The sequence below is a fragment of the Periplaneta americana genome, chromosome 5 (genome assembly GCF_040183065.1).
Source record: "Periplaneta americana isolate PAMFEO1 chromosome 5, P.americana_PAMFEO1_priV1, whole genome shotgun sequence".
Lineage (NCBI taxonomy): Eukaryota > Metazoa > Arthropoda > Insecta > Blattodea > Blattidae > Periplaneta > Periplaneta americana.
The window spans coordinates 96,897,261-97,019,156 of NC_091121.1; the positions used below are offsets into that span (position 1 = coordinate 96,897,261).

A 121,896-nucleotide genomic window follows, 5' to 3' on the forward strand; every position below is an offset into this window, starting at 1 on the left:
ATGGTAAACATGAACCTAAAAGGAAAAATAGTGCAAAATCTCGCCACAGCGTTTCCTTTTCTGGCAACGAGTACCCATCACTGCTTTTATATATGTTCAGGAAATGAATGATCATTGATTAGTTATCAATGTGATCTTCTGAATGTGACCATTAAGAATGAATGCAAATTTTGAAGTATACAGGAATATATTACAAGCTTACTCATGTTACAACATTACATGTCTTACTTATTCACTGAATTATACAATCTCTGTCATACACTTAAAATGAGACCACCTTTATTCACAACCCCTCAGGGAAATGTCCTACTGAATCCTGCAATTTTCATTTATAAAGAAAGTAACCTGTGATCTACACAACACCTATGAAATGCTGGAATCATATTTCCCATATGTTACTTAAGTGTAGCAGTTCCTCAATACATTAGTGGATGAGATACACCATCATGACTTTAACCTGTTATATTGACCATAACGTTTTTATTTCTATTAACAATGTAACAAAAAAAAAAAAAAAAAAGAAGATAAAAGTGAAAGACCTACAGCATTTACCCGCATAATAGACGCACTTTTTTTTTTTCGATTTTTATAACAAAAAACTAGGATGTGTCCTTTATGCGTGGGGAAAAAGAAACACATGCCAGCTCGAATGCTGAAATAATCGATAGCATACGTAACAATATATGGGCCACGACTAATTTATACATTGATTGCATCACACTTAAGACGATCGATAGTTAGCAGCAGTTGTATAAACAGATGACAACTTGTAACAATGAATAGAGCGACAATAAGACAAGACACTTTATTGTTATCAACACTAGCCTTACCTCATTCACTGTCAGGTTCAGCATCACTGCTATCATTTGTCACAGATTCACATTCCTCTATGCGTCTATTATGCAGGGAATTCTTTTTTAAATTTTAACGCGAAAAATTGGGATGCGTCCATTATGAGGGGGTGCCCATTAAGCAGGTAAATGCGGTATTTCGAACTTAAATACATTTTATATTAGACATAATCAATAATTGCAATAATTAGTGATCAAATGTATAATATGATTTAAGTGAAATCATGAATATACTGTTTACTTCATCATTCACTTTCTTGTACAGGTACGAAATTAAAATGGATGATGCAAGTTACCATTTATTCTCAGTAAACAAAATTCCAAACACTACGTCCAGAAAACAACACGTTCATGAATGACTGCACAGCAGATAATTTGAGTGTATGTACTAAGAATGATAGACAGACCAGCCTCACGGTCTAGGGTCAGAGCTTCCGACTACAGTTCATGAGGTCCCGGGTTCGATTCTCGGTTAGAACACAGGAACATTTTCTTAAAGGGAATTGTTCCTGTGTTCGTCTATGGTCTGGAAATTAGGTTAAGTTTAGATTTAAGACCTCTCCTAGCACTTCATATTCATAATCACCCTATCATAATATCACCGGGGCAACATAACTCTACCTTCCAGGCGCCTCAACCTCAGAAGTGGGTTACAAATAAGCCATTGCCAGGAGAAAATTCCAGAAATGTCGAATGACAAGCTGGTGGCATTGAGTAAAAAAATAAATAAATAAATAAAATAAAAATTAAAAAAAAATTATAGACATAATGAGGATGAAGAGTCTGTAGCCGTTCCACTGGAATAAATATATTCAGACATGTTTTCAATTCCCAAACATAAACATTTAAATGTGTGTCTATGTTGTGTTTCACTATATCCATACTACTCAAAATTATTAGGTTTTAATATTGAAAAAGTATGATTACGTCCAGAATGGAGAAACAAATGTTCTTGAGTATAGTGTAATTATGATATTTTTACAATGATAACAATGTTAAAACAGCTTTTCTGCTCTGTTTTAAATACTGTTGAGTTATATTCTCACATGTTTGCACTTTATCAAAGAGAAATTTCAGATGCTTCAAAATTGAAGTTTCGCGTATTTGTGTACAGAATTGCAAATAAACAGATAGCAGAGGTACAATAAACTGTTAAAATGGAGTCTGTGAACGAATCCCTTTGTAAACAACCACTTGTAATTCAATTTTTAATTGCAGAGAAAAAACTGTCTCTTCCAGGTTATGAGGTGTCTGATGTTTGTGTGATGTCGCATCAGTTTCCTGAAAGACATGAGGGTGGCAAAAAGTGGTCGTCTCATAGCCCGAACATTAATCCATGCGATTACTTTTTATGGGGATTCCTTAAAGAAAATATGTTCCACAGGAAGCCAGAAAATGTAGTGCAACTCAGAGCCCATATAGTGGAGTGGAGTGGAGTGGAAAATGGTGACAAATTTAAGGGTTCATTTGCAAGAGACGGTGAAGAAAAATGGTAGTCATATTAAACATGTTATTCCTTTTAAGAAATATTTGCCACCCTGTAATAATTCTGTACTATTTTTGTACTACTTTAATACAAATAAACTCTATTAAAACAAGAGCAAATATCACGAAGACACGTTTTCATATGTTTCAAACACTTAGCAACAATTCAGTTCCTTTATCATTTTACAAATTATACAGTGCCTACATTTCATCTTCCCCCACTTACAGATGTAGAGTGGACGTGGCAGTGCACAGAGCAGGGTAGATAAAATGTAAGCACTGTATTATTGTTTATTTGTTTTCTTGAACTATTATTCAAAAGACATAGATAAATTAAATCAGAGTGCTCAACTTGTTATTATTTAACTCGACTCTATGAGTAGCTCAAGTCACTAGTGCCTAACCCAAGCAAATGGTGGCATGACTTCGTCAGCATAAGGAAAAAGCTTAACTTATACACATGAATACAGATATCTAAATCCATTTTACAAGTATTATGTACGCATCAGATTACTACGCATCAGTATATGCATCTTCAAATCCAAATACTGTATTTACGCATGTAATTTCCCCCTTTATCTCAAAATTCAGAGGCAAAAAAATTAAGGAAGAAGAAACTACATGACAAAAATAAAATGTTGACAATAAAATGGTCATAAATAACACGACATAATTCATGTAATAATCAAATTAATGTTTAATACTGAATAACTACAAACATATACACAACATGAGTAATTATAGGTAGTTCTGACACTCTTCTTTGTACCACTGTGTGCAGATTATGATGACTGTAGCCTGACCTTGACTACGCTTGGATCATGGTGTTAATCTTCACACATAAAACATTCATATAAAAATTAACTTCCTAGTTATGTAAATAAAATAAACATACTTGTATTTTGCACTCCACTACTTTCATCAGACAATAAATCCACATCATCTTCCTTGTCAGAGTGTATTTCTATGTAGAATGGATGGATAATGACATTGGTTTCTCCATGTGTATTTTTGTGATATTTGGAATCTTCACATATCAGTAAGAGATTCTTGCAAGGAAAAAATGTGTCCATTTTTTATGTAAAAGGGGAGGGGGATTATGCGAAAAAAATAACATTCTGAAAAATATATCCTTAAACCATGGGGGGGGGGGGGGAATTATGCGAGTAAATACAGTAAGTGACCTGAAGATAGAAAAGTTTCAAGCAGGATGCCATTTTTAATGAACATCTGAAAGTAGCACAACATATATTTGCTCGAACCTAGATCAAACTATTTAAAAAATCTACGTAAAGATTAATTTTTGGTCCTATAGAATATATCTGTTATGGTAACAATGATTATTGGAGAAAAATTCGCTCTGGCGCCAGGGATCGAACTCGGGTCCTTGGTTCTACGTACCAAGTGCTCTAACCACTGAGCTACGCCAAAGTTCAATCCACAGCACTGGATCGAATCTTTCTCCTCTAGTGTTTTCCCTTTGTGGCCTGACTCCAAGTTCGACATATATGTAGACATATATCAAGTCAATTGCCATTATACAAGGAGCACACTCAATTGAGTGACTTGGTGGCCAGGATTTCACAGTAATATGCACTGTTGGGCAAAGAATCTATGCTCAATCTACACTCAATTAAGTTCGCTCCTTGTATAATGACAGCTGACTTAATATATGTCTACATACCGGTATATGTCGAATTTGGAGTCAGACCACAAAGGGAAAACATTAGAGGAGGAGGATTCGATCCGGTGCTGTGGATTGAACTTCAGCATAGCTCAGTAGTTAGAGCACTTGGTACGTGGAATCAAGGATCCAGGTCAATCCCCGGCGCAGGAGCAAATTTTATTAATGTAGATTCTTTGCCCAACAGTGTATATTACTGTGGAATCCCAGCCACCAAGTCACTCAATTGAGTGCGCTCCTTGTATAATGGCAGTTGACTTAATATATGTCTACATATATGTCGAACTTGGAGTCAGGCCACAAAGGGAAAACATTAGAGGAGAAGGATTCGATCTGGTGCTGTGGATTGAACTTTGGCATAGCTCAGTGGTTAGAGCACTTGGTACGTAGAACAAAGAACCCGGGTTCGATCCCCAGCGTCAGAACGAATTTTTCTCCTCTAATAATCATATTTAACAAATGTTCATAGATTGGAATGATTCAAGAAGAGTAGGATGTCGAACATCAAGGTGATGTATAAGAGAAAAGAAGACACTACCGGTACCGTCCCAGACCCATCAAGAAGCATCATCTTAGAAAGAAGCTCTTTACAAAAATCCTCACAAACAGATTGAATCAGGGAACGGAAAATATTATTCTGAAGAACAGTTTGGGTTCAGAAAGGGCAGGTCAGCTCTGCAAGCAATATCAAATTTATTTGAGGACATCGAAGAAGCTTCTATAAAGAGAAAAGGTAAACTATATGCTGTTTTCATTGATTGAAGGCCTTCAACTGGCTCAACAGATCAAAATTGAAAATTAGATGGCATGAATGGGAAAAGAAAACTACTGAACTAGAATCATAACAGCAATATTCCAATATGATGATAATACAAGGCAATATAAGCCTCTCTGAGAGCATGAATGATATACTACAAGGAGACCGACCCACTGAACCCACTTTTCTTTTAGTATCGGGACTGCAGATTATTTGGCAATGAAGCAAGTAGTATGTGTACATTTCATGTAAGTAAAGGCTGGTTCACAATAAGCCGGGAACGGAAACGACAACGAGAACGGGAATAATGTTAAAATAAATGTATTTAAATGTGAGTATTCACAGTAGTTAATTGTGAATGCTCACATTTAAATACATTTATTTTAACAATATTTCCATTCCTGTTCTCGTTGTCGTTTCCGTTCCCAGTTTATTGTGAACCAGCCTTAATCTGTACTCATATTTTAAGGGGAATTATTAAGCTTTTTTTTTAAATTATAGTTTAAGATTAATTTTTTATGTTTTCTTTGACTCACTTAAGTTTTAGCCTTGTAGATTGAAGTTTTACTATGAAACAAAAGGAACCTGTTGTAAAATGGTATTATGTTCTGGAGCTCCATTAATCACATGAAATTAGTTCATCTTTCAGCGAGATAGAATACTTAGCTATGGATTTTACTTCTGCAGAAATAATATTTTCACATGTAAATTTTGTATAGAGAGATTCTTCAAAATTAAATTGAGTTCAGAGTTACTTTTGCGACATACATGTTCCAATAACAAAGTTCACATCAAAGAACAAATGCTTTTTAGTAACAAATTCATTTGAGAGATTAGAGAAACATTTACTGATCCTTATTTTACAATTCTCCTTACCTGGCAATCCAACTCAATACCGCTTTTTTCAAGTTGTTTCTTAAGTTTTTCCAATTGTTTGTTCCTGATTTGGAAGTCTTCTTTTTCTTCTGCTGGCGTGAGTTTTCTGTTAGTCTTCATAACAGTTTTCTTTCGATTTTCACTTCGAAGACAGTTTCCAGGACGGATATTTGTATTTCTGAACATTCCTCGACCTACACTGTCTCCAGGGATGTACTCAGCTGTAAAAGGAAATTTAGTAAGATATTCAACATGTATTCATAAAATACTTTTCTGTAACAGTCAGAAAGTAGTAACATCAATATCAATGTTATTGCTGCTGCAAAAACCAGTTTCATAGTTAACTTCTGGCATGACAAAAAGATTTAAAAGATCATTACAATAACAATTTTTTTTTATCATTATCGTCTTCACTTTTCACTTCTTCTCCTACTCTTTCTCCCTTTACTTAAAGCAGCTCTGAATAGTGATTCTTTCAGTTTTCTTATTATGTGTTAATAATCTTCAAGGAACGACCACTCACACAAATTGAGGGAAAGAAGATAAAGGTGGACACTGAAAAGTATCCTTTTCTCAATTGTACTATCAGGAACTGGAATGCTTTCCCTGTAGACTTACTAAAGGTTTTACCAATAACCAAGAATGTATTTAAAAATAGGCTTAAGGACTTTACTAATAGAGGTAGTTTGTTATTTGAAGTGTTGTATCAGTGAAGTGTGAAGTGAGTTGTCAGTGAAGTGTGTTGTGTAAGTGAAGTGTGTTTCTGCCGGTGATGTTTTATAGTTTATAGTGGCAGTGCAATGTATTTGAACAGTGAAATGTTTTTGAAGTGTTAGTGAAATCAGGGTAGAATCAGTGAAATGTGTTGTAGTTCCAGTACAGTGAGTGAGTTATCAGCGAAATGAGTGTAATGCTGAAAGGTACTTGTGCAGGTATGAACATATAATACTCGTGGGTTTTAGTTTGAACTTAGGGTTAAGATAAGTGGCGGCTGATTGACTGAGGCAAGTGAGGCCGGGCCTCAGTCACTTGGCTTAACTGAAATCAAATTTTGTTTCTATGTAATGTATTAGTTATTTGAATGAAGCATATATCGCTGTAGAAGCATTTGAAAACTTTGTGATGTATGTAGACCTGTTTTGCAGTAAAATTTGTTCATGAGGCCAGGATTGCTCGTGCCGGGTCTGCTTCTGGATTTTCGTTTGTCTTCGCGGGCTTTTGACGTTGCGCTTTAAACGTTGTAACTGAGGCACAATTCGTCTGGCCTAGTCAAGTTTCACTCCTCTCAACCATGGGCCGGCCTCAAGGGTAGAGTGGGGTGGGAATAGGGTGACTTGTCTTCCCAAATAGGCCATAAATAACAAACATTCCAGCTCTTTGGCAGGCAGAGACCCACACTATTCTCTCCTCTTATGTCTTAGTTTATGACTTAAGCGAGGGCGTTGTACTATTGTACTTCGTGTAGTGAATCTGGGTCAATGTTGTTATGCATTTCGGGAAAATATAAACAGAAACAAATGCCAGAAATAATGTTGGTGTACTTAATTCATTGTTAGAGTGTCCTTTTTCGAGAAGAAATAATATTGAAAGAAAGGAAGTTTTAAATAAAGAGAGAGCCGACCGAGATACCTATGACATCGCTGACAATTTTTCTGACAGACAATCTTAAAACGCGAGTTTCTATTGCATCCTGGTATGGGCAACATAAATGGTTAAGTGGTAATGTGGTGCAAAATAAACTTCTCTGTTGAAAAGAAAGAAAGAGAAATTTCAACACATAATGTGGGTTGCTTCATCACACTGAAACAGTCACTGAAACTCGCAGCATAACAGCTTAGGCCTATTTGGTGAGTGAAATTATTATTTTTTATTACTAGTAATAATAATAGACTAATAATAATAATAATAATAATAATAATAATAATAATAATAATAATAATAATTATAATTATAATAATAACAATACAGTAATAATGATATTAATAATATAACAACAATAATAATTAATATCATAAATAAACATTTTCTATCGGAGGCACTTAAACTAGTTGCATCTGGCCTCACCGAGGATTTGGATCACCGGCCGCTACTGGTTAAGATACAAATTAGATTTACTTTAAATGTTATTTTAAGTGATTGTGCTTCATTTAATTTAGGATGCTCCCTGTTATTCGTATTATTATTATTATTATTATTATTATTATTATTATTATTATCATTATTATTATTATTATTATTAATTGTATTTTTTATTAATTGTGTTTATTATTAATTGTCATTATTGAGTGTAATTAGTTACCACTGCCACCGGGTATATACCCATTTGCAGTGTGGTTATAATTAAACTGATGGTGTTCAGCGTGGCACAACAGACACTAATGATAGTAGGAGTGTGAAACCTCGTAGATATGCTAATTAACCAATGTGCTTGCGAATTATACAAAAAAAATAATTAGTTCTAAGTCTCGCCACCAAGTGTAAATATGGTGCTGTAAGTCTGTAACTCTGACTTGAATGCCTTTCATTTTTACTATTACCAGTCATTTCATGCAAAATGAAGTTCAAAATAGATTCTAACTTATTTTTATTAGATGAGGTTTTTAGTTGGCTATTTAACAAAGAAGTCAGTAATGAACAGTTCTCCACATACACACGATCCATTTACTCCAATACCAGCATATCAATAAGCTAAAATTCGGTGTGGAAATCTGTACCTTTAAGCAGTCTGCCACACATAAGATAATTGTTCATTGTCTCTGCCACCACCTGAGCCACTTCTGAATATAAGAATTCAATGAAGGCATAGCCCCTTGGATTTCCAGTCTGAAAGAAATGTGCATTTCAGTTAATAAATAATTCGAACTACATCTCTAACAATTTTATATATTTGACCTTCTTTCCAACACGGCCTACTTGATGCTCCCTTCTCTTCTTTGTATACGGCCTTGACAATAGTAAACATTCTGAAATTGGTTAATTTCTCAATTCCATCACGAGGTGCTGTCTGCCAAGGTTGGTGTCCACAGAAGAAAAAATAAATTATTAAAGAGTAATAATAACACTTATAAATAATAAATAAGAAAGTAATAAGTATTATTACTGTTTAGTTCTGTTAATTATGGTAAAAGCGTGAGTATAAAAGCAGGAAAGGTAACACATAGTAACCTGTTCATGATGACAGAGGCGTAATTTTGTAGTTCATTCACTGGGTAGGACCACTAGGCTAAACTACGATGTTTCAAAGCAATCACTTGGGTAATTATTTACCATAACTTGTACAAGTTTTATAATTTCACTCACTGCACTGATACATTTGACTTGATATTGCAGATTCAAGAATCATAGTTTCAAGATTTTGCAACTCAGTGGATTATAAGCCGCATTCTTCGAAGGAACAAGCTTTTTAGTTAAAGCTGCTGCAATGTTATCTACAAGTGGCATAACAAATTTCACAGTAATGATATTAGCAAGTCGTTTTTGGCCGTCTTCATCACAAATTGGCATTGCAAGACAGGGCATCTACACAGTAACGGCTCAATTTCTGAACACAAATTTTCTAATATATTCTTGTTCAGTATTCTCTTTCGATGATTAAGAAGCTGATCTAGAATAAATTTTGCATCAATACTGCCTTCATCGGCCTCTTTCTTTACATTTTCCAGTTCCTTATGTAACGGATCTCTTTCAATTAGTTGGAGTTTTTCGGTTGTTTTCGTTATCTCATTTTGCTTCTCTTGTAACACCTGATTAAGTCGTGTAATTTTCACATGCAATCTGTTAATATTTCTTTTTAGCTCGTCAAAGTTGACAACGTCTGTTTGCGTCGCTTTATGGTCATTTTCAACTGGGAAGAAGGGAATGTCATTAACTGATACTGAGCCACTCGAAATATATTGTTCAAATAGTGAAAAACCTATATTACTAAAAGAACTGCGTTTCTTGGGTGGAGGGAGATCAGTTTTAGTAATTGTTCGTCATGGTCTTTAGATATGTCACTTTATACCTAGGATGATGAGGGAATATTGTTCGCACAGCATTTGGTTTTAATCGTCTAAATTTCCCATTACTAGAATAATCTTCTTCCCTGAAATGTAAACTACAAACGACTGAAGATGGGGAGTTGCTTTTGGAACAAAGTCTTGGCATGAAATCACTTTAAGCCATTTTCGCATCTTTTCCTTCCTTACTTAGAGCTTTTAAGGAACCCAGAGGTTCATTGCCACCCTCGCAGAAACCCGCCATCGAGCCCTATCCTGAGCAAGATTGATCCAGTCTCTACCATCATACCCCGCCTCCCTCAAATCCATTTTAATATTATCCTCCCATCTACGTCTTGGCCTCCCCAAAGGTCTTATTCCCTCCGACCTCCCAACTAACACTCTATATGCATTTCTGGATTCGCCCATACATGCTACATGCCCTGCCCATCTTAAACGTCTGGATTTAATGTTCCTAATTATGTCAGGTGAAGAATACAATGCGTGAAGTCCTGCGTTGTGTAACTTCCTCCATTCTCCTGTAACTTCATCCCTTTTAGCCCTAAATATTTTCCTAAGAACCTTATTCTCAAACACCCTTAATCTCTGTTCCTCTCTCAAAGTGAGAGTCCAAGTTTCACAACCATAATGAACAACCGGTAATATAACTGTTTTATAAATTCTAACTTTCAGATTTTTGGACAGCAGACTGGATGATAAGAGCTTCTCAACCGAATAATAACACGCATTTCCCATATTTATTCTGCGTTTAATTTCCTCCTGAGTGTCATTTATATTTGTTACTGTTGCTCCAAGATATTTGAATTTTTCCACCTCTTCGAAGAATCAATCTCCAATTTTTATATTTCCATTTCATACAATATTCTGGTCACGAGACATAATCATCTTTCCCTCTCACTCAGAAATTCGTGGAATGATATTATTCCTCCACTCTTTTTTCTACTCGAAGTACACAATGGTACACAATAATACGTCATTTTGAATCATATCACAATAAACTCACATACCAGTAGAAAGAAGCACAATATTACTAAGTATAATCGTACAAGAAACCATAAACACATTCCTCAGTGAATCTTGGCAGTCAGTGCCATCTGGCGGGAATTTCATCCTATTCTCGATTACAGCTTTAACACAGGGATCAAAATGAATTGTCAAGGCCGGTAAAGAGAAGCAAAGCAAGCATCAAGTCGGCCGTGTTTCCAACAACAGTACAATAACAGTATCCTCAACTACATTCAGAAATGCATTACAAGACACTCTAAATATATTACAATTCGTTTGTACTCTGCAGCTGTCACAAACACAACAATTTCATTGTATCATAAATTCACAATGTAGTTCTTGTGCATAAGCCAATTACAGACATGTTGAGCGATGCTGAATTTATGAACTTGTCCAAGATATCAGACTAATTTAAAATATTTTATCTCAAATAAGGAGCTACTAAAAGAAAAATGAAAGAACCGAAATTCAGCAGGATTTACGAATTATTAAATCTCTTAATGGAACCTGCGATATGACTCCAATGCGAAGTGATGGAAATTAAATTAAATCAACCTAACCTAAACTTGTTTTAACTCATTACTACCAGGGAAGCTCACCAAGTGATAATGGATTTTCACAACGATTTTTCCATTTTAAATAAAAAATATCCCTATAAATTTCTACATCTGGAGAAGACCTAGCCTTCGAGATATGAAATTTTCAAAATAATTGCTTCACATCATATAAGTCTCATTTCTACATTGCCATTGGGAAGAAGAAAATGTGTAATGCCCCAAATGTTTATGTATTGTCCTAAAAATCCAGGAAGCTTATGTAAACTCATCTCTTCAAGTTTTTACAAGAAGTATATTTTACATCTGTCAGTGATCATTGCATTCTTTGGTAGACTTGTACACCAGTTTCGAGGTAAACAGGCTATAGAAAGAATAACTCCAGAAGGTAAAACGGTGGAAGTGTTAACAATTCCAAAGTACATAACTCCAATTGTTCAAACCCTTGATGTTTATAGCTTTAGGCCTTGGAAAAATTTCATTCAGAAGTTCTGTGATAGTTTTTTGTTACTTGGCATGAATATTATATTGCATCAGAGAGATAATGTGATAAAATTGCAGTCTTCAACATATAATCAGTTTTCATTTCTTAGATTTATTTAATGTTAATGTTATGTTTTATTTAATGACGCTCGCAACTGCAGAGGTTATATCAGCGTCGCCGAATGTGCCGGAATTTTTTCCCGCAGGAGTTCTTTTACATGCCTGTAAATATACTGACATGAGCCTAACACCTAAAGGATGAAACCAAGCACACTTAAATGCCATCGACCTGGCCCGGGATCGAACCCGCAACCTTGGGCATAGAAGGCCAGCGCTTTATACCAACTTGCCAACCAGGTCGACTAGATTTATTTATTTATTTATCTATTACTTTGCTAATAATTGTAACATAAAATATAATATATACAGAAAAACTTTAGCTCGCCCCTGAAAGAGAACTCGTGCTCAGGGGCGGATTCCTGAATTGAAATTAATAATTATACAATACAATTTGTCTTATATCTATTGTGCAATTATAGTATATAAATTTAAATTTACAATTTTTCAATTTTTATAAAATCCATACATAACTTTTTAAATTTAATACTAGAACTATTAGAATTGACAAGATTAGGATATTTAAATATAAATTTGTTATATATTCTTGGGCCTAAATTACTACTATGATTAAATGCTGTAACAGTGTTGCATTTTGGTTCAAACAATCTTAAAGAATTCATACCTTTTGTTTCATAACTATGAGAATACAATTCAAAATTATTTCGATTTTTATGTATGAATTTTTTTAATACAATATAATAAATTTGTCTTACGTTAAGTACATTAAAGTCTAGAAACAAATTTTGAGATGGAAAATCAATAGGTTTATGAAGACATATTTTAATTATTTTCTTCTGTAATAAATAAAGTGGATTAAAATTGGATTTAAATGAGCTACCCCATCCTATAATTCCATACATAATTACCGATTGAAATAAAGTTAAATATATTGCACATAATAAACTTATTGACAAATAATTCCTCAATAAAACAAAATAATACACTATTTTACGTAATTTATTACAAAGGTAATTAATGTGTTGGTTCCATTTTAAATGATTATCGAAAATTATGCCTAAATACTTAACTTCAGAGGACTCTTTAATGATCGGACATTTACACTGTATAAGGCAACAATCAGAATTATGTAATTTAATACTTAATATAGATGTAGGAGGTTTGTTACATTTTTCAGACAATGAGAATGGAATAATTATGGTAAAATGGATATGTAAATATGTTTAAATATGGCTGGCTTAAAGACCAGAGGCGTATTTAGGCCTAGGCAGACTAGCCAGCTGCCTAGGGTGGCAGATTTGAGGGGGTGGTTTTTAAGCTATTATTGTTAATTTTTATATTTTTTAAATTTTATTCATAACTTTTTAAAAGAGTACATAAACTTAAATGCACAATGAAAAGGATATGAATGACATTGGCAACAATCAGGTCAAATTTAATCAATGTTCCACCAACGGAAAAAGGACAGTTTTTTAATAGTAGTGACACAATGCGATCATAGCATTTTTTTCAATGCTATGCCCTCTCACCGTGATAGTCTCACGTGATAACATTAAAGAACTTACTGGTATTGTATTAGGATACGTTAGGAAGGCAAATTTCGTTGCTCACAATCATAAGCTTTGTGATGAGATAAGTCTGTCATAAGAGTAGCCAGTATCAACACTCAATAATGCCCATTCAGACTTAAATTCAAAGAAAATACCGCCAGCTATTGTATCAGCCAGACGCTTGGCAGTACAATTTAATTTGAAATGGTAAAGAGTGCAGTTGTTTTGTACCTAGGTGATTTATATTTTAATATTCATTATAAGGAGTGATAGTCGGAAAAAGCTGAGTGGTTCTCAATACCGGAAACACTTCTGATTGAGGTTCTGGCTGATATGTACATCTATTATCAGATAGTATATCTCACTTGACGATATGTGTCAGAGGAAGAACTGCATCTGAAATCTAATTAGTGTAATATGTAGCTAGTCAGCAATGTATGCAAAGGAGGGAGGTCACCCTACCCCATTATCTCCTGGCCTAGTTGCCTTATGAGTGATACCTTCATGGTGTCACTTGTGGGGTCCAGATCTGTCTTCGGACAGTTGACCAAACAACAATACTGGAAACTCGCAAAAGACAAGGCAATAAAAAAAAAATAAAAAAAAAAAAAGGAAACTGTGAGAAAGAGTGCAAAAATAGATGTGCTATTTAAAGAACAAACACAACCAGCTTGTTCCATTTCGAGTCCAGATTTATCAGTGTGTTTTCTTTTTTTTTTTTTTTTTGTAGGTTATTTTACGACGCTTTATCAACATCTTAGGTTATTTAGCGTCTGAATGAGATGAAGATGATAATGCCGATGAAGTGAGTCCGGGGTCCAGCACCGAAAGTTACCCGCATTTGCTCATATTGGGTTGAGGGAAATCCCCGGAAAAAACCTCAACCAGGTAACTTGCCCCGACCAGGAATCGAACCCGGGCCACCTGATTTCGCGGCCAGACGCGCTAACCGTTTCTCCACAGGTGTGGACTCCTGTTGTTTACTGTATGTTGGCTGCAATGGACAGACAATAGCCTGCTTATTTGAAAATGAAAAATGTTCAATACAAACAAAACCAGTGAAACAAATATAACTGGAATAAAGATTGCACATACTTATTTATACGAGTTAGCTACTAGTATTTACCTTTTGACTTCTGACAAGGTTTAATCGAGTGACTCTACCAAATTGATTGAAATATGAGGACATTTCTTCTTCTTGAAATCCACGTGGTATATGTCTCAGTATAACAACACCCCTGCCATGTGGTTTCCACGTTTGCTTTCTGGTTTGAAGATCAACTTGTTTTGTTTTCCCCAAAATCACCTTTCTTCCTTTCACTTTCGACGTAGCATCATTTTCATCAAGAATCTTCAGTTCCTTTCTCTGGAAAAGTTATATAGGTTACAACATAATTAATTAATTAATTAACATACATTAGCTTACACATTAACTGTAAATAACAATGTATCTAAACAAACATAAATTTGGGATATAATTAACCTTGCAACCAATTTTAGCTTCATTATAAATTAAGAGCTACATAGTTTCATAGCATATTACCTTAATGAGAGGTCTCAAACTTTTTACTGCTTTCGTAAAAGCAGATTGTGCAGATTTATCCAGTGCAATATTGTGAGCCATTTCTGGAGATGTAATTTTCATAAAGTTCAGAATTAAATAACTTCACAAAATATACTAAAAACACAAGGAATCAACAACCACATTAACCATCAAATACACAACATAACCAAACGTTTTCCCAAGTCCCAGAGAGCCAACTTCCCACACCGGCAGTCCTGAATCCTTGCAGTTACGGAACACTATCAGGTTCGCCAACATGATATTCTCCACAAAATAGACCTACAACCAATGCGACGTACCTTTCATTTGATGAGATTTTCAGCATACGCTAGGCAGTTATTTGTCAGTTTATACTTGTATCAGTTTTTTTTTATAAAATATATTATTAGTCTTCGTATTCAATGTGTAGTGTACATGTAAGATTAAATTTTTTTATTTCCTTGGCTACGTTCATAAAATGTTATACTCTTATGGTGCATCTATTCTACATGGTTCAACCACAGTCTACTATATACAGTCACGAACACGTCTTTGGAACGTCTTTGGTCACGAAGCTTGAGTTTTGAGGATGCTAGAAACAATTGACTGTGACGGTTCTATTTTGCATTGCCTGTAATGAGGCGATATTAGCGATCCTAGTGGTGAGCAACAGTCTAATGTTTGCATATTTACTACGTATTGAGCTTCGCGACTGTATATACTAGACTGTGGTTCAACTTTTCTCTCAACTTTACGCATTCAAGCAATGAATGCAAGATTGATGTTTAGATGTCGGAAGACTTATACTACTAATGCACGCAATTCTGGTATTCTTCATTGGAAATAAATTTGAAAAATTTTTATTTGAACCTCTAATGAACTTCGCAGCATTTGCTACACAAGCCACTAGTTATGATATATAAGTAAATGGTTTGTCTCGACACCATTTTATTTATTAACCCTTGCCCGGAAAAACAATGTATCTAACAATTTGTTATTTTTGAGAAAAATGAGAAAATGTGTTGGTGGTAAACTTTTCCCTTCATTATTGTATTTATATAAACATATGTGAATACTGTGGCAGATACATTCATTAAGTACCCCTAAGACATCATATTCATTGTTGTAAGAGATTGTTTGTGACCACATCAATGGAAAAACGATGTATATGCATAATGATGATACATTGTTTTTTCCATAAAACGCTTTTCTTCTTGTATTACGGATGCGAATTAATTTTTTTATGTAAAATTAGGTGCCACCGAATATAAAAATAATACTAAAATAAATTTCTCTCCCAAAATTGGTCACATGGCGTGGAAGATATGCAGTACAAGGTATGAAAAAAGAAGAAGGAAATAATGCCAATACAATACTACAATGCAGGCACAATAACAATAGTAAAATGATCTACCGTTTTGGAGTAACAGCATGCCTGACCGTGGAATGACAGGGACCCGGGTTCTAATCCTGGTTGGTCAAATTACCTAGTTGAGGTTTTATCCAGGGTTTTATCTGAACCCATTACGAGCAAATGCTGGGTAACATTCGACACTGGGCTCTGGACTAATTTCGCTGGAATTATCACCTCCATATCATTCAGACGCTAGATAATCATACCAGTTGATAAAGCGTCATAAAATAAACCGCTAAAAACAATAAAATGTTCAGTGTTTTAGACGTCATTGTTGTTCCTTTGTGCCATCACCATTAGTGGTAACTAAGGCTCTGTAAAAGTCAGCCAGGTCTCAGATACCGACACATGTCCAGAAGATCACGTAATTTTTGTAGTTTGATTGGAATAGTACTGAAGTACAATGACTGCAAGTCCAGGTTACGTAGGGCATGAAATTTCGCCATGACGTTGGATTTTCTTCCACGTTTGAGACTGTCAGGAAGAATAGAACAGGTTCTTCACGACGCCAGCTCATTATGATAGGAACGCATTGAAATATGTCCAGAATCATCAGATATCAATTTTATTCACAATAACTCTGTGACTTTATCCTGTGATGGTCTGATGTGTGCCTCGACTTTCGAAAAATCTCTGAAAAACTGCTGCTTCATAACCAGGACTAGGAGTGGCTGACTTGGGCGACTTTCTTCTACGATTTGTTTCCACTTATTGTAGATCATAGCACAGAATAATGGTGTTTGTATTCTTCTTGGCTCTTTCTTAATGAAGTGAGAGTATTTTTTAACCTTTTTCGGCCTTTCAGTGGTGTAGTTTGCTCTGTGGACCTGTTTCAGCGCACATGTTTATGTAATATCTTTCAGGAGTTTTGCAAGTACCTGATCGCTGTGTCCAAATTTCAATTTAAAATCCGCCATGAAGATTTGGCGATACAGCTAATATTGAGCTGTAGTGGATTCTTGTTTTGCTGCAGATGGAATTTCTAATCCGTTTGCCTCCACTGCGTAAGTATAAGTCGCTTGTCTAAGGGACACTTTTTAGGGTATGTTGTTTGATGGGACTCGCACTATACATCCAGACAAATAGAAGGTGCGTCAAAAACATCTGACGGTTTTTGCAATGCAATACAAATCATACCCGCTGAATATCGCTGCTGTAGTGGGTATCCTTGTGTTGTGTACGTTTTGGAGTTCAGTTGAGATGGAACGTTGGTCTACTCAACACCGCATTGCTGCGGTAGAGTTGTTTATGAAAACAGATTCCGTTACAGCTTCGCGGCGTCGGTTTCGACTGCAGTTTTATACACTTCTTGCACCTAGTCGCAATACCTTGGTATTTTGGATACTTTAATCATGTCCTTTGAAGCACACTTCCACTTCTGTGGATGTCAATAAGCAGAATTACCGATACTGGGCTCCCAACAATCCTCAGGAACTGCATGAACGTCCGCTGCACAGTGAAAAGAATTTCGTCCGTGGTCATCGTGAGTGAGCTCACACAGCTAGGACCTCCAAGGCCATTTTTAGAAGATTGTCATGCATGTCGCCGAGTTGACCGCCTGGGACTACGACGCATTACTTCCCGAATCCGTTCCACATTTGCAGGTGTACGAGCCGGACGAGAACGTCCAAGTGGCTTGGTATCCTTTATTGACCCCTCTGTACGCCATTTTGTACCCACAATACCAAGGTATTGCGACTAGGTGCATGAAGTGTATGAAACTGCAGTCGAAACCCACGCTGCGTAGCAGTAACGGACTCTGTTTTGATAAACAAATCTACCGCAGCAATGCAGTGTTCTGTAAATCAACTGAACTCCAAAAAGTACACAACACAAGGACACCCACTACAGCAGCGACATTCAGCGGGTATGATTTGTATTGCATTACGAAAACCGTCAGGTGTTTTTGACGCACCCTGTATAATGTCTGTTCTTTGTATGACTTCTGATGAAAGCTCTTGAACAGCACCAGTTTCACGTCAAAAGACAGAAAGCATCCCTTGTTGTTGAATGAGTCTAGGCAGAATCTCCTCTATAATACTGGTAACAGGAAAGTAAAGTTAACAAATGGTATGCCTAAAAATTGTCGAATTTTGGCCACCCCTAATAAATCGAAACTTTTGGGATATTTTGTATACCCTGAAAATATGCAATGACTTGGATATCCGTGAGTAGACGTACGCATTCGGTCTGTGGTACCTAACAAAAAATATCAGTTTTGACTTCCATAAAAGAAAAAAAGTCCAGAAGCAATATAAAGCACATATGTATCCTGGCTAGTATATTAAGTAAAAAATAGTGAAATTTATTAATATTAATACTTTCTACACATTACATGTTTAGTTTTTAACAGATTTACTACTAGAACAAAGATATCTGTTTGAAAGTAACATTATATTATAAAGCTGTTAAAATGACTAGGACTAGGAATATTCTTGCAGATACATTGTTCTTTGCCTAATCTGTTCTGGTGGATTGACTGCAATTCTATGTGCTCCTCTTCTTAATGTATATGCTTCCACGGCATCCCGTAATCTTTTTGCTTTATTGTCTGTCTCTTCTGATAGATTACATTCACGTTTTCGACACCTATTCCACTTCTTTGCGTCGGACAGTGAGATTTGCGTTCTTCCAAGACCTGCCATCTTGCTTACAGATATACTGTTGTTCCAGGAAGTCGATTATTTGCCAGCGTCACAATGTTACACGAGTGGAAATAATTTTAGGTAAATGGCAGGAGGAGACACCTTGAAGCATATATAATGTTTTTCCATCAAAATATCAGTATCTCAATTTTTGTCAGATACATTGTTTTTCCGGGCAAGGATTAATTTTTAAAAAATTTCAACATTTTCAATGTATTTATGTGGTCAATTATAATACCATCCAAGTGATTGACAATTTAATCATACAATTATTCCAGGAATAGATTTCATATTTTAAAAATTTGGAGAACGATTCCTTATTATTTTGAAACCCATTTCATGTTGCTGTCCGACATGTTCGATTAAATTTGCAGATAGAGGTTATTTGTCTACAAAATGACACATTTACCAAAAGTAAATGTACTAACATTGTTGGTTCGGACATACATAAATAACTTTGTAAATTAATATACCCAAATCTACATAGTTTCACTATGAAAATTGCATCAATGTTTGGCTGCACTTACATATGCGAATAGTTTTTTACGCAGATGAAGCTGCTAAATCAAAATAGAGATCCAAACTTACAGACATTAATTTAAAATATCGGCTTACAATAATTGCAAAGACTGGTATTATTCCCGATTTCAGACAACTACACTTGTGGGATGATGATAAGTGATTTGATAAATTTGATGTTTTGTTTCTAGTAGCCTATTTCCTAATAGCACATTATTTTGATTTTGTTTATTATATTGTAATATGCATTTTGAAGTTTATAGTTTAAAATGTGTATGCCATATGGTGTAGACCAGTAGTGTCAGAGTCATAGTGGAGCGCTCTGCTCCGTTTAGTCTGAAGCAGTAATTAGGAGAGGGAGAGACCGATTTAATAGCGAAGTGATATCTCCATGTATTCGCGGGGATGTTCTGGCGACGTGGTTAGAATTAGCTTCCCACGCAGATGCTTCGCTTCCTTTCGTCACTTGTCAGAATCGGACAGATTTATGGCCACCTTGGGCAGGGTTTTGTATATAGAGACTCGCTGAGGCGTAAAATCCTAAAGTTGGACTGGACCCGTGGGAAAGCTATTGCCAAGCTTGGGTTTTCCAAAAGAACGGGGTTCTCGAAAGATCTACAAACTAATTTGATGTTGTGGGAAGTCCCAAAGTTTAATTTTAGAGATGACGTATTTCGCGCCCAATGAGAAGAGATCTTGGTTCCGCTTATGAGGTCACTTTGGACCAATAGAGAATAGATTTTAGGCCGGCTAAATGACGTAGTTGTTAACCAATAGGATAGTTAGTTTTAGCGTAGGATAGGTTTTTATAAATAAGGGCAACGGGGCGCGGAAAGCATAACTACTTCGTTTCGTGTCGACAGGACAACTACTACTTCTTTTCGTGTCGACGGCACGACATCTTTTTTTCGTGTCGACGGCCCCACACACTGAGCTTTTTGGTGTCGGCGGCCCAACTTAATAGTCTTTCTTCCGGCGAAGACTCGATAGATAGAACTTTGTCATCGGCGAGACTACTCGTCAACGTTTAGGAGCTTCGATCATAGTGTACTGGACCGAGTATTGAATTTATAGTATCGGATAGAGCTTATTCAGAGCTGCCATAGAGTCGCTACAGAAGTGCGACCAACGACTGAATTACAAGTCAGCCGGAAATACATACTCTAGGGTTTACCAAGTGAATACGACAATAAACTTATAGTTTTGGAGTTTACACTGCCTTTTATATAAGTAGCCGGCTTGGTATTATTCCCGACATCATCCTACACCACAACCGTACCTCGGCTACCCTGAGTGGATCCCACGCAACACCGAGCGTCGAAATAGGGTGGGCTGGCGCCCACTACTTAAAACCATAATAAATTTGCCTACCCTATTCGCGCTACTCGAAGGACGAGTGCTGACAGCCGTAGACCTGCCAACGTGGGACGCCATCGATTTAATTTATTGGGTTATTTTACGACGCTGTTTCAACATCTAGGTTATTTAGCGTCTGAATGATATGAAGGTGATAATGCCGGTGAAATGAGTCCGGGGTCCAGCACCAAAAATTACCCAGCATTTGCTCGTATTGGGTTGAGGGAAAACCCCGGAAAAAACCTCAACCAGGTAACTTGCCCCGACCGGGATTCGAACCCGGCCCACCTGGTTTCGCGGCCAGACGCACTGACCGTTACTCCACAGGTGTGGACTAGACGACGACGCCATCGATCCCAGCGCAACCACCCTCAAGTCTCTGTCTGATAACGCTGGTGTAGACTTACAATATTCTGCAGCCCACCAAAAGCAGATTGAAATGAATACGGAAATTATTTTATTTCCATTGTTGCAATGTACACTCTTCGACACAAAAAGTTAGCGATCTCCTGTAGCCTGAATTTCTTTTATGTCTCTAATTTACACCTTGAATAGATTATATCTTCGTTCTAAATTATTTATAACGCTTGATTTGTAATCAGAAATAACAAGACATCAAAACAAAAGAAAAACAGAGCGGAGTCTTGCACTCATATCCTCTCTTTCATTAATGTTCAATCCTAAACATGTAAGGGGTACATATTTAAAATATTATTTCTGAACCTAATGTGGGCATGATCACTGAAGTGTCCTGCTGGTGAGGTTAACTTCATCACTTCGAGCCCACCCCTAGGCAAAAATGCGTGTTAAACTTAAATATAGACCTAATGATAATGTAGGAAATTAAGAAGATAGTCGGTATTAAGAGAAAAGACAGAGAGAAAGAGCAGGGAAGGATTGAAGAGAGGGAGGGAGAGTAGAAGATAGAGAGAAGGGGAAGGTAGATAGAAAATAAAAAAAAATTCAACGAAATCCAAGTTCATTGAAAAAAGGCATAAGTAACTAGCATAGCATTAGTAATATAATTACCGTCTTTCTTTAATATTCGAATTAATATTATGATAACGTCCATTGTCCACATGCGTTAAGTGCGTAAAAGAATAAAGGAAACCGGTTGAAAAATCGAGGCCAAGAAGCCTCGTTTTTCCAGTTTCCTCGATTCTGTTATAATGCACTAACTGTGTTGTCAACAATGCAGAGAGAAAACTTAATGATATTATCAAGTATACAAGATTTAAAATATTTCACTACTTCAGTTTTATATGTACTTGCAGTGGAAATAAATAATTGTCATTAAAATACTTTTACATAAATCACGGGAAGTTAAAGTAATGGTTCTGCGATATACATACTGAATAAATCGTCAATTTACAATGAAATTAAGAAACATTTGTGTTAGATTGAGAGCGGCGAGGGCGTTGTTGATGGAATAGCGGAGTAGGAGCTTCAGATGGGGGCGACGGCGTTTGGTGTGACTTCGGCCATGATGGTACTGACCGACGCCAGGTGGTCCGCGAGGGCGTTGTTGATGGAGTGGCGGAGTAGAAGCTTCAGATGGGGGCGACGGCGTTTGGTGTGACTTCGGCCATGATGGTACTCACCGGCGCCAGGTGGTCGGCGAGGGCGTTGTTGATGGAGTGGCGAAGTAGGAGCTTCAGATGGGGGCGACGGCGTTTGGTGTGACTCCGGCCATGATGGTACTGACCGGCGCCAGGTGGTCGACGAGGGCGTTGTTGATGGAGTGGCGGAGTAGGAGCTTCAGATGGGGGCGATGGCGTTTGGTGTGACTTCGGCCATGATGGTAATGGCCGGCGCCAGGTGGTCGACGAGGGTGTTGTTGATGGAGTGGCGGAGTAGGAGCTTCAGATGGGGGCGATGGCGTTTGGTGTGACTTCGGCCATGATGGTAATGGCCGGCGCCAGGTGGTCGACGAGGGCGTTGTTGATGGAGTGGCGGAGTTGGAGCTTCAGATGGGGGCTACGGTCTTTGGTGTGACTCTGGCCGTGGTGGTAGTGACCTGCACCAATAGGGCGGCGAGGGCTTGGATCTGGAAAATAGTGAAGTACGGTCAATTGCGATATTATTGCACAGGCTTGAAGTCTTTTGACATATCAGATACTGTTAACACCATGGTGAGAACACATTAAAATTTTCACTTTGTTTATATTAAATATCTCATATTAAAATATTTGGTATTACTTTGTTTTAATATATTATGTTAACATTAATTATAAAACAATATTGTAATATGGTATTTTCGGTGCTGAAACTTAATGATACGATCAAATAAAACAAGATTTAAAATCTCTTAATGCACAAGTTTTATATGTAGGTACTTACAGTGGAAATAAATAATTGCCATTAAGATATATTTATATAAATCACGGGAAGGTAAAGTAATGGTTCTGCGATATAAATATTGAATAAATCGTCAATTTATAATAAAATTAAGAAACACTTTGTGTTAGATTGAAATTCAATTGTTCCGTAAAAGAAGTAATGTTGTTAAGATTTCGTGTGAGTTGTAATTGATTGAATAATAATTCCTATTTATAAGCAATATATAATTTTAAATTTCGTAACGTAGTTCTGCACACTGCTACTAAAATGTCATTGAATAGCCCAAAACAATTCCTCTAAGGTTAGTATCTTCATAGTTCACTGAATATTTTGTGGAATTTTACTAAAATGATTTTAAAAGTTTTCGAAGAAAACCTTTTTCACTATCTCACGAATTAATGGTAAATTCTCACTGTGTTCTTGCTGTACATTTTGTTCTTGTGTTGTTGCTGTGATCGGCTCGTGTGTGATCTGAGGTTATCGTTCTCTGTTTTTATACCTCCGTCTTCAGCTTGCTTGTGGTTGCCAAGACACAAAATAGTCGTGAGCTGAATGCACATTGTTTCACTTCCTTTCCTCAAGCTAGACGCATTCCCAAGCTCACACCGGCTGACTACACTAAGGTTTTCTGCGTACCCAGGTTTCGAACAGGCAACGCTCTCGTCCCTAAGTCAGCTCCCACCGCGCGTCGCCAGCCGGCGATCGAAGAATGGTATGGAATGATGCAGATGATTAATATAGGCTAAAAACGAGAGAACCCCGAGAAAAACCCCAATAGAGACCTTGTCCTCCGCAAGTGTCACTATGGATTTTTCAATGAAAAACCCAGACCTGACGGGAATAATAAAAAATTGGCCCATTTTGTGTACGATCCTCCAATGAAAAGTGCGATAATTTGGAACCATTTGTGCGATCCAATCAAGCCGCAGAGTTCGCAACGCTGGAACAAATGAATACGTCAGAACTGCAGTACATGTGCATTAATATGTTACAAATAATAAACCGATATCGGAGAAGTGTGTTCGAGCATCTTCGTAAACGGACGAATGAAAGGAATTCCTGTGTTAACGCTCTACTTTTGAACAAAATACTCACGCTGCTGCGGAAAGAAATTCAGTACAACTGTTCGTGAGAAGTCTTTATGCATATTGACTAAAACTCATATAAGTTGTAGGAATTCAAAATGTCGCAGGAAATAACGTGGATAATAGGGCATAGGCTAGAATTTTTCGTTTTCTTACATTTAAAATTGGAACATATTGCAGTAAATTACGAGTGTGATTTGAAATAGTTTGAGAATTTAACTCTCCAATGCTGTTCTACGAAGAGAATTCATTTCGACTAACATATCGCGCAAGTCGTCGTTACTACTTCGTACATCGCACAGGAAATGCGTTGAAATGAAATCTGAGGAATCATCATCATCATCATCATCATCATCATCATGTCCACACCTGTGGAGTAACGGTCAGCGCGTCTGGCCGCGAAACCAGGTGGCCCGGGTTCGAATCCCGGTCGGGGCAAGTTACCTGGTTGAGGTTTTTTCCGGGGTTTTCCCTCAACCCAATACGAGCAAATGCTGAGTAACTTTCGGTGTTGGACCTCGGACTCATTTCATCGGCATTATCACCTTCATTTCATTCAGACGCTAAATAACCTAGATGTTGAATAATTTCGAGGGAAAAATTGTTCCGGAGCCGGGTATCGAACCCGGGACCTTTGGTTTAACGTACCAACGCTCTACCACTGAGCTACCCGGGAACTCTAACCGACACCGATCCAATTTTTCCCTCTATATCCACAGACCTCAAAGTGGGCTGACAACGGTCAAGCAACCAACTTCGAGTGCACACTAATTCCGTGTGACTTAAATTGTGGTTTTCTGTTAACGAACAGTGACGTGTTGGTACGTTAAACCAAAGGTCCCAGGTTCGATACCCGGTTCCGGAACAATTTTTCCCTAGAAATTATTCAAATCAACTTTACAGGGAGTTATACCTGAAATCTTGATTTGCATAATACACGTCACTGTTCGTTAACAGAAAACCACAATTTATGTCACACGGAGTTAGTGTGCACTCGAAGTTGGTTGCTTGACCGTTATCAGCCCACTTTGAGGTCTGTGGATATAGAGGGAAAAATTGGATCGGTGTCGGTTAGAGTTCCCGGGTAGCTCAGTGGTAGAGCGTTGGTACGTTAAACCAAAGGTCCTGGGTTCGATACCCGGCTCCGGAACAATTTTTCCCTCGAAATTATTGAAATCAACTTTACAGGGAGTTATATCTGAAATCTTGATTTGCATAATACACGTCACTGTTCGTTAACAGAAAACCACAATTTATGTCACACGGAGTTAGTGTGCACTCGAAGTTGGTTGCTTGACCGTTATCAGCCCACTTTGAGGTCTGCGGATATAGAGGGAAAAATTGGATCGGTGTCGGTTAGAGTTCCCGGGTAGCTCAGTGGTAGAGCGTTGGTACGTTAAACCAAAGGTCCTGGGTTCGATACCCGGCTCCGGAACAATTTTTCCCTCGAAATTATTGAAATCAACTTTACAGGGAGTTATATCTGAAATCTTGATTTGCATAATACACGTCACTGTTCGTTAACAGAAAACCACAATTTAAGTCACACGGAGTTAGTGTGCACTCGAAGTTGGTTGCTTGACCGTTGTCAGCCCACTTTGAGGTCTGTGGATATAGAGGGAAAAATTGGATCGGTGTTGGTTAGAGTTCCCGGGTAGCTCAGTGGTAGAGCGTTGGTACGTTAAACCAAAGGTCCCGGGTTCGATACCCGGCTCCGGAACAATTTTTCCCTCGAAATTATTCAAATCAACTTTACAGGGAGTTATACCTGAAATCTTGATTTGCAACCTAGATGTTGATAAAGCGTCGTAAAATAACAAAATAAAATAAAAAAATCATCATCACCATCATCATTATCATCATCATCATCATTTAGTTGTGCGGGTCTAACGACACGTGCAACATGATGCTAGTACAAAAAATATTCCTTTAAAGAAATTGAGTGATCCCCATTTTAGAGGTTTTCTTCAGAAATTCTCTCGATACAAAAACTGTTTAAGCGATAGGCGAAGACGATTCAGCTTCGACAACTTACGAGAATATATCGTCGTTTACTGCAACGCTGGTAATTGCATCAATGATGACGAGGAATGAACTTTGCAAGGTATGTACTACAGTACGTTATTTTTCTTTTCCTTCTGACTGTACGGAGATACAGTAGCATGTTGACGTTCTGTTTACGTTTAAAACCTGTTCAGCCAATGGTCTCAATGAAAAAAAATGTAACATGTAGTAAATGTGCACTTACATTGAACGATAAGTCATCCCGCAGCCACTGTCTAATTATTATATACTGTAAGTCACAGTTGTCAATAAGCACTGGTAGTGAACGGACGCAAGTTGAGCGAGGCTCTGACGTTGCAAGATAGAGGCATTGCCCTCAGGAAATGTTACGGAAGGAGATTCAATCCAAGAAAGTGAAAATGCATAGGAGTGTACAACAGGAGATATTAGCAGGGGCGAAAGAATTAGTAGATCGGAAAGAGGAGATCTAAATATGAAGAAAGAACAAATAATAATGAATCAAGTGACTACAGACAAGAGATTGAAAGTGTTAAGACAAACATAGAGGGACACAGTGAGAAGATTGAATTGTTGAGACAAGAAATAGAACAAATGAAGAGGAAAATTAAGCAGTACGAAATAAATTAAAGAAAAAGGACATTGTTATTCTTCGGAGTAGACGAAAAGGGACGTGATTTCGCAATAGAAACCGGGGAGGCAGTACGCAGAGTATGCTACGAGATCTTCAAACTGGAGGTAAGAGCAGAAGACATCGGATTAGGATATAAAAGGCCTATTGTGATAAGATTCTCAAATATAGTAACCAAAGAAAAAATATTAAGGGACTTACACAGAGTGCGAAGAACGGGAATGAGAGTTGGAAATGACCTGAGCTACGAGGAAACTACTCCCTTTTATGAAGGTGGCAAGAGCGAATGGACACTTTGCAAAATTATATGAAGACAAATTAAAAATCAATGGGAAATTCTATGACGTACAGTAGAATTCTACAAGACAAATGAAGATCATCCAATATTTGAATTAAGTACGAAGAAGCGAGAACATTAATATGCAAAAGAGCAGAGAAGATCTGAAGACACGAGAGCACAAGGTACTGATGGAATTACAATCGTGAGGAAGAAGAATGGTCAAGAGGAAAATAAAATGAAGCAACCGCAGTTATCGCACAAAGTGGAAAGTGGGGAAATTGAAGAAAATCATTGGCATGGATTAATACCGACCAGCCCAACTAAACAGAGGTTAAGTGAAGATCGGAATTCGAACTGGAACAAAATATACGTGACAGGTGATGGACAGTCTGCTCAATCAGCAATTGTGGTGGAAAGTAACTATCATAACAAGATCGTTGACCAGGTACATGTAGACGACAGAGAATTTGCTGAATTGCAGATCGCGCCGGAGGAAGCGAGACTGAACCAGGGAATGCTGAGATCAAGAATACAGAAGAAGAAAACATTTGTGAAGAAATCAGATATGAGATGCTTAAGTACCACAAATGCAATGAAGTTTAGTGATACGAGTAAAAATTCAAGGGCCGTATTCATAGACATTCTTAGCGCGGGCTTCCGGTGGATGATAAGCGAACTAACGTTTCTCGTATTCATAAACCAGTGTTAGCGCTAAGATATGATATGAATCCCGTACAAGTAACAGTCGAAAGCCGGGGCTAGTTTAGCACGCTCGTAGCGCGGGCTCGCGAAATGTCTATGAATAGCACCTCAAGTGATTTAACCAGATTAGTGGGAAGAAAGGTCAGTGCCGAGAGGAGAAGTGAAATTGTTTCTGTGAGTGCAAGAGCTGAAATGGTGAGAAGTGAAGTGAAGAAAAAGAATGACGAGTTTGTAACAAAAAATGGTGAAGTGGACTTTTCTGGTCCAGAGACGGCTATGGAAGAGACGACTAAGGACTTAGTAAGTGAATTGAAATATGAATTAGAGGAGTGTAATAGGAAGTTAAATAAGACGATAGAGGTAATGAAAACAGGTAAGTAGTATGGTGGAGGAGGCTAGCTAGGATAGCGAAGTATAATATGTAGAAAATTAGTGAGATCTGAAATTGAAATGTACACAAGAAACAGACATAATAACGAACTTATTGGACAATTAGTATGTTTTAGTAACAAGTATTATTAGAAACTGTGTGTGTTTGATATAAGTGTACTGATAATCAAGAACAGAGTCGTAAAAGTGTCAATTTTTTAATGATCTAAATTTAGTTGTTAGATTTTAAAGGTGTGAATACTGAACAATTTAAATGGGGTCAAAAGTTAAATTATAAGAGCGTCTATAAAAGGTATATCTGTAACGAACGTAATTGTGGCACCGGATACAGAAATTGTGAGGTCCACATTACATGGATGTAAATGTAAATATATACAACTTACATACTGTAAGTTGAATGTATAAACTCATACCTTATTGTTGAGGGGGTGGGGGAGGGGGCGAGGACCGTTGGTCGTCCCCCTTCTTTGCATCTTGGCCCTGTTGTTCGGGGATTTCTGGAGTTATGTCTTCTGAGTAAACCCTCTTCAACTCCCCCCCTCCACAACCGTAAAGTGCCCGGTGTTTCTCTTGTCGTGAGGAATAAAGATCCCTGGCGGTGGGGTTTCTTCTCCTGCCAACTGCCCGCCCTGACCAGTCTGGCCTGGCTCTTGTCCTGGCTCTGTGGTCGAGGCTTATATTTTGTGTAGTCGGTCACCTTGATCTCTTTCTCTGATGGTGAATTCAGGTCCTCCTCCCGCAGTTTCGGCCGCCTATGCCTATCCTTGAATATGACCTCTTTGGGATAGGGCCCCTGAGGAATAATGCGTTTGTCGCCGGTGATGATTGTATATATGCCGTAACCTGTGCCTAACAGAGACCCTTCTCCGATTGATGTTACTGCAAACTCCCGTAGTCTTCGGTTATCGGTGAAATATTTGAGCGCTGTTCTGAATGAACGGAACATCTTTCCTTGTATTCAGAACGTATGTAACACAGCAACGGCATTGCTATTGTTGTCATGCATCGTCTCCATAGAGACCGCAGTTGTTGTTTCATGTAGATCAGCGGTGACCAAACTGGGTATCGTGATTACATCGTGTAATCAAAGTCATTCATACTGGTGAGAGGAGTTTCCTGTACATTGCTCTCTGTCTCGCTCACGTACTGAAGGTATCAGTGTCGGTACCATGTCGTTCTATAAACCCTCTGTCTCTCTACGAGCAGGAAAGAACGTTTCGTACAGAATGGGAAGAGGAATTTATTCGCTGTTCTGTCGGAGAAAATGTTAATGTTCAATTAGTAGTCGTACATAGAAGCGACATTATAGAGCATTACGCTGAATACACAGGAATATAGTGAGGAATACATGTGAGGCTCTTGAGGTTGTAAGGAGAAAAGAAAACAACTATTTGCAAGCTCGAAAAATTTTCTGGAAAAATATATAATGGCAAATTTTCCATCTCACGTCACAATATTAATTCAATATACTTATATTAATAAATCTTTAAATCTGACATGAAGAGAATATAGTTGCTTCATAGCTTGTGAACTACACTTTTAATTTCTTTGAGTAACGCTCCCAACTTTTCGATACTTGCTCTCAACGTTTTCAAATAAACTATATCTGAATTTAAATTCTAAGCTTAATTTATATTTATTAATATTAATATGAATATTAATTTATATTGACATACAGCAAAGAAATGATTTCAGTGTAAAAACTTCACAATGTCCTACTGCATGTAAATAATTGGGAGTATAATAGGCTATTTTCTTCAACATTTGTGCACCAATGGTCACAGTAAATAATAATGCTTGACGAACAATGAAAGAGTAGGGTCTATTACTTTAAAATAATTAGTACTTACTACGTAAAATGAAATACTTGTTCGTTTCTTGTTGTTTCGAAATCACTGCAATTTTTTTTCTTCAAATACTGTATAAAAATCATATTAATAAATTATGCTTTACAAACCACTACTTTGTGAAGTATAACTGAGTAAGCCTAAAGTTTCTTGTGTTACAATTGTCAAATATAGACACTGATAATAACTGTGTGTTTTCTTCGTTCTGCTAACTATGTTTATAATGTCTAAATGTCTATTTAATCCAACCCTAGATGCGCAGAATAGATTATTGTACACTCCTCCAGCTAAGAACGGGTAAGAGCAACGCCTGATTGATGCAACCTGCACAGACCGGCGTTCCGCGCACATAAATGCACATTTAGAGTCTGATTTCTGACATGCCTGTCTTAAGCTCTTTCAGGGGCGAGCTAAAGTTTTTCTGTATATATTATATTTTATGTTACAATTATTAGCAAAATAAATAAATAAATAAGTAATTAACTAAGTAAGTAACTAAGTAAGTAAGTAACTAAGTACGTAAGTAAGTAAGCAAGCAAGAAAGCAAGTAAATAAATAAATAAATAAATACCGTTCTTTGAGAGTACACTTTTTTTCTTTCATTTTCGACCAAAGGTTTCCTTCAATAATATAATCTATACAATAGCGTTCCAGTAAACCCTTCACAGCGACTTCATTTGGTAAAAAAGAAAAAACACAATTCTTTTACAAGACAGATCTCTCAAATATGTTACAAACAAATTGCCTCTTTGAGTTGTGTTTTGGGTCATGTTTAAAACTCCTTTTTACTTGGAGATGCTTCAGAAATTCATGTATTGAAAAGGGAAGAGCATGTCTAACCTGTAGTGCAATCCCAATGACCCTTCTACAGAATCACGAGAAATTAGGTCTTCATACAGCCTTTCAGCAAACCCATCACCCACACCGTACTTCCGATTTTTACTAACGAACAATAATGCCTGTTGTAAAATCGACACAGGAATAAAAGTTAACTATATGGCACTGCTATAAATTTTCTTCTCATGCGCATTACAATTGTGTGTCACCGTAATAATGTACACTAACAACACACACAAAGTGGCTTTGGCTTCCATACTCCATCTCGGAAGAAAGCTTCCACTACACTACGGCTGAGTGCTGCAAAACGCAAAAGAACTAGCTATACAGGGCTCCTACTGCTGTAAAATCTTCCCGGTTTCGAACACATGTAATTTACGTTCTATGAATCTGAGATGCATGAAAATAGCACCAATGGAAAGAGAAACTCAAAAAGTTTAGTTGTGGCAACATTTGTTAACAATGCCTCATAATATCACATATAAACAAATTTGTTCATTGTTGAGGCGAAATGACTGCTTTAGAGGACAAAAAAGCTTTTTGTGCGTTTGATTTTCATGTGAACTAGTCGGTTATTAATGTGCAATGGCATTACCGAACAAAGTTTGGTGCAGATCCACCCAGTGGGCCTACAATCTGTAAAGGGTACACTGATTTTAAGGCAAGATTCTTCGCAAGCGATTTCATCCGTAGGCCTATCGACTACAGTTGCTGCAAGCCCTAAAACCAGAAGACAACGTGCTACGAAGAAATTTCTGCATGAGTATGCAGACATTAATTGAAAATGATGATGAATTTATTAGTCCCGTGGTCTTTCCTGACGAAGCCACTTTTCACCTTTCTGATAAGGTGAACAGACATAACCTCAGAATCTGGGGGTCGGAAAATCCGCGTACCTACGTGGAACTTGACTATAGGCTTGATGTGTGCCGTGTTACCAAGGGGGGACACATTGAACATCTTTAAGGTAAGGAACTAAACTTTTTGAGTTTCACTTTCCACTGGTACTATTTTATACTATTTTCATGCATCTCAGATTCATTTAGCGTAAATTACATAATTTATCATTCATTTCATCATTTATGACCATATATGAATTAAAGCATTGCTAAGTAGGATTCTTCATTTCTTATTTATATATCTTGATGAAACAGTATTTCTTTAACGATCAGAAAACTTGTACTTTATATTCTTTTTGTGACGATTCATCACAATTTTTTTAGCTCTCCATGCTGTACATAATACAAGTAGTAGTTAATAAGGAATCTTTGTTTCGGTAAATGATAAGTACAGTAACTATATTTCGTGGCACTTTGCAAAATCACTGGGGTAGCTTAGAAAATGAAAGGGCACACCTAAAAACACGATGCGAATAGGCCTATTGCAATAGCTCTAATCCCACCCGCCCCAAATTAATATCTTCCTTCTATACACAAATTTTTGGAAAGGAGATACCATCTCTCGCGCTATGACGTCCATTATTACTGAAACAGATAGGTAATATAAAACTTCCATACTTACTTCAAAATGACTTTCTGTGAGAAATATTTCAGCAGCCAAACAAAGGCCTCTTGTTTTTACCAAATTCAGATATATTTTGAAATTAACATGATTATTATGTTTATCATAGCGATTGTTGAACTGGATTATAGAAGAGAAATAAATTTTCAGCATCGTAAAAAAATATTTATTTGTACAGTACTTACCAATAACTTACAAATTGCTTACATAGCCATAAGTTTCTTAATGTGTACGATCTCATGTAGGAAATTGCACTGGTCAGACCAGCGAATAGGAATTATAAAGAATGGACACTGAATGAATTTTCCTGGTCTGTTTTTCTTGTCGTTGCTTACGAGATTATACATAGCATTGCTTGTTATATGAGAGAACTTTGACATTTACCTTAACCTATAAAGATATGACCTGTTGGTACCGAGTTGTTCACATAGCAAAACACAGACAATTTTCGAATATAACTTAGCTGAACAAACTTCAAATAGCACTGTAATATGCTTGGCATATTTATAATATTCGTACTCAATCAGTAATGCACAATTAATTGAACTATTTTCACGATGCACAATGCTTTGTAATGGTACTATTCATCATTTCATAGGGCAGAGAGGCGAACCTAGCGGCAGAAATTGTCATGACTCACAGAGACCTACTCTCGATCGTGCTATGCGCCAGCTTGTGTAATCCCGTAAGCAACGGTTTTTCTGCGCGCATGCACTCCTCCACTTTCAAACGCTAGAGGTCAGTGTAATCGAGCACTCGCGAATGGTGGAACATCAATCCTTGGCAAGTCTGCTGAAAAGTATTTCTGCTGTCGACTGCTGGTGCAATATCAGCGCCAACTCTAAGGAGAAAGACAGAACCTCCCGCTGATGCAGATAGAGCTGGTTTGAAGGTCACAGAAATAAGACACTACTACATCAAAGGTACTGACGCGCAATGTCCATACTTATAATTCCCTATACGCTGGTCATACCATGATGAATGAAAAATACCGTAGTTCTTTACAGTGTGTAAATTAAGATGAAATGGTTTATGTAATATTATAATTTATAACATAAGCAGAGATATGGTTTTTGCATTGAAATAAAGTTTAAAGCTTACAATATGCCGCAAATATTAAGGAAATTTAACTGATATCACTTCAAAGGGGTCGGAGTTCGATATCAAATTTTGTACAACTAAACTAGAAAAGAATATATTTATCAATAATCATCTTCAACTGAGGACTAACTCAGTCCAGGTTAGGTTGAATTGGAGTAGTTTCGTGTAAATGAAACATGCCCATACCTTGTTATAAACACTATTAATATTTAAATTCGAATTATTCATATTAACAGAGCGCTATATTCGCGTGATCAGTGGCATATCGGAAAATTGGATGCCTTTCTTCAATCATCTCTTGAAGCACTTCGAATCATTAGCAAAGTGACACATCTCTTATCTCTTCCTTGTATCATGGGGATTGGTACTAGATTTAGAATAATAAATACTGAGAAATATAAAATTGTTTAAGGGGCGTTGGAAAGCTAACACTCAGATTCTTCCACCACATAATTTTCAGGATCTGCTGGGGCTAACACTAACATTAGAGAGACTCGTAAGCAATATCTTACTGAACTGTAGTTAATTACAGTGCGCAGCATATAAACTTACCGGCATTATTATAACCGATCGTAGAGCGTGTGTTTAGTGGGAAGATTCGACAGTTATGCTGATTTTGCCTTTTATCAAATCGTATGTTGAAAAATGTCTCCCTTTTATAGATGCAAGAAACACATCAGGGAAACAGATATTCAGACAAATATACAGCAAAGTTCTAGGAAATCTTTACGCCTACTAGCACAAGAATGCGACATATCACAAATATCAGCATTAAGAAGACTGAAAAAGTTGCAATTTGATCCTTAAAAGAGTGACAGTGGTTCATCGATTACAGCAAGGGGATTCAGCCACTAGCGTGAATTTTTGTGAGTGGACGTTGCAATCTATTCTTGACGGTAATATTGATCCATCTCAATAATAACGAACGAAGCTTGGTTCCATTTAAGCATTTATGTTCATTCTCAGAGTACAAGGAACTGAGACACTGAAAATTCTAAATTAAGTTCAATACATTATGATTCGAGACGACGGGGCGTGAGAATGGAACATTTGGGAACCACCCCAAAGAGAACAAGTGTTTCTTGTTCCATGTCATCCGACATGTCACAGTTTCAATAGCTTATCTATCGTTTCCGTATTCAACTGACTCTATGCGACCTTTAATCTTTAACTGGAACATACGTTATGAAACAACTGTGATTAAGGAAATCGAAATGTCGATCCTTTTCATCGATTGCATTCCCTTCTTTTTCAAGATATTAGACATTCAGAGTGGTCTGGATGTTATCATGCATGCTATAGTTCCGATATCGTGGGTTCAAAACATGATGAAGGCAATTGACTTTAAGGGCGCGATGAAATCCTTAGTGTGACTTCCTACGGCAGAGAAGAGAAAATGGGGGACCCATTTCGTTGATTTACGGCACGTAAAACAATCCTGTCTCTTATTTATTTTTTATTAATGGAGAAAAATTCGAGCCGGCTCCGGGAATCTAACCCAGGACCCCCAGTTTGGCGCGCTGAGTGCTCTTACCATCTGAGCTATGCCGAGAACCGATCCACAGTGCCGGCCGAATTCTCCTCCTTTGTATCGTCCCTGTCGCCCATCTCTTACTCACGTTGAATTTCGCCTCTGAAGTTGGATGCGCAGTTAAATAAACTGTAAAAACAACTTTGAGGAGTATGTTACGGAGATAATATTGTGAATAGGACCCTTGTTTATATGACATTTTTTCGTCAGAATATCGTCGGAAATAAGCTGCGTAAGTGATGGTAGCTAACTCCATGTGAATCACTCTGTATAATGTTGATGCACAAAAGAAAATATATTCTTTTGTGATTTCATATATCTGACTACGCTTGGATGATGGTCTGCTATTAATCTTATACTTTCTGTACTGTACTGTAAATGTACATGTGCTTTAATAAAATACCGGTATAAGATCGACATAGCGTTTTCTTATTTGCTGTTACCGATGCATTATTTGTAGACTACTGGACTATATGTCTAAATCACCGCCATTCACCGCAGATTCGATTTCCTCCCTGCGAGAGAGAAGTCGGATCTCCCCACTAAACTCGCGTTGCGACCAAAAATTATATATACCGCGCATTGTACAAATCTATTAGAGATGTATAGTTACTGATTGTTATTTTTTAAATAATTCTTTCAGGTTTCGATTTATTTTCAAGCGACCAAACCCATAGTTTATAAAATTATTCCACCAATATCTTTTTCGAACATGGAATATAATGTACAGAGATTACGTACAGTTTCAGTAAATTACGTAAATATTTTACTGTATAAAAGCAAACAACAAAGAAAAATAAGGAAAGGTACAGAGAGAAAGATAAAGAAGAATGCAAGACGAGAAAGGGATAAAGAGAGAGAAAACAGGCTAGATGATTAAGAGTAGAAGAATACTGGGAGAAATTATGAAACGAGAAAGAAAATAGCAACGGAGATAAGGTAGAGACACAGCCTAGTTTATACAGTCACGAAGCTCAATACGTAGTAAATATGCATCCATAGATAGTTGCTTACCACTAGGATCGCTAATATCGCCTCATTACAGACAATGCGAAATAGTACCGGCATAGCCTATTGTTCCTAGCACCCTCGCAACTCAAGCTTCACGACTGTATATACTAGATTGTGATAGAGAGATAAAATGGAAGGGAAAAAGGAGCTAAAGGAGAACGAGAAGTGAGAGAAAAGGAATACAAAGTTATGAGCAAAATGAAAGGAGGAAGAATAGGAAGATAGACAAGCTTTAATTAGAATATAGAAAAATGCAGAAAGGAAGAATACGAATTTCTTCGCTACAGTACCTTAAATTCACAGCCATCTGATTAATATGTCTATATTCTGTAACACAACGGTGTAAGTAATAATTATCTTTCATCTAATTATCTTTCATTCTGAGTATAACAGTTTCTTCGCGAAAATATTTTCTATGGAAAATGAATGATAACCTTTGAAATGAGAACAATCCCGTACAATTTGTTGAAAATATGTGGTAGACGTACCAATTAATACGAAATAATCGCGATAACATGTTTGAATTGCGTTTATTCGTAAACAGATAAAATATTTGGTATGAAACATTTTCATTCAATTTTGTGATGAGATTTCTTTAAATCTTTTGTTTCAGTTTAGTTTCATTTAAAAATAAAAGAACTATACGGGTATGTCTTTCATTTCTTAGGCTTATTGTTAGCCCAAACGACTGGCACTGGTAGGGACAGGATGATCCCTATACACAACAGAAACTTTGTGTACCCGTTATGGAATACGTTCCGTGTCGATTGTGCTTCTCGTCTGCATCGGCTATAGCCGCTAACACCATCCCCCGCACCACGCATTTCACTTCAACCAATAAGTCCGAATATACAGTAATACCTCTGGTAATGGTCTGCCGTAGCCTACCTCAGTAATCCATCTAAAGCCTGGTTCAGACGGTGCGTGTTTCTGTGATGGATTCCAAGGTGGCTCCGCGGATGGGTAGCCTGCGTGCTGACTGGCAGGCTCCCGTGTTGCCTACGGTGATGGTAGTTGTTCTCACGGAGCTGGCTCTTTTCACAGTTCAAATTGGAAAATCATCTGCTGCTTCATCTATTGCCAACACTCATGGTCAGAAAGAAATTAAACCGTGAGTGGAAAACAACTAAAGTCCTACAGTAAATGTCGTAATAAAGTAATTAAGCCATAAGTGCAAAACAGCTAAAGTCCGATATTTAATTGTTGTTTCTTAAAACTAAAGAATATAGAAAAAAACAGGTTTAGTTCGAAAACAACGAACATAGCGACATGGTTTCAGTGGTGATATTATATGATCATCTTTGGTTTCCAGCCTGCAAACCATCACGAAAAATAGCAAGGAACCTACCCTCGAAATCCAGCAAGCTAGCCATCCAAGGAGCCACCAGAGCGCATTACTTCCGGTGAGTGACCACGCAGGCAACCCATCCGCGCAGCCACCTTGGAATCCAGCACAGAAACACGCACCGTCTGAACCAAAGACGTTATAATAGTATACTAGACTCACACAGAGCGCTGGTGTGCTGTCCAAAATTGAAACCAGTCTGCGCATGTTTACGCCGCCATGCTACTGGTAGAAATAGAGCGGTAAACACGATTGTCAGACTTGTCCTTTGTTTTGTCTCGGGTGTTTTTAGTGAATAGTGTGAAAGTAATGGCAATATAATTTTGAAAGATGATATATTATCGCCGCGGACTCATGCTTAACATGTCGGCATCATACAATAACGTGCGGTGTGGTTTAAAAAAATAATTTTGCCGACCGATTGTTGCTCTGTAGGTTTCACTCTAAGCGTCACGTTGTCACGTCTACTTTCTCGATAAGAATAAGCACTAGTTTGTTATATTGTTAAATGGCTATTATTATTATTATTATTATTATTATTATTATTATTATTATTATTATTATTATTATTTCATATACGAGTACGTTGGCTTTCTTAACTCTTAATAATAACTCTTTAATAATAATTTTTAATCACATACCTTAATGTTCGTCCTCAGCACAAGACATTGCAACCTCGGGTTTAGTCTACGTGGATTAGACAAGTAAGTGTCATTTAATAATAATTGAAGCAGCTTATTGGTTGCATTATTGAAATTGAGGCGAGTGATTGGAGCGGCGACACAAGAAATTGAAAACAATAATACAATTAAATTTCAAAGACCTGCCGAACGCATGAGGCCGCTCAAAGACCTGCCGAATGTTAACCATGAGAGCGCGGCGATAATACCATCCCTGTTTAATTTTCCAAGCTATATGCAAAAGGTACGATATAATATTATCTCTGTTGTTACAATATCAATATCATTAAAAATCAATTAGTAGTTTACGACAATAAAGAATACTTGTTAGTACAGGTATATCAGACTGTAGAGAAATCCCACTGAGTGAATTATTTAGACTTATACATCAGATGTTAAAACATTAGTGGAAAGATAACTTTTTGTTTTTATTATGTAAATGAACTTATCTGCAAGATAATAAACTTTCATTCAAGATCCATATATGGATAAATAAATATACAGATAATAAATAAATAAATAAATAGCTATAATAGCTAAGCCTCCTTTGTGAATTTATGATTCAGAGTTCACCTATAAATAACTCTTTTACATTTTGCCGGATATATTTTTTTTAACAAAAGCAAGGAATGGCATCTTATTGATATTGCATATGTGCATAAAAATTATGTACCATCACTCCGCAAGCAATGATAATATATCTATTTTATTTTTTTTTAATAAAAATACAATATGTAAAAAATCCACACATAAAAAGTATGTGGTTTTTTTTATCTTGCATAAAGTGATTGTTTAGTTTTTAGGTCTTCATGTTACCTATTGTTTGCAATGTATTAGGTACCGATACTTTTTATAATTGATAGCACTCCCTTTATTAATTGAAGAATGAATTCAATGTAATTTGGCTACCTTCGCATATTATATTTTGCCAGATTACCTATGTCCTGTGGTCTAAAAGTACCGGTAATATAATTTATTTTTGATTCTCTAAAACTTAACAAGTCTATACTGATTATCGCATATTTATTTCACTTAGGAATTTGATTATAACAAGAACTTGTGTAATCAAGGTGCATATATTTATGTCTTGTGATCTAAGAGTTAATATGTTAATATAATTTTAGATTCTCTGAAACCTAACAATTTGCTGATTATCGTAAAATTATACAATCTATAATGTGTATTGTGTAGGCCTATTTATGGATGTATCAGTATGTTTTCTATAAATTGCTGCATACGTATTTTCTTTTCTTTAATGTTCTAACACATATCAATGAAACTTTGAATATGTTTATTTCGTCCTAATTTTACGTTAAACGTCGAAAATGGCCATAATATGTCAATTTTAGATCATCACAGCGTTAAATTGCGTGATTTACGCACTGCTATTATTTGTCTGCTCTCCAACAATATGGCGGCAAGCGCAGCGTTCAATTTGCCCCGGTTTCCTCGTTTCGCGCAGCCGAGAGTGTAGGGGCTTGGTCTGAACCGGGCTTAAGTCATTAATTCCAACCAGAGTGAGAACGCAACGTTCCGTTGCTCTGGTTCCTCTTTGCAAAACTACCAGTCGTCTAGATTCTACACCCACTGCCACCACCATCTATCAATCTTCCTACAAAGTACGAGAAGCATTCACCACGATGGACGGCCAATCAGACCCGAACAAACATAATAGTATCCTGCTTTCGAAATAGGAGAATAATGAAAGGGGAATTTTGTGTAGACTGTTGATGGAATGAAGAGGCAAAAACGGGAGAATCCAGGAAAAGATCTTCAAAACCCTTGATTTTATACACTGCAAATACAACTCCATTATCGAGATTTAAACTCAGGTCTGCGGTCATCTTAAGTCAGCGCCCTGCTAACTGAAATAGAAGCCAGCTAGCTCAAACGATTCAAAAGTGCGCCGGCTTTCTACGCTGGGTGTCAGGATTTAAAACTGGCGAACAGGAGGAAATTTACAGTGGGAAAAGGTGATGTTTGATCAGTCCTTCTTCAGATACTCTATTTTACTTTGTAATAATTTTACCACTTACCCACAATTCATATCATTCTTAATGTCAGCTCCGCGAAATACTGTATGTAGCCAGAGGAAAACATGGAATTGGAAGAGACATAATCTGAGTAACTCGGACAAGAGCGTAATGCATCAGTCTCATTTCTTATAAAGAAATAATTTTATCTCTATTAACTTCCGTTCAAGGACTGGACATTTGGATACGTTCTATTTTCACTCTGAGACTTTCCAAAAAACAGTATAATGCTTGATAAGTACATAGCCTTGTAGTATTCCTTATACGATTAACTTCACGCATGTCACCGTTTATGAAACACTGGACAGATATAAAGCAAGGAGCATACCTAACTCCTTACCGCAGATAAATCTCGCATCCCTGTTAAAGTTCTAACTTCGTTATCACTTCACTGTAACCGCTATTGCTTGAGTCATAGCCGAGAACCTCTGTAGTTAAAAGGTTCGTTAAATAAGGGTTACAAATTACATTGAAAATAACAACCTGGATTGAAATTATTGGTCTCGTACACGCAATGTACTATGTTGCCGTCTCACTGAATTGTCTCGCAAAATCTACTTAGTACAGACATATGAAACTTAGGTCATACCTACTTTTGGCACAGCACAAGATCTGACAGTGTAGGTGGTGAAACTTTGCAATATGGATGTTCTGAGTCTGATTTCACTTTGGTGTCTATTTTACTTGGAGCGCTGCTGGCTCACGCTGTTGCAGCCATGTGTGTATGTCTTGATAATTGCGCTGTAGCCATTGAATGTTATACCTGACCTGTTCGGTAACCTGACTCACTGTGCGAGTAAACTGCTGCAACTTTTGGGCGTTCTGGCTTTGGAATTCTTCGATCTGTAACAAAACATTATCATTTGAAATAAGAAAATGCCATAACTAAATATTATAGTTTAGTAAATTACAGTGGCGAAGAGACCTACCTATAAAATATCCAGTAAGAATATAAGTTCGTAATAACGACATACCGTAACACTTGGTTTACTTAGATCCTTACATATATTAAATTCACTGTTGGCAGTAATTTCACTGCGAGAGGCTTGTGACAGAAGCCTCGTAGCGAGGCGCAACGGCCTTGCACACAGGAAGCGACACTCACAAGCTTGAGGGGAGGCCGGGGAGGAGGGTTATCGATTCGCTACGACTCAGTAGCAGGATGCGGGGTTAGCTTCAACAGCGATATAATACACCGCGCTGATATGTTAGTGTTCTGTGAATGCGCTGCATCATTAAGTGTTGGTTTAATCAAAAATGCATGCGTGCGTGCGTGTGTGTATGTGTTACACATTAATTTTGTGTACATTGGCTAATTCTGAAAGGGCACTGAGATCATTATTTGCATAACTAAAAGACAAACCTTTTTCAATTTAGACGTATGAAACAAAATGAGCTTACAAAAAAAAAAATCGACACTACATTTAAAGATTAAAATAGCGGATGAAGGAAGACAAAATAGAGAATTTCAGTTTTCATGGTACAAAAAAAAAATATCCTCTGAGACAAATAAGTTGTATTGTTATACTTGTATTCTGTTCGCAGGTGAAAATGAGTGGTCATCACCTTCTTGTGGAGTCTGTGTCACAAAAACGTTTGATAGAAAAGCTGAGAAACATGTACTGAATAAAAATACGAGTATATAAGGCAAGCAGATTATTTCAGTCTACCCAGTATTTATGCTTTAGCTTCGCCAGTGGTAAATTATTAGTATGAATTCGTCATCGGTGCTCTGTAGTCCCCATGCCAGCCGTCGGATCTGAGATTGACGATTACAAACTCGGCCGAGGGCGATGGATTTTAAAAGGAGGATAATATTTTTAGCATGGCTACTTTCGGAGGGAAAGCGAAGTTGTGACAATTGCACTATTACAATTACGCATCAAAATTCTTAAATCAGTGCAATTATTTTAGCACTTTTCTTTTATATAATTAGCCACTTGTGTTTCATAACACTTAGGATCCTTTGAGAATCTTGGTCTTAACTTTCATTTTCAACTTAAATTAATACCAAGTCGATGGGGGGGGGGGTTCGTCGGAAGGGCTCAAAGATATGTGACCCCCTGTAAACTTTAAGGCATTAAAATTAATATTAACATCATGAATTTAAGACCGTTTTATGAAAAATATATGAAAGCACGAAATGTTTTCAGTTCTGATAGTTGAGAATCAATTTTATTAGCATGTATGTACCTGGACGCGGCTTAGTAGCGCTTAGTGAAATTCTTAGGTCCTTGAAAAGAGAATGAAAGAGGGTGGGGAGACTCGTATAGTTGTTATATGGATTTGAGGCGCGCGTGTTCGCTTCTTTTGTGAGACAGTACTGCCGAGTATTCTAGACTGCGAAGAACACTTATTTTTCAATGCAGTTTTTACGTGATTTGTATTAATAATAATCGCTGCCATTAATATATATTAATATATGTATACAGTAGTTGATATATATTTTTTCAAACTAACACAATTGATGCGAAGTCAAAGGTGGTTCGTCATAAGAGCACGAAGGCGCACGCCTCAAATAGTTTAAGCCTTGAACTTTAAGGTATTAGAATTAATACTAATTTCATGAATTTTAAAACAATTTTATGGAAAATATATCGAAGCATAATATGTTTTAAGGTTAGATAGTAGAGAATAAAATGTTTTTAGCACACATGTACAGCTGTCAAAAAAAAAAAGTGGCCGCACTCGTGAACAGCGAATATTTTCAAAGTCCACTTCGGGTCGCGGCGATGTTACACGATGCATGTGCTTGTACAAGCAGTTCCGGAACTATGAAAGTGTTCCATATCTGCTCCTCGCAGACCAGCGGTAGAGTGCTTGCTTAAAGGTTCTGGGTTCGCGCCTGCTTCAAGTTTTCATTTTATTTTTTAATCGTTCTTTAGCGATGTAAATGATATTCAAATTATCATTTATATCCAGTTATCGTTCTTGATGGATATCACGTTATTTATATTTTGTTATCGTTCTTTAGAGATATGAATAAAATTCAAGTCATCATTTGTATTCTGTTATCGTTTTATAACGATATGAATAATAATTATTACTATTGTAGCTACAGTATCTCCAATGGGGGTTAGCCCTATTTTACATATGTATGTTAGGGCTATAGTTTTATACACAAAAAATGGAAAAGAAAATTAAATTAGCTTACGCGATGTAAACAAAACATAAAAAAATCCGTAAATTAGGCATTGCGATTGCAAAACAAATATCAGTTATCAATTTGAAACATACAAAAACATTAACAACACACATACGTAACACTTCTATATCACAAATATGCAGCTTTCCGTACCATACATCATAAATTAATACACAATAGTCACACAAACACAATCAAACTATAATTACGACATTGCGACGACATCAAGCATCCCATAACTGACTCACATACATAACAAATCAAGCATCCGTTGCAACACATACACTTCAACATAGTAACCACACTTTTAAAAGTTACAAATTTGGCTCCAAGAAGAATAAATAGGACACTGTTACTAATTACTATTCTTCTACAATTTCTTAAATACATCTGTAATAAATCTGTGAAATTCCGATATGAATAATATTCACGTTTTTTTATATTCTGTTATCGTTCTTTAGCGATATAAATAATATTCAAGTTATCATTTATATTCTGTTTTCCTTCATTAGCATTATAAAATAATATTCAAGTTATTTATATTGTTATTGTTCTTTCGCAATATAAATAATCTGTATTTTATGTAACCAATTATTATAACACAAATAAACATCTTTCTTTGTAAAATAGGTTATTTTATTTAGATAATTAAATACGTATTATATAATATCTTATATTAATTAAACAAACCGATATTTATCATTTATAATGTGTTATCGTTCTTTAGTGATACTGTATAAATAATATTCAAGTTATTTATATTGTAATCGTTCTTTAGCGATATAAATAACATAAATTTAATATTAGGTTTGGAAATATCCAGTTGCATAATACTGCTATTAGTTTTTTCTTTTTGTACTATTACATTATACTATCTTGAACCACAATAAAATGAAAAGGAGTAACGAGGAATTGAACCTGAGACGTTGACATCTAAATTCCGGCGTTCGTCCGCTGAGCTACGAGGGCAAAAGTGTGGAAACATTTTCGGAAAAATTGGCCCAATCACACTCCAAGATTTTCTGATGATTCGTAGAAGCTAGTCCAGGATGCGGGGGGCAAAGGCTAATTGAGATTTCCCGATCTCTGATAGGGTCAAACATCCTGACTTGCCGTGACTTTCGGTGAAGTCCGGAGGGCCCAATTAGTCAAATTCACTCTCCTCATCTCCACGCTTGGGCCCCCTGGAATTTAATAAGATGCGAAAGAGATAGTGGTGTGCGGAAAGCAACGGGATGTTACCGCATTTAGGCCTATCCTTCCCAAGAAAAACTGCAAACATGAACAAAGGAAGCTTTTAATAGAAGAAGAAGGATCTTCTGCGGACCTCTGGAAAACGAACTAAGGAAGAGACTAGTGAAGTGCTTTGTGTGGAGTGTGGCATTGTATGGGGAAGGAACATGGACATTACGACGAAATGAAGAGAAACGAATTGAAGCATTTGAAATGTGTATGTGGAGAAGAACGGTGCGTGTGAAGTGGACAGATAGAATAAGAAATAAAATTGTGTTTGAAAAAGTGAGTGAAGAAAGAATGATGCTGAAACTGATTAGAAAGATAAAAAGTAATTGGTTGGGTCTCTGGTTGAAAAGAATAATAGACGACATTAGGATATGTGGATCATATGCGGAGACTAAGAGGAAGGCAGAAAATAGGAAAGATTGGAGATTGCTGGGTTTGCAATGAAAGACCTGCCCATGGACAGAACACTTATGTATGTATGTTCAGATTGCCTGGAATATCGTGTCTAAGAACAGTCGCTATTTGCAAAGACTAGTCAATTCCATGCCCACTCGACTGCAAGATGATCGAGATAAGAGGAAGATAGACTAAATATTGAATTGTGGCTTTTTGTTTTGTTTTTTGAACGCTTAATTGTTTGAATGTTTTAAGGCCGACGCCAGTAAATTTGTTTTGTTTATGCCACGAAAGATATTTTTATTGAGAATAAAATCTTTTTTCTTTCCATTTGCAGCCACAATATCATAATGATAAAGTCATGGCATAATATATTAATGAACCTGATGTTAATTACTAAAATAATCGTAAAAGAGAAAGGAGCCATTATGTATAGTTTGTCTCTCTCAAAAACAGAACAAAAAAGAACATAAAATGCACGTGGTTGTAGTCGAACGCAGGACTTCATGAATAAGAGGCCTGAACGCTACCATTATGCTATCGATAACACACAGAATACTTCAATTATAACTGTAGATATCAGGCAACGTGGTCCAACAACATGTAACATCGCCTGTCTCCGAATTGTAGCGAAGATACCCGAAGGGAACTTTCTTTCAGGAGAGCGGCCACTTTTTCTTTTGACAGCTGTACGTGGACGAAAGCCGAGGTCAAAAGGCTCTAATCCAGGGATGTCAAATCGCCTGTATTTCGTGCTCAAACTACAAGCAATACAAATCCAACAAGGTTCACTTTTCAGCAAGATAAAGTACAATCATCGCTCTTAAGGAAATGTTGTGCGGTTTTTGAGAGCACGCAGTGCAGGCGTTTTGACATCCCTGCTCTAATCCCATCCAAAGGATTATTATTTGTCCATTATCAATGTGATAGACCGACCTTGCTTTATCTTAGAGTCCCGGAAAGTTTGGTATTGTATACCCTAGTCTAATGGTAGGTAAATTCAGGTATGGATATGAAAAAGATCTCGGTACTTAGAAATATTTGTTTAATGATTTATAAACATTTATTTAACCAAAGATGTTTTCATATTTATTGAGGAAACTTCTAAACTGGAGTATCTTACTCGCGGAACTATTAGGAAAAAGTGGCCTACGGCATCATAACGTAGAATTTTTGTACACTTAAAATTATAGTATAGTCTATAGACCTATCTGCGATAATTTCGAAACGATTTTATGTCAAAAGTGCAATGTTTGAGAGCAAAAATTAGTGGCGTTAGACGTTACGAAAGTATTGTATTATTATTATTATTATTATTATTATTATTATTATTATTATTATTATTATTATTATTTATTAGCTCCCTTCTTAAAAATCCATAATCATGTACAACATAACAAAATTCATGAATTGACTTACCTCTTTGAGGTGGTAATCTTGGTTCATCAGAGATGCTAGCAGTTCGAGAATCTCAGCCACTTGAAAAGAACCCACGCTGAAGAGAAGAATAAAGTTACCAATTTTTAGCTTAAGCATATTTAGTGTTCTAGATAATATGTCAGCACACATTTAAACAGTTACTGCTATGAACTTCCATATTTTAAGTATTCTGGACAGCATGTTCGGTATTATGCAACCAAGCTCGGAATAGGATCGGTGAGTTACGGAACTACAACTCTCGTACACTTGCATTCCAACCGTCAGCCCTCTCGCTCGCTATAGTAGCGCTGCAATCCATCCCATTCCGAGCTTGGTTGAGTAATACTGTACATCGGTCAAAATGTTGTTTCAGTAACATCAATTATTGTTTAACTTTTTGTGTTAATGAAATTACCTTGACATACATTCATTTCCCTTACAATACAGCTTAGTGTTGCACATTCTCACACCGCCAGGACACATGAGCTCAATTTCTACTACAAAAATGGAACTGATATACATATCCTATTTGTTATAAACATAGTCCTGAGTTTGGTTACCTAAAGCCTCTAAGCCAGGCCTGCACAAACAGCGCTCAACGAGCACGCGCTCTCGTTCGGAGCGGGAGAGCGGTGTTTACCGCTCGCCGAAACGGAGAGGAAGATAAGTCAGAATGACATAGACTTGCTATATATAGGTAGAGGAGAGGGAAACGACCACTCAGCTATCTAGTGGAGTGCAGTGCGTATTCTCAGTAACTGTTGCACGTCGCTTACCTACTGTTACAATACAGTATGAAGGAATTTAAAAGACGGAAAATTGGTGATCAGACAAATTCTTTCAATGTTGCATGGGAAAATGCTTATTTTTTCATAGCTGCTGGAGTAAATTCTCAGTGCTTTATCTGCCACAACATTTTGAAAGGTAGAAAGAAACGTAACATAATACGTCATTACGAGTCCAGACATAAAGATACTAAAGATATTAATCTTCAACAATTTAAATATCTCTCTTCAAGGAAAAGGCCAGCTCATTGTTGATATGTTGAATAAATTCCGGGATTTCAGTCGTAAACTTACACTTTTCGTAAGTCAGTTTCGGGAAGGTAATGTGTCTTACTTTCGAACGATAGAAACTGCTCGTGATGAAGCCATGTGAAACGATTATGTGCAAATATTAATTGAAATTCAAAATGAATTCAATTCTAGGTTCCAAGATCTTGTTTTAAGATTCACACCTGTTGAGTAACGGTTAGCGCGTCTAGCCGCGAAACCAGGTGGCCAGGGTTCGATTCCCGGTCGGGACAAGTTACCTGGTTTTCACTCAACCCAGTATGAGCAAACGCTGAGTAACTTTCGGTGTTGAACCCCGGACTCATTTCACCGGCATTATCACCTTCTTCTCATTCAGACGCTAAATAACATAAGCTGTTGATAAAGCGTCGTAAAATAACCTACTAAAATCTTGTCTTAATAGAAAAGATGTTTAAAGTTATCATAATAAATTCCTTCAACACCAGTTGAAACAATGTCATTTAAGTTACAGGTGGGCCTGGTTGGTGCAGTTGGTATAGCGCTGGCCTGCTATGCCCGAGGTTGCGGGTTCGATTCCGGGCCAGGTCGATTGCATTTAAGTGTGTTCATATAACATCGGCAGTTGCGAGCGTCGTTAAATAAAACATAACACTTAACGATTTACAGCTCGGACTCATTGATCTTCAATGTGGCCTAAGGGCTAAAGATCGTTTGAATAATACTACTAGCCTGGTTGAGTTTTACAAGACTAAACATAGCAATAATATCCACGACTACACAGGCTGGCTGTGAAAATGATTGCTATGTTTGGCTCAACGTTTATATTTATGAGCAACTGTTTTCTATAATCAACATTAATAAAGACAGGCATCGAACATCTGTAACTGATGTTACATTACGATCAGTAGGCTACTGTTCCTTTCAGCTGCCAACAGCATAAAACCTCGTTTTAATGTACTGATAAATAAAAATATAAGAAAATGATATTGTACATTTAAGTAGGTATAAAATTTCTATTATTTCTGTAAAATAATATTTCTGTATCAATTAATAAGTACAAGATACTTTTGCAAACACTGAACGGGAATTCATTTCATGAACCTCGTAATAATATTTCCTTCTGTGTACATTTTGTACGAGATCACCCCTTCTTCCGGTCCACCCTATACAGAGCGCAGCTAATACCATAAGTCCTCTTGTTATACAGGGTGCGTCAGAAAGAACGGATGGATTTCACATGGCAAGAAAATTGTAAGGATTCATCAAATCAAAAATTTATTGTTATCAACATATTCACCAATACATGCAGTTTATTTATGGAAAACAACATCATCCATATGATGTCCTTGGCTTTCAATACAGGCATCACTTTCACAGTCATAGCTGGTGCAATTGCCACGATTTCTTCACGAATCGCTGTCTTCAGTTCGTCCAGTGTATGTGATCGATGTTTACAAACTTACGCCTTCAAATGGTCCCAAAGAAAGAAGTAGCCTCGGACAATCTCAGTTCAATAGCATGTTTGCGGGCTGATCGTTGAGGTGGCCGGACAACCTAGTGTCCGTCTCCATATTTGCAAGTGTACACGCGCTCCGTGTTCGTCCAGGTGATTTCTTCTTTAATGTTGAACCTGCGGTAAGAAATGAAGCCACCCACCGCAAAATTGTATTCCGAGTTGGAATCCTAGCGTGACGTCCGATGTCTAAATGAGTCCTGAGTGGCGATCACAGACTCTTAATTTTTCAAAAATGTCTTTACGATGAAAGCACGTTGTACACCAGACCAACACCATGTTCTCAACTGAAACTGCATTCTCTGGCTGACCCAACAGTCGTGGTCTCCCTCACTATATCTCTCTCCTCGTTGCGTATCGATAGTTTGAAATCCATCCGTTCTTTCTGACGCACCCTTTATTATAAGTCCTCTTGGCTAATACCTGCATTCCGCTCATGAGCTGCGAGCCGGCTCGGAGAGCGCAAACCTTGTGCAGGCCTGCTCTAAGCGATCCCAAGCAGTGTAGGTATGGAGTATAGATCGGCGGCACCCCACTCTACTACACAGTTCAGGTCTACTGTTCAGCGAACATACGAAAACAAAACAAAGCTGGGTGCTTGGAGACTAGTGCTCCAATAGAAGAATTTGGTAGCCAGCACGTCATTAGGAAAGAAAATATTGTATTATATCAGCAAGAAGGAGAAATTTTTCATTCGAAACACTTAAAACGTTTACAGTCATTCATCGTAATGCGTAGAGACTCGTAAAGCAAGCACTCATATTTTTTGTTTTATTTTACGTTTGTGCTGATATTTATGTTTTTTTTTTTTTCATTTGTTAATTTCAACCTTTAGTTTTACTTATTGTGCTACATCAGTCCGAGATATGAAGAAACGTAACTTAACTGAAGCACTTACTTCTCCTCGATGCTTCCGATATTGTTGATGAAGAACTCCTTCGCAATGCTGAAACCTGTCTCTGTAGACGCAACTGCCTTGAATACAGTTACACTATCTCCAGGTTTGATATCTGAATACTTCTGAATAGACCACTGTAAATACCTGCAACATCGGATCAATGCAGCATTAATATCTTTGTCATTATTGGCCTATTTTTCGTCTGTCTTACCACACCAGACATCCCTGATTCGAATCCCGAACAAAGTGGAGTTTGTGGTTTACGATTGTGTTGGACAGGTCTCCAGAGTATGACAGAACATGAAACCTACAATATTTTCACAAACTGAAAACGGAATGAATGTAAAACAAGACAAAAGGATATCAAGATATCATATTAGTAGTAAACAAACTTCCTCTAAAATAGGGGTAGCCCTGAAGGACAAAGTATAGGCCTACCAAATATTCAAGTATTAGTCAATGCGTACAATTTTATGAAAATGTTTTCGTGAAAAATATTATTATTATTATTGTGTTATTAATATACATATCCTTAACCCCTAAATTGGAAGGTCTGTCTGCCACACTTTTTTTTAAACTGTGTCGGACTGTAAAGACAACAACTAATGCAATGTCCATACTGCATTCGTTTTATATTATTTTATAATTTTGCTTCAATTTATGTTTTCATACCTATTTATTTTCTGTAATGTTATTAAAATTATAGCATACATTAAAATGTTGTATCCTATAGGATACTGTGTCAATTTAAGGGTTAATGAGAGTTGATTAGATCACCGTGGCTTCATCGCAACAATAGCTGCGCGCTGCGTATGCTAAAACAATTCTCAATTAAAATCAATTACTCTAAGTTCACTTTTTATTCCTTTATTGCATGTGTTTCATTGTTATTTTGAATAATTTACCCTTCAGAATGAAATTTTATTCCTTACATTTTATTTTCTTTAAAGTTGCTTCAATTAAATAGGCTACTAAGTTTCACACTTCGTTCACATAACAACGAATGGAACAAGAGAAATTATTGCACCATATTGTCCTCGAAGAACTTCTAAAGTTGAACATATCTCACGGGATAAATGCAATGAACGTAAATATCTGAATCAGGGTAGAAATGTGAATAGCTCTGATATTCTGCTGTGAAGCTATCAGTTTGATATCAAGAAAAATTAATAGCAATCGTATTTTTTGGACATAATTTCTACTTAATTTCTGTGCTTAGCCTATATGTCAACATAAAATAGTACTAGAGCACTTTTGAAATGAATACCGTATTTACTCGAATCTAATGCGCACCTCACATTTTAAAGGCTTGAGATAAAAAAAAAAATGTTTGCTGGGTAATGTATTGCGCGGCAGCAAAGCTGGTGCGAAATGTAATTTTACTTTACCCATCTACCTATCTACACACGCCTTGACATACCACAGGCTGTAGCCACCTACAATTAGTTCTACCGGTATTTATAATTATATCTCTAGTCACAAGAAGCTCATTTTCTCTTCCTTTCCTGTAGGAATTTCAAAATCTCTACCTCCGGATGTCTTTCTTTTTGTGGACCGATGAACTTCTTCCTCGTCACTTCAAAGACAAATATCGCCATTCTGTGTTGGCGCCATAAGCGAATGTTGCTCTCTACTACACCGAATTCTCTTGCAGCAGCCTGTCTGTTTTCATGGTTTTCAGCATAAAGTAGAGCTTCGGAATATGTATGATAAGAACTTTCTTGTGTTAAATTTTAACGTACCTTGTTAACATGTTTCGACCTAGTTTGGGTCATCTTCAGAACTGGTCGTTGTTGGTCTTGGCGCCTCTTGTTTCCTGTGAGGGTGCGTTCGTAGTGTAGAGTTAAAGAGTGTATGTGTTTTGAAGTTGAGTTGTGTGTTGAGAATATCGTTGGGGTGTGTTTTCTTGTGTCTGTATATTTCATATTGTTCTAGTGTGTTGCAGTTGTGGTCACAGGATTGTAATGGTTTTCCTTGGGATTCTCCAGTTTTCCTCTCATCATTCTATCAACACTTTTCTCAAGCTCCATTTAATCGTCATCTCCGTTTCAAAGAAAAGGACATACTTGTGATTTTACGTCGCAGGATCGATCGTTCGCCTTGGTGGGCATTCCTCGCGGTTTGTGCAAAGATTTGTTTATGACAGCAGTGGTGGATTCTAAACGACTTATAGTTCTGCGAAAGAGGATCGAAACACCCTATCCCCGTCCCTTCATTTGACGGGGGATATAACCACTCATATAGATCTATGAGGTACGGAAAACCACCACAGGAGTATGGTATAAACATTTTATGGCTAGATAAGATCTTTTTATACTTACTGTTTGAGAATGTCGGTGTCTTCTGAGCAGCCAAGGGCCATGAGAGCGCTGTTACGCTCAGAAACGGCGGTGGCTGCCTTGTATTTGGTCCACAAGAACTGCCACTCCTCGGGACCACCACGCGCGATGGCCGTGCAGTACACGGCGGAACGCAGGCTGCTGGGTACACTGCGACAACGCAAAATATTATGCAACTTGTTATAATAATAATAATAATAATAATAATAATAATAATAATAATAATAATAATAATAATAATAATAATAATGCGTTCAGAAATACATATTATGCGTATAGTAACGAAAGCATATACAAATAAACAAAACAATGCTATACAAATGAAATATCGATTGTAAGTTGTACGTAGAAACTAAAATAACCATTATTTTATACAAACTTCTTTCTTCAGATAAATTTAATCATCAAATCCTTGAACGAGCGGAATAACAACGGAATGAAGTAATGAAGAAATCTAGATTATCTGCGAGCTCGATGTATTAACAATAAATAACACCAATACGTTAATAATGTTACAAAGAACAATTAATATCTTCCATAAATATTAGTCCTAATAGTTAACAATAATACAAATAAACAGAACATAATAATTAATACAATCAACAGAAAAACTAATACGGGCCTTAGGAAATATAAATTCAGGAAAACGTACGGGAATTCAATCATGATAACAGTGTGGCTGTCTAGATGACTAATATATATTAAAACATATTATACCTTTTCTCTGTATTTTAAATAGGTGACTATAGGTAGGACCTTCATTAGTTAAGTTTGAATAGGCCGGCAGTTTTTCCCGATTTGAATTGTACAAAGTATTCCTGTGCAGACCGGTCCCACTCCAGTCTCTACCTAACAAAATCTACTGACGGGAGGCAAGTGGTCAATGTACGGACACTCAGTGGATCGAGTGTTATAGGAATTCAGTGCATTCATTATCCTTCATGTATGTATTATTATTATTATTTTTGAGAGAAGTGAAATTGGAAGAAAATTTTATTGTAGTAGACAAAGAATAATCCATATGGAATTAGTTGTATGCAGTACATAAATATCAGTCATTAAAATCATGATTTTAATTTTATTCTACTCTATGGAGCGAGTCAATTTTCCTATTTGTATTAAAAATAGAAACACCTACAGAAAATACTCCTATTCAAAATATTTACCTACCTTTATCAATGTGAGCTTGCTTTTGTACAAGAAGAGTCATTTTATTTCTATTGCAGAATATCTTAACAACACTTTCAGAAACTCGTTAATGTCATTATTTCGTATTCTATACAGTAACAACAGTGGAAATATAAATCTTACAAGCTTCCTCAGTAATACAATGTTGGCGCCTGTTAGTTTAAGCACAGAGGCACAAAAATCTTACATAACATTTGTCCAGTACATCATAGCGATAATACTAAGGGCATATGTCGATATAAACCGTTAATACCGACAAAATGTTAGAAAATGAGACTTAAAGCAAATTGATCATTTTATTGTATCATGACTTGTATTCCACCCAGACGTCCGTAATACAAAATGAAAACTTAAGTTTTCTTTTTAATAGCTTTTCAGAAACTAAAAATCGTAAAAAAAAAAGTGGCTTAAGCCCACTAACCACATATCGAAGAATTACGAAAGTAAAGAGATAAATAAAAATAACAAAGCAAAACTATTTCACACACAACAACAAATACTACACCCAAACAGAAGGATTGCCAATGGGATCACCCATATCTAGCATACTAGCAGAGATATTTTTACACAACATAGAACAAACATACAGTTACCCTTAAAAGGAATGAGACGACTCTTGGTCGTCGGAAGTTGAAGTTCTACAGCGCGGTTCACTCGATATCGACGTAACAATATATACCATGACATATACAACAAGAATTGTTACAAGGACCACAACAAGGACAAGGACCAGAATAAGAATCACGAAGAAGATAGCCATTTAAGGCCACGATTTCACAACATTGCTCGAGTCACAAAATATCATTGCTTCTCTGTACCGAATGGCAAATGCCTGCTATGGGATCTACATTCTGGACTGCTGCTGTCGCTGTCTTGTCTTGGTAGCTCATATAGTAGCGTGTCGGTTCCACTGTATAACCGAAACGTCTCGTGTTCGACCCCAGGTAAAACTTTTTTTTTTATTGAGATGTAATTAATTTCTTCAGAGTTCCTCGACTGTCTAATTTGTCGAAAAATATGGAATAATTTATGCCCAATTTCTGGGTCTTACAAGTGGGCTGAACCTCGTCAAAAAATCTTACTTGGAAGTTAAAAGTATTCCTCCTCAAACAATAATCATAAGAAACAAAAAGAGACCTGTTAACTTAAAATCTTGTCCACATGCCATCAGCTTCTATTACAGCTCTAAGTCAATCCGGCATGGATGTCACGAGATTATGGAATAGGTTCTGATCCCCGGCGAATCTTCCCAGGTGTCAACAACGTGATTCCACAATTCGTCTCGCTTTCGAGGGTGTCGGTGGGCATAGGTGGCTATTCTGTAGTGACATAAACATGGATTATCTCTCAGAACGTTTCCGTAAAAGTAAATTAAATTCATTCCTTGAAACTGACAACCTTAGTCGTAGCATAATTTTTCCACCAGCATACAAGCTGAAGTAGCACAGTCATTGATAAAAGTTTTGTACACAGAATTAGACTGAATTTCTATTCGACAGAATCTATAATTAATGGCTTGTCTGAACATGATAAACAAATCCAATGTCACTGAACAATTTCAAAATATTAATTTAAAAACTAAAAAAGGGTCGTAAATGCTGTATCTAGTGATTATTTACATTTATGTCTACAAAATGAATCTTGGAAAAACGTATATGATACTGGTAGGGGAATGTCGGGTAGGGCCGGACGGCGGGTGTGTCCGGACACTTACAGTTTTCGTAAATGCCGTAAGATGGAAGCATGTTCTTGAGTGCGTTTAGAAGCCTCCCTCCCGAGTACTGAATACACATCAGTGTGTAGCTCTACCTCCTGGTGTTAAGTGTGTACGTCATTGTTCGTGATTTCCATTGTGTCTGCTCTCCGCCTCAGTATTATTCAAGACATCACTACTTTGAAATAAAGTAAGTGAAGTGTATCTGCCAACTACTGTTGTGTTTATAGAAGTGTTAGGGAACTAATTATAGAAGTGCGCTTTAAAATTCAAGTAACTTTAGAAATGGCGGGAATTCTTTCATTGGCGTGTGTATCGGGTAAGACCGGACAGTGCTTTGTCGGGTAGCACCGGACACATAAATAAAATGCTTTTCTGTGTTACAGAGCTCACTGTTGGAGGAGATAATGCCGAAATCTCAAGAAAAACATAATATAAAGGGATGTTGGACCGAAGAAAATATGAAGCATGCCATGAATGATGTACTAATGGAAAAAATTAGTATTAGAGAAGCAGTTAGAGTGTATGGCGTTCCGAAGAGTTCTCTGCATGACAGAATTAATAAAATAAAGAAAGGGAAGGAAGCTAATGTACCGCCTAAATTAGGCAGATTTGAACTTACTTTCTGCGAAACATATGAAGAGGAACTATTAGCCCATATCAGACAGCTCGACGGCATGTTTATGTCACTAAGCAAGAAGGAATTCTTGAAATTGGCATATGATCTAGCCGTGGAGTTGAGATTGCCACACAGGTTTAACAAGACAAAGAAACTTGCCGGCAAAGACTTTTATTATGGATTTCTGAAAAGGCATCCTGAAATAGTATTAAGAGTACCTGAATCCACTAGTATGATGAGAGCAGTGGGTTTTAACAAGCCCCAAGTAGACCTGTTCTTCAGCAAGCTTGTGGAATTGATGGAGAAACATTCATTTCCCCCTTCACGGATATACAATGCGGATGAAACTGGTGTTTCTTCAGTGTATGATAACTGTAAAGTGATGTCCTTGAAAGGAAAAAGGCAAGCGAAGGTGTAGCTCAGCCAAACGGGTGGATGAATGGTGACATATTTATTGGATGGCTGAAACACTTTGTAAAGCACGTGCGTCGAAGTAAAGATAGCCCTGTGATGAAGAAAATGAGAAAATGGATGAAGTGGTTTTCACAAAACCACATGTCGAAGAAAGTCAATCTTCAGTCAGCACTCCGTGCAATGATTCTGCGTCAATTGCGCCTCTCTTGAAGAAACTGTCCCCAATCCCTGATGCAAGCAAACGAAGACTTGCTACGAGGAAACGAAAGGCAGAGAAGAGTCAAATTCTGACTGGAACCCCCTATAAAGAGTCGCTGGAAGAGAAACAGGTTCAAAAGAACAAAAAGGATGAGAAAAAACGCCGGAAATGCGCAAAAACTCTAAATTTGGATCAACCTTAAACATCAGTTCAGGCTTCTGCTTCCAGTGTGACTTGTTGCATATTGTGTGGTGAGAGTTTTGAAGAAGACTGGATTCAGTGTGAAAAGTGCAAGGGTTGGGCGCATGAAAAGTGCGCAAATTTAGAAAATGCGACCTTTTATTATGAGTGTGACAAGTGTATGCAAGTGCAATAACTCTTTCTTTTCAATTCAAACCATCTGTTGTACTTTTTAAAAAAACTTTTTGACTGTCCGGTACAACCCGCCAATATCCGAATCACTAGGCAAAATGTATATTTATAAATAGGCCTTTCCTCAGATTATTAATGTCTATTCATCAATAACAGTACACGTATATTGTTTTATGATTCTTGAATAGTGTTATTAAAGATTTTGTTCTTCTCGTTAACATAAAACCAAGTCAATATGAAAGAAAAACCTTAAGTGTCCGGACCTACCCGACTCTCCCCTACTACTGATATTAAGAGTAAATGTATTGTATCTTTCACTTAATTTCAGAATCACTTCAGTGGATGTTCTCCACTCAATGTTGTGAAAAAATTCAAAAGTAAAAAAATGTAGATAACGCAGGGACTTAAAAATCTCATGTATTAAAAAGAAGAATCTCTATGTAATGAGCTGCAATGTAATGATCCTCATGTTCTTAAATACTACAAGAAGTACAGTGTAATTTATCAAAAATTATGAAAGAGGGAAATAGAATACATTTGATTATAAAAGTACCAAATTCAGATAATGCAATTAACGCTATTCGGAATGTTATTAAAGTTAAACTTGTAGATATTCTAAGAAAGAAAATATTTTTTCATTAAAACAAGTGATTATAAAGTAGAGGATTCCAAATCTATTGCAAATTCTTTTAACGTCTTATAGTATATAGTACAGAAATATTATTGACAACTTAAACATTAAAGATTTTGCAAAAGATACTACAATTGGTTACTTAACAGTTGCATTTAATAATTAGTATTAATATATGTAATTAGTCAATAACTGCAACATTGCTTTTTCATTCAATCATAATATGAATAAAATTGAATGCACATTAAATTAAACACTATTGGAAACACGTAGATAAAATAGTTAAAATCAACTGAAGGGGTGAGAATGAAATAATCCAAAGCCACACTTTTAACAAAAAATGTTTTGTGCGAGTGCATTTCTTACACATATGGGAAAACTACTAATAAAATATTGTAATAATTACTCAGCAAATGACATAGCCTAAGGACTCTAAACCTTTGTAAAAGTTTGTCTGTGTGGCTGAGGAATATTTTTAATTTCATTTTAATTGTTAATTTTTAATATATATGCATTTACATTGTATATGTGTGTATATAAATGCATTCACTAGATTAACGTTTATAATATTATAACTTGTAATTTTGTATTGTCTGTGATCATTAACACTTAATCTCAGGACTTTGTAAAACTCTATTTCAACGTTACTTAGCTATTTGAACATTATTTAGACAAAAAAAAATCGTTGATGTAGACTAAGAATCGAACTCGGTCTCTTCTACACAACAGGCAGAAGTCTTAGCGTCTGAGCTATTGAAACGACACGAAAGCTTTCCGTTCTTTGCGGAGTGTCGATCTAGTCATGGAGGTCCATTGTCGATTTAACTACACGATTTACGTATATATTTATATTTTATTTACGTAATATTATCATATTTTTTGCAGTATTTGAAGTGAATTTCGGAATGATGGTAGTAACAAACCAAATAGCCTGCATTTAAGTAGCTCAATATTCGTTATCTTGTGTATCAGTGCTCTGGTCTCCGATCATGCGCAGTGTCTTACATCTGAGACTTAAGAATATTCAATCGTCTTATCCTTTTCCAGGGAAACTGTACATACTCAATAACGAACACAACAAATATGCAGACAACATAATATACTGGCACAGATACGTAGAAGACATACTCATACTATACGAAGGAAACAAAAGACAAATACACAAGCTACACGAATACATAAACAAATTACACCCAAAACTTCAATACACACTGGAACTTGAAAACAACAACTCCATAAATTTCCTAGACATCACCATAACAAAAATTGACAACAAAAACACCTTCAAAATATACAGAAAACCAATCACCACCACCACACACATACACAACACATCTAACCAGCTCATACAACACAAACATGCTGCATTCAGGACAATGGTACACAGATTACTCAACATACCTATGAGGCAACAATACTACAATGAAGAAGTGAACACAATCAAATACATAGCACAAGAAAACGGTTACAATCCAAACATAATAGACAACATCATAAGAAAGACAAGACAAAAACTTAAGACACACAAAAACACACAAAACACAACACAAACACAAGAACACAAGAAATACATCACACTAACATATGAAAACAAAAGCACACATAAGATCGCATCTTCATTCAGAAAGCAGAAATACAACACAACATACAGAGCAGAAAACACACTACAAAGACATCTCAACACACAAAAAACACAAACAAATAAATACGACCACACAGGTGCATACAAACTCAAATGTAATAGTTGCGACAAGTTCTACATTGGACAGACAGGCAGATCATTCCAAACATGCTACAAAGAACACATTAAAGCAATAACCAGAGGACACAATACATCTACATACGCCGATCACATAACCAATGCTAACTATACATACAATAACATAAATGCGGACATGGAAATCCTACATATACAACCCAAGAATCAAAAACTCAACACACTAGAACACTACGAAATATACAAACACACTAAAACACACCCCGATCAAATTCTCAACACACAGATCAATTTTAGCACACACACACACTATTTGACTCCACCTTTCAACACCTTTAAACAATCAAACGCACCCACATAACAGGCAAAGAAGTTCGAGATGACGCGAGATCTAGTAGACTCTGAGGATGGTGATGAAGCACCGAAACAGCTGTAAGCCGCACAAACTTACATAATTAACACGAGTAAGTCCGCTAGTTAATCAATTACTTAAAAATTTTACTTTATATGCTAATCTTTAGATCTCCTGTGGCTCGGTAAAAAATGTAATTAGGGACCTAGTTTTTTACTGCTTATAGCAGAGACTACAAGACAACTTTTCTACCTTAGGGCTATGTTTTGAATTTCTGATATTTTTTTATATGTCCTAAGTCGGAAAGGTCCGTTCAGGCTTCTCTATGCAGATCGGTTCAACTCCACCTTCTACTGCTTATCTTCCTCGGAACGGGCTCTCCACACTACTGTCATGTGAGCCGACGGAACATTACCACACTCTAGTCCATACAGTCACGAAGCTTGAGGTGATGGTTTGCAATTCTCGCGATGTATTGCTCCAAGTGGATAGCAACTGAGAGTATTAGGAATAATGCAGTGAGCTCTATACTAAACTGGAGGCACAACTCAATGCTTTAAAAGCGTGACGCGAATGCTGAGCGTATTCCTATCTCTTTCTAACAAAGTGTTGTCTCTCTTGCAGTATCGTACACAATGACAGTATTTTATTGCTTATTGCGCATGTGCAAAATTAATCTCACGAAAGCCTAATTGAAACACATTAGTTAGAAAGAGAGAGCAATACCCTCACCAACAGTCACGCTTTCAGACAGGAAAGAGCATTGAGATGTTGCCTCCTGTTTAGTATAGAGCTCACTGGGAACAATAGACTGTGCGACAGTAGCGATGCTAGTGGCTAGCAACTAAAGTTCAACTGTCATGGATGCATATTCCCCATGTATTGAATTTCGTGACTGTATGTACCGATATAGGCTATAACTACAACGTATTTGGTATGTACTAGACTGTGACATACTACCTGGGGTCGGACTGCATAGGAACTCTCTGTATCCGTGCGTTTTTTAAAGCGAAACGTGAAGCGCTGCAGCAAGACCATTTTTATTACATTTGCTTTACCTTCGCTCCAGCACCGTGCAGCAAATCCAAACACCGCTTTACGAGTTTGCTGCACGATCCATCATGGCGGAATGCGTGTTTTGGTCTTTTGCAACGTTTATTATTGTTAAAATCGTTTAGTAATAATAATTACTGGTCATTATCATGGAAGTCGAAAGTATTTACCGTATTCGGTTATTTTAAGGTTAAATTTATTGCTGCAGTAATAGAAGCCAATATTAATTGTCCACCAGTTTGCAGTCAGCTGGCCGAATTGTTTTTTTTTTTGATCCTCTTTTTGCTGCAGCAAAGGCACGAAGTGCTTTACTGAAGCGGTTTAAAAAACGTACGGATACATCGCTGACTGAATTTAACTCGTGATTACTCGTGCACAATGTGAGTTCTTCGGCCTTACAGGTCACGTATTAATAACTGTTAGAATCTGTTACTCACGGGTTTTTCTTGCCGTCCATCCAGATTTTGAAGAGGGAGATGGCCTTGCGCACACAGGGGTAATATCCGGTGTGGCAGGCCCACATCACTATCTCCTTGCGGTGCAGTGTCTTCAGGTAACTGTCGTTTTTGTGGGGCTTGACACCCAACTCTAGAAATTGCTGTTCCACAAGGTGCTGGATAAAACGCTGAAACAGACACAATCATCTGGTGTAATCAATCAGCGAAGGCTGGATAATGCACAAAAATGATTCAAAGTCAATTCTTCAGTCTCTTTCTAGGTGATGTAACCTTGTTATGGTTCCCCTCCTTCCACTTTATGGCAGTTTGAATCTTACCCACTGTATATAAAGAAGACAATAATTCAATGTCATAGAACCAACATAAACTTGGTTCTTGAAAGTATAACATAGGGTTCTTCTTCATTACATTAGACCAGTGGTTCCCAAAGTGAGGGTCGCGACCTCCAGGGGAATCGTGTAAGGAGTTGGGATCACGAGTTGATTTACAAAGTAGCCTAAGTAAAAAAGTTTCTTATTAACATACATTTATTTTGTATTTAGAAATGTAAACATAAACAACGTTGAACATAGGAATAAAAAAGTTTCAATACTTATAAAGTAAACAAATATTTAATGAGATTAATGCGCCTGTTTTTCAGAAAATAACTTCTCAGATCTGGACTCAGTATTCTATACAAACATACATTGAGCCTAAATGTCATATAAGTATAGCTCTTAAATATGGTGCTAGTTTCGGCCCAAGACTTTATAATAAAATTACAAACCATTTTCCAAATTTGAAATATTTTAAAATTGAAGCTTTTAAAAAAGAAATTTATAAAATTATTCATGATATATAATATTAACAAATATGTGTATTTTTTTACCTTTTATTTCTGTCGACTATATTAATTTTTTATTGAATATCATTGGCTTCTACCTGATTGTCAATTTATATTAAATGTGTTTTTTCTCTGTTTTTCTCTTCCTTTTTTTGTTCTTGTGTGTTATTTATTGGTTTGAATTAAGTTACTTACTGTATGTAGTAAACTGTCCTTGTAAATTTTATGTTATATTATTGGCTAAGACCACACCGTACACGAGCCTGGCTCTTACGGTAGTGGCTAGAAACATTTTTGCTTTATAATTTTAATTTGCACTCACTAGCTAGTTAGCTAGTTAAATACAGTGATGTCATTTTAAAGTTCAAAGAAATTTCTATTTTTGTTTCGATGGTGATCATAGACGAGAAACTTATTTTATATGCGAGGTTGCAAATCAATATGTTATATGTGATCAGCAGGGCGCGGATTTTAATGACCTTAAAACTCCTAAGAATGATCCACAAAAGACCCAAAAATATTAGAAAATGACCTAAAATGCTCAAAAAAGACCTGAAAATAAACAATCCTTTACAAAAGTAGTAAAAATCGTACCTCAAATTAACAGCTGTCCTCTCTATTCCAATAGATGACAGTATACACACGAAAAATTCAGGCATGTGAACGACCGGCGGTTGTCGACGAGGACATTGTTATACATACAATGAGAAGCTTTTCTCCACATCCGCGCTGACCGCAGGAGCATACTTGAAGAGTGACAGGTCACTGGGTGTTAATTCTTTTTGTATCTTCTCTGTTTTGAAGCTTTCTCTGAGAGTACTTTAACGATTGTAAACAAATTTTTATATCCTGGATTTTTTCTAACACAATTTCTTTTTTTCGAAGTCAGAGCATATAACAACTCAGCTGAGAGCTTCATCTTCTATTCTATTTCTCTTCTTCCTTTTGAATCACTCACTACAGAGAAAATCCTTTCAGATTCCGCGTTTGAAATGGGTAGTTGTTTAGTCAACTGTCCGAAGTCAGGTCTGAACCTCACAAGTTATACCAACAAGGCACCACTTTGGAGACAACTAGCTAGGAAATAATGGGATAGGGTGGTCAGTTCCTTTTTCCCTCCATTGCATACATCGTCGATTAGTTACATCATCATCCTTCATGCATTAGGAAATTGATTCCTGTAGCAGCTACTGAAATTGGTCCATCCATCTTCCGGTTGGTCTTGCAATATCTCTTCTTCCCCGAGGTTTATATTTCCAAAACTTATATGGTATCCTGTCCTCCTGCATCCTTGAAATGTGAGACATCCATGTATTTCTATATTCTTCTATTTTATTGTTTAATTCATATATCTCAAGTTCTTCTCTTATTTCTTCATTTCTTTTATGTTCTATTTTCCTGTAACCTGCTACGCTTCTCAAAAATTTCATCTCATTTGTTTGTAATCTAGAGGAATCTTTCTTTTTCATAACCCATGTTTCGCTTCCATATAATAAACTGGGCACTTACATCACCTTATAAAATTTTAACAATGTATCTTTTCTAGCTTTTGATTTCAGGGTTATTCTTATTGTTCCATTTATGTAATTAAATTTTTCTATTTCTTCTTTGTGATCATAGTCTCCTTTATAAGATAAGGTAACGCCCAAAAATTTTAATTTATTTACCTGTTCTATGATACTGTTTCCTATCACTATTTTAGATCTTACAGGAGATTTGCCACAAAATGCCATAGTTTTAGTTTTATGTACTGATATCTCCATATTATAGTTCTTATTTATTTTCCATAACTCATGTACTGCTCTCCGTAGGTTATTTTCATTATTTGCTATTACTACCTGATCGTCAGCGAATAGCATCATCATTATGAAATTATCTTCATTAAAATTCTGTGTATAGTTCTTTATTTTTATTTTCCATTTTCTTAATATTTCGTCCATATATATATATATATATATATATATATATTGAATAGAATCGGCGACATACTGCAGCCTTGTCTCAAACCTAAGTTAACTTCCTCTACTCTTATCTGTGTATCACCAGCTATTTGTATTTTAGAATTATATATATATATATATATATATATATATATATATATATATATATATATATTTCTAATCATTTCAACTAGATGTATTGGAATACCTCTATTATATAATATTCTCCATATTCGATTAGTTACATCTTACACTAATTAGGCTTCAGGTGCATACAAACAATTGTTCTGTCAGTACTAATTTTGGAGTTTTCCTATATTTGGGAATTTTAGTTCGTCATTGAAGTATTTAGCTTAAATGACTAGAAAAATCATCTTAAAAATTAAATAAATTACCAAAAAATACCCTCGAAATTTAAAAAAAAATGACGAAAGATTAAAACAGCGAAAAATGACAAAAAAACGTAAAAATTTATTTCTATAGCCAGTAGCTCATATCCAGGGTTTATACAGTATATGTAAGGGCGCCGCAAAGGATGTAAAGAAAAAAAGATGGCATATCATCAAAATCCGTACCCTGGTGATCAGGAATAAAAGGTAGAAGCAGTCTAATATATACAGTCACGAAGCTCAATACATAGGAAATATGCATCCATAGATAGTTACTAACCACTAGGATCGCTACTATCGCCTCATCACAGGCAATGCGAAATAATATCTGCACAGTCTATTGTTCCTAGTACCCTCACAACTCAAGCTTCGTGACTGTATTTACTAGACTGTGGTAGAAGTAATGTGGTAGGAAGAGTAGAAAAAAGGTAAAAGAAAGATGAAAGGTAGGGGAGGAGAAAGATTGAAATGAAGAGGAAAGTCAAAAGACAATGGCGAGAGAAGAAGGAAGGAAAGTGGATGAAGGTAAAATAGAAAAATGAGCATAGAGGAGTACGAAGTGGAGGAAATTGGAAGGGAGAGAAGGAAAGAAAAGATGGAACATCAAGACTTGATAAGTGATGCCGACATTTCGTGAAAGATGAATAAAATTATAGTAGGCTATACGAGTGCTTATAACGGAGTATTCACCTTATAGGTGGGCAGCGCGTCTGTGAGGCGCAGCATGCGTCTGATATAGCCCAAGTTGCTGAGTGCAGACTTCCAAGCCAGGTAGTGGGTCTCGCGGCGCAGGTAGCTGGTGACGTTGAGGGCCACGGGATACGGCAGCAGGTCGGCGCGGGCTAGGTCGAGCGCATCATCGATGAGTAACGCCCTGTTCAGCACCGACACCTCCTCGTACTTGTCGCTGTCGAGTTGCTGTGATAATAGGTGCCAGTTCGCCATATCGTAGTTCACGCGGTACAAACCTGCAACAGTATTAGGACAGAGGGATATGCTGTGTTATGTTACAGTTCTTTAACAGCCAATGGACATGACGGCACCTAAGTTGCGTATAAAATTAACCGTGTCGCGCAGTCTCTCAGTAATATCTCGGCATCTAGAGCAGCTACAGGCTAGTGTGACCACTCGTTTGATTTGTAATCGTGAGTTGTGCAACATTAAAGTGATAATATGCACTTAAGATGCGCTTTGAGTGAATCGTAGTGAAAAATTTGTGAACTGATTGTGAGACTAATTTTGGAATGTTGCTTTATGTGAAGAGAAAATTTATTGCATGCACTTCATTAATTACTTCTCTCATAGACCTATACTCTCCATTTGTAAACCGAAACAAAAATAAAACTAACACAACTGTAGTTTCATTCCCGAAACTGGATCACGTATTCTATGTGCCTGTGTATGTCTTGTACAGTGCAGAATTCTTACTTTAATACTTTCTTTGTAGTTTCTTTCCTACTTATGTATAATTTAATCATATTTAATCTATAGTTCTATAATATATACAGGATGGAAGCGAAGTAACCCTGCAGATTTTTCAGAGCGAATAGCTCATGTTGTACAGTTTGTAACAAAAGAGTGTAACACCATATTGGTGGAAAGTTAATAATTTTCTCAGTAGAATTATTTTTCCCGAATATTTAACACACTCTTATTTGGTAACTATTGCAAGTAGGAAAGTGATTTTTGTCCTTATCGATAAAAAATATAATAAATAATTATTTTATCCCTTTGGCATATTTCAATAGCGTGGACGGTTTTCGTGTAAATTTAATTAAAGAAACCATTAATTTCAAGCCACTAAACAATGCGAACAGATTGCAACGTTGTAGTGAGAGAGGGAGGTGGGAGGTACTGTAGTTCACATAGGCAGACAGATCTGAGAGCTTTGACCTTTTACATTTATATTATGAGAAGAAAGAACAGTTTGTTAGCGCCGAAGTTGCAAACTGCTCAAACTTCCAACTTAATTTTCTAATTAACCGTATATTTAATCATAGGTTTTATATTCATTTAAGTGTACCCTATTGTCCCCTTCAATCTGCAGGATTATTTCATTCCTACCCTATAAATGTATATTTTTTTAGTTGGTTATTTAACGACGCTGTATCAACTACTCGGTTATAGCGTCGACGGAACTGGTGATAGCGAGATGGTATTTGGCGAGATAAGGTCGAAATTTCGGCATACGCTACCTGACATTTGCCTTATGGTTGGAGAAAACCTCGGAAAAATCTAACCAGGTAATCAACCCAAGCGGGAATTGAACCTGCGCCCAAGCGCAACTGCGGATCGGCAAGCGCCTCAGCCGATTGAGCCACGACGGTAGCTGTGTGTGTGTGTGTGTGTGTGTGTGTGTGTGTGTGTGTGTGTGTGTGTGTGTGTGTGAAAAGACAACATTAAGATATATGGATCGCATATGAAGACTAAGAAAGTGAAAAATAGGTAATATTAGGGAATTCTGGTTTTGCAGTGAAGTACCTCCTCTAGGACAGGAAACTGTGAGTGAATGAATAAATGAAGGATGAATTACTTTTAAATATCAATAGAGTTGAAAGAAAATTACACTATACTCTCGCTAATCCAGCCTTCAATAATCCGCCTCTCAATTATCCGGCCTCTTTCTAGTGTACTTTCTTTCACTTCTACTGCAATAGTTTTCTGGTAAATTTGCTCCGGTGCCATTTGTTATACTATATTACTTATACACGTAAATACTTACATACTGTACGTATACACGCGTCGGCCGCGTTTGGAACGTTCTATTTTCGATTTAGAAGTCCAAGTGCAATGGTTGACGCATCATATAACATTAAATTTAATGACATTTTTAAGCACTCTTGCTAATCCGGCAACCCTCTGTGCAAAGAATGGCTGGATTAGCAAGAGTCTACTCACTGTTTCATGTTAATGCTCATTGACGGGGTCTGAACGGCTCCCCTCATTGCAGCAGAGCTAGAGATGTTGCATATGAGTCACGGCGATTCTTCAGAATTCAGTTTTCGAACAACGAGTAATCTCACTTTGCGTAGGAACACGTGCACAATAAAATTGATGATAATGATGACAATAATACTATGATAATAATTATGATACTACTACTACTACTACTACTACTACTACTACTACTACTACTACTACTACTACTACTACTACTACTAATAATAATAATAATAATAATAATACGTGTAATAATAACAATAATACGTGGTGCTACAGACCTTTTAAGGGACTAGAGCGACCAGCCGGCTGCTGGCCTCCGTCCACATGCCGAAACAGAGGTGGACGATCACCCAATTGTAATGACTGGAGATTCGTGTAGTTAGCACGATGATCCCCCATCCTTTACACCTGTTTGGTGTATTAATTTGATCATTTTTGAGATTAATTTCGTGATTTTTATATTAGTTGTGAAATACCTTCCTGTAATCATATTCAAATAATAATTGGTTGAAAACTGTTGGTAAATCGTTGTGGTGTAATCGTGCTCTGTAAGGAGCTTCAAGAATCGAACCATTTTTTTTCTGGGACTGTACAATACATATTTAAAAATGCATTATCATTTAATAAGCAAGTTATTAGGCATACCTGCAGCTTGTACGTTGAAGATGACCCAATGATCGCGGCCTGGCATGTCCTCAAGTTGAGTTTCTTCTCGCCCGGGATCCAGCCACAGTTTGGGTCGCGTAGAGTTGAAATCGGGTGATAGCTGGGAAGTGTACGTCAAAGGCACCCACCAACCCTCTCCTGTATTATGACGCGCTTCTACATCTTCTCTAGGACGCTGAAATCTCGTCTATCAATAGGCGGAAATTTGGCTTCAGTGTTTAATTACATTCTTATTCCTGGAAAGGTTCATGTCGATGACAGTGTTTATTTTTAGGAGACTTTGAATTAATTACAAATCAAAGTGCCTGTTATTAAAGCACTAAAAGATAAGATGTTAACGATGCCTGCTACAGTCCACCGTTGTGGAGTAATGGTTAGCACGTCTCACCATTTAGGATCAAGCCTGTTTGGTACATTCTACAGAATAGAGTAAGAAGAAAATATTAAACTTTTACTACAGGATAATGAAAGAACATACTTCTAACAAATTCAATGAACGATGGAAACCATTTTGGATATAGCCAAGTGTATAAAAAGTTTCAAAAGGTAAAAAAGCTGAATATGACCAATATATCTTTAAAATAAGCTCTATCAGGATAAAATTGTGAAAAATGCACAAATATCCACTAACAGAATACCTTTCTTTAATTAGTTTTTCATGAAATGGACTTCTGTATATTTTAGCAATTCACTGCTCTTATATGAAAAATATTAGTGCTGTTGATCGATCAAAATATTTAATCGATTAACTATTTGAATTTAAACGATTAAATCGAGTTGGAAAAATGTTTTAATATAATGTAATACACAATTATTGCTAAATTTAACTTGTGTTCGGTGATAAGCATAAGTATTAAATGTTGTATATATGTATATATTGTATCATTATATTACAAAACAACTATTTTAATTACTTACTAACATATTTATTATGAGGCTTATAATTTATTGTGTCAATTTCTCCGGGAATTTTTGAGAAAACATAAATAACAAAAAGTATGAAGACTGACCTAGTTAATACTGCTTCATCCATGATTTTAAACATGTGAGTGCATTCACATGCTCCGGATTAAGTGCCGCTCTACGTTTAGTAACAATGTTTCCTGCATCACTAAACACGAAAAAAAACTTTTTTCTATCAAGCACTTCTCCACGATCGTTCAATTTAAATCCAAACGTTTAACCGAGTTTACCTCTCAAATTCTCATATGACATAATGGAGTTTACACTTTTCACAAACCACAGAAAACTGATTGTTTTTCTTTATCAAACTAAACACACAACCTTCATATACAAACTCAGTACAGAAACTGCAACTGCAAAACTACAGCGGTCGAAACAAAAGACTGGCCCCTATTGTAACCGAATTACCAGATTTTTAGAAAGAGAAGAAGGTAGTTACGCTCTAACTTGCACACAGTGTAGACATGGCTATAATTTTATAAGGGATGAGGGGGACGAATCCCAGAAAAGTATGTATTTCATATGCTAGGAAGATGAGCTGACAACAAGGTGGAAGTTTTCTTGGAAAACCATAAAACGTAATAAGGGTTTCGCATTGTGTTTCAACTTTCAATAGAGGTAGACTAGGTCGCTGTCCTCATATCTCCATCTCTTTCTGAAGTGTTTGTGCAAAGATTTTTCCTAAGCTATCTGGTTTACAGTTAGAAAATAACAGTACTCTCGTGCTTTTAAGTAAGCAATTTCCGAGAGAGAAATATTGTCGGAATTTTTAATATGAGTTTGTATTAACAAAATAATAATTAATATCAACTACAACCGATTACTCGATTAAATATTTTTGATCGATTAATCTTACAACAGAAATTGATTGATTAATCGATTAAATCCAACAACACTAAAAAATATGTTAAATCATGAAAATCCTAGCCCTAACCATAAGAATACCTGCGTGACTGTTGCGGTGCCAGAGGTGTAATTCCTCGTCACAGTAAGGATGGGGAAACCCGGCAGCGAGGTCCACGCATCCATCACTTGTCTCACGTTCAAGCCATGGGGCAAAGAACCTCTCTCGTGGGCCTCTGAATCGAGGGCCACCCACAGATCGCTCTGGTTCACTGCGCCGAACTTGTTCTGCTCCAAGTATCTCCCACATCCTTTTAGGAAGGAACTCTCACCAAGAGTATGGTTCAGCATTCGGAGCACATAGTAGCCTGTAACAGTCATTCAACGTAAGCTTACTTACAGTATACACCAAATCATACTGCAGTCAGCTGATGACTTCTCACGAAAGAAATGTGAGTTCGATTTCCGACAAGTCTTTCGAAATTGATGTTTTCGATTACTTAGGTTTTCCTCATATTCTCAATCGACAGTTCTTGGAGGTGGTAGGAACTTAGCAGAAAATACAGAGTGATTCAGAAATACTTGTACAAAAAAAAACAATAAAAATATAACATATACAAAGCCTATATAGCCTGGTTCATCATCATCATCATCCTTAGCTCGACAACCCATCATGGGTCCTGGCTGTCCATAGGAGTTTCCGCCATTCATCCCTATTTCTTGCAACAATTATCCAGTTTTTAACTCCAATAGTTCTGGCATCCTCCCTGATACCATCCTCCCATCTGACCTTTGGTCTTCCTCTTTATACTTCCCCCTGGTTCATATCGGAGGACTCTGATGGCTGGTCTCGAGTCCTCTAATCTCATTATATGACTAGCCCATCTCAGGCGTCCCATTTTTATAAATGATGTTATATTGGGTTCACTGAAGAGTTCATATAATTCATGATTATACCCGGCTCTCCATTCGTTATCCACATTTACTGGCCCAAAGATCGACCTTAAAACCTTTCGTTCAAAAATGTTTCATCTATGTATATCCTTTTTTGTCAATGTCCAGGATTCTGAGGCATAAGTGAGGACTGGTCTTATCAAAGTTTTATATGTCCTAATTTTGCTTTGGTGGGTTAATATTTTAGATCTAATATGTCTCACGAGACCATAGTAGCATCTATTAGCGAGGAAGATCCTTTTACCAATTTCAAGGCTCATATCATTATCCTGACTAACTATAGAGCCCAAATAACTAAAATTAGTTACTCGATCAAATTTATAGTTTCCAATCTCCAAGAAATCATTTGCACCACAAGCTCTTTTTGGGTTAGATATCATGTACTTGGTCTTCTTTTCATTCACTTGTAGTCCCATCCTCTTTGCTGCGTCCTATAGCCTGGTTATGAGTTGTAATTAGAGGAAGGCACAATATTGAGAATATTTTGTCAAAATACGGCAATTATTTTGTCAAAATATATAAATATCATATAAATATCTCAATTCTAAATATATTCGTTCCTAAACCTTCCGGAACAGGTTTACATTATTTAGAGTATATAATAAGTCAGAGATTATACTTGTGTCTAGGCTATAGTTAGGGTTCCCAACTTTTGTTAAGAAAATACGGATGAGAAAGGAATTGACAAAATATCACATAGAAAATTAACAAATTGTTCACTTTAATTAGTAGAAATAATTTTATTCTACATTTTGGCAACCATCATCATTAAACAGCCAAAGATCTTGCTTATTTCGATCACTTTGGTAATTAGGCTTGAATGGAGAATATTTTGAGACAGGTTTTACGTCGAGTTTTTCATTGTTTTTGACAAATCATAAAAATTCTCTGCATAAATAGTTGAAATTGACTGCAGTTCGCAGTTTAGATTTGATTAAATGTGTTGCGTTCTTGTTTCAAACATGTGTCTATTCAGCTAGAAAACAATATCTATATGGTCATTATTATCTGGTATGCTTAGAACAAAACTCATCTGTCCTTCAAAATTTGTAACTAACAATGTTTGGATTTAAACTCATGAGCACTGAAACCCATTCTTGCAAGCATCATCTTCAATGAATCTCTGGAAAAATAAAATGCATTTCCATTCACAAAATATAATAAGTGGGTGTTTGAAATAAATATTTTCACATAATGAAAAAATGAGGAAGAAAAACATTCGAAAAAAAAAAAAAAGGAAAAATACGGGAGCGGAAAACTGCTAAAAATTTGGTGAAATATGGGAGATCCCGGGAAATACGGGAAGGTTGGCAGCCCTAGTTATAGTTAATATTCTGCCAAAAGTGAAATACTTTAATTTTTTAATTGGTTATTTTACGACGCTTTACCAAGTATCTGTGGTTATCTAGCGCGTGAATGAGATGAAGGTGATAATGACAGCGAAATGAATCCAAAGTCCAGCGCCGGAAGTTACCCAGAATTTGCTCGTAATGGGTTGAGGGAAAACCCTAGAAAAAACCTCAACCAGATAACTTGTCCTAACCCTGGCTCTCTCGTTCCACGATCAGACATGCTAACCGTTACTCCACAGCGGTGGACTGAAATACAGTAATTTAATATTAAAGGTACAGTTCTCACATTTTTTCTTTAATAGACCTATTACAATATGATTTTTTAAATCTTAAACTCGAGAGGAGGCAATTGTTCTACCTCGCCTCCCTCCTAAATAACATCTTTTAATCACAATAATGCTCTCATTATCATAAAGTCGAAGCTGTTCTGGAGATCGGGTTTCGTTTCTAATAATGAGATCCACATTAATGTAGCCTACTGTTGGTTATTTTAGGGATAAGAAGAACGAAAAGATAAAAATATAATACTGTATTAATACTAAATGAGAAAATTAAGGCATTAGTAAGGTTTTATAAAATTCAGGCTATGAATAGCAATAGCCATCTAATGATTTTGAATCTCAATATTCATTTCGTTGTGAATGTAGTATTAGGATAGAAATAAAATATGAATTTGCACCTTTGTAATATGTGATAACGTCGAATATTTGCCTAAGTTCGTTCTGGTTGTCTAACGGAAAAGTTAGAGGATGCGATGACATCAGGGAGTCCACGGAGAACACGTTCAAGAAAGCAGTCACTGTCGTCATGGAAATACTGTCCCAGCTTGGATTCACCTGCAACACAAGAGGGTTTATTATTTTAGTTAAGAATAACATATAAATTCTGTTGGGCGAAAAGCCTACGTGAAGATTAATTTTTGGTTCGGCGAAGAATCTACGTAAAGATTAATTGTTGGTCCTACAGAATTTATCTGTTATGGTAACAGATACGTTCTGTAGGGACAGAAAACTAATCTTTACATAGATTCTTTGCCCAACAATGCATATATTGTGTAATCCTGGCCACCAAAGTCACTCAATTGAGTGCGCTCCTTGTATAATGGCAGTTGACTTAGTATATATCAACATAGCCTATATGTCGAACATGGAATAAGGCCACAACACTAGAGGAGAGAGATTTGATCCGGTGTTGTAGATTAAACTTCGGCGTAGCTCAGTGGTTAGAGCGCTTAGTACGTAAAACCAAGGACCCGGGTTCGATCCCCGGCGCAGATGATGTGAATATATTAGGAGAAATTACACTAACTATTAGGAAAACCCGGGAATTTTACTTGAAGCAAGTAAAGAGATAAGTTTTAAAGTTAAATCTCGTAAAAAGAAAGTATATGATTATGCCTCGTGACCAGAATATAGTACGAAATGGAAATATAAAAATTGGAAATTTATCCTTTGAAAAGGTGGAAAAATTCAAACATCTCGGAACTACAGTAACAAATATAAATGACACTAAAGAGGAAATTAAACGCAGAATAAAGATGGGAAATGCTGCTTCTTGTCATCCAGTCTGCTCTCAAAAAAATCTGAAAATTAGAATTTATAAAACAATTATATTACCGGTTGTTCTGTAAGGTTGTGAAACATGGTCTTTCAATTTGAGAAAGGAACAGAGGTTAAGGTTGTTTGAGAATAAGATGCTTAAGAAAATATTTGAGGCTAAGAAGGATGAAGTTACAGGAGAATGGAGAAAGTTACACAACGAAAAACTGCACGCATTGTATTTTTCACCTGACATAATTAGGAACATTAAATCCAAACGTTTGAGAGGGGCAGGGCATGTAGCACGTTTGGGCGAATCTAGAAATGTACTCGTATATAGAATGTTAGTTGGGAGGCCGAGACGTAGATGGGGCGATAATATTAAAATGAATTTGAGGTAGGTGGGATATGATGGTAGGGATTGGATTAATCTTGCTTAGAATAGGGACAGATCTCGGGCTTAGGTGAGGGCTGCAAGAACCTCCGGGTTCTCTAAAAGCTATTTGTAATTATTATTTCATTGCATTAGACCTGCATGTCTATAAGAATAGGTTATTTTTATAGGGTAAATAAATAAATTATTACTATTTCTTCTCAATATCAGATTCGATTACCATAATATATGAGTATGCTAGTTTATGTATATAAGAAGGTTCTCCTATGAATCACATAGTATGCAGTTTACTATAGTGCAGAACATGATGAACTAGAAAATGTATGGAGTAACAGATTTTAAAATTGAACTACATAAGAGAAACTCATGTTTCTTCAGGAATGTCACTACTTTGCACTTTTCGGTTGATGTTTGTAATTGTAATGTCCATAGTTTCGTAACAGGCTCTGAACACACTCATGACACTTAATTTCTGATCATAGTGTAGGCCTACATATGTAAATTATTTTCGTTCTTTAGCTATCTTGTCTTATGCTCCATAGTTGCGCTTGTGCATGGGTTCAAGAATACATTTATTTTCACATTATTTCCGTTCTCGTTCTCGCTTCCGTTCCCGGTTTGTTGTGAACCAGCCTTAACTGAATACATGTAGACCGTATGCCTGAAACACGTATGTATAACAAAACCTACTCTACAGTACAAGCCTAGAGGATGAAGATCGCTAGAAAGACCTAGAAAGAGATGGCGAGATCAGTTGTGAAGAGACGTAACAGGTCATTCGAGAGGCCTAATACTTGTTTGATGATGATGATGATGATGATTATGATGATGATATGACTACGAAGGTTTCTCTCGTAAGTTATTACTAATAAACAGTTAAAAAATAACAGTAATTTATTCACCCAAGTCACGCAAGGAGATTCTGAAACTGCCTGCTTTCATTTTCCATATATTTCTGGCATCTGCTTATGAAATTAACCATTACACTACACTACGCAGTTCTCTGTGAGAAATGAGTATAAGCATACTCAAGTAGGTGGATCTAAGTTCCGTCCGAAAGAAAAATAGTGTACAAGACAAATCCATACTATTTAGATGAACTGAAACATAACATTTGCGAAATTGAAGAAATGCGAAAGACACCTAAGTGATTGTTTTAGAGAATTTTCCAGAGAATGTCCTATGTTATCTAGAGTTTATTCTGTGCGCACAGTACGTTGCTTTCTGGGCTTCTTTCTTGAACATTTCACGTTTCACGAAATTTATTTACCAATCTATGAATTGCATTTCGACCTTGAACATTATGGCCCGAGCCGTTCACACTTACGTATCACACATAAACACTCTCTGTGGAATAGAATACTTGAATTCAGCCATACTAGCTTATTTAATACACATTCTTTGTGGAATAGAATACTTAAATTCAGCCATACTAGCTTATTTAATACACTCTTTGTGGAATAGAATACTTGAATTCAGCCATACTAGCTTATTTAATACACACTCTTTGTGGAATAGAATACTTGAATTCAGCCATACTAGCTTATTTAATACACACTCTTTGTGGAATAGAATACTTGAATTCAGCCATACTAGCTTATTTAATACACACTCTTTGTGGAATAGAATACTTGAATTCACCCATACTAGCTTATTTAATACACACTCTTTGTGGAATAGAATACTTAAATTCAGCCATACTAGCTTATTTAATACACACTCTTTGTGGAATAGAATACTTAAATTCAGCCATACTAGCTTATTTAATACACACTCTTTGTGGAATAGAATACTTGAATTCAGCAATACTACCTTATTTAACACATACACACTCTCTGAATAATGCAGCCTAAAGGACATGTGTTTCTTTTACGAAATTATAAATTATAACACAGACTGACGTGGCGTAACCTTCAGGCAGCCGGCTTCACAATTAGATATATGGCAGCGCTATCGCTTTGATTTGCCGCGGACGGATGGGCCGAGCGCGCGGGTCCAATACTTATTGTTCACTCAATACTTTACAGTCTAATTAATGACATATATGCGTATATACTCGTATAAATACTATATAATTCGCATACTTATAACCAGGGAACGGATTTATATGGACTAAAAATATATGAAATATGTAAATATATATGTAGTTATTTTTACCAAAATATGGAATTAAATATGGATTTTTACCAAAATATGGAATTAAATATGGACTTAAAATTATAAAAAAATGACTATGTACGTTAAATATTGGTACATTTTAATCAAACTAAACAAAAAATATAATGGACGTACCTTATCTTCCAATGTAGTTTCAACAAAACACAATTTTTATTGTCTGTTACCATAACAATAGGTTACAAACATTTCTTTCAAGTGCTGAAAAGTGAATCTTCTTCTATTGTCTCTGAGGATAGATTTATACTGACTAAAAGAGCGTTCGACGTCACAAGAAGTAACTGGTACATAATTCAATTTCACAATGTCTGCTGGGGATAAGTCCAAGTTAATCTTCACTGTTGATTCACCACTCATCACAGCAACAACCTTTTGTAGTTCTTCATATCCAGGGTTTTTTGAAAGTACAGTGTCCACCTTAGCTCTTACTGCATCTGCAACTTTACCTCTACCACGATTCAGTTGTTCCACAGTACTATTTATAATTTCAAAACTTTCAGATAGTGAAAGGTGCCTATTTTGGAGACTTTTGAGCGTTTTTATGATGCATGAAAATGTATGCTGAATGTGAGCTAAGTCATTCTTCACACTTATGTCACAGGTAACTGTTTTCGCAGTATCAATTGAGACTGCATCTTCAGAGTCCAATGCAAGGAGAACATTGTTAATAGAGTCTATATGTTCGGCATAATATTCAACTGCTTCTAGCCATGTACCCCATCTAGTTAAAATTGGCTTTGGTGGCAATGGAATTTCAGGGTACATTTCTTTCAACACGTTAACTCTACTGGGAGCTTTGAGAAATACTTTTTTCACTGATGAAATCAACAAATCTACTTTAGGGAAATTGTCTCTGACCACTTCTGCCACACGATGAAATGCATGCGCCACACAAGTAAAATGAGTCAATTTAGGATATACAACAGATAATGCTTGTCCAGCTTTGACCATATAAGGGGCAGCATCGCTAATAAAGAATAACACATTATCGTACATAATACCCTTTGGCCACAGGATACCCATAGCTTCGTTGAACAGTTTAACTATAGTTTTGTTATTGCACTTTTCTAGAACATCACAATGTAAAAGAATTCGTTCAGAATATTGTTCACTTAACAAACCGATAACTACATTACCAACAAGTCTACCTTCTTTGTCGGGAGTCTCATCAATGGAAACCCAAATTGAACTATCTTTAATTTCATCTCTTATCTTCTGTATTGTCTCATCGTAGATGGATGGAGCATACGTCTTCCTAAGTGTTGACTCATCCGGGATTGTATGTTGAGTATATTTTTCAAGGAATTCCCTGAAGACCTTATTCTTTAGTTTGTAGAGAGGAATATCAGCAGAGATGAGAGAACGGCACAGGTCGATGTTAAACTCAGATCTTACATTCGATGTTGTTGGTTGTGTTAAAAACAATTGTCTCTGCTTGGAATTTAGTTGTTTGTTGGCCTGATGTTTACTAGTTGTAATGTGTTGTTGCACCAGGAACTTTTGTGTAGATGATACTGCACACTGACACAAATTACAAAATAATATTTTATTGTCAGTTGATAAACCATCTTCTTTAAATTCTGAAATGTAACTTGTTAGTTTTGATTTTAAATTGACTGAATGACGTACTTTTGGCATATTTACCGTCTTTATAGTATGATTTACAAAACTGAACCTATGTGTACTCTGACTGGCATTTAACTGTTGAGCTGCACAACTGAAGTCTGTTAAAAATTTTAAATTAAATTAATACAGTTTTGTAACTTACTTTCCCATTGTTGATAGGACTGCTAATTTTCAAATAACTCTGATGTTAAAGGGATTACTGAACATGTGTTTAAATCTCTATTGTTGAAATGTATTTTTAAAAGTTAATGGAATTTTGTTTTGTTTTATTGTTAAACCTAATATAATATGGACTGTTTTATATGAAATATGGAAAATATATGGAAATTAACGAAAATATGTACTAAACTCTAAAATATGGAAAAATATGGAAAATAAAAGTAGGATTTTTCAACCCTACACATTGTGAAACATAAAGATAATGCAAAATATAAATTATATTAGCTTTATAAGTAAATATGTATTTACATATAAATCCTTTCCCTGCTTATAACCTATCGCATTATGCTGATGGATGGGCGCTAGAAACCAGAAAAAATAATGCACATTAGGTTTCCTCCGAATGAAACTTCGGATTTTCCATATAAAACGCCAGAAGCATCTTAATTACGCTACTATAACGTTTAGATCTGTTATAAATAATAAGAGAAAAATACCAATTTATAGGACCTAATATCCTTCGCCAGAATATGAATGTTCAGTGTAAATTAAAAAGAGAAAACGAATGAAAAAGGATAACTAAGTAGAAGTGAATATGCATGCGACTTACGTAGTTGGCCCCAACAGCGGAGAAGTAGGTGGCAAAGCCCTCGTTGAGCCAAATGTCCTTCCACCAATGCGGGGTAACCATATTGCCGAACCAAGAATGAGAGAGTTCATGCGACATGATTTGGGCGATGTGCTGGCGACTGGACTCGGGGGACAACCCCGCATCGTGTAATAGATATTTCTCTCTGTAAACAAAACGTAACACGAGAATAATATGAAATTCTCCAGATAATTTAACTGTCAGTCAATTACTGTATAGCTATACGACACAATACGCGCCGTACAAAACTGGATTTAACTCTTCGGCACTCACCCCATTATTTGTGACACCAGTACTCGCGCGAATTACATATTTATAATTCATCTCTTTCTTCTATTTTTTTAATAATCAATTCTTCTGCACTTATGAATATGTAATTTTACAACATATATATAACAGTAGCATTACTTTCTCAGTCTATTAAACTGTTTGTGATATAACAGTAGAACTCAATTCGAAATTTAATATTTAACTTCGGAATACGTATTATATGTCTTTCTTGTGTTAAATTCTATCGTACCCGGTTAACATGTTTCGGTCTGTTGTTGACCTTCTTCAGAACTGGCTGTTGCTGATCTTGGCGCGTTTTGTTTTGTTTCCTGTGGGGGTGTGTTTGTGTAGTGTAATGTGGAGTCAAAGAATGTGTGTGTTCTGAAATTGAGTTGTGTGTTCAGAATTTCATTTGGATGTGTTTTTGTGTGTCTGTATATTTCGTAGTGTTCTAGTGTGTTTAGTTCCTGGCTTTTGGTTGGAAGTGTAGAATTTCCATGTCTGTGTTGATGTCTCTGTAGGTGTGGTTAACATTTGTGATGTGTTCTGCATATGTGGAAGTGTTTTGTAATTTTGTTATGGCTGTGATGTGTTCTTTGTAACGTGTTTGAAATTACAAAACACTTCCACATATGCAGAACACATCACAAATGCTAACCACACCTACAGAGACATCAACACAGACATGGAAATTCTACACCTCCAACCAAAAAGTCAGAAAGTAAACACACTAGAACAATACGAAATATACAGACACATAAAAACACATACAAATGAAATTCTGAACACACAACTCAATTTCAGAACATACACACAAACTTTGACTCCACATTACACTACACAAACACACCCCCACAGGAAATAAAACAAAAGGCGTCAAGACCAGCAATAACCAGTTCTGAAGAAGGTCAACAACAGACCGAAACATGTTAACCAGGTACGATAGAATTTAACACAAGAAAGACTCATAATACGTATTCCGAAGTGATATAATGTTAAACGTTGTGTAATCAAGATGTTAATATTCAAATCAGTGATGCCAATATAATGAGTATTATGATGCAAAGAATGTAATGAAGACTCCATTGCTATTATTATTATTATTATTATTATTATTATTATTATTATTATTATTATTATTGTCATTATTATTAATATAGACTTAATTGTTAGTTATTATAAACTACACTCTAGAGTTATTATCTTCTATTCCTAAAATTTAAGTTACTATTGGGTTCAATTATACGTCTGTTTCACATGAGAAGATGTCAATGTTCTGTAGGCCTATTATCAAATATGTCCACGTAATCATTTATATTGCAGGATAAAATAAGCACTGCAACATTAGAAAATACGTATAAAAATGTGTTATGAATGGCTTATAGGAATAAGTCAAATTACGAAAATATGGTCTTGTATTCTCTCTGTAAAAAACACTCGCGCGGTTCAAATTTTGTAATCCACTTTTAAAACATATATGTATTGCTACACAGAAAAACAATCACACCCAAACACTTCAGACATCAGGCTAAACTGTAACAGAAAGGTAATGAAAATTTCACGCTATCAGTATTGAAAGCGGAGATGTGATGTCGTAATAATCAGCAATGAATTACAAATGTAGCCTCTCGAGTACTGAAGGATTACAATATCGATGGTATTGAACAGAAACCTCGAATGCCAAAATATTCAATTTTACAGAAGAGCGAAAAAAAATATTATAATATCTTTATAGCGAACAAATATTTCACATAAGAGGATATTTAAATATCCTCTTGTAAAGTCTACATCCATGTCCTGACATAAGATGTGCTTACAGAAGATTCGGGAAGACTTTCTTTATAGGGATAAGGTGAAATCCCATTTTGAGGAAACAGGAAACAACACTCTCCTTATGTGTGTATTGTTGTTTATTTTTACCCGAAGAAAATGAGTCTCAGTCCTTCAGGATGTCATTTGAAAGAGGAAACAACACTTGTCCTATGTACACGTCGTTGATTACCAAAGCAAATGAGACCTAGTTCTCCAGGCAATCAACTTCAGCTAATGAGGAATTACACATTTTGTGTATTTTGTGTGCTCAGTCTTAAGCAAATTGCAAAGGAAGTCGGTTCTCTTTGTGCAAGTCAGGGGATAGTAACGTGTAGCGGAGGCGTTGACCTGTGTTAAACCGGTGAATAAGTGTGCGTAATAGTAAAATGGAGGACAGTACAGTGAAACAAGACCTAATGGAAATGAAGGAGAGCATGGCAGAGCTAAGGAAGAAGATGGAAGAAATTCAACTGGAAAACGAAATTCTGAGCAAATGGGATTAGTTTGAGGCGGGAAAGAGGAGAAAAAACTTGTTATTTTTCGGGATATAAGAAAAAGATAGAAAACAGAGTATCCATACATATGAGAAGGTATTAGGAGTGTGTTGGGAATGTTTTGGTATGGACGTGAGCGATGGACAAGTACAGGATGCATTTAGAGTAGGAAAGAAGCAAATACAAAATACAGAACAAGTTAGGCCAATACTAGTAAAATTTAAGAGTGTGGTTACGAAGGAGAGGATTATGAAGAATAGGAGGATGCTAGGGAACACAACGATCAGAATAGATAACGACTGGAGCTACGAAGTGAGAATAGAAGAAGAGTTTTAATCCCTTTTCTTAAAGCAGCACGAAGAAATGGACAATTCGGGAAACTTATCAAGGACAAAATTAAGATAAACAATTTGGTTTTAGTGTAGAGGAGTGCTTAGTAACGTTAAAGGAACCGATTGTAGGCTCAGAAGAAAAGGACAAATTTTGAAAGAAAAAATCAAGAATATCGTATCTAAAGGCGAGGTTAGTGACACAAGTATGGTGAGTGTACGCGAGACAAATGGAAACGTGTTAAACTCAGCGAAAATTTCCGGAAAGCAGGCAGTGACGTCAAATGAAGAAGAAACAGGAGTGACGCGAACTGGTATTCAGGAAGCACACCAGAATAAAACCTCAATGCAAGCGAATGGAAATAGTGGACATCAGATGGGAGCAAATCCGAAGCGAGTGAAGGAACTAAGATCTAAATCGAGGCTGAAGAAAAGTAGAGTAACGCAAGTAGGAGATAGTTCAGGGAGCAGTGATGAAGGAAGAGAGGAAAACAAGTTGAAAAAACAGCATGACTTAAGGAAATGGTGTGAAGGGGAAATAAATCATGAGAAAAGAAAACTAAGGCTTAAAAAGTTGCAAAGTGGAAAAGTGTGTAGTGAAAAGTGCAAATAATTAGAGATGTAGAGTGAGGGGAAGGGCGTTATGGTATTTTTGGTACAATAATGGGTTAGGAGTAAACTTGTGGAAGAATTGGTGACAGACAAGAAAAGACTGGAGGAAGAATTGCAATAATAAATTTAAAATAAGTAATGTCCTAAATGACTTGTACGAGAGGCATGTAAAACGGTGAGTCGGCACTGTATACTAATAATGTGAAGTGCCGCCTCACCGAAAGAATATTGCTTAAAGACAAATATATACATACATACATACATACATACATACATACATACATACATACATACATACATACATACATACATACATACATACGTCGACCTGGTTGGCGAGTTGGTATAGCGCTGGCCTTCTATGCCCAAGGTTGCGGGTTCGATCCCGGGCCAGGTCGATGGCATTTAAGTGTGCTTAAATGCGACAGGCTCATGTCAGTAGATTTACTGGCATGTAAAAGAACTCCTGCGGGACAAAATTCCGGCACATCCGGCGACGCTGATATAACCTCTGCAGTTGCGAGCGTCGTTAAATAAAACATAACATTTACATACATACATACATACATACATACATACATACATACATACATACATACATACATACATACATACATACATATACATATACATATTTTGTATACGTTTTTGTTTACCCTTAGCTTACACGAAAAAGATGATGCCCTGTACAAACTGTGCTTCAGCTGTAACAAGAAAAAAACATCCACCTTCTGTGATAATTGCTGATTGCTCTTACCCGAAGGAGATAAGGCCCCAATTCTCCAGAGCATCAGCCACGAAGCGAGGCAGGGCCAGCAAGTCATGTTTCGGCAAGGGTTCGGACACTCCCAGCAGAGAGCTGAAGTAGTCGAGGATGCGGGGGGCAATATCTAGCGCGTACTTGGTGTGCGTCACCATATCGGGCCGCGCCCAAGCCCTGAACGGCGTTCCGCCCTTTGTCTTGGTTTCACGGAACTCCAGGTGCCCCACAAAGAAAGCCACTAGATACGTAGAAATTGGTGGCGTCTCCTCGAAACGGTTCCACTGCCAACGTTCAACTTCCGTCCTGTAACAGCATACATGATTAGCTGATACCCTGCTTTGTGTATATGCGCACAACATAATAGTGGTAAATAGCCTAAAGTAATTTAGTTTTAATCTGTTTAAAAAGCTTTCTCTCGTAGTCATCATCATCATCTGCATTACGGTATGGACCATAAGATCCGTTCCACTCCAATCAAATCAAAATTGGTCCCGCCATCTCTTTTTGTGGGTCTTCCTGGGTTTCTTCTCCCACGGGGGTCGTCTCCCGTAGTGTACCTTGTAACCCCTATGTGGTGGCGAATGGGGAATCTAACAAGGGAGTGGTGGACGGTGAGTTTGAAAGTTGAGAAGGCCAAGACGTGACTGATGCGAGGTTGTATTTTATGTATTAAAAATATAGGTCCTGTCATGTACCTGATTACTCTTACGTACTTGTACAGCAAATTCACTTGACGATCCTCTTCCTTCGCAAACCGGTCAATTAGGTCACAACATACTGAACAGCTATTATTTCTAGAAGAGGCTAGAGACAAATTTATGTCTAAACTATCAATATTTAATAAGGAGGATAGCAATGGCATAGGAAGCTTTTAAAAGAAAAAAGGAACATCTTTTGCGGACCTCTAGAAAAAGAACTAAGGAAGAGATTAGTGAAGTGCTTTGTGTGGAGTGTAGCACTGTATGGAGCAGAAACATGGACATTACGACGAAGTGAAGAGAAGTGACTAGTAGCATTTGAAATGTGGATATGGAGAAGGATGGAGACTGTGAAATAGACAGACAGAATAAGAAATTACGTATGTTAGAAGGGTGGATGAAAAAAGAATGATGCTGAAACTGATCAGGAAGAGAAAAATAAATTGGTTAGGTCACTGGCTGAGAAGAAACTGCCTACTGAAGTATGCACTGGAACGAATGGTGAACGGAAGAGAGTTCGGGGCAGAAGAAGATATTAAGATGTATGGGATCATATGCAGAGATTAAGAGGAAAGCAGAAAGTAAGAAAATTGGAGAATACTGGGTTTGTAGTGAAAGATCTGTCATTTGGCAGAACACTATGTAGGCCTATGTATAAATAAGTTATATCTCTTAACATAAAAGAAAAAATAAAAGCAACACCCGCAAACGAGAAAAAAATCTGCCAACATAAAACAAAATTTTACACACGGAGAGAAAACTAAAAATTCATGACGCAATTTTCTAAAGCCAAAGAGAGAGAGAGAGAGAATCTTTCCATATGAAACAGCTAACTGTTGATCTCTTGTCCCCAAAATTATTCATGATGATGATGATAATGATGATGATGATGATGTGTTTGGCATATATAAACAATTAGAATTCATATTAAAAAGATCTGAGCAGGCAGTCACGTCACGTCACCTCACGTCACTTCGGTTTAAAGTTCTCAAAAAGTTTAGAATGAAATGGGACAAAAGCTTTAACTTTTAAAATTGTTAATGATTTTGATGATGATGTTAATTATTATTATTATTATTATTATTATTATTATTATCATTATTATTATTTGGTTAAATTTAGTAATTACAGATCTCACATGTTGTGCACAGATGCTCGCGGCATATTGGAGAGCGCCATGACGTCATCTCGACTCGCCAGATTCACTTGGAAGTGAGCCTTGAACCCAGGCTCGTCGAAACAAGGGTACGCTTTTCGAGCCTCGTTCGGCTCAAACGTCGTGGAAGCCATCCACCTGAAAGATAACGAGATGAAGATTACTAGCTGATATTGTGTAATCTTAATTACAGCTCTCAACGCCTCTCTGTAATAACACTGTAGAGCCCGGATTTTTAGACTTTATAATAGACTTAAAATAAGCAAGCAAGAAAAGGCAATTGAAACAAGAAAAAAGCTCTGCAAGTTAAAAAAAAAAGAGAATACTATTTTTAACAGATAATTATAAGTGATATGATATTCATGCAACACACCTTGTTATTGTTTCTGATGTTAAACTCTGCCAACTATCGTGTAGAACAGTTTTTTTCGCAGAAAACGTTCGTTCTACATGTACAATAATTGTAAACAGAGCATGTTTCAAGCAGTCTAGTATAAGTCATTCATTATCTCGTGAAACCAAACGAATTCGTGCGCCGTTGCTCAAAGTAAGAATATTATGGTGGGGGTAAGTGAGCTGCAAGGTGAAGCATAAAGAGGGAGAGAAGTTTCTCATTCCACTTTCTTCTTCGCCTTGAGGACAAGTAGGTTTCACAAGATAACAAATCACCTATAGACGGACTTGCATCTACCACAATTTGTTGATAGATTTATTTTATTTTCTGTAAACCAATATAAGTTTTCGCTTTTCACGACTCTGCTCTGTGTATTGTTGTTAATTTTAGTTAGCTTGTCATTTGCTTCTTTCTTTCTTACTTTCCCTTAGTTTAACCTCTCCCTTTTAGGTTCATTTACACGACCCACGCCACACGGGCCTTACAGGGCCGCGACCTGTCGGCAGAGGAATTAATCTACTGGATCACATACATACTTTTTTGAACACAGAAGGACATGGAGGGCCTGCCCGGATGAGGGATCAACTCAATGCCAGGGCCACCTCCGATACAACACAAACATTTAAGACATTGCACAGTATTCACTCACACATATGAAAGGATTAAGGGAAGGATCGACGTCCATGGCCGGACTTTCAAGAGGTACAATTCCGGCATTTGCCTGGAAATAACTGAGGAAACCATGAAAAACCTCAGTTAGGATTGCCGACCCCTGGGATCAAACCCCGGACTTCCCGAATGCAAGGCCAACCCTCTACCACGCCGCTTTGTAATTTGCTATTTATTTTGAAAATTTATTTGTACTATTATTGTTAATCTTAGTTAGCTAGTGATTTGCTATCTAATTTAAACTTTCATACATACTGCTGTTGTTAATTTTACTTAGTTTTCAATTTGCTATTTATTAAACATTAAATTGTGCCTATTCTATTTTGTTTGTAATTACGATTTATCAATTAATATATTATTGTATAATTTTATTATTTTATCTTATTTATATTCCATGTCCAAGCACTGCACTTTTACAAATTATTATTGTTTTTAAAGACGATTTTTAAAAAGCAGAGGAAGTTCAAAGTTCAGCTACACAGACTGGCAGGTGTAAACAAGCTTCGTTTTGATCACTCCGACTTTCTGCCCAGCGACCAGCTAGGTTATGAGCAACGAGCTCGGTAACCAGCGAGGCTCCGTCTTGTACGTACTCTATTATACGTAGCTCCCCAAATTCATCACGACGCTGGGTGGGCCGACACCTTTCTGACTCTGAGGTAATGGTACAAAGTAGATGATTTTGCAATGCGTTGTATGTGAAAATACCTATATTTAAAGTAGTGGATACGCTAGAAAGTACAGTAATTATTTCGTAACTACTACCAAGCGAGAAATTTCACTATAATCTACAGAATTTACTCTCACAATATTATTAGACAAAGAAATTGTGGATGAAAATAAACTGATCTGGTTGACCTGATCATACTAGACTTGTGAAACGATGACTAGGAATATGTGTATTACCTGATCAATATTTATGGAGAGACTTCAAATGTTTAGTTAAATTGTACTACTAATACAATAAGATTTGTTAAAATCAATAGGCCTATTATTTATGAGAATGGTTATTTATCCAAGGTTGCAAACTAGAACTTTTTTACACGAGTGGAAAGATTATCAGCACTAGCCTAGGGGAGTGCTGAAATTACACAAGTACAAAAAAAAAGTCCACGTCGCATACAAGTTGCTTACATAATTTTATTTATTAACGTAACAAGATCTGTAATCTTGGGAACAGAATGTTACTCGTATTTATTTTGAAGTTACGAAATATGAAAGTCCATGGAATGTGCGGCGCTTACTTTACCGCACACTTGCGATAATAATATTTATTTTATAAGTGGCTTAAATTGATTATTACGCATGAGTAAGATGGTTATGATACGAACCCTTAATGGATTTTTAACCACGTGTAATATATAGGCTAACGTTTTATCGTATCCAAGTAATTATTTCCTTTCTTATATATAATATTAGTCATGATGAATACTTGTTTAAAGCCCTAGCACAGTCATTTCCAATTCTCCAAGTTGTGAAGTCGGAGCGCATTTCCCCTTTGGTAGAGCACGAGAGGAGGGGTATGTTGTGTATCTGCTATTTAAATATCTCCATCCCGTCAATTGCCACTTCCCCTACTGTGCTCTTTTACCTATGCTTCCTCTCTCAACGAGCTCGAGAGCAGAGACGTGTGACGTCACGAGCCAGCAGTTGGATGTGCCTCGTCTGGCATGATATAAAAATTCTTTTTTTGCTAAGTTGCCGATCGGGTAACCTATAAATTGAATGTTTGTTTCTATTCAACAAATTATTTTACATGTGAAGTAATGAGTTATTTCTGACAGTTGCTAACAGTTTGATAAGCAGTACACTATGTCACTAGGGTAAGATAAAATAACTTTATCTGTTACAGTGTACTGTTTATTAAACTGTTAGCAACTGTCCAAAATACAGTAGCTCATTACTTCACATGTGAAATAATGATATCATAGACACCTTAGATATATTCCATTATTTCATGTGTGTATTAAACATTTTTGTTTGAAATATCTCAAAGAATAACCTCTTGAAATTAATGACACTACTTAAATTATTATTGAAAGAATTCTAGTTTCTGCCTTTAAATGTGCAGAAATTTGATCCGAACAAATGTAACATTGTAAAATTCCTTTGCAGAACGAAAAATTACATTTGTTCGGATCAAATTTCAAAAGAAAGCAAAACGAATTTTTGTTTGAAATATCTCAAAGAATAACCTCTTAAAATTAATGACACTACTTAAGGTTCACTCTGTTTATAGCTACAGGAGCTGCCTACTTTTTGCAACGAAACAACTGGAAGCACAGCTCCAATTGTACTGTAACTTTTTATCAAATGCTCGGAATCACACCGTTCTTGCATTAAAAGGTCGGGCATATTTTTAACGCATGCAACAAGCAAAATATTAATTTCACCAAAATGTGGAGCCACCCCCTTTTTGCAGAGAGCCCTTCAATTTCTGTAAAAATAGTAGACCTACACTTTAATTATTTTTCCTTTTATTGTATCTTTATTTATGGAATTTCAATATACTCTTTTTCATCTTAAGGTTCTTTCTTTAAAATGATATTTCCGCTATTGTTTCGTATAATTGAAAATGGTATAAGTTAATAGAGTTCATATCCTTTGGGGATTTTATGCCATAATATGAATTCATGAAAGAAGTGAGAATGAAGCCTTCAAAATTTTGCAGTCATTTGTATGATTATATATTTATAATATAATATATAATAAGTCCATGTATTGTGGGTCCCTATCACCACGGCATGGCGCGTCCTCAGGTTGCGGATAGAGGAGACGGCCTCCAGATATGGAGGGTAGCTGCGAATATATTGAATAAGCAGTCGTGGACAGCCGATAAGGGGTGGTCCTCCAGCTTGGGGGTTGGGCGAAGGGCTAACAACCCATCACCGTAAAAAACAGCTTGTTACGGATCCCTATAATAAGCCTCGGAATAGGACTGATTCTCTGGCACAACCACAGCAAAGGAATAAGGTTTTGAGATTTGGCACTTGGAACGTAACTAGTCTTTATAGAACAGGAGGGGTAACATTAGTAGCTAAAGAACTAGCTAGATATAGAATAGACTTCGTGGGAGTACAAGAGGTTAGGTTAGATGGGAATGGCATATCACAAATAGGAGATTACTTGTTGTATTATGGGGAAGGAAACAATAATCACCAATTAGGAACAGGATTCTTTGTTCATAAAAGAATAAAATCAGCAGTAAAAAAGGTCGAATTTATCAGTGACAGGTTATCATATTTAGTACTTAAGGGTAGATGGTGCGACATCATAGTTATAAATGCTCACGCCCCTACAGAAGAGAAAGACGACCATATAAAGAATAGCTTCTATGAGGAATTGGAACATACTTTTGATCATTTCCCTAGATATCACATGAAAATTTTATTGGGGGATTTCAATGCTAAAGTAGGACGGGAGGATATTTTTAGACCAACTATTGGAAAAGAGAGCCTACACGCAATTAGTAGTGACAATGGAGTTAGATTAGTCAACTTTGCCACATCGAAAAATTTAATTGTCAAAAGTACAACATTCCCCCATAAGGATATACATAAATATACTTGGACTTCTCCAGATGGATTGACACACAACCAAATAGATCACATCTTGATAGATAAACGGAGACATACTAGTATAGTAGATATTCGAACTTTCAGGGGTGCAGACTGTAATTCTGACCATTATTTGGTGATTGGAGAATTAAGAGAAAGATTATCAGTAGCCAAGCGAGTAGAGCAACAAGTTAATATTACTGAATTCAATATTTTGAAATTAAAGGACGAGGAAGCTAAGCAAAATTATCAGGTCGAAATTTCGAATAGGTTTGCCACTTTAGAAAGTTCCGACGAAGTTGAGAAAGAATTAGATGTTAATAGCGTGTGGGAAAATATCAGAGATAGTATCAAAATTGCATCTGAGCAGAGCATAGGTTATTATGAAACTAAGAAAAAGAAACCGTGGTTTGATGAAGATTGTTGCATGGTAGTAGAAAGAAGGAAACAGGCAAAATTGAAATTCTTACAGGATCCAGTCGAGGGGAAGAGAGATAATTATTTCAATGAAAGACGGGAAGCAAGTCGTACACTTAGGAATAAAAAGAGAGGTTACTTGAAGGAAAAACTGAATGAGGTAGAAACAAATAGTAAGAATAAAAACATTCGAGATTTATATAAGGGTATAAAGGAATTTAAGAACGGATATCAGCCAAGGGTAAACGTGATCAAGGATGAGAATGGTGACTTGCTTGCAGACTCTCCATCAATCCTAAACAGATGGAAAAACTATTTTGCGCAACTACTAAATGTACATAGGCCAAATAGAAATGATCGGGACGAAATTGAAATACAAACTGCTGAGCCATTTATACCCGAACCCACGCTTTCAGAAGTCGAAATTGCGATAGAAAATCTGAAAAAGTACAAGTCTCCAGGTATCGATCAAATTCCAGCAGAATTAATACAAGAGGGTGGAAGTGCATTATATAGCGAAATTTATAAACTTGTACTTGCTATTTGGGAAAAGGAAATTGTACCAGAACAATGGAAGGAGTCCATAATTGTACCTATTTTTAAAAAGGGGGACAAAACCAACTGTGGTAACTTTCGAGGAATATCACTTTTGTTGACGTCGTACAAAATTTTGTCCAATATTCTTTTGAGAAGATTAACTCCGTACGTAGATGAAATTATTGGGGATCATCAGTGCGGTTTTCGGCGTAATAGATCGACTATTGATCAGATTTTTTGTATTCGACAGATAATGGAGAAAAAATGGGAGTATAAGGGTACAGTACATCAGTTATTCATAGATTTCAAAAAGGCATATGACTCGGTTAAGAGGGAAGTATTATATGATATTCTTATTGAATTTGGTATTCCCAAGAAACTAGTTCGATTAATTAAAATGTGTCTCAGTGAAACATACAGCAGAGTCCGTATAGGTCAGTTTCTATCTGATGCTTTTCCAATTCACTGCGGGCTAAAGCAGGGAGATGCACTATCACCTTTACTTTTTAACTTCGCTTTAGAATATGCCATTAGGAAAGTTCAGGATAACAGGCAGGGTTTGGAATTGAACGGGTTACATCAGCTTCTTGTCTATGCGGATGACGTGAATATATTAGGAGAAAATACACAAACGATTAGGGAAAACACGGAAATTTTATTTGAAGCAAGTAGAGCGATCGGTTTGGAAGTAAATCCCGAAAAGACAAAGTATATGATTATGTCTCGTGACCAGAATATTGTACGAAATGGAAATATAAAAATTGGAGATTTATCCTTCGAAGAGGTGGAAAAATTCAAATATCTTGGAGCAACAGTAACAAATATAAATGACACTCAGGAGGAAATTAAACGCAGAATAAATATGGGAAATGCGTGTTATTATTCGGTTGAGAAGCTCTTATCATCCAGTCTGCTGTCCAAAAATCTGAAAGTTAGAATTTATAAAACAGTTATATTACCGGTTCTTCTGTATGGTTGTGAAACTTGGACTCTCACTCTGAGAGAGGAACATAGGTTCAGGGTGTTTGAGAATAAGGTGCTTAGGAAAATCTTTGGGGCTAAGCGGGATGAAGTTACAGGAGAATGGAGAAAGTTACACAACACAGAACTGCACGCATTGTATTGTTCACCTGACATAATTAGGAACATTAAATCCAGACGTTTGAGATGGGCAGGGCATGTAGCACGTATGGGCGAATCCAGAAATGCATATAGAGTGTTAGTTGGGAGACCGGAGGGAAAAAGACCTTTAGGGAGGCCGAGACGTAGATGGGAGGATAATATTAAAATGGATTTGAGGGAGGTGGGTATGATGATAGAGACTGGATTAATCTTGCTCAGGATAGGGACCGCTGGCGGGCTTATGTGAGGGCGGCAATGAACCTTCGGGTTCCTTAAAAGCCATTTGTAAGTAAGTAAGTAAGTAATATATAATAAGTACAATTCTACGGAATAATAAGGGTGTAATTGATGTTTTGTTATTTGAAGTGCTGTATCAGTGAAGTTTTATAGTTTATAGTGGTAGTGCAAAGTATTTGAACAGTGAAATGTTTTTGAAGTGTTAGTGAAATCAGGATAGTGTCAGTGAAATGTTTCATGGTTCCAGTGCAGTGAGTGAATTGACAGCGAAATGAGTGTAGTGCTGAAAGGTACTTATGCAAGTATGAACATATATACTCGTGGGTTTAAGTTCGAACTTAGGGTTAAGATATAAATTAGATTTACTTTAATTATGTTATATTAAGTGATTGTGCTTCATTTAATTTAGGATGCTCCTTGTTAATAGTATTGTATATTGCTATTATTATTTTATTATTAATATTATGAATTGTAATTTATTATTAATGTAACTAATAATAATCCGTGGCGCAACAGCCCATGATGGGCCCAGACCTACAAGCCGGCTGCTGGCCTCACGTCCACATGCCGAAGCAGAGGTGGACGATCATTCAACCAGAATGGAGGTATCGTGTGGTTAGCACGATGATCCTCCCAGCCGTTATAGCTGGCTTTCGCAACCGGATTTCGCTACCTACCGTAGCTCCCCAAGTGTATCACGATGCTGGGTGGGCACCGGTCCCATACACTGGCCGAAATTTCATGAGAAAATTTCTTCCCCCATGAGGACTCGAACCAGCGCGCATTCCGTAACGCGAGTCCTAGGCAGGATGCCTTAGACCACGACGCCACCGCGCGGGACATTAGTGTAATAATTGAGTGTAATTAGTTACCACTGCCACCGGGTATTTACCCATTTGCAGTGTGAATAAATACATGCATATTCTATACTTCGTTCCATAATGTCTGACAGGAGAAATACACATTGTCGGCAGAGGAGGAAAGAAATATAATTGTTGTTCTACCAATAGCAGAGAACTCATTCCACTCTTGACTTGAGTTTGGAAGGTCTGAGGCGTTCTACCTCCGCCCAACTCAAGACAAGCGTGGAATGAGACCTCTGCCATTGGTTGATTAAGTCACGCAGAGTTCGTGTACACTGAGTGTTGGGTTCTGGCGTCTTGTCAGCCCACTTGAGGTATGTGGATATAAAGGGAAAAATTGTCGGTTACGGTTCCTGGGTAGCTCAGTCGGTAGAGCGTTGACGTGTCAGTCAAAGATCCCGGGTTCGATACCCGACTCCAGAATAATTTTCCCCTTGAAATTATTAAATTATTCAACAATTTATTATACTTCTCTTCTCCTCTCCCGGCAATATTTACTTCTCCTGTCAGACATTATGGAACGGAGTACAGCAGTGAAGCACCAGTGAGTAGTGCTGCGCCCCGACTACTGACCTCGTGTTGTTGTGGCTGTCAACATACGACAGCTTGTAGAAGCCGGTAAGAGAGCTGGAGAGCTGACCCTGGTAACGGAGGTGCAAGAGGTAACGCCCTCCTGCCTTGAACGAGTGAAACAATGTCACTCTGTCCTGCTGCAGAACGAACTTGGAGTCCCGATTCTGCAAGTTGCGGAGGCTGTGGCCCGGGAAGGGTAGGACATCCAGGGTCTCATTATCGTCCAACGGTACCACTGAGGCCTCCAGGATGGCCAACTCACTGCTGTGCAAGGTCACATAATAGGAGTCTTCTTTAACTTCGACGTCGATCCACACCTGAGGCACACCAGTTCTGAATTCAAGTTTTTCCACTGCTAAAGATTACAAACAAAGACAGGTATTTATGGAGATTAATTTTATAATTTGTATTTGTTTAATATTATTGTAAGCGGAGATTGTTTTATACCCGTAGCTGAGATTGATGGAAATTGTGGGAAACATAATTATTCTGTAACTGGAATACTAATTCAATATTAATATTCCTATAATAATTTTATTAATACAGTGAAACCTCTGTATTTGGACACCTCTGTAGATTAAACACCTCCTTATATTGGATACATTTTCTTGGAACCGGACAAATTTCTATGCTTTACATGTGCAATATATATTCTCCGTGTTGGAAACCCCTTAATCCTGGAAGCTGGATATCCCTTATAGTTCTATCTCAGACAATTCTCTCGTTCTATTGTGTATTTATGTAGGTGTCGTATGTCGTATAGTGGCGGCTATGGCTTTTTCTTCAGCATGTAGGCCGAACGTGGTTCCTGTTGTCTGGAATGTCACTCAAAGATATTTGAAGGAGTTTGTGATTTTTATGTCATCACCTTTGTATGTTAATGTGTCTTGCGCCTTCCGTTTCCCTCATCTACGGAAAGTCATCTGTAGTGTCTTTTTCTCGTTTATCGTTAGTCCGTTTTGGTCTACCCAGGTTACAAGCCTGTTGAAGGTGTGCTGTAAGTCTTCTATGTTCTTTGCTGTCATGGTCATGTCATCGGCGTATATGTAGATATTCGTTGGGGCATTGTTGTCCTTTACGTCCAGTGCTAGCAGTGCTATGCTAGCAGTGCATGGATTTCACTTCAAAGTGTGCAGCACATCACAATTCCATACAGTGTCCGAGAAGTGTGTCTGCAAATTCTGTGGTGCAAGGTATGACAAGTACCACGTCCTGCAGTGTACCGAGTGCCCAAAAACAGTGACCGAACTTAGCACAGAACACTAACGAACAAACATCCTATGCACACTTGTGTGCATTTCTTCTTTATTGTGTATTTTTGCTACCTGTTTAAAGTTGAGTTTCATTGAACCCTTGTGCTTAACAAGAACCATCAGCACAGTGGAATGAAAGGGAGTTTTCCTTGTACAGTACAGCAACTGTGAACCTCTTTCTACTTTCCTGGAACTATCCGCTTTGTCCTTTTGCAACAGTACTGTGACTAAATTTTAGTATGGGGTGAAGGGGCATTATTTTTCCTAACAGTAAACTTTATCATGTGAAATTATTTCAGTAGGCCTGCAGTGTAAATGTCAGTCTCTCTTGAGGTTTTTACCTGCGAGAGTCAGTTTGTGCAGTTAGTAGAGTGTCTGAATATGGGTAAGTGTAAGTTGTTGGAATTAACCATTTAAAGGAAGAAAGAAGTTATCGATCGTTTACGTTATGGTGTCAGTTGTAATAAAATTGCAGAATAGTTTGGAATTTCTAAATCAACAGTTTCAAACATTAGAAATAATAGGATCTCAATATTAAATGCATGGGAACAAAATTTCAGTGGGGAGTTCGTGAAACTGTTAATGGCGAACTAAATGACAAAGTCTCTAAATATTGTAGTTCTTTAACATTACGTACAGTAATTGCCTTTCCATTGCATGGTTAAAACATTTCTACTTCCCTCTACGTTGGGCTATCCGTTAGGTTGGACAATTTTTTATTGAGCCATATGTGTACAGATTAGAGAAACGTTTCAATGTAATGTTGATTCGAGTATGGTAAAGACTGGTATGGTCAAGAAAAAGATGATTGAATACACTACTGTAAATGTTTTAATACAGTGGCAGCGCTAAAATCATTATTGTAAATTAAGTTTTTATATTTTTTCCGATATTATAATATTTGTTTTGCACTAATACCACAACTCAAATTGATTCACAAAAATTTAGTTTCAGTAATGTGATAACATATGTTTTCGCTTGTAAAATATGATTACAGTTGTTACAGAGGAAATATTCAATATAAATAAACGATTTACTTCATATGGCAAAGAATACAATATTATTTAAACATAACTCTGGCACCAGGTTTCAAAATTCTTTTCCAACATTCCAAAGAAGGAGGAGAAGTACATTATTTTACGACGCTGTAATCAACATTTTAGGTTATTTAGGGTCTGAATGAGATGAAGGTGATAATGCCGGTGAAGTGAGTCCGGGGTCCAGCACCGAAAGTTATCCAGCATTTTCTCAAATTGGGTTGAGGGAAAACCCCGGAAAGAACCTCAACCTGGTAACTTGCCCCGACCGGGATTCGAACCCAGGTAACCTGGTTTCGCGGCCAGACGCGCTAACCGTTACTCCACAGGTGTGGACTCCAACATTCCAAAGTGCCTCTCTGTTGCAATTAAACTGTTCCTAGAAAAAAATCGTTCAGAATCTGCATTAGAAACTGCAAGTGCTTGCTTGGTCCTAGGAGTGTTCTGAATATAACGAAACCAAGTGAACAACAATTAACCAGTGCACAGTGGGACGGATTGCGATTCTAGGCGGAACAAAACCATTGATAAATTCCTTTCGAATCGTTGAAAATAGCAAGATGAAGGTAAATTATTATGACATTTAATGAAATATTTGTATGGGAATTTTTAATTTAGTATAGAACGCCTATTTGTTTAAAAAAATCATACAATAATAGAAATTGCATACAACTAATGCGAATAAAAAATTAAAGTGAACAGAAATTATTTCACACACTACTATGAAGAGAAAAGTAATATATGTAGTAAATTTTATGACTCATGTTTAGAAATCTGAAGCGTCTGTTGTAACTCCAGAAGTGTCTGACCCGCTAACGCTACTGTCGTCCTCATCTTGAGATTACATTTGAGCAGTGCTATTGTTTGCACTCACAGCTGTTACTTGTAGCAGTTTAATTATCTCAACTTATAGTTTTGATTTTCTTGGACTTGGATGTCGATTGATCTGGGATATGATGGGATCAGAAGTTACTAACGACATGTGTAGGGCATCTCATAAGTTTCTCTCACGAGAACACTTCCTAGCGTGATCTAACCTGTACTTTCGTAAATCTTTGTGTCTTGTCTCTTGAGCATCTTCAAATAACATCCCAATAGGAAGTACGGCAGTTTCTGCAATTTTTCCTCCATGTATCAGTGTTTTATGCAAGCTGGATGGCATGTAGTAGCATGGATATAATTGTACATATAAATGGGCTGTATCATTGGTGTACTTCTCAAACGCCTCAATACATATTGAATATCCACATGAAATGGTGCATAAAATTACAGAAAATCTGTGAATGAGGTCTTACTAATGCCCGTAATATTGGCTGTAATTTGTGGGTTTTCAAAAACAGACGTGCAGTATCGCCATCATTTGATGTCCAGGGTCACCAGATTTTGGATTGTCAATAAGAAGCCCTAATTGAGAACGAAACCTAAAAATAATCTCCTGTTTTCTAGCTGCAAAAATATTTTTGTTGTTGTCCTGACCTGCCAAGAACAATGTTTTTTAAGAAAATAATCCTTTTTACGGTGCCACTGCATCCAACGTCTGTTAAAATTACTTCGACTATTTTTCTAAATATTACAAATGCACTTCTCGCTATTAGAATCACATGTTCCAATACATCATTTGTTCAAAACATAAGTATCTATATAGTTCATCTAAGTCGCCATTTTAATGGCAAGTATTGGAAATAGATCACGGCGCGAAATCACCGGTAGCGGTTCCAAGTCTGAAAAAAATTAACCACATGCAGAGAAATTGAAACTAGGTTAGTCTTAAAGTGCATACTTACACCTACATTCTGACATAAAAATAAATGTGACTCTGTGTGATTCTGCTATTATAAGTCAACGTTTACTTTGATAAATACTGTAGTTTTAAAAATCGCATTTGCCGCCCTTAAGTTAATATTCCGTTTCTAAAATTTCAAAGTTATTATGTACATAAAATTTATATAATAATTATCTACCAACCTTATTCTTCATTTTCCATTTCAAAATCACGAAATGTTTCACTCCCAGATCACAGAAAACAAGCTTGCTTCCTACACTATTTCAGCGTGATTGAGCAATAAAACTGGTTACGGAGGGGAATCCTCGTCAACATCATTGCGTGACGTCCGTATGTTTAGTGTCAAAGCTTCTCTCTCATAGATAAGCATTCTGTGATTCATTAGCAACAATTGAGATAGGACACGCATAAAAATGAGAACATGTGAAAATTGATTTTGTTCCGGCTAGAATCGCAATTCGTCCCACTGTGCAGTGGTCGGAATAATTTAAAAAAATTCAGAACTTAAAATTCGCTATAAAACTATACAATAATGATAAATCGCAATTATGTTTATATTTCGTTATTAGGATTCCATTCCGCAATTTATGGCGATTTCTTTCTCTACAGATTTATTATAACCTATTAATTTCTTAATGTTCTATGATTGAGGTTCTGGCTGATATGTAGGCCTACATCTATGTACACGCTAGAGTGTTTTATATAAAAAAAGCAATATGTACCTTTGTTCTGGCAATAAAGTATTATTATTATTATTACTATTATTATTATTGTTATTATTATTATGAGGCAGTATATCTCACTTGACGATATGTGCCACAGGAAGAACAATTGCTTATACACATGTGCAGTCTGATTAGTGTAATATGTAGTAGCTATTCGGCGATGTATGCAATGGAGGGGGGAAAGGAACTGGCCATCTACCCATTAACTTCTGCCCTAGTTGCCTCATGAGTGGTGCTTTGTTGGTATAACTTGTGAGGTTCAGACCTGTCTTCGGACAATTGACTGAAAAACAAAACAACAATTCCTTAATATTAATAAAAATCAATTCGTTATTATCGGGATCTCCAGAAATACCTAGCACTGTTATAATATAAAATCTTTTGAAAAATAAAATAATAACCTGAAAGACAAAATATTTTCAATAATAATTTTTATTTTCTCATTAAGAATATAAAGAGAAGGTGCTGTATACTGTAACAAATAGATTTCGAGATTTTCCCTGATACTGGAAAAGTGGTTTAGGCACACCGTCTCTCCGCAAGTGCTCTTCGTTCGCTTCTAAAGTTAGGAGATGGAGCTGTTTCATATTTTTTCTTTATGCGGAAGAGGAGCCCGAAGACTGGCATCGTGTCCTCCAACGAGCTTGTTGCATGTCGTCGTTCCTGCAATAACTCCTATGTGCAAAATATACAATTTTTCAGTAGGAGGAAAAAACACATTTATTCATCCTGTGGCAACCGTATGTAGGGGATTGTGAATTCTTACATTTTTGAAAGAAAGAAATATAATTACATATAGGAGATTTTATTATTTGCTGTATCACTATTTAAGTTATTTAATAGAGCAAAAATCTGAAAATAGATAAATATGTCACATAGGAGTTATTGCAGGAACAACGACGAAATGCTTCTTTTCATTTTTGTAGTAATGTTTGTTTAATCCGAATGACCGCTTTCTTCATAGATATCGTGACTCAGCTTTGTGGTACAATTTGTTGATTCAGTCACGTAGGTTCAAGATCCTCTGAAGGCCCACTATAGTATCCTTTCACCACCGAGAGCGCACTACGCCTCCTCAGACCGATGTCATCTGAACGTCAGTTACAGTACTGCATCACGCTGCACCATTTTGGGCAGATACTATTGAAATGACGCTGATCAATATTGAAATGGAAAGTGACGGCGGAATAATGGAGAGAAAAGGAAGAACCCCGAGAATAACCTTCAGGAATCTTAGTTTTTTTCACAACAAAAGCGACTCCGCCATCATCAGGATATGGATCCAGGCCCGCAGTCATCTTAACTACTTCTTCGGCAACTGATCTACCAAGGCGGGTCTCATTCATATTCAAATTTACTCGAGAATTATGCAAATGAAATATTAAATTGAAGCGTAACTTCGTAGCGTCACAGTCTAGTATATACAGTCACGAAGCTTGAGTTGTGAGGGTGCTAGGAACAATAGACTGTGCCGGTACTATTTCCCATTGTCTGTAATGAGGCGATATTAGCGATCCTAGTGGTTAGCAACTATCTATGGATGCATATTTACTACGTATTGAGCTTCGTGACTGTATATACTAGACTGTCGTAGCGTTTTTGTTCATCATCATACCTCTGCGATGTAAGTTTTGCTTGTAAAAGGATCCGAAGAAAGATGGTGGAATTTGCTCCCCTCTTGACCTTTTAATCCCTAGGACTAATATAGAAAGTTTTTAAGTAAAGTCAGTTATTCACTGTACTTTATTCCTACTTTTAATGTAATCGATTTTGTTCACCTATTTCATTGACATTCACGTAACATAACAGTAAGTGTCTAGAATGGCATGGGCGAGTTCTTTTACTTTTATTTTAGACCTTGACCTCGACGGCGAACGTGTGTTCTTAACATGTGTCGAACTTCAATGTGAAACAAGTTTGAAAGACGAAGTCTGTGTTGAGAAACTTGAAGATGACAGCAATGCTTAACATCTACCTCAAGTAATTAAACGAACATAATAAAGAGCAGACAGCTTTTTACATACAAGCTCTATACAAGATGTGTCAATGAACTAATGCTATATAGATTATATAAATAAGGAAATTCAAGTTTCCATATCAGAAAGTAGCAGGACGTATCGGGATTAGTGTCCTGCAATATTCGAACATGAGAGAGAAACTAAAACATTAAAAATTTCATCCATTTCATATGAAAAACTAATCGCAAGATATGAGTTAAAATTCTTAAGCGATTGAAACGAGTGAAGGACAGCTAATACTTTTATAACAAGATGGAACAAACACGACAGGCCTCCTTCTGCAGGCGAATATCGAACTTCGCTGCACTCGACAAACTTGAACCGAACATAGCGTCAGTAATGCACGATAGGCTACTAATTCGAATGAATCAACAAATCAAATAGAAATAGGTACTATATGGAATTGTAGTTCCCATCTGTAGAGTATGTCAGAATAGATCACATACGTGAAGAAAATATCAGACAAAAAATAAATAAATTCTACGTAGTTTTCATCTGTCTTTCGAATGCTTTCACGTGTTTCTCATTCTCACATCAGGCTAGACGGGAAAACAGGGGCAGTTTTCAGTACCTGTCCATAGAAAGTGAAATTGTCGTCTTCAAAATGTGGTTCTATATCCAGGCGGTAGTGTGTTGGTACTACTGCCCGCGACAAGCGGAAATTGATCTCCTCTGATGAGACTTGCAAGAGCAGCAGGACCTGAGGACAGAAACAAGAAACGTTGTACATTTACGAAATGCTATTGGCGTTTACTCTTTCCATGCTTGCATGCTTGACTACTCTCAATGCTTCTTACTCCATACATTCCTTGTTCCCAATCATCTGTCAATTACTAGAAAGTTTTCACTTTCAACTTAACGTGTCTGTAGCAATAATTACACGTACTTTGCTAAAGAAATATCTGTACTAGTCACGTAAAATCTCACTTATTGTACGAGGCGAGTCCAGAAAGTAAGTTTTCCTGCGGCCGTTTACAGAAAGGAAACATAATTTCATTGAAATATTTATTGAAACAGATACAGCAATAATTTGTTGAGATATTTTTAAACATATTCACCATCGGAATGAGACATTTGTCTTACCGTGGGATCAACAGAGAGATCAGACGGCTGCCACACACTGGTTCCGATCTCAGGCGGCAGACTTCTACGACACAGGGATGCTAAAGTAGATCCCAAGGTATGAAAAATGTTCCAATTCTGGTGGGGAATATATAAAAAAAAAAAAATAGCTCTACAATTATTGAGGCGCTCAATGCAATAATAGCTTCAGTTGAAAACCTGTGTTTTGAGAAAAACAATGTCAAATATTTATAACCATGTAGAAATTTTAATAGTACATAATGTACTGTATAAAGTATGTAAAACTTAAATCAGTATTGCAGAGTAAGTCTGAGACTTCTTAAATTGGAGTACCTAGGCATTAAAACTAGTAGAAAAGTGTTATTACACTAATATACACGAACTTTATTGAATGAGTAGTAGATTGTCTTCAGCTTATCAAAATAATACACAATAAGAATTTTAGCCGATAAGCCTTTACATTTTTATGGAAATATACTGTACAAACAAAATAACGTTTGTTTTAAATTTCTAGTAAGAAGAAAAGAAGATGTATTAATAAATAAATTCTGAAACTATGAGATGAAAATTCCTCCACTATGGTGTCGAATATTCTTATCTCGTTCATGATCATTGATTTCAATTGAAGGATGATTTTTATCCAGCACTTGTTCAAAATTCAAAATATTTTGAGGAGAACATGCATTTTCTGGTTTTAAGAATTTCAATACTGAAATATCTTTTTTATTTGATAATTTTAAGCCAGGACAAGGAGGATTTTTAGATTAAGTTCTTCCTTTGGTGGTATATTAAGTTATACTGAATAATTGAATGAGTGGAAAACGGTATTGTAGCTGTATGATACTGCCAAACACCCTGATGTATTAAACATGAGTGTAACGTATATTTGTACTGCGAATTTGTAACCTTCCGACTTAGCACAGTATTCCATATAATGAATTCTCCTGTCATTTAGAGTCAACGAAATGGAATGCAGCTTTTACAATTGATAGAGAAGACATGGAAGATTATGAAAATGCAATCGCCGGAATAACGACTTGAGTAGAGTTAAGTTGTTTATTGCACGCAGCGCCTCATTTGCTGTATCTGTTGCAATAAATCTTTCCATTAACTGTGTTTTCTTTCTGTAAACGGCTCCAGGAAATCTTACTTTCTGGACAGTCCTCATGTTTTAGAGAGTGAAATTAATCCTTCTGTTCATATTTCAGAATTTGTACGAAAAGTTGCTAATTCCAACTTTGTAAAGTGTAAGTCTTTATTCTTTGCTGAAGTTTAGTCTGTTGATTTTCCTCTAATCAAATGAAAGAGTACAAGCTATGAGTGTCGTTAACTATCCATAAACTAATGGTATTTAAATATTGTTTTATTGTATCAGATCAATTTCATTATTATTATTATTATTATTATTATTATTATTATTATTATTATTATTATTATTATTATTATTTACTTAGGCCTACTTACTTACAAATGGCTTTTAAGGAACCCGGAGATTCATTGCCGTCCTCACATAAGCCCGCCATCGGTCCCTATCCTGTGCAAAATTAATCCCTTCCCTACCATCATATCCCACCTCCCTCAAATCCATTTTAATATTATCCTCCAATCTATGTCTCGGCCTCCCCAAAGGTCTATTTCACTCCGGCCTCCCAACTAACACTCTATATGCATTTCTGGATTCGCCCATACGTGCTACATGCCCTGCCCATCTCAAACGTCTGGATTTAATGTTCCTAATTATGTCAGGTGAAGAATACAATGCGTGTAGTTCTGCGTTGTGTAACTTTCTCCATTCTCCTGTAACTTCATCCCTTTTAGCCCCAAATATTTTCCTAAGAGCCTTATTCTCAAACACTCTTAATCTCTGTTCCTCTCTCAAAGTGAGAGTCCAAGTTTCACAACCATAAAGAACAATCGGTAATATAACTGTTTTATAAATGATAACTTTCAGATTTTTTTGCAGCAGACTAGATGACAAAAGCTTCTCAACCGAATAATAACAGGCATTTCCCATATTTATTCTGCGTTTAATTTCCTCCCGAGTGTCATTTATATTTGTTACTGTTGTTTCAAGATATTATTATTATTATAATTATTATTATTATTATTATTATTATTATTATTATTATTATTATTATTATTATTATTACTCGCATAATAGATGCCATCACATAATGTGTGCACCCAAATTTCTGACAGTAATATGTAGGGGGAAACAAAATGACAGGGTTACACTTTCAATTGCACCTATGGTCATAATTATATACAATAGTAATGTTGGATGCACTTTTCATGTTTAATCTTTAGATGATAACATAAATAAACCATTTAAATACAATATCAGGAAACTGTACGGGCAGTGGATGGCAGATGGGGGCCACAAAATGACGCTGACAGGAAAAATCCAGCGACCGACAACAGAAGTGATGTGTGATTGGATAAGAAAGGCTTGGGACATGATATTGCCAGCAGTAGTTACAAAACGTTTTTTGAAGACAGTCGTCTCGAATACTCTTGATGGTTCGGAAGACGATGTTATTTGGGAATATGATAACGACGATCGAAGTGATTGTACAGTAGAGTATAATGGAAGTGATGCTTCAGTAGAGGTTCATAGTGGTACTGAAACCAGTACTATCACGTGGGATGTCAGGTAGTTATGATTTATCCCCTAAAAATTTTTACTCGCATATAATACGCATCTTGAATTTTAATACAAAAATTATGGAAAAAAGTGCGTCTATTATGCGAGTAAGGAGGTATTATTATTATTATTATTATTATTATTATTATTATTATTATTATTATTAATCTGCATATCATCTAGAACTAAATTCTGACACCTCCGTCACTATGATCTTATACTAGAAGAAGCTTGCGCATCATGCAAGAGGGGAGACCACTCCTCCTCTTTGTTTACGCAGCACTGTTTATTATTTGGAACAAGGTAAGTGCGGTAAACGGGTCAACCTTTGCGGTTCTTTGCATAAATATTGAATCAAGTCTTTGTCTGTCTCTTTTCCTGGTAGCTTTAAAACACTCCTCGATCGCCCTCAAGACTTCAATATCGAGTTCTCGGAAGCGCAAGCAATGGCCTGATCACGAATTCAAACACGTGTCACCCTACTACCTCACTGACATCACTCCACTTCTCAGAGTGTGAGCTGTACGCTTGAGGCATGTTGTTGTGGCAAACGCATGCGTGATTTCAGACGAATTGTGTTGACTCACCAGAGGAATCCTGCCCTCGATTTTCAGTTAAATTTGATTACTCAAATAAAAATATTGTCACAGAATTATATTTCACATTATTAGAATGACGATGTTAAATATAGGTCTATCAAATTGTTATAACTTCTGTTATTTTGCAGTCACAAACTTTTCACTGTTGAATGTCTCTACCTGTTCTAATTCCCATCCAAATGACTTACAGTAGAACCGTGGTAATGAAGATGAAGGGGGTGGACTGAACGGTTAATCGAAAAAATCGGATAATCCGTATCATAAAATATTTTCATAAATTAAGTGCATAATATTTTGGCCTACACTTTTGTGATTTCCTTCATGGTCTTGTGTTTAACGTGCTTTGTAGTGGATCAGGAGTTCACTAAAAGTTCGGTTGTCAACGACGGCTTCTTGAAACCAAGGGTTGTTGGTTGATTGTCTGTGGAAATACAAGAATACTAGAAGTCTCAAGTTGGAGATTTACATATCTTTTTTTTTATTATTATTAAATCGCTTTCAGTTGTACTCGCGTACTTTGAAGCAACATTAACCGCAGTTTCTCCTTTCTCAAACCTCTAAAATATTTGTAATTTTTTTAGATAATTAACACAATACGTTTTCTTTTGACAATCATGGAAGACATTTTGCATAACTGCCACTCGAATAGTAAAGATAAGGTCTGAATGGTACACGGGTTTGTGAAAGTTCTTGAGGTAATTTCTTTGAAAACAGGTAATGACTGTTTTACAAGTAACTATTTTGTTGCCGACAGCGAAGCATTCCTTTTGGAAAAGTACCTAGAAACATACTGTACAGTACTTCATATTTTTTCTGCAGCAAAAAAAGTAGGATAATCCGACAATCGGTTATTTATTTTAGTAGGTTATTTTACGACGCTTTATCAACAGCTTAGGTTATTTAGCGTCTGAATGAGATGAAGGTGATAATGCCGGTGAAATGAGTCCAGGGTCCAGCACCGAAAGTTACTCAGCATTTGCTCATCTTGGGTTGAGGGAAAACCCTGGAAAAAACCTCAACCAGGTAACTTGCCCCGACCGGGAATCGAACCCGGGCCACCTGGTTTCGCGGCCAGACGAGCTGACCGTTACTCCACAGGTGTGGACGACAATCGGTTAATAGGGTGGCGGATAATCGGGGTTTTACTGTATAACTCATAATGACAATGAAGAGTGGTTCTCAACTCTCAACTCTCAGCCATAACCAGACTGCGGCCCAGGTCACCGATTCGCGAGACTGAAGTTTGGAACGCAAGGAGTATACGTGACGTCATGATCCATGGGGTGGGATGGCACTGTGCAGAGTACAGTTTGTTTCGTAAGAAATTACATTACCGCCTTTCTCATTCTGCTTAGCATGGGTCCTTACAATCACCACACGTACCTGAGATCCTGTGAGTAAAAAAGTACATTTTATTTCTTTTCATTTATTTGATTATTTATACACGCATATTTGTGTTAGTATTAATTTCGCTGTTTATTCATACTACTGATGATCACGTTGAAAATTAAGAGCGCCAAACGTTTCTTTCAGAGCGAACTTACAGAGAAGTTCGGAAAGGAATATTTTCTTAGTAAAGGAAAAGACACTGCATTTTGCAAATTATTAAAAAAGTATAAGGACAGATAGAACTCGATTCTTTCAAAAGCAGTGTAATAGCAAAAGGTACATGGAAAATATTTAATTAGTCAAAACTGACCTCCAACTTCAAAATCACACATAGAACATGAAGAATAATTTCATCGAGATTTGTGTATAATGTTGGTACATGCCAACATCCCTTTCAACAATATTTAAAAGCGTTTCTTAAAAAAAGTTATTTTGAGTGAAAGTAGAAGATACTTTTCTTTTGATACGTTGCGAATGTACCTTGTAATTCGATCATTGAATTGTAAAGAAATGTATTTTATGTAAGTGCCGTACTCTATATATATTTTTTTATTTTCTGCTCACACATAAATAATTATTTTATATTGTTAAAACTTGTACAGTATAATGTAAACTGAAACATTCAATGTTAAGCAATTATTTTTTGTACTAGAAATACACTGTATCTATTATACTTGTAAACGTGAATATTTATCTTGTGTCCTACTGTGACTGAATGTTTACATGTTGAGGCAAGGAGTAACTGCACTCTCGATCTCCCATTCCACTCTCTCTACACAACACAGTGGTCAGTGCGTCCGTAACTTCATGCGTTTCGGTACCCTGCACCGCAGTTCGGTCATAATTCATAAGCTTGGTGGTGCAGCCGGCAACCAAGATTTTAAGAACATCATATATATTAACCGGCATGACAACATTGTAGTAAATTAACATAGTTATTATAATCCTCTGATTGAGGTTCTGACTAGTATGTACATCTATTATCAGGCAATACATCTCACTTGACGATATGTGTCAGAGGAAAAACAATTGTTTGTATGCATCTGAAGTCTGACTAGTGTAATATGTAGCTAGTTTGCGATGTATGCAATGAAAGGAGAAAGGAACTGGCCACCATACCCCATTATCTCCTGGCCTAATTGCCTCATAAGTGGTGCCTTCTTCGTATCTCTTGTGAGGTTCAGCCTGTCTTCGGACAGTTGACTAAACAATAACAACAATTATTATATTTCTTTTTCTTTAACTACTGAGCGACTAGAATTTTGTTAATTTTAATATTTCAATGTAATTTGTGCAGATCTTTTAAGCTCTAAAATTTTTTTCCCATTTGTTTCGATTGGAACATCCTAGTTCCGTAGACGTAAGTAATAATTAATTTCTCTAGCACATCAATCCTTTTTTTTCATTTAGAATTCCATTTTACGTCAGAAAGGTAATTTAAAAGGAAACAGTAGACATCATTTCAAGTACTGGGTAAATTGATTGTAAATAAATCACAACGCGGCAACTCGGCACTCGGTCGCGACGCTTGCAGACTTTGGTTATAAAGAGAGACTGTTGTCGATAACACTCAGCGCAAAATAAAATTTCACCTTTGAATTATTACAGCACTTAAATTGTAGAATGTCTTTTTTATAGACTACTGCAAAGGTCTCCAAAATGCGTATCGTCTTTCGTGCTCTCTATGCTGCCCGCCGAATCAGTGTGCTGTAAGGCTAGAGAAGGGGAAGAGACTCGTACCTCAACAGATGGGAGCGATCAGTGGGGGATCGCGGCAACGGTCTGCTTATGTTTACAACTAATAACATCAAAAGAATAAGAAATATCATACGTCGCATATTACTTTGACATATATGAATCTGGAGCCTTGTCTGTTGCTATTGCAAATTCAACCTCTTCTGTTCTGTGGTGCCTTCCAGCGCCTGGAAAAGATCTTCTCCAGTTATATTTTGTAATTACATCTAGAAGACATTCTGACACAGTAAAATGTTCATTAACTCCTCGGATGAAAACGGCTAGGTGAGCTTTGTCATTTCTATCTGTGTTTCCGTCCAATGCAAGTGAGTAAGCTACAAACTGGTTAATTGTGGTTTCGACTTCAGATTCAATTACATTTACAATCTTCAAATTCCTTCTCTGAACTGTAATTGGAAACAATTTAATTATCTTAAATTTTGACTTTGTTCTGGACACAGTATTTTAGTAACGTCCTGTATGCACGATTTTGCAAATGATGCTTCTGTAAAGGGCTTCATTGATTTTCCAATATTCCAAGCTAGAACATAGCTAGCAAGAAGCTTTTTTTGTTTAAGACTGAGGATACGTGTGTGATTTGTATTTGTATTTTCTTGTTTTATATTTATAAAAATATTTGTAGGTCTACGCATTTCACCTAAAACTAAACGAAAAACTATAAGTATGCCATGCGGAACTGGGTGTAAACGTATTGTAATATACTGATTATTATGTATAACCAACAGTTATACAGATAGCCCCAAGATAAATTATTTTCACATGTCCAACATGCCTGTAATTGTATGATATTCTTTGTGAAGTGTCGAGTAGAGTCGTCACATGTTGAATTTTAACACAACCTGCAGAATTTTCGAATAAATTAAGCATTTCACATTCTCCCCACTAACATTTCTCTTCCTATTCATCCTTGAATGTACTACGTCCATGATTAGAAGACATTGCGGAACGGTGGAACACTCCGACTAACACAGTGATAAGGGCAGTCCACCACTGCTCTTCGTTTGCGCATAAACATTGAGTACAATACAGATGGGGATGGGTGAGGCGGAGCGCGCTCATTACGTACTGGCTTCGGTTCCGTTCAGGGGCTTACTCGCGAGTACGCTTTTGGAGACGTCCGGACTACTGCATTCGGAAAGCTTTTTTTTCCATTTAGTGTTTACAAAATAAATAAAGTCTTAGAGAGCTTTAGATTTTGGCGATAATAAATAGCCTGCATATGATTGTAAATTTCGAGTTAATTTACTGTACCTATAATTAGAAAATAAACCGAAAATCAATATAACTATGTATCATATTGTATTGATCAATGAAATAAAAGTTCATAAGGAATCCGTGCTGAAGTGTCATAAGTTGATGACACTGTAATACATGAAAATGAAAGCTTAATATTGTATTAATAAGGAAAAAGCGCTGGAAGAAACTACAAAAGAACTAAAGTGCAGAACATGATTAAATTATTAAAGCAATGGATAGAATATAATGGGCTTCCATTTCAAAACTTCCCGTTTTTAATAACTATTTATTTGAATTGAATTTAATTAAAAACACGTCAATTTAGATACTGAGGGGGAAGTTTAAAATCAGTTTAATAATTAACAATTATTGCATTTTAGGTTTCACTCCCTAACCTTGTCACTCCCTTTGAAATTATTTCAAACGGCACTCCTACAGAGACAACTAAACTTTTTCCTTACATTTTTATTGTACAAGGTGGGCCAGTCAATCGCAAAGATTTGATGGGAGTATACTGTTCATATGGAGAGGGTGAGAATGAATAACCGTCTCTTCTCTACCTTCTTACTTTACAATTTATGATTCTTTAGGCGGTGACGTCACTATCTCCGCGTTCCCTAGTAACCAAGTTGTTTGTCTCTACCATGTTTTGTTACTTGGTGCTCATCGTTACTGCAAACTGCAATTAATTGATTTCAGTGATCATGAGAAACCTCTCCATGCCTAAAAGGTAACGGTATGGTGCGAGGTTTCATTAACTGGAATAATCGGCCCAATCTCTTTTTGAGAATGAGGCCGGAAATGCAGTGATTGTTAATTCAGTGCGATATGTTGAAATGATACAGAACTTTTTTACACCACAACTCGCCCATCTTCCAGTGAATGAAAACACACTGTTTCAATAGGACGGAGCAACAAGCCACACCGCAAGAATGTCGATGGATGCTGTGAATGCTTTGTTCCCGGGCCGCGTCATTTCTCGGAACGGGGATATCGCTTGGCCTCCTAGGTCACCTGATTTAACGGAATGTGATTTCTTCCTGTGGGGACACTTCAAAATGAAGGTGTTTGGGGAAGATCCACCCAGAACAATTTCAACCCTAACAATGTATACGAGAAGAAGTCGCTGCGATACCTCTCAATATGCTGAGAGGGGTTATGCAGCAGTTCGTGGTCAGACTCGAAGAATGTGTGCGTTTCAATGGAGGTCACTTGGCTGACGTAATTTTTAAGACTTTTTTTTTCTTGTTGCATACCTAATGGTTATTCATGTATTTGTCATTTCTACTCATTAAATTGATATAATAGAAACTTTTCTTTTTTTTTTTTTTTGCGCCTTGAAATATTTCCGTTGGACTGGCCCACCTTGTACCTTGTTTTTTTATTGTACCATGCAGGCTTTTTTTAATCGTAAGCTTTAGTTGCCATGGTAATATTTTACACTGTATAGGTACAATCAGGACATAGTTAAAAATGCAAGGAAAAAGTTTTTAATGTCACTTTATAATTATGATACTTGAATTTGAAGTAGTATTCAACATCAATTGTTTACATATTTCTTATTAATTTGTTTCACTTTTTTTATTTTATACCGTCTCCCATCAACCTGAATTGTTTTTATTGTTGATTACAGCTGAAATAAAATTCATACAACTACAAACCCTATTGTTGATTACAGGTTATTTCAGGTAGTAGTACAAACTAATATTAAGTAATATTACGGTTGTGTATTATAAGTCTATTCTTTAACAATTTTAAACAGGATTGATGATAGAAGATAACAAAAAATATAAGTTTGGATTTACGTTATTTATGAATATTTTGATACTACAGCAATGTTATGTAGAGGAGTTCCGAAATGGCTGTATTATTGTCTAGTCAACAATGGAACACATTCTGAACACTTAATTTAGTAACTTTAATTGATTAAATTTAGGAAATTATCTACAACTAATTGACAATAACAACAATCCTGGTGCGAGTCGACGACACAAATGGAGTGAAACGAATGATTTGTATAAACAATTGAATACTCTTTCACATTTAAGTATCACAATAATATATGAGTGACATTTGAAATTTCAAAGTGTGATGGGATGAGGCGGTGAAACCTAATTGAATTAATTTGCCTGATATGTATATATGACCTCAAGTCCAAATATTCGAAATTCAATTACAAATAAATCACTGATAAAAATTTCCATCTTCTTTACTGTGTTAATATTTAGAATTTACCTCAGCTGACTAGTTTCGACAATGAAGGACAAGACTTCGAAACTAATCAGCTAAGGTAAATCCTAAAAATATTAACACGGTAAAGAAGTTGGAAATTTAATCAATGATATAATAAGTGTTAAAAATGTATGCAGAAAAATGAAGATACAAATAAATATGTAAAAAATAAAATACTTATACAAACTAATTTAGAGAGTGTAATAAAAGATGGATGTATAGAACTACTTTCTGCCAATTTACAAGCGTATGTAAAAAGTATGGAGTCAGAAAAGACCCCAGATAGGTTGCAGGGGATAAACTTAAATGCTCTCCAACTCGTCGTCGTCTTCATGTTTAACACATTCTAACATACGTATTCCAAGATATGTAGATCTGAGTTGAACTCAAGAAGTTACACTTAATATTACTGAAAATAACGTAGTGTTGACATACTTGGAAAGTCGCCGACGTCGTTGGACTTACCGCAACGCCTAGCTGGAGAGGACCCATGTCGCGACGCTGAACAGAAGCCTCTGAAGAGAAAGGTGCGACTGACGAGTGCTTCGAAGTGCTGCGAGAACCAGTCACCTTGCTTCCGCCGCTACCGGTCCGAAGACGTTGAGATGCTTGCCATTACGTGTGGACGACCCCACCAGGAACCGACTGTAAGCACGTTTGAATTAGATTACCATGTCAGCGAGATTGTATTATGCAATGGGCAGCTAAACCAGTTACACTTATAGCTTTAATATGCTATGAAAACAAACTGGGATGAAATGTGTCATCATTTATTCTGTATACACGCCACGCAAATGTTGAGAAATTTCGAGCATGCCGAGACTAAGTCTAAATCTGATTATTATGACTGTCCTCAGACAGAAATAGAGAGCATTGCCGGAGAATAGTATTCATGCTTCGACATAAGGATTAACTGTTCGCAGTACAAGAATTTCTGCATACTCATACCTTCTACTCAAATGAAGAATTGTATATGCTTGTAAACTGAATTAATCTGCTTGCTATGTATTGTATAGTTTTATACAACTCAACTGATGAATTGTTTATGCTTGTAAATTGAATTAATCTGCTTGGTATGTATTGTATATTTTTGTATAATTCAACTAATGAATTGTTTACGCTTGTAAATTTAATTAATCTCCTTGCTATGTATTGTATATTTTTGTATAACTCAACTGATGACTTGTTTATGCTTGTAAATTGAATTAATCTGCTTACTGTGTATTGTACATTTTTGTATAACTAAACTGATGAATTATTTATATTTGTAAATTGAATTAATCTGCTTGTTATGTATTGTATATTTCTGCATAACTTAACTGATGAACTGTTTATGTTTGTAAATTGAATTAATCTGCTAGCTATATTGCATTTTTTTATATAGCTCAACAGATAATTGCATGATGTAAATTGAATAAAATTAATCTGCCTGATATGTATTACATATTTTTGTATAGCTTAACTGATGAATTGTTTTTGCTTTTAAATTCAATTAATCTGCTTGCTATGACTGTAATGCATACTTTTGTACAGCTCAAATGATGAATTGTTTATGCTTGAAAATCGAATTAATCTGCCTGATATGCATTATTTTTTGTATTTATGACTTTAAATGGAATGAATCTGTTTGCTATGTATTGTATATTTTTGTATAATTTAACTGATGAATTGTTAGGCTTGTAAATTGAATTAAGCTGTTTGCTGTGTATTGTATATTTTTGTAAGTAATGATAAATTGTACAGGGACATCATTTTATTTTTACTAACATTTCCAATATCAACCTGGCTATTCCTTTGGATTAACGGTTGAGAACCGGAAACACCTTTTGCTACCCCCTTCCACGACTGGAGTTCGATGATACTGGCGTAAAATACGAGTACAAACAAATCACTTTACTAGATATAGGAGGGGAGAAAAGTAGTTCATCCATTTACGCAAACTAGGAAATATCGAATTTTGAGTTTGATAATTTTCATTAGGTTTTTGTTTAATCAAAATACAGTAAAGTCTTAACAATAAGTGTTTTACTCACGAACTGAGTTATCAATGCGAACGTATTCATTATGCAGTGTATAGGCCTAAGTTATTATACTGTCTACAGCACATTAGCATACGATATAGAGAATGAAGTTAAATTGAAAAATAATCATAATATGGATATTTAAACACATTTTTTAAAATGGTGGCCGTTCATTTCGATACAGGCTTAAGTTTTTTGTGCATATTATCGCACTATAGCCTATTGTACCTAATTCCAATTTTCGGTTTCGTCCTTCGTACCAGTAACTCATGTTGTAATAATTCTGTACGTACTCTATAACAGAGTACCTTATGTACTGTAAATTCAGTCTTCAATCCTGCCCGATCCGCACAGATAAATTTACTCAGATATGCTATCTACCGTCCGTCCAAGTGGTTATGTCGCAGGATCGTAGAAAGGGGGGAAATCAAGTGACAGTTAATTACTTAACGAGGCCCTTTTATTTAAGTTACTTTAAACAGTTGTATAATATTACGTAGACGTCTAATTCTTAACAGAAATTAATGTTTTCAGAAAAGAACTAAGGCAGCCAAGCCACTAGCCTTCACAGCCTTTACCTGTGCGAAAATATTTATTTTATTGGGTTATTTTACGACGCTGTATCAACATCTCAGATTACTTAGCGTCTAAATGAAATGAAGGCGATAATGCCGGTGAAATGAGTCCGGGGTCCAGCACCGAAAGTTACCCAGCATTTGCTCGCATTGAGTTGAGGAAAAACCCCGGAAAAACCTCAACCAGGTAACTTGCCCCGACCGGGAATCGAACCCGGGCCACCTGGTTTTGCAGCCAGACGCGCTGACCGTTACTCCACAGGTGTGGACGTGCGAAAATATGATTCAATATTGAAAGCCCTTTCGTAGCTGGTAAAAGCGAACATATTTCTGGAACGTACTATACTCACTCACTCAGTACTGTTTACTATATGCGGTCTTGGTTCTGTGTGGAGGACAGTTGAAACTTCATTAGTAAAAGGGGTAGGAGTGAAGTACATTCAAAAACTCAGGTACAATAAAAATTGAAGTAAAAGCAAAATGATGTCCCTATATATGCTTGGAATCTAATTACTCTGCTTGCTATATTGCATATTTCTATAGAGATATCAACGTAGCTCAGTTTGAAAATTCGCTTTCCTGCTGACCCGAAGCTACGCTCGGGCTTGGATTAGATTCCGGACCACCAAGCAAACGCGCTACCGCCGGACTACTCCGTGGGCTCCTAATCCATGTTCAAGACATGTTAAAAACCCTGATGGCCATGGACATGTAGCTTTTTTCATGATGCCATAATGGTGAGGACAGAGCGCTCTAAAAGATTATATAAGCCTAAATGTCAAAGTTGGAAATTTCAATGGTAGAATAAGATACAAATAGTTTCGTGTTATAATACAGATGCTGATTGCAAAACGCCCTTCACTTATCTAAAGGTTCTTCATCAAACAATGTTCCATTCCCAGCATGTCTCTTGACATATAAAGTATCTACAGAGAAGGCTTTTCTCCTAACGTTTCGGTTTCTCCTACCACTTTAATTTCATATTCCTCCATTGCTGCTATGCCATCTCTCCGTCTTCGACTAACTTGTATGTTTTAATGGGAAAATGAATTATTACAGGAGTCAACGACAGCTGAATTGTGATGCGAAGTGACAGGCCATTGTGAGTGCTCTCATAGTCAGAGTGCACGGCGACTCACAGCAGAAATTCCTAAGAAAATCGAGCCTTTTTGGGAGGGGTACATAACAACCCTTTCCAATGCCAAGTACAGTTAAATGAAAATAAAAGAAGTCTGCAATAAACGAGGTTTCGTTATTTCCAAAAAAAGGCATCTTCTGTGTACTTAATAAGATCGGTAAAGATCGAATGGAATTAATTTCTATCATCTCATGGGGTGCGGCTACTTGTGACGGGGGATGGGTTTGCTTGTTTTTTCCACTCTGAAATTAATCCCACCCGAGCTTTTCCAGTCTTATTAGGTACACATAAGATGCGTTTCTTGGAAATAACGAAATCACGTTTTTTTTGCACGCAACTATGATATTCAGGTAACTGTACTTGGCATCGGAAAGGGTTGTTATGTATCCCTCCCAAAAAGGCTCGATTTTCTTTGACATTGCTACTGTGATACACCGTGCACTCTGATTATGAAATCACTCACTACTGGTCTGTCACCTCTCGTCACAATTCAGCTGTCGGTGTGATTCCTGACATACATGACGTCATTCAAATTCGTTATCAGAGATCGGAAACAACCCTCTGTAGAATCTTATCCTTTGTTTCTAGTATTTTGTGGCTTATCACTGCATCTTCTTTCTTTTTAGTTATTAATCTACTCCTCTTCTGTTCCATATGCTGTGTTGATACGCTGTTATTGAAGTTATAGAAAAGGGCACACTTTATCCAGCCTTTCTTTCTGAACGGTAAGTAATGTCCTTCCTCTCATTATTTGTGTACTGTTTATTGTTCCACTTTCATCAGACACACTTCATCACACTATATTGTAGGTAGATACCACTCGACTTCCTATGAATTAACTTTGTACCACGGCACCGTCAAACGTTTCTCTGCCAAATGACATGCGTCCATCGATTCGAACGGTTTTACGTCTTGATTTAACTCATCGATGTCCGTCACACATTCTTTTCTGTGGTTACACTCTATTTGCTTTCATCGAAACGAGTAAGTAAGTCCTAGCTTAAGGTTCGAAATCGAGGCGACTATCTTGATCCAGTTTCGTGGTTTGTTATTTATCGTAGATTTTGTTGTGTTGAAAATTATGCAATGTAAGCATAACGTAGGCATAATAATAATAATAATAATAATAATAATAATAATAATAATAATCATCATCATCATCATCATCAATAACTTCAAGGTTTAGGCCGATGGCCTGTTCCGCCTCCAGAATTTTATCCATCAAACTGGTCTCTCCAACGTCTCTTTGGTCTTCCCACTCGTCTTCTTCGTGTAGGTCTATAACACCATGTTCTGAAAGGTATCCTGTCGTTGGGCATTCTTGTTATATGGTCGTACCAATTATTTCTATATTTTTCAATTATAGTTATTACACTCTCGATATTCAGTTCTCGACGTATATCTTCGTTTCTCTTATGGTCCTGTAGTCTAATAATAATAATAATAATAATAATAATAATAATAATAATAATAATAATAATAATAATAATAATGAAAATAACAGTAATTTATTTATTTATATTTATTTATTATTATTAATATTTGTGTGCTGAACAACAGCCAGAGGCCAATTATAGTTCAGCACAATAAAAAATAAAAATAAAAATAAAAAAAATAATAATATATTATTATGGTAATTATTATTATTATTATTATTATTATTATTATTATTATTATTATTATTATTATTAGGTACTCATTTGAGGTTGAAACCTGGATATGTCAGGGCTAGGGCACGATGGTCCACCTGTTAGCATAGGATTCACGAATGTCACCCGCGCTCCTGTCGGACTTGGACAATAATGGCAGATATAGAGTGAACCGTAAGCAATGTCATCAATTTTAAGGTGTTATTCTTTGAGATATTTCAAACAAAAAGTTTAATAAAATCTTGCTCGTTTTTGCTTCCTTTTCGAGAAAAAAATTATTTTATATGAAGCATTTTGAAAAAGCTATTGAATTCATTCCCGATATGCTCAGTCAATTTGAGAGATCAGTATATTATGATAAATTATTGAAATAATTTTAGTTTTGTCCTTTAAATGTACAGAAATGTTATCCGAACAAATGTAAGTTTTCGTTCTGCAAAGGAATTTTAAAACGTGATGCACTGTGACAACACTATAAAAGTTATTGCCTGGAGAGATGCAGTTCGCGTATGCGAGGAATGAGTGAATTGCTTTTACAATGGCTCGGGAAATTTGATGTCTCGTGTGTAAGTCTACCTATTACTACTTTACTACTTATTACTACTTTAAAAACTTAAGTGGGAGGGAACTATTTCCAATTGTCTGAAGAAAATGAAAAACGAGGATTTTTTTAATCTTGCATAACGTAAAGTAAGATTATCTTATTACCTGTGTTCACTGAATATTTAATTAAAATTAAATCGAAAAGTTCGAAAATAATATTTTTAATTTTATTCGTTACTTCAACGTAAATTAAGCATTATCGTATTTTTATTTTTTCCTTTAGAGTTTTAAACGTTATAAAATTGTGTTTTTATAACGTGAAATAAGCATACTTATTGTTTACGATCTGTAGAATATCAACTGAAACGGAAGTGTAGAAATATTTCTTAATCTTTTCAATTTAGTTTGAAATAAGCGTTCTTATTGTTTGTGTTCTCTGAACATTTAATTAAAATTAAGTTTTAGAGTTATTTTAAATTTTCCAAGATTTTGTTTAACTTGGAATGAACATTGTTCATTCTCTATTCTCCAACACAGTTTAAACACAAACATTAAACGTTATATCATCCCTATTTTTCTTACGAGTTTAAAAATAAATGTACATGGCAATGACCTTCAACAAGCCAGATGAAAGGGTTGTTCAGACCAGCACAACTTAATCTGTAGTCCTTGCTGATTGCAGCGTTGCACGATCTCATAATTTATGTATTTTAAAAAACTCGTTTTACTTTTTTGTTGCTCTTTACTGAAGGAATCATCCACCAGAATTAATAATGCGCACAATGGGCCAAAAGTAAATCTTAGGCCCTAGTGAAGGGATCCTCCCGGTTTCAGTCCTCGAGAAAGTTAACAAGCAAAAAAATAAAAAAAGTTAATTTTTTTTTCTTCCACCATGTTAATCATGTCAAAAGAAGTGCTTATACAAATTTTGGCCACTCGACCGCAATTACGAGGGCCGTAAAAAAATAAGTTCTCCAGGGGCCGCTAACAGAAAAAAAAACACAATTTCATGGACAAATTTATTGGAACGGACACAGCAATTGAGGGCTTTGCCGGAAGAAAGGCGGATAGACCTATACGCCCTTCTTAGGGAAAACGGTTTAAAATCTAGTGAATAATTATAGTAGCGAAATTTTGTTTTGATTGTACTGTACATACCTGCAGGACAGGGCTGCGTGCGTGTATAACATTTTATTCAGGTGCGTTTTAAAATCTTAGATTGCATGTATCTCAATTCGCCATATTGACGTATACGCCCTTTTTCCGGCAAACCCATCAATTGTTGAGCTATTTTTCAACATATTTTCCATCAGAATTGAGACATTTCTCATATCATGAGATCGACAGAGAGAGGTGCAGACGCAGTCAAACGCTGTTTCTGATCTGAGGCGGCTGACTTCTACGACACAAAAATTAATCTCATGGTATGACAAAGGTCTCAGTTCCAGTGGGGGATATGTTGACAAATAGCGCAACAATTGCTGTATCTGTTTCAATAAATATTTCTATGCAATTGTGTTTTTTTCTATAAACGGCCTCAGGGAAAATCACTTTCTGGACGACCTCGTAATTGCTATCGAGTGGCCAAAATTTGTATAAGCACTTCTTTTGACATTATTAACATGGTAGAAGAAAAAAAAAATTTTTTTATCTGCCCCCATCTGAACGTTTGCTTGTAAGCCAAGAAGTAAGAACAGAAGCAGCAGTAGTGATAGTAATAGAAGTGATAGTGATTGTGAAGGTGACAACAGCTGAATTTATAATAGGTATTTGAGTATATGTTCCTGAAAAATATAACGAAAACAAAGATCACACTGCTAAACAATGCAGGCGCCCGGTCCTGTACTCCATCAACTTGTCAGTTCACTTTCCATATGCCCCCACGGCGAAACGCTGTACGTCATAATGTGGGGCAGCCTTGCGGGATTCCTTGAGTGCGGAGAACTGGGGCGACGCGACGCGACGTAACGTAATTGTTGCAGTTTTCCTTGTGCCATTTCCATTGTGTTTCCTCTCGATCGCAATGTTGTGAAAAGCACAGCTTCACTTCCTGTACCGACAAACAGGAAACTTTATGGCCGCGTTACCGGGTAGTATTACTCAAGATGTGTCTTTACTCGCCGGTACAGTATTGACGCGAGGAAGCCAAGGCCAACTCTCAATGCAAATCAAAATCTTCGTTCGGCGATTATTCTAACATTTTAATTCAGCGTTTCTCAAAGTGTGTTCCGCGGAACCCCAGATTGCGGGAGCAAATCCTAGGGTTCTGAGAGTCCTAAATTGTTTATAAATTGTAGGCCTATTTTATACAGGACATCATTTTATTTTTACTAACATTTTTAATATTAACTTGCCTATACCTCTGGATCAACGCCGTTTGCTACCCCCTTCCACGACTAGAGTTCGATGATACTGGTGTAATATACAAACAAATCACTTTACTAGGTATAGGGGGGAAGAAAAGTAGTTCATCTATTTACGTAAACTAGGAAATATTGCGCTTTTGAGTTTGATCATTTTCATTAGGTTTTTGTTTAATCAAAATACAGTACAGTATTAATAATGAGTGTTTTTACTCACGAACTAAGCTGTCCATGTGGACGTATTCATTATGCAGTGTGTATTATACTGTCTACAGCACATTAGCGTACAATATAGAGAATGAAGTTAAATTGAAAAATAATCATAATGTGGATATTTAAAACACATTTTTTAAAATTTGGCCGTTCATTTCGATACAGACTTCAGTTCTAATGTGTATATTATCGCACTATAGACTAGTGTACCTAATCCCAATTACCAGATTCGTTCTTCGTACTAGTAACTCATGTTGAAATAATTCTGTACCTACTCTATAAAAGAGCACCTTACGTACTGTAAATTCAATCTTCACTTCTGCCCGATCCGAAAAGATAAAATTCCTCAGACATACTATCTACTGTCCGTCCAAGTGGTTATCCCGTAGGGTCGCAGAAAGGGAGGAAATCACGTGACAGTTAATTACTTAACGAGGCCCTTTTATTTAAGTTATTTTAAACAATTGCATAATATTACGTAGACGTCCAATTCCTAACAGAAATTAATGTTCTCAGAAAAGAGCTAAGACAGCCCAGCCACTAACTGGCGAATAAAAGCTGGTGGGGGAAACCGGGATGCGACGTAGGCAAATGGACGACAGTACCTGTGCGAAAATGATTCAATAGTGAAAGCACTTTCATAACTGGAAAATGCGAACATATTTCTGGAACGTACTGCTTACTGTGACCGTAAGGCTACTCTGACTGTATATGTGGTCTTGGATCAGTGTGGAGGACGGTTGAAGTTCATTAGTAGAAGGGGTGGGAGTGAAGTACATTAAAAAACTCAGGTACAATGAAAATTGAAGTAAAAATAAAATGATGTTCCTGTACTTAGTGGATACTACAAAATTTACACAAAAGTCACGTAAAATAACATCTAACAAGCATATAAGAAAAGTTATTTTTTCTCTTCCATCATGTTAATAATGTCAAAACAAAGTGGTTATACAAATGTTGGCCACTCGAGCGCAATTACGAAGGCCGTCTAGAAGGTAAGTTTCTCTGGGGTCGTTTACAGAAAGAAAACAATTACATGGAAAGTTTTATAATAGGCTATATTTTTCAGCCAAAAAGTAAAAACCAATGCTCTCCTATTTACAGAGTTTTGAATATTTAAATTGCACTTTTTAAAAGAAACATATATTCTATCAAAGTGAAAATGAGTTTAGAAATAAATAATATAACAAGTTATTGAAAGGATTGAAATGTGAATATTCAGCATTGAAAATGACTTAATATTGATATATATATATATATATATATATATATATATATATATTTCGGCCCTGATATTTCTTCTTTCGTTCATTAAAAATGTTTGTAGGATTTTTTTTGTCTCCATGTATTACAGTCTCTAATGTCAGATAGTAGAAATTAATTTTTATGACTAGTAGTTTTAGACCTGAATATTGTAACTGGACACAACTTATGTATGTACACATCTATAAAATAAATGAATGAGTGAATAAATAAATGGATTAATAGATGAAGGAATAAATAAAGAAAATGAAGTAAATAAATAAATGGTAGAAATTTCAATAATACAATAAATCACAGCAAAATGAAAATTACTTACACTGACTATTTGCTTCTTCTCTTGTTTCGGTATGTTGACTGCCTTGCTCACTGAAAGCAGACCTGAACTGTGTCTGTGGTTCAATGGCACTGATCTATACCCCATACTTGACTACACTGTTGCGGCTTGCTTAGTGACTCTATGGCAGACCATTCCAACACAGCGTTAGTGACTCTATGGCAGACCATTCCAACACAGCGTTTGAAGGCTAGGGCGCCCGGACGCTGCCCTGTGTCTGCCCAGGGCGGACCCCCACTCCTGCTGAGGCTGTGGTGAGGTACGAATGCATGCGATCATCTACTCTTCCCCTCGTTTGTGCGATTATATTCTTGAGGCAATGCTGGATTATGCGTTCCAGCATTCATTCATTCATATGGTTTACTATCGTTTGTGTTTAACTGTTTTGAGTAAGAATGAAGAGAAGTACGTCGACAGTCGGTTCAGGATTTAACCCCTCTTCGGAGGGCTTGTATCTTGTCTAATCTGACGACCAGGGCCGCCGAGAAGGGGGGGGGGGGACAAAAGGGGTGAGTGCATATGGGCCCGTGAGCAATAAGGGCCCTTCAAATTAAGTGAGTCTGATTACTTTTTATTATCACGAATAATTATTCGTAGATACATACGGGTACTATAAAATTTTGTAAGAATATTTGTTACATAAATTTGACATATTAACTCAACAATAGTAGAATTAATACAAATTACCACTTCATATGTAAATATTTGATATTTATATAATAGAAGATCGGTTTCCCGCAGTAACGTTCGCCGACGTTACAATTGAAGGCCCCGGAATTTGCCTGAACTATGTTCCCGTCGCTTGTACTGAACACGTTCAATTATTTATTGGCTTGTTCTTTTTAACTACCAAACCCCCGCTGGCCCACCACAATATGCTAGTGTACTCTCTCAAACCGAAGTCTCAGGATACGTTTCTCTTTCAGTACATTGTATGTTTCGTGTCGAACCTTTCGTCTTTTCAGTGTCGTTTGTCTAGTAAATTCTGTTCATTAGTGTTACTGGTTATAGTTTAACTGCACAATGGACAAGTACTGGCATAAGTCGGGAGCTGAGAAGCACAAGGAGACACAGAAAAAATTGGAAGATATTAATATGGGTGCTAGACTGCGTGAAAAATATTATGGAGATATTAATAAAGAGATCAGTGATGAGCCGAAATATTTAAAATCAATTCATGCCTCTAATTTAGGGCCAAACCCACTGAAACCTATGAATCTCCTAAATAGTCTGAGGGAATTAAAACTGGATACTTTATTTCCAAATATT

At 36.5% G+C, this 121,896-nt stretch overlaps 3 protein-coding genes across 3 annotated transcripts in view; all 3 read right to left on the minus strand.

Annotated features, from left to right (window-relative positions):
• The window catches only part of LOC138700018 (MKI67 FHA domain-interacting nucleolar phosphoprotein-like), a 19,292-nt gene extending 4,170 nt beyond the window's left edge, over positions 1-15,122 (minus strand). Inside the window, exons 1-4 of the mRNA XM_069826303.1 lie at positions 14,865-15,122; positions 14,448-14,687; positions 8,368-8,476; positions 5,654-5,874 (exon numbers count right to left, since the gene is read on the minus strand). Of these exons, the coding sequence (XP_069682404.1) occupies positions 5,654-5,874; positions 8,368-8,476; positions 14,448-14,687; positions 14,865-14,966 (672 nt within the window). The 5' untranslated portion in view covers positions 14,967-15,122. The remainder of the gene's footprint in view (positions 1-5,653; positions 5,875-8,367; positions 8,477-14,447; positions 14,688-14,864) is intronic.
• A 6,693-nt stretch (positions 15,123-21,815) lies between these two features.
• LOC138700023 (uncharacterized) lies at positions 21,816-29,294 on the minus strand. Its single transcript, XM_069826310.1, has 2 exons — positions 28,662-29,294; positions 21,816-22,845 (listed from the first exon to the last, which is right to left on the minus strand). The coding sequence occupies exons 1-2, from the start codon at positions 29,192-29,194 to the stop codon at positions 22,776-22,778; spliced, it is 603 nt and encodes a 200-aa protein (XP_069682411.1). The 5' UTR covers positions 29,195-29,294; the 3' UTR covers positions 21,816-22,775.
• A 10,314-nt stretch (positions 29,295-39,608) lies between these two features.
• On the minus strand, positions 39,609-120,719 carry LOC138700020 (aminopeptidase N-like). The gene is made up of 16 exons (XM_069826308.1): positions 120,610-120,719; positions 110,994-111,173; positions 100,162-100,290; positions 92,775-93,091; positions 84,388-84,543; positions 82,546-82,854; positions 78,233-78,416; positions 72,410-72,566; positions 69,527-69,792; positions 67,598-67,805; positions 64,700-64,977; positions 60,837-61,024; positions 52,123-52,290; positions 49,802-49,945; positions 46,357-46,432; positions 39,609-40,997 (listed from the first exon to the last, which is right to left on the minus strand). Exons 2-16 carry the CDS (start codon positions 111,018-111,020, stop codon positions 40,830-40,832), a joined length of 2,775 nt encoding a protein of 924 aa, XP_069682409.1. The 5' UTR covers positions 111,021-111,173; positions 120,610-120,719; the 3' UTR covers positions 39,609-40,829.
• Between the last annotated feature and the right edge of the window lie 1,177 nt (positions 120,720-121,896).

Bases quoted from the DNA above. Each gene is read 5' to 3' on its own strand.
- LOC138700023 (XM_069826310.1), bottom strand. From the start codon at position 29,194: ATGTTCCGTTCATTCAGAACAGCGCTCAAATATTTCACCGATAACCGA. The intron at 22,846-28,661 runs GTATGAGTTTAT...ACTATTTTCCAG, and splicing joins CCCACCCCCTCAACAATAAG to ATCCAAGCCCTCGCCGCCCT.
- LOC138700020 (XM_069826308.1), bottom strand. From the start codon at position 111,020: ATGGGTCCTCTCCAGCTAGGCGTTGCG. The intron at 67,806-69,526 runs GTATTCTTATGG...GCCTATTGATAG, and splicing joins GCACCGCAACAGTCACGCAG to ACGAGATTTCAGCGTCCTAG. The intron at 46,433-49,801 runs GTAAGTGCTTCA...TCTTCTCTTCAG, and splicing joins ATCGGAAGCATCGAGGAGAA to CGTGGGTTCTTTTCAAGTGG.